Source organism: Fundulus heteroclitus, chromosome 2 (assembly GCF_011125445.2).
Source record: "Fundulus heteroclitus isolate FHET01 chromosome 2, MU-UCD_Fhet_4.1, whole genome shotgun sequence".
Lineage (NCBI taxonomy): Eukaryota > Metazoa > Chordata > Actinopteri > Cyprinodontiformes > Fundulidae > Fundulus > Fundulus heteroclitus.
In genome coordinates, this window is record NC_046362.1 from 10,336,337 (window position 1) to 10,444,641 (window position 108,305).

At 40.9% G+C, this 108,305-nt stretch overlaps 4 protein-coding genes across 5 annotated transcripts; 3 read left to right on the forward strand and 1 right to left on the reverse strand.

Annotated features, from left to right (window-relative positions):
* Positions 1–6,125: 6,125 nt before the first annotated feature.
* On the forward strand, positions 6,126–22,054 carry prickle1a (prickle homolog 1a). The gene is made up of 8 exons (XM_012880419.3): positions 6,126–6,380; positions 11,988–12,189; positions 16,555–16,668; positions 17,460–17,597; positions 19,084–19,287; positions 19,393–19,579; positions 19,676–20,542; positions 20,624–22,054. The coding sequence occupies exons 2-8, from the start codon at positions 12,001–12,003 to the stop codon at positions 21,463–21,465; spliced, it is 2,541 nt and encodes an 846-aa protein (XP_012735873.2). The 5' UTR covers positions 6,126–6,380; positions 11,988–12,000; the 3' UTR covers positions 21,466–22,054.
* Positions 22,055–22,063: 9 nt separating this feature from the next.
* LOC105938614 (periphilin-1) lies at positions 22,064–44,788 on the reverse strand. Its single transcript, XM_036147343.1, has 10 exons — positions 44,598–44,788; positions 42,844–42,896; positions 42,521–42,594; positions 42,152–42,379; positions 38,540–38,601; positions 37,547–37,606; positions 36,396–36,553; positions 32,192–32,262; positions 30,294–30,428; positions 22,064–22,730 (listed from the first exon to the last, which is right to left on the reverse strand). Coding segments are annotated over exons 2-10 (984 nt in total). The 5' UTR covers positions 42,845–42,896; positions 44,598–44,788; the 3' UTR covers positions 22,064–22,535.
* Positions 44,789–48,883: 4,095 nt separating this feature from the next.
* Positions 48,884–52,426, forward strand: LOC105938616 (YY1-associated factor 2). The gene is made up of 4 exons (XM_012880430.3): positions 48,884–49,037; positions 49,343–49,468; positions 51,282–51,434; positions 51,523–52,426. Exons 1-4 carry the CDS (start codon positions 49,012–49,014, stop codon positions 51,764–51,766), a joined length of 549 nt encoding a protein of 182 aa, XP_012735884.1. The 5' UTR covers positions 48,884–49,011; the 3' UTR covers positions 51,767–52,426.
* Positions 52,427–53,796: 1,370 nt separating this feature from the next.
* LOC105938600 (glucoside xylosyltransferase 1) lies at positions 53,797–70,827 on the forward strand. 2 transcript variants are annotated; one of them, XM_012880410.3, is made up of 8 exons: positions 53,797–54,324; positions 54,802–54,897; positions 57,135–57,318; positions 57,812–57,943; positions 58,043–58,294; positions 62,306–62,429; positions 62,540–62,712; positions 69,665–70,827. In XM_012880410.3, exons 1-8 carry the CDS (start codon positions 54,116–54,118, stop codon positions 69,800–69,802), a joined length of 1,308 nt encoding a protein of 435 aa, XP_012735864.2. In that variant the 5' UTR covers positions 53,797–54,115; the 3' UTR covers positions 69,803–70,827. The 2 variants fall into 2 exon arrangements, with proteins under 2 accessions (XP_012735864.2, XP_012735865.2); XM_012880411.3 differs by lacking the exon at positions 54,802–54,897 and having other exon boundaries at positions 53,804–54,324.
* Positions 70,828–108,305: the final 37,478 nt, after the last annotated feature.

The window sequence follows — 108,305 nt, forward strand, 5'->3', positions numbered from 1 at the left end:
GAAAGACGCATCCCTGCTCGCAGTTGTCGGAGTTCCTCTATGCTCTGGCACTGGAGCATGTGTTTAATTAGAACACTTTAAAAAGACTGTAACAGAGCGTTCCTTCAGGAATGTTAATGATTAGTGGGATCCTGACTGAGCAGCTCTTAAATGTCGGAGTATTGTCGGATTCCTCGCATTGCCTTTTGAAGTCATCCGGTTCAGGAAAGTGGTCCCACATGTGGGAATTCACAACTTTTTTTTTTTTTTTTTTTTTTGCTGCTTTCCTTAAAACTGAATTGTTCCCTTTTTACAAATGATCGTCCAGTGCAACTCACACCCAGGTTTTCCCTGTTTTGATACCTAGGCCTCGTTGGCGTCAAATTCATGTACGAACAGGGCTGGACGCCCACAGGAAATGGTTACGTTGAAGGATAGACTGTTCAATCATTTGACCAGGGTTCAGGGGGGAAAAAATCCAGATGTGTGTTAGAATCCCTGAAGTTTGAACTTCAGAAAAACGCTATTAAACCTGGATACAGACGGATCCCTTTATCAGGAATGTCAAAACCTTGCTGCAGTGCTTCATTTTAATCAAATGGAGAGGGGCTTTTAAAAAAAAAAAAGAAAAAGAAAAGAAAGAGCTGATTGAACATATTGGTTTGAGCTCTTAATGTCCTTTTTTTTGTCCATTTATGTCTATATACGTCGCAGTTTGTCCACGGAGACCACACATTTTGGCAACCCCATGCTTTTGTTAATGCGAGTGTGTAATGTTAGGAGCAGCCCATTCATCCAAGCGACTGCTTTGTGGGTAGACAGCCACAGGCTTTTGTTGAGTTGTAGCATCCTCAAATAAAAGGGCTTCCTCCCTTTAACTGCCCCAGGAGCTGTGTCACTCTACTTCCCATTGTTCCCGATGAGGTCCAGCTTTTACAACTAGGTGAGAGGCGTCAAATCAAGAGTGAAATATGACCCATCGCAATCGACGAAATGTTAGGCTAACCAGTTAGACAATAGAGTACAAATAGCTTGATCAAAAAAACGTTTTTACTCTGCAAAAACTGCTGGATTGAGAAAAAAAAAACGTATTACTTGTTTGCCCCCTACTGGGGCAAATGTGGATCAATTTGAGGTTGAGAGGAGTTAAAACAACAGGGCTGGGTCATGAATTTGATAGGGTTTAGAACATGAGAGTATTTATATATTGTAATTGTACAAATAATTAAAGAGTTAAACGTGTCGCACCATGGCTTTGAAAGAGTGAAAATCAGTAAGTGGATTTACTTTCGGATGACACGTCTGTGGTGGGTCACATCAGTAACCGTAATGAGCCTGCCTACAGGGGTAAGCCGCCTCGTCGTTTGGCGTAGGGATGACTTTTCTCCGCTTGAATGTGGAGAAGACCGAGGAACCACGCTGAGGATGCACCCCCAGCCTTCTATCCGTCAGTCGTGCTGCCGCGGGGCTTGTCATGGAGCACCAACATTGGCAAGGAAAGCCCATCAGTGCCTTTACTTCCTTCAGGAAAGTGAATGGGTCTCCCGCATTCTATGAAACAACTCACTTAAAAACATAAACGAGTCAGGGACTGCACCAGCCACTCTATTATTCTATCAACTTTATCTCATTGTTGTGTTACCCCTGCCTCTTTCTTGCCTGGTTGGATTTTAGAAGGTTGTTTGTTGCGTCGTGGGTCCATGATGATTGACATTTGAATCTGGCTGGATGCCTTGAATACTGAAGTCTGCTGTGACAGACTGGCGACCTGTCCAGGGTGTACCCCGCATCTCGCCCACTGACAGGTGGAGATAGGCACCAGCACCCCTCATGACCCCATAAGGGATAAGCTTGTCGGAAAATGGATGGATGGATGGATGGATGGATGGATGGATGGATGTAAGTTTGCATCAAAAATTTTGAAGATTTAAAGACAAGATCATAAGACATTTGTTGACAAGGGAATATTAAAAATGCATATGTCACAATATACAAACAATTTCCTGTCTACATGGAGTTCGTGATCAGTTCTTCTATCACTGTCAAGCATCACTAGCCCTAGCTTGTGCTAACCATGCAGCAGTTAAAATCCTGTTATCTTAGGGAACAAACCACTTTTCTAGGGGGAACTAGAGGCAGCCAATCATGGTCTTACATTGTAATGGATCCACTTTGGATATCCACTCTAAGGTCCGATTCCAAACAGGATTGGACTTCCAAAACCACATAATCTGCTAATTTTCTCAATTTTGGAAAAAATCCAAAATGTCTTTTTAGACAGTAGAATAAGCAATTACTCAGATTTTCCCTCTGGATTTGTATCTGTCATATATGCTGTTTTACTACTGTCTTCTAACCTGATAAATATAACGAAATGATATATTACCCACCTATATTAACTTCATGACCGGTTCTCGCGGTCATAAAGTCTGATCAGGTAATTAGACGGTTTAAAATAGCTGCCTGTGAAAAGTGGAATCACAATTTTGACCCAAATGTTTGGTTAAAAATACCAAACTTCTGTCCCACCAGCATGAGCCCTAGGTTTAGGCTACATGCAGAGCACATGTTCCGACCTATTAGCACCAGTCTAGTTCAATGGACAAGTTCTATTTTTCATCTGGATGTTTTTCAATTCATGATTCAGGAGGAGTGCATTAACCTTTGGTGAGTCAGTATTTGTAATTCCTAATGCCTCTTCTGAGAAACTCTCAGATCAGATCCCAGCATTCCCTTTCAGCTGCCTTCAGTGTCAGAGTGGAACAGTTAAAAGGGGTTATACGAGGGTTACAGGGCTAACAAGACCACAGCATGACCTGAGTTTTGTCAGCGCCAATCTAGCTAAGTCAATATCAATGCGCCGACTGCTCCACCAGTTGACCTGTTCCTCCCTTTTTCTGAGGCGTAAAAAGGGATTGTTGTTACAGTAGGGTGATAGGCTTTTATTGGGCTTTATGGCTGAAGCTTTTGTTGGGTCTGTGTCCTGCTAATACTTGCTGGCGAGTCATTCAAACCTGGAGAATGCCCATGTTTTATAGGTGGCTCACACAACAGCGAGAACTTTTCTTGGGCAGCGCTCATCAACGACTGTAATGTTGGGAGCTGACCTTCCCGGCGCCCTCTTCAGAATCCCAGTTTACGGCACCTCTTTAGAACAAAACTTTACAATAAGCCAAACTGCTTACACGGGGGGTTTTCATGTCAATGCGACGTTATGATACAGGCTTACAGTAAGTCGTGGCTTTGAGTAGAGGCTTGTTTTAATGGGTCAGTATCTCCTAAGACATGTTGGAACCAGAGAAAAATGCAGCTTCACCACTGGGTGTTGGGGTGTGACGATCATCGTCCTCGCCCCGTTCACTGTTGGGGCATGCTGGTGTCTGACCTCTGCGCTTTGAGCGGAGGGCATGTTGTGCTCTCCTTTTACAGCGGTGAGAAGGTGCAGACCAGGTGTGAGACGAGGTTCGGGTCGTCGTAGCTGGGACTGGGGAATGGGCCGTAAAACCCCCTGATTTATGGGTCATCTGCTGTTCTCCAGGGGTCAGGACTTGTTCGGCTTTCTGTTGTTCCAACTATCCAAGGTGAACCTTGGATCGGCCGTGTGGCGGAGAGTTTAGAGCGGCGTTATCTCCGAGGGAATTTAAGTGTTGTCATTCTCATACAGATTCCTGTGAGGGTCAATTTAGCTTAGCGTTTTGTGAAATTTGCCTTCGGGGGGGGGAGGGATGCATTGTGTCGTTTTCTCCTGTCAAAGACTTGCTAATAGAGCAGGGTGCTGAGTCTTTCTGAGCGACACAATGGGCTCAAGTTTGTTTCAAAGGGTGGCTCTCCTCCCTGGCCTTGGCTCCTGCAATGGCTTCCATCGCATCTGTATACGGCACAAGAGTGCATTCTCTACATGCACACCTACCGACAGTTTGCTCTTCCGAATTCTTCAAGTTCAGATAAACGTTTTAGAAGATTGACAAAAGCGAGACTTATGCTGCTCCACAGAAACAGTCATTAAAACTTTGAAATTGCTGATAAGCATTGTTTATAGCTCGTAGTCTTACATTTCTCCAGCTTTTTTAGTCCTCAATAGGGGATTTCTTGAACTCAGCCAGACAATATTCATTGTCTTTATGGACAATTTTTTTTTTGTTACAATCTATGCTTTTTATCTGTGTGCAAACTCACTGCTCACTCCTGCTATATTCATTTACACAACTAAAATAGATAAACATGTAAACTAAAAAAAAAGTATGAACACTGAATTGAACACAAACCACTCAAGAAGGTTTCACTCTCCGAAGTTGCTGAAGAGAAAAGAGGTTACATGTGGATCACCAAATCTGGATATCTGTCCATACAGATTAGATTAGATTAGATTAGATTAGATTAGATTAGATTAGATTCAACTTTATTGTTTATTGTTCTACAGCAGAGAAATAGGAGTGATAACAGCAAAGTCTCCAGGTTAAATAGGAGATCAAAATGGACATTTTATTCATTTATCCAGGCACCATGAGGATATCAGTTGAACAGCTGATTTAAATGCATTAGCTTGTAGACCAAACCAATGCCATTCAGAGTGATTTGAAGATGGTTTATGCTGAGCCTACTCTGTCTGTAATTTTCCAGAATGTCAAATGACCAGTGGTGACAAAAACTGCAAACTTCCAGCACACACAATTCATGCAATGTTGGGGTCAGGCTATACAGTTTTTGCTCCAATTCTGATCAACAACGGGCGTTAAACAGTCCCATTCTGCCAAACAACAGTTGTCACCAGAATACTTTATAAAAGGGAGCCCTGCATTAATTTTACAAGTGTCTCTTTTCTCTACATAATCAGTTATTTCAAACACCCCATCTGTTACATCACTCAAACTCTGCGAGTTTACCCATGGTTAAAGTCCCAATTGCCTCTGAATCCCGGGCTGAAAACAGCACCCAACAGAGAGACTGTTTCAATGGATCAATGTGTGCTTCTGTGCTTGTTTGTCTCTCTTGTTGTGTCTCTGCTCTGTCTTCTGTAACCCCCAGTCGGTCGAGGCAGATGACCGTTAATACTGAGCCTGGTTCTGCTGGAGGTTTTTCCTTCCCGTTAAAGGGGAGTTTTTCTTTCCACTGTCGCCTCATGCTTGCTCAGTATGAGGGATTGCTGCAAAGCCAAGGACAATGCAGACGACTGTCCCTGTGGCTCTACGCTTCTCCAGGAGGAGTAAATGCTGCTCGTCAAGACTTGATGCAATCAACTGGCTCCCCTTAGATAGGAAATTTCTTTTTTAGCAATCTGTATAACCTGACCCAATCTGTATAATCTGATTGAATTTGACTTTGGAACGTGCCTTGAGATGACATGTTTCATGAATTAGCAACAAATACATAAAATTGAATTGAATTGAATTGTTTCTGAAAGGTGAAGAGAAGAGCTAATTTTTCATAAAATATAAACATAGACTCCTCACTACGTCCTTCCTGTTTGTCAAGCGCCCATGCATCCATTCAACTGAAACTAAATCATCATTAAAATCAGAATTTACCCCAAAACTCTAGCTTTTTGTCTACATTTCGATTCTCCTGCAGAGGGGAATCGTTTTGTTGGATGGTTGGAAGTGTACAGTTCATAGACCACATCTCGAATTAACAGCTGGGGTTGGGCTGCGGTGCAGCTGAAAGCAGAAACTTCTCTGTCAGGATAAATTAAAACGTTTAATTATTTTCATCTTGCCATCACTCATAAGTCTGTGAGTCAGCAAGCACCACCCTTCTCGCTTCGTGATATCCCGGCACAAGAGAAATGGAAGACAGATCAAAACCTAAGTCCAACATTCGCTTTGCAAACGTGAGCGAAGAATGTCACGTGAAAGCAGTTGTGGCTTCGAAGCGGTCGCAACGCGGTAAAATGAGCTCTGCCATCACCGATGTGCTACTTTAAAGTTCTCCTCGTGTAATCTCTGCCGGTGTTTCTAATTTGCGAGCGTGTGTTTGAAGAGCAGGGGGAGTGTTCGCTGAGGGAGAGAGACGTCTTGCTCTGCCACACTCTGCCCCTGACTGGCTGCTGTGAGGGTGAGGGGCCGGGCCGAGGTTCAGAGAGCTGGGAAGGAGGTGGAAATAGAGGAGGAGGATTGATGGCTCAGAGAGAGAGAGAGAGAGAAGGAAGAGTTGGGTGACCATCTGGTTGTTTTTTATGTACACACACACATACCTCTCTCATGTACTCAGACGTCCCCCTGACTTCTTACAGTCTGAGCTTTAGACATGGGCTGGTGTTACGCTGACAGTTCTCTTGTCCTGGATTCAGAACTCAAAGGATCTTGCATAGTTATGGACCCCAGAGGCTGGAAGAGAGTCTAGGACTGGGTACTGGTGATAAGATCTGTTTCCTGAGTGCCTAATGAGAGTTGGACTACCCTAAGGTAAGAACGGTTGGAAAGTGACAGAGGATGTCGACAGGTTTCTTCTTTTATTTTTTTTATTTTAAAGTGTCGATGAGGTGCAAGTGTTACTATTGTTGCTTTGTTTAATGTGCGTTGTCCCGATGGAGTTCTTGTTGTGTTCAAAGTCAATCTGCATTCACAAGTGTCACCATTTGATGAGTTGATCTTAAACTGAACCCTGGTGTCTTGTTTACAATACAGTTCTGGTTTTCGGTTCAGGTTGGTAGTCTAATAATTGTAACTCCATGTGGTAATATAATTCCCATTCATTCGGCTTTGGAGAAAATGTGCCTTCAGCCACTGAAGCTAGGCCAGACTTCATCTCTGCAGCCTCTCTGTGCCGCTTTAACGTGTCTGTTGCATGTTAAAGCTGCAAATGAAAATCACTGATGCTGCTTTTCACTCCCTGGTTTTATGAGCATCAGTTTGTTTACTCATGTCAGGGATATAAAGATCATTCAGTTACGAGTTGGGGATTTAACTGGGATTTGCTTAGGTACACAGCAGCGACTACTGGTTCACACAAGGGTGTAACTGTTTAACGAATCTGCACTTGACTGTAACGCATTATGCTGAATGCTTCTAACAACTACAACAAATTAGGTGCCAAACGTTGACAGACTCACCTTTGAAAGTATTTTTTTTTGTGTGTATAGGGAAACGGATAAATGGACTGCATATGTTTCTATCTTGTCTGACGTGAAAAAATAAACTTATTTGTCTGAAGTTAAGCTCAAGCAGGAAGGCACACAGAGGAGAAATTCTTGTTTTTCTCTCCAGCTTGAGTCGATCCTGCATCACCGAGGTAGCAGAGGCCAAGTCAAACAGGCTAGGCTAGAGCCAAGTGACAGAGAGCACTTGTGTTTGGCTGTGTGTATGTCCATCACCCACTTCCTAGAAGAATACAGACAGTAATTCATACCAGAAGCTGCTTCGCTCTCTCCAGGGTTGTAAATCCAGGTAGCTCTGGTTTAAGTACTGTCGAATCCTACTTAAAAAAAAAAAAATACCACTTTGTCTGTATTTATTATTCAGTTTCTCTGTGTATCCCTTTGAGAGCTCGCATCCCACAAAGCGATAAATAACTTGACCGGCATAGTTAACACATGCTGTGGAGTCAGACGACACAGCCAAGCGATCCTCTAAAGAGGTCAATACATGTAAAGGGGTCATTTTGTTCCCTGCTAAATCACTTTGCACCCCCTCATTTTTACCGACCCCATCTAATATAAAACCTCTTGGAATATAAGGTTCATTGTGGAGACTTTCACACAACACAAGTCTTCTTTCATACTTTACGTAACTCGCAGGTTGCTTACTTCCAGATCTGCGTTGGCTGAAAGCAGGAATCTTTCCCCTAACCTGACTCCAACTTCCTCCCCTTTTGTTAAACGCGACATTAACATCTTTCATTCATGTCCGTCGCCCTGTTTCTGTCGGTCTGATCGCACCCCCCACCGCCCTCCGGCCCTACGTGGGCAGATCAGTCGGCTATGCGAGGCCTGCAGCTCCCCAAAGCCATGTTAACAAGCATCCTTACAAAAGGCCGAGGAGACTGTTAAACATTTAGGACTGCATGGGGTCTGGAAAGTGTGGGAGGAGGGCAGGGATGAGGAAACAGAAGCAGATGAGGGGGGGATTTAAAAAGTACAATCACAAACCATGGGTCCGTTGCTCGGGGGGGGGGATTTTAAAGGACCTCCAGAAGTGATGAGTCGGAGAACGTCTGTTGTAGTTCGCCGACTCGGTTCTTCTCTCGTTGAAAGGAACGGAGGCGTTCTGGGTAAAGTCAGAGGAAATGAGATGGAGGACATCTTTAGGAAAAATTAACATGTGAGCAGATGTGGCCAGTTGAAAAACAGGCTTTGAGGTGCATACATCTGCTCGAGAATTTGGCTAAAGTTCAAGCCTCACATTCCTGGGATTCAGGTCCGACTGTGTGAACCATCTTTGCGGATACCGGGCCCACATCTCAAGGCAGAGCTTATAAAGCTGTGAATAATCTCGGTTCCCGACACGTCCCTATAGTTAGACTCGTTCTACGTGAAACCCAAGCTGCTTTTAAGCAAGGCCACATTTTTTGCAGGTTATTTTGGTCTCATTCGCAAGTCAACATGTGCGACTAGAACAAGAGACTGTCCTACTTCATGACCTGCCCATTCAATTAAAGACGGGTTAAATCTCATTTTTCTGCGTCACACTTTCAATAGAAAATAAGACACGAAGACAGCCAAGCAGACTATTGACTGAGCCAGCAGATTCGTTCACAAAGGTGCAATTGTTGAGAACATCAAAGACGTTTTATGGGGACGTGTTCTGACAACATCTGCCTGACCTACAGCGCGCAGGCGAAATGCAGTTCCAAACGAATCCGCAGTAACCGTCATCCATCATAATTTGAGCTGAAAGGGGAATCAGATGGCGCCGAGGTCACCGTGGCTGAATTGTTCTTCAGGAAGATAAGTTGATCTGGACGGCCAGCTAGTCTGTGGACTGTCTCGACTCTGCCTCAGCCTACAGCGGCCTGTTTCCATGTGTCTGCACACCTGCATCCATGTGGGCATTCCCTCTTCAAGAACCAGCCAGGCATATAGATACATCAGTTTTTTTGAGAAAGAGCACCGGTTTGTATGCCGTATAACTGCGTTCAAAGGTTGCGCTTGAGTGCGTCTGGTTTTCTCAGCTGTCTCTGTGTCCCTCTGTGCCCTGGCCAGCCACAGGGGGGGGGAGGGAGGGAGGGGAGGGGGTTAGGTGTTGAAGGGGGATGTGGAGTAATGACCATCTAGCTGGATCCTGGTTTGAACTCCCATTTGATCTCAGCTAGAAACCCTCAGCCTGTGAGAAATTACCACAACTGGACACACAGTCATTATAGCCCTGTTTGCTTAGTTCTAAAAAGCTCGACTAACAATAAATCACATGCAACCTCCAAAGTCACGCGCGTTGGCTCAGTTCGGGATTCCATAATGACGTTAGGAGGGGGGGGGTTGCGTGTGCATGGTCCTTTGTTTTATGCGCCTCAGTGTCTGTTTGGGGATTGGCGAGTAGGCAGATAATATCAAACACTGCTCCTTACCCTGTGATAGTAAAACAGGTGCAGGTTTAAGGCGACCCTGAACAGCATGAGTTGAATTAAGGAAATTGATGTCTGATGTAGGAGAAATATGCTATCTTTGGATAATAATCACAAATTGACAAGTAGATATAGCAAAATTTGTTTTTTGCATGTAACGAGTCTTGTACTGGTGGTCAGCAATAAGCATTGGCAGAGTTATTAGCTAGTCATGGTGTGGCGCTGCATTTTCTTGTAGTGCTTACATTGTGGCCAGCATGGGAGGCTTCCCAGCCCCCAAATGAGAGGCTGCAAATAAGCAATAGAAATAACTTTTTTTTTAGTTCTCAGCTGCCCTCTGATGGAAGGCCGTCCTGAGGAGTGAGCCATGGCTACCATATGAAGAGCTGCCAGTTTTAGAAAGCAATGTTTCGGATTTCGATTTTATTAATCACTGCTACTTGTGAGCGCAGGTCTAAACTGTCTTCTTCACAGTTGTAATACTGCGCTGGACGTTCAAAGATTAGGTTCCTTCAGTGTGTGTAGGTGTTCGCCAGCAGCGGGCTCTTCTTTTAACTGTTCAGCTAAAGAAATGTGTTCGTAACTGAAGTTTACAGGTAAAAAACAAACCACTGGCCAATTCTTTTATCTTCTTGCTCTATTCCTTTGCCTGCTGGTGTACTGTTAGCCTCGAACAACCCCCAACCCTCCCCTTCCCAGCTACTTAGCCTGTCTGGCTTAGCTATGTTCAACGCAAAGATAAGAGGAACGCTCAGACACTCAATGCAGCAGGTTGGAAAACAAACAGGTCAAAGAAAAAAGGGAGATGAAGGGTTTGAAGCAGGCTTGTGGACATTCCCCATATGGCGGGGCTTTTTTTTTTTTTTTTTTTAAGGCCAAGCCGGTGTTTTTACAGACCTCAGACTCGACATATCAGGGCAGCTTCAGATCCCACGAGGTGGCCCCTTCTGAATGATGTAGGGTTTCAGCAGAGTGACACAATGTGACCCATGTGAATCAACACTACATCAGTGATGGAAAACCTTGAAAGTCTACTTTATATTTTTTAAGGAATGTTCCACATCTTTCTGCATCTTCACTTAGAATAAATCCGGATTTGTAAAACCAGGAGGCTAAACCTAAGAGGGAGATTTAAACCAGACCGTAGTTGACTTCTACTGTCTTCAAACAGCTCCAGTCTCAAACAGGTCGTAGTAATCAATGCGAATGCCGTTTAATGAGCCATTAAACCATCTTCATTTTTGCCTTGTGTGGTTATATACTCAGAAACTAATGATGACAGTATTTACATGGTAAACAGAGGTAAAAGGTGGTTGATTTTCACATGGTTTTGCAATGTGAGACATGTATAGCGAACAAAACATGTGAAGTATTTTGTAAGTAAAACCATGGAAGAAATCTAAAAGTTTGTAGCAGTTCAGGTGCTACACCACCTGTTTCCCATTAGGTAATCCATTTGACCGGAAACACCTTGCATGTGTTTTCATCTTGTAAAGGTGGACTGGGTGGAAAGATTAGGACTCCCTAGTTTTAGCTCACCAGTGAATAAGAGGAAAAACTAATTAGGGTCATGGTTTTTTATTAAGACTTCATGGACTAAAAACAAAAATGCTGCACTTCAATCAGAAAGTGACAACATGCTTAAAGAGTGCCTCATGGTTAAAAAAAAATAATACAGAGAAACAAACTGTAGTTAAAACAAGTAGAAATACACAGAAAAGCCAGTGCATCAACAATCCTATTCCAGTGAGAAAGACTAGAACAGGATTGGTGATGCACTGGCTCCTATGTCCGTTCCCTGTGTAAAAAAAAAAACTTCAATGCAAACATAATGACAGTTTCAAATTAATAAAAAAAATAGCATTCGGTCAAACTGCTATGACATTTTTGAGATTGGAGTTGTAAAAGGATAGAAGTCCACTGTGTTCTGACTAGTAATTACCCTCTGGCTCCTGGACTTTTCTGGTTTCATAGTAAAGGAAGACGCTATGAGAGTCATCCATGGCACATATTAACTGCGATTGTTGTTTCTCAACCTCTGTTTGAGATCAAAGAGTCTGATGCTGATGCGTTAGCTGTTGGATGATGAAGAACTGAATAATGCTGAAGACCGGTTCACAGAGTGGTTGTAAATATTTGAATGTTTGATTTTTGGCTACATTTGAGTAGGTTACTGCTTGTTTTTGTTACTGTGACGACTGTGGCGATTAACTCATCAGGATTTGAGAACTACTCGTCCAAAAAAAGCCACATGAGAATGTGGTAGGTTGCCACCACAACAGCTGTGAGAGGGTGGTCTTTATGAAGTTAGACTCATCGGCAGAAGTGAGTTAAGAAAAGCTGCCTCGGGTACTTGAATGGGTTTGGAGGGAAAGCAGTGGACCTGGTATAGACCAAACGAGTGTGATTCATCTGGTTAACATGCAGCTGAAAGGAACTGAAGTACATGACAGGAGGACGGTACCATCTTAATCTAACTTCTAAATCTTCTGTCCCTTTCCATGTCTTTGAAGGGTTCAGAGTCTGATGAGCCTGGCGGGTGCAGTGGGACCAGTCGTCCGCCTCCAGCGTGGGACACACCAGCGGGACTTTATGATGGAGCAGAAAGTCAGTAAGCTAACTTCTGGCTTTCAGCGTAGCTCCACGTCCGATGACGACTCGGGTTGTGCTCTGGAGGAGTACGCCTGGGTGCCGCCTGGCCTCAGACCCGAACAGGTAAGAAGAAAATGACCAATAAGGGAGACTCATTTATTTTTTTTTTTCCTCTTGGTTTAGCAGAAGCCATCTGACTTAGAAATAATGACAGACTCTGTAATATCCATTTCCCTACTTCACAAATTATGTCTTTCCCAGATCACCACAGTGAATAATGATCTATCCTCCTGATGGAGAATAAAAACAGCCTTGACCTGATTCTATCTCCCTTATAGCCCATTTAACTGTCCCAGATAAAAAGGTATTCGGCACACTTTGTGAATAATACATCACTTCTCAGGAGAATGGTCCCCATAGGATGAAAAGCATACTTCGTGAAGGCTACTTGGCTCTTTTCCTAAAACATCCCTTAAAAGGCTGCCACCGACAGGCAGAATACAACTTTTTCACACTTTGTGACGTTACAACCAAAAACTTTGTTGTATTTTTCAGGATTTTGTGTGACCAACACAAAGCAGCGCGTAACTGGGAAGTGAAAATGGAAATAAAATACATAGTTTTCAAAAGGTTTTAAAAGATACGATCTAACATGTGTATTCGGAGACCTTTACCTTAACTCTCCTGAGAAAAACCTGTTCAATCAACTTTCATGTTTAAATACATAATTTTTCTGGTAAAGCCTCAGAGGTTGGTTAGAGAACTTTAATGAACAAACAGCATCAGGATGATCAACGAGCACTGCAGGCAGGTCAGGGGGAAAGAGGTGGAGAGGTTTAAAACAGGGATAGGTTATGAAACAATACCTCAACCTTTAAACAATTCCCAGAGTCCATCAACTGATAATTGTACTGCATGACAGTAAAGCTACAAACTGTCCACAGGAATCAACAGGCCAACCAAGATGAGCTTTAGTCAGACAAGCAGCAAAGATGCCTGTGGTAACTCTGGAGGGGTTGCAAAGAGCCAACACCTCAGATGGGACGATCTCTGTAAAAAAAAAAAAAAAAAAAAAAAAAAAAAAAAATTAATTGCATACTTCACAAAAAAGGGCATTTCATTTCTGGAAAAGTAATATTCCACATCCCCTTGAGCTCATGCACATGTGAAACATGGTGGTGGTGGCATCGTGCTGTGGGGTACCTTATCCAGCACGGACAGGGTCGCTGAGCTGAAGGGAAGATGGATGGAGCTGAGTACAGGGTGATGCTGGAAAAAAAGCCTGTTAGAGGCGGTAGTGTACTGGGGACGGAGGCAGAGGTTCACCTTCCAGCAGGGCAGTGAGCCTAAACATGTTAATGCGTAAGACTGGCCCGGCTGAACAACCCGTTTCAAAGCTTGAAACTTGCTGTTGATAGATTATACCCCTTTAATGTAATCTATCTTGAGTTATTATTCTTGAAGAAATACAGCCTCGGTGGCCCAGTGCCATGATAAAAGCCAGAGGTGGCTTAACAAATTTGTGGTTGTGACATGACAAAGAGGGAAAAGCTCTAGGGGTGTGAATACTTTTGCAAGAGGATATATCTGTCCGACGATGTTTGCGTGTGATTGTCAGGGAATCACACGCCGTTTCTGGATGCCTTGGGAGACAGCAGGCTTTCTATTAACATGTGCTCCTCTTTTACATATTCAACACTTTGATGTGCTTCCCGTGTTTCCCTCTTGCTCCTAATATTCCTTCGCCCATCAAACGTTGCTTTTCATAACTCGTGGAAGCAGCGAGCGGCAGGTGATGTGCAAGAAGCCATCGGCATAAAGCAAAAGTCAACCCAAAAACCCTAACGTGCGCAGTCTGTTATATTGGGGAAAATGCAGAGGTCAACTGTAATGCCTTTACTGCAGTCAATTGTCTAAATGGGCTATGCATTAGGGGTCATCGCTACAGTGCAGAAACAGATAGGTCCTGGGTGATAACTGACTGTTCCGCTGGCCCCAGGGGTGCTGGATAAGGGGGTAATAGTAGCATAAAGATGTGCATAATTTATGGTGTTGGTGTTTGAGGAGGAACAGGGGGGGGGGGGGGGTGGTTGTGAATGTAAACTGCCTCATACCCCCAGACGCCCCGAAGCTGCAGGAAGTCACACAACACACAAAACAGGCCCAGCCCACCTCTTTATCTGGCTGATTGTAATAGCCCCTCACTCATAAAGTTCAGATTTCATTGGCCATCCCCAAGGGTCAGCATGCCACCGTAACGGGCTGCTTTTGTCCTGCACCTATAGAGACAAGCTTATTACTGGAAAGTACAACTGTTCAACCCATCTGACCTGCTGACCTGTTCTGGCTGGTGTAGTTTATGAGGACGGGGTTACCTGCAGTTGAGTCATCACCAGTACCAATGGCTATATGAGTTATCACTTAGAAATAAAATTACCTAAAAGTCAATTTTCCAAACCTTTTAGATAACGCTGTCCCATATATGTCTTTTCACTTCTTTTGTGTCTCACCTACCTTTGTGTTTTTTGGTAATTTCATTACCAGTTTTTTTTTTTTTTTGGATATAAAGTAATCTACCATTGGCTGTTTCGTACCAACGTTATGTCAAATTGTACTACCTTTGGGATGTTTGCACCTACTTACTAGCAGTACTACTCAACAGTGTACTGTAATAAAAAAAATTGTGACCAATATAAAAAAAACAACAAAAATAAATCTATATCCATAAATTAGTCCCACGCCTGGCAAATTTAGTTTTAAAATGTCTTTCACTCAACCAAGAAGATTGTTCTTCTGACAGGAAATGAGACAGTTTTTTTTTTTTTTTATCTAAAGCAATTCGAAAGCAGTGTTTTGAAATGTACATATAGCCTTTGCACTAATTATTGGGGGAAAAATCCTAATGGGCATTACAGCAATCAAACTCTTCTAAATGCTGACCAGCTTATGGCACGTTTTCGATGGTATTTTAGGAATTTATTTTTGGTTATTAGTTTCAAGGCTTTGAGGTTGGAAGGGCTACTTGCCATTACCCTAATCTTCAGGTCAGATTCTCTGTCAGATTCATGTCGGTGCTCTGGCTGGGCTCCTCCTAAACATGAATATTACTTCCAGTCACAGGAAAAAGTTTGGTAAAATTGAAATTCTTTCTTAAACTCAGTTATTTTTGTTTGATCATAGGGTATAATCGGTCACATTTCATTAGAGCCAACTAGCCCAAACAGCCATCAGAAATGGAAATAGTGTACTTCAAAGTTTTCAGTGTGATAGATGTGTGATTTGTGTCATAGTATGACTAATAATCTATATAAAAATATTTAACAAGTAGAAAAATACACAGACATCCACAGGTAATAACAGCTATGAAGAGGAAAGGATGTATATTAGATGGGGGCAAAATGACTTGTAGCTATTTTCACAATTTTATGTCTGTCTTCTGATTCTTTGGAGAACCTTTTTCTAAAAGATCAAACATTACGATACTGTGACTGAGCAAATGAAAATTTTGAACATAGTATATATACATAGCTGTAGATGTAAAAACTGTTTTTCTTGTTGCACCTTGGGGTAACACATTTATTTCTGACAGGCCAAACCTAAATGTCAGAGATTCAGGGAAATTATTCAACAAAACGAAGCCTCCTTCCATAGGAGGCTGTGCTGTATTTACACATTTCATTGTTTCAGTGCATTTGAAGGTCTTTAAAGCTGTGGTGATTTTGTATCAGGCTGCTTATGTGGGCAGAAGTAGACAGGATCTACAGGAATCCGGTCAGGTTTGCATTTAACTGGAATTTCTAACTAAACCGGTACCTAAAAATCACTTATTTATGTTTTCATTCATTATTTGCTTGTTAGTCTATCTATTTATACCTATAAAACTTAAAACTAAAGCCATTGTCAGCAAAAACAACAACATTGATTATTTGCACACTTTTTAACCCTTTCAGAATTTTATGTAGCCACAATTGGCATTTAAAAATGGTTGTGAAATAAAAATGCTACACTTGCCCATTGTCAATAAATTGAAACCCGTATAAAAAAAGAAAAATGAAAAAAATACCAGAGAAAAAAAATCTATTTTGAAACGCCTCATTGGATTTTTACGTAATGACTAGTCGGTGCATCCAGTTAATACATTTGTGTCGGAGTTACACTGCTTTGTCCAGTAGTTGCCAAGGTTGGGGTCAGACCCAAATGAGGGTTTTAAATCAAGTGTGGGGTTTTGAGGTATTTGAGATCAAACTAAATAGCAGAAATTGAAATAGTTATAGCATATTTTTGCCTTAAATGTTAAAACTGATGAATCAACCCACACTTACAATATGACAATGCATACAAAGCTATTTGCCTACTTGACTTACTTGCTATCCTTGCATATTCACCCAATAGTTGGGGTCATGAGTCTTTTCCACCATTTTATTTATTAGATTTTTCTGTGGGCTGGAAGTTTCCTTTGGTTTATTCTGTACAACGCTGTGTTTCCAGGTGCAGTTATATTTCTCCTGTCTACCTGAGGATAAGGTCCCCTATGTGAACAGTCCTGGAGAGAAGTTCAGGATCAAGCAGCTCCTCTACCAACTGCCGCCACATGATAACGAGGTGAGACCATGTCGCTTGCGAGGCACGGCGCAGCTCGTTTCATTCTTAATTATTCCGATGATGGTGAACCCTTACCACCTCCACTCCACCTCACGGCTGTAAGCCCTTAAAACGGGGGCTCCCATTCCTCTTGGAGATTTTCCTTCCACAATCTTTCGGAACAGGTAGTGTGGGCTCAACGTGACGTTTGACTTTATGATATTTGCTGGAAGCCCCCACCAGCAGGATTCCTGTCATAGCGGTGGTTTTTACGAGGAGCGCTCAGCAGGAGAGGGGGCCGCTGGTTGAAAGAGACTTTATGTGGTGCCACCACCGCAGTGGCACCGCGGCTCAACTTGGCCGTCTCCCTTCCTTTGTTTTCTGCCCTCTTGAATCCATTCTAAACACAGACCTTGTTTGTGTAAACGTCTGCTTTCCCTCTTGTTAGGGCTTGGGAGAACATCAAAAAGACCCATTGTAAAAAAAAAAAAAAAAAAAAAAAAATTAGCTTCTCAAACAGGGGCTGTGGGTGGAGAACTCTTGCGGGGTGTAGGAAGGGCAAGCTGGGGTCAACAGTTGCTTTTGCTCAGCATGCTCTGGTGTTCTCTCGTCCCTTTCAGAAACGTACCTAAGTTCATACTATATTAGTTGCCAATATTCCTGGCACACAATATTTCAATGGGTATCAAATAAACTATTTCTGAGCGAAGTTTATATCAAGAACGGATGAATCTGACTAATGTTGGCCCAAGTCTGACGCATCAAATGTTTTTTTATTATTCATAACCTATCCTATCACCTTCCATTTCCAGGTTGGTTACTGCCAGTCCCTCAGTGAGGAAGAGAAGAAGGAGCTGCAGATGTTCAGCCTCCAGAGGAAAAAGGAAGCACTGGGAAGGGGAGCTGTGAAACTGACGCCTCGCAACCTTCAAAACGGCATTTGTGAGCACGTGAGTCGTATGCGTCACTCACTATATGTGGTAGCGGTTAAGAAGTTACTTTGTAATCCGCAACCGAATCCGCGCTCATCAAAAAGGACTACACTTGTGCATGGTTTCTTGTAAAAACACTCACACCCCTGGAACTTTCTCCACAAGGCAACCAGAAAACGTCATTTGTATTTTATGGAGATTGCAAGTGCTAAGCCTACAAAAATGGGGTGAATAATTGTGAAGTGGAAGGAAAATTATACGTTTTTAAAAACAGTGTTGCAAATGCAATTTTGTCAACGTTTGATTAGCATTTGTTTTAAACCATCCGGATTTAATTTTTTAAAGAACCACATCCAAGACAGATTGGATCGAGAGTGTCAGTAAACAGCCATTCTCAAGTCTTGTCATAGATTGTTAAAAACATCAACCTCAACCCCGGTCTCAATTTCTTTGCAGCTTCTAACAGATTTCCAGCCATGGCCATGCATTTGGCTCCATCTACCTACACCTTAACTCTGAACAGCTTCCTAGCTGTGGATCTCTGCAGCTCCTCCAAAGTTAACACGGGCCTCTTGACTGGTTCTGTGATTATTGCTGTTATTATATGCCTGTCAGTTTAGGTGGACTGTCGTGTCTCAATGAGGTTGTGGTTGTGCCAAACCTCTAAGAACGGCTGTATTTTTACTGAGACTAGATTACACATGGGTGGATTACAGTTAGAGAACATCTGTAGGTTTTTGTTTGTTGCAATGGGTTTTATTAGGAGGTAATAAAGGGGGACGGGATACAATCGCCCACCAGAGTTCTAATTGGAAAAACATTTTAAAAGCCTTTTCCTTTCACTTTACAAAATGTGCAACTTTGTGTCGATCACATTAAATTTCAGTCAACCATTCCAAAGGTTGTGGTTGTAGTGTGACAAAATGTGGAGAAGTTCAATTGGGACAAACATTTTTACAAAGCACTGCAACGTACCAAAAATAATGATAAAATTATAAAGATTCTGATTTACCTAAAACTGAACAAATAAAGATCTGCATGCCAGATTTACAATTTATAGGGATAAATAAATAGAAGTTTGCACTGCAGCCAATTCCAATCTCCATTGCTACCATCTTGACAACTTTAATGTCGAGCATTTTAGTGGAACTTACAAATATCATTTCATTAACTTTTACACGGCATTGCTTTTGCGTCGGATAGCGTCGCTTCCCCTTGGCTTTGCGATAAATGGTCCAAATACCAAAAACCCAAGCAACAAGCCCTTTCAGTCATTACTTTTCTGCTTACTGACTAGCACAGGTCCGGTTCAGACAGATATAGAAATAACACCCCGTCATCCACAGATATAAAGTCAACTTTACTGGAAAGAATGTGTTACATTTATTTCAACTGGAAACTCAAGCAAACTATGTGAGAAGCAGAATTGGGAAATCTTTAGTACTTTAAAAGTACGATTAATATGTCATATGTTATAATCCGCCTGTTATGCCTTTGGTCGCAGTGTGGAGACAACGTTAACGGTGGGGAAATAGCAGTGTTTGCCTCAAGGGCGAGTCCTGGGCTGTGCTGGCACCCAGCATGTTTTGCCTGCTCAACGTGCAATGAACTGCTGGTGGATTTGATCTACTTTTACCACGACGGAAAGATCCACTGTGGACGGCACCATGCTGAGCTGCTCAAACCCCGCTGCTCGGCCTGTGACGAGGTAGACCACAAGAGTGAAATACATTAAACTCCAACTACAAGACTATTATGCTGCCATCCAAGATTGGACTCTTTCAATATTTTTTTTTCTTTTATCCCACCACAGATCATCTTTGCCGATGAATGCACAGAGGCAGAGGGCCGCCACTGGCACATGAAGCACTTCTCCTGTTTTGAGTGTGAGATCATTCTTGGGGGGCAGCGTTACATCATGAAGGGCGGTAGACCCTACTGTTGTGGCTGCTTTGAGTCCCTCTATGCAGAATATTGTGAAGCCTGTGGAGAACACATTGGTAGGACAACACTTTGAGTTAAACCACTTAAATTCCAAGGTTTTCCAAAAGCAACTCACTGCACTTTGCTGACTACGACATTTTCCTTTTCTCCAGGTGTCGATCATGCTCAGATGACCTATGATGGACTCCACTGGCACGCCACCGAGAGCTGTTTCAGCTGCGGCCAGTGTAAGAGTTCTCTCATTGGTTGCCCTTTCCTGCCACACCAGGGTCGCATTTACTGCTCCAAGGCCTGCGCTCTTGGGGAAGACGTGCATGCGTCCGACTCCTCAGACTCTGCCTTCCAGTCGGCGCGCTCCCGTGAATCCCGCTGCAGCGTTCGGTTGGGCAAGAGTAGCCGCTCGGCCGACCAGTGCAGACAGTCGCTCCTCTTCTCCCCATCCGTCAATTATAAATTCCCTGGTATTAGTGAAAATGCTGAGGACACCTTGACCAAGATGACCCACTTGAACTTATCAGAGGAGCATTTGTGGAGGGAGCGCGGAGAGGAGGCAGAGGTGCCGGACGACCAGGAGGAGGAGTGGGCTGAACATGAAGACTACATGACCCAGCTGTTATTAAAGTTTGGCGAACATGGAATCTTCCAGCAAACTAGTGACTCTAGACCCACAGACTTCTGGATAGCCGACATGGATGTCAAATCAAAGCAGGAGTCATCAAAAACTGGCAGCGGCGGAGGAGCAGGGAGGGGAGGCTTGGTCAGTAAGAAGTACCAGGCCGAGATGTACCGGGCACAATCACAGGATGGCTTGGGGGACTCTGCATATGGCAGCCATCCGGGACCGGCGAGCAGCAGAAAAATCCAAGAGCTGGAGCTGGATCAGAGCACAGGGGGAGGTCTACCCGGAGAGGAGACGCAGTGGTACACTAACTCTTTGGACTGCATCACAACAGAGTTCAAGAAAACAGATCAGAGTGTCCGGGACTCTGTAGAGTCTCTTGCTCTCTCCAATATTACTGGTGAGTAGACACAAAAGAAGAGTTCTTGACTGTCCTGTCTTGATCGTGAAATATTTTGTAATTGGTTTGTCTTCTTTACAGGGGCTGCAGTGTGTGGAGATTATAAAGCAAGGCCTCAGGTGTATTCCCTCCAGGCCCTTCATGGCTTTGAGGCAGAAGACTGTGATAAAACCAGCAACATGGGTACCCTGAACTCATCCATGTTACATAGAAGTGCAAATTCCTTAAAAAGTCTGGAGGAGGAGGAAAATGTCACTGAGGTAGCAGACGTCCCCTTGCAGGAAAGGCCCAAACCTCATCTCCCCGCCCTGAGGAGGGCACGCTCGCAGTCTAGGCCCCAGCAAGTCAAGTTCTCGGACGATGTTGTGGACAATGGCCATTACGGCGACCTTCCATTGCGTCAGCCCCCTATGAGTGAACGAACTCGTAGGAGAGTGTACCACTTTGACGACCAGGGGCACAACCTTCAATCCGGTCGCCATAATCACCACCACAGGAGGCGTCGCAGTCGCAAGTCTCGGTCCGACAACGCTCTAAATCTTCTACCCAAGGAGAGAGCACCAGTGTGCCATAAGATGGACCATAGAGGCAGTTCGCTTGGACCAAAGGGGCACCAAGTTTTCCACGGTCACCCCAATCCAGCTGCCATGTCGGACTACAGACTACAGGGCCCGGCTAGGGGAAGCTTCTTGGGATTGTACGGTGACGATGACGACTGGTGCTCTACATGTTCTTCTTCCTCCTCTGACTCAGACGAAGAAGGCTTTTTTCTGGGACAGCCTATACCTCAGGCAAGACCTCGCAGATATTATTACACTGACGACTTAGCCAGCCCCGTCGCTGGCAAGTCTACTCCTTACGACCAGTGGACCAAGTCCAAAAAGAAAAAAGGACGAAAAGGGAAAAACTGCATCATTTCATAGGCTTTGTGGAATGCTGTCACATTTGTTTTTTGTTTTCTTCAACAATTCACAGTACAATAGTGGTTTGCTTGCTATTCAATGCCTCACAGCACTCACTCTACCAAGGTGGTTGTGTTGGACACTATACGTCTGTGGCATTACAAACAACCAGTAAAGTATTTTATAGTAATACATATTTATAACACACAATCTAAAACAGTGCTTATTTAAAATGCTGTTGTGATATATAAACTGCTGAACAGAAAAGGAGACGACTCATGATGGCCTTTGTAACAAAATAGTATAGATCCCAAACTACTGGCCCCATAGGTTCGGGTCCATTTGATGTGGATTTAATAAGTAGCCTGTGACTCTTCAAATGTGTTGCTTCCAGGCTTGCGTGCCTAATTCAAAAGCACTGTGTGTATTACACTGCTTCACTGAGGAGTGTACCAATGGTTTCATTACCAGTTTTACCATTCAATGTATACTGTAAAAATGTACAAACCGGAAAATAAGGCCATAACTGGTAACAATAATAAAATATCGCTATATAATGATTTGTTTGTTGTTACAGATATATTAAATGTTACACTGTAAAGAAAAAAAATGGGATTTGTTTATTTCAAAAGTTTATTTCTGAATCAAACATCAAAAGAAGCTCAAGTTTGAGTCAGATGACAGCTATAAATCAACACTGTTCCATGCTCTCAGTCAAAACAGCTATTTAGTTTGGAGTTTCTTGGACTTGGACAAAGAATATGGTACGTTACTAAAACCTGATGGCATAATATCTATAGTAGTTTAGCAACATTAGTCATTATTGGAAAACAAAAGTTCCCAGATGGTATGGATATGCTATTAAATTTAAAAGTATTTATTTTAAATTTGACTTGTTTATAATTAATACTGTAAATATTTCATTGTAACAGCAATTTTAGTTAGACATTTACAAAAAGTAGCAGACTTACAGACTTACAATGTACAGCACATGTGGAAAAGAAAAAAAAAAATACTTTTTAGTCCTAAGACGCCCAGCTCATGTCCAGGTGACTTTACATTGTCACTTTTATCAGTCTGCCATGACTGTCTCAGGCTGTCATGTCCGGCTGCTCCAGTATCTCATCCAGCTCCATCACGAAGCTCTTAATGGCATCTAGGCAGTGCTGTCGGATCTCCAACAGGTTCTTATCCAGCGGAGCTTGAAGCAAGCCGTCCAAACTGGGCTCCTTTTCCACCAGCATCTTCACCACTGTGCGGAATGTCTCACAGTCCTGCCTGTAATGCTGCACAACAACCAATAATGTTAGGACTCTCAAAAGACATTGGGCATAAGATTATCTACACACTGCAAAAAATTAAGTCACATTACAGGCAAATCCTAATTGAATTTTAGGATTTACCTCAAACCAGTCAAACTTGATATTTGGTTAGTAATGACTATTTAAAGGCTATCACATCACATTTGTGTCCAATAAAAATGGCAGCAACAAATGTGTTTTGATCAATGTGAAATTTGACTATTAGGCTTTTCAGGATTTGCAAAATGAGACATGTAGATACAACAATTACAGACTCCCCGCATGTTTTTATATCAAAATCAGATACAAATAGATGGATAGTGGATTCAATGGGTGGATAACGGAGGTAGATGCATGGATGGATGGACGGATGGATAAGCAAAAAGTGGATAAATGATGAATGGCTAGATTAGAGAAGAGATGGACAGGCAAATGGATGGACAGATGAAAGATGGTCGGGCATATAAATAAGACATTCAGATGGTGGGACATGGAATAATGCCTGCAAATAAGAGAAGAATCCAAACTATCTGTTCTTTCACAATAATTATCCTGACCAGGAAATTGCTTAAATAAAAACACCAAACTGCTAAGAAATCTAGAAAAGACGGTTGCCGACGTGTAGCACAGCGACGCACAAGGCAAAATGACTTGTAAACCAAGGCGCCAAGCATGACAACTGCATTAAACAGGGCATAAGTATTAAGATTTATTGCCAACTAAGCAAAAATGTTGACCTCCCAAATGAGTGCCTCTGTCACGCAGCTGTTTAAATCCAACGAACTGCCTCACGACTAACCACGACCCTAACGAACCCGGGCTCTGCTTTATGGATGTATTCCTCAAAGCAGGTGTGTGAATGAGCATATATGCGCCTATTCAAGGGCACGTCTGTCCAATAAGAAAAGGAGCACAAGGTGTCAAGAGTCTGTTTGTAGCATTCTTTCACACCACTTTGCCACAAGCTTTCACATCCCCCTCGGATTTTTACTACCAACCCAAAATGGTTGTTAAAGTTCTTTATACAGAGTTCCAGGTGCAAGCTTGCAACATCTTTATCACCTCGGGTTAGAAAGCAAGGCCCTTTATTGAAACTGACAAGAGGTTTAGGGCTACACCATCAGGCCAAAGAGCAGAATGGGACATCAAAGCTTAAATTACCTCCTCTTTTATTATTTATTACTCATACCTAGAAGGTAATTAAAAGGCTATTTGGCTTGTAAAATGTACTTTCCATAAGGTCTAAAATACTATTTTTTCCCCTAACTTTTCAGCATTACCTGCCGACAGCACTTGGTTTGGTCAAAAACAAAAAAACTTATTTTGGGAATTTCCCCTCAAGGAGTAGAGACGGCTGAAACATAAATGTCTGTCCTGTTCAGAGCAAACAACATTTTATGAAGGACGTTCAGAAATAAAAGGTCAGAATCTGGGAGGAAGCTCAAAAGGGCGGGTCTTTAAATACACAGAGAAGGACAAAGAAACACAAACAACATGACGTCTAACCTGGAACAACGAGGATGGAAACTGCTCACCACATGAGAGCCATCATCCATGTTTGCAACTAAAAGAAGCGGCCAACGTAAAAAAAAGAGCAAATTTTAAAGACAGAACAAAGATGTCTTTAAAAGTCGATGTTGGAATATATACCAGCTCTCTGTGCATGTTATTTTTTATAGCAGATTTGTTTGTTTTTTTAAAGCAAGAAATTAATCAAGTCAACAAGAGATCATATCTCAAAATAGTCATGTCTGCTAAAACATTTTAGCAGACATGCCCGCTTAATGTATTAACTACAGCCTTTAGGAGACATTACTGAAACTGTGTTAATCAACATGTAATGTTCTTTAGGAAGTATGAATTTATGCTGCTATTCTGTTTAAAGACAAATAGATCATACAAAACATTTTCCCCTTTTAAATCTTGTGCAAATACCATAAAATAGTGCCATTTTTACTCAGCGTTATACTACAGAGCTCTCTTACTGGCCCATGCCTGGCAGTAGCTTATGGAGCTGGTGTCATCCAGAACCGTCTTTTGTGGCGTTCTGCTTCTTAGTTATAAATCAGATTTATTGTCATTGCAACCTACATTCAAACTAAACGTGTCGTCTGCATTTAACCCATCTCCTTGGGGAGCAGTGGGCTGCAACTGCATGGCGCCCGGGGAGCCTTGTGGGGCTAAAAGGTCTTGCTCAGGCGCCCAGAGCGGCAGTCTGTGGGAGTCGAACCCAAACCTCCAGGACGTAAACAACGACTGGGAATAAACTTATACCTGTGCAACGTTGTGAGATTTTTTTTTGGTGAAAACGACGATTACTCAAGATATTATAGCAATGTAAGACAGCAGGACTGCAAAACAGTCGATGTACAAGCGCGCACACACAGAGACTGGGAAAGGCCCCGTCCAATCAACTCTGAAAGAAACGTCCCAGACTGTGGGAGATGTTTGGACTCACATGCATGCTTTCATGTCTGCAGATCATGTCAAGCGAATTTGTGGCCCTGAGTAATGACAGTGTTTAGCGTGACCGCAAGGAAGTGGGGCACTCGCAACACGTGTGGCCAGCTGAGGTCTCAGGGTCAGCTTCAGTCACCGGTGTGGGTCTTCTCTCAGTTCGCTCAGCAAGAAGAAGGGACCGTCTGAGAGCCAGACTGCTCGTCCTGTTGATATTTTCACAAAATCAAAGTATAAAAGGAAACCGGTTTCTGGTTTAAGGATGAAAGAGGAAACAGATGCTGAATGGCAGACAAACATCTTGTCCTGCAAACCTGGATCACCCACAAATCCCTTTACTGTTGATTGTATGTTTGCTATCTTTCTAAACAAAACCTTCTCCTGTTTTTTCTCCCAAGCTACACTGCTAAGAGTAACAAACTTGCACTGTATTATTCTGTCTCTAGATAGAAAATTACACCTACATCTTGAACTCTTTCCCAGATTGCACACGTTACAGCCAAAAACGTCCAACGTGTTTGGCTGGGATTTTACGCGACGGACCGACATAAAGTAACGCATAACTGAGAAGGGTGGTTTGCAATTTTATCTTTTTTTTGTGTGTAAACAAAACTCTGAAAAGTGTGGCATACAGTGCACATTCTGACTCCAGAGTTAATCGTGCCAGCGTTGGGCTGGATGGAGAAGCCGCTGGTGCTGCCGCAGTCATGTTTCACAATGTGGATCATTTTTCAGGGTCATGTGAAGTGTTCATTTTCCTCCACGTGTAACGTTTCACGTTTAGGCCACGAAGATCAATTTTGGTCTGGTCTGATCAAAAAAGCATGTTTGCTGTAGCCCTAACTGGGTGGGACAAACCACCAATTTGACTTCTTATGGGTTTCTTTCAGTAATGGCTTTCTTCTTATGACTTGGCAGATATGTGGAGCACACAACCATAAGTTGTTCTGTCAGGGGTTCTCCCACCTGAGCTGTTGATCTCCTCCAGAGTCACCGTGGGCCGGGGTAATGTGCTCCTTTCCTATCCTGTCAGTCCCGGTGGCCGTGTCTTGTTAGGTTAGCAGTTGTGCCATGCTCTTTTCATCTTGGGTTCTCCGCAACTTTAACCCTGACCTGTCAGCTGGGTCTTCATGTGGTTCACAGAAAATGTGCATTTAGAATAAATACATTTTTCCTTAGCGGTGTTAGGGTAGAGGGGGCTGAATTTGTAAGAAAGCCAAGCATTTTAGATGATTTCTTTTTGAAAACCTCTCTAAAACCATTTATTCTTTTCCTTTCACTTCCCAGTTATGTGCTGCTTTGTGTTGCTCACAAAAATTACAAAAAAAAAAAAAAAATCAACAGGTAGGAATATTTTTTTAATTATCTGTCTTCTCCTTGTCGTTGGCAGCTTTCGTATGGAACGTATTTACCATTTAGGCGACTTCTGAAGGCACTTCTTTTTTACGGGTGCCAGAGTAAAAGGGCAAGGATACAAATAAACAGCAGATGTCAGATTTCTATTTGTTAAAAAAAAGATTTTAACATATTTATCATTTGTCTTCCACTTCACAATTCAGCTCTTATTTATTTTGCATTGGTCTGTCACATAGAATCCAAACAGGAAAAAATATGCACTTGTTTAAGGGGTGTCAATACAAATATTTAACACAGCCAAGCAAAACAAAAGAGGCTCTAACATGACTTGGAGGAAGAGTTAAAGATTTTCTCTGCTCTGCACAGTTTGTGCTACAAGTTTGAAGCAGTTTGCACTTAATACTGTTGCGGTTGGTTGTGGAAGGATCTCAAACAGCCTTTCATTTTTGTATTAAAAAAAAAAAAACTCCCACGTAGCTGGAAGAGAAGGCCAGAGGGCTTCAGTCCCTTGAACGCCCTTTAAGAAGTGAGAAAAGGGTTGCATGAAGGTTCTGCTTAACTAGTTCCCTCTATAAACTGGGAGCCACAAGCTGATCTTAGAGCTGGATAAAATGGGGCCACACAGGACGGCCAGGGGGCCCCATGAGGAACAGCAAAGCTGGGGTCCACCAAGACGAGCCTCAGAAAGTGGGCTTGTACCCAAATCGGATGTTTGTGGAGGTCCAAATTGTGAACATGCTGCGAGGGGTGTTGCTTGAAAACCACGTGGGGGGATGGGCTCTTCAACATACACACATGGGGTCTCACACGGACGTTTTGTGAGTTCAAATGAGCAATGGCGCAGGCAGGGGTCCCGCATAATAAGGGAAGTGGGGTAATGATTTGAAGGCTGGCAAACATTATGGGATATTAAAAGAGCCGTTTTAAATCTCTGGAGCTGCAAACTGGACCTCTCGGTGGTCGGCCTAATAGTCGAAACGAACATGTTTCATTTGCACCGGATGAAAGGGGTTCCACCCAGTTCATGATTTCTCCTCTATTTTACAATTCTGTACTGAAGTTAGTCTCTAAATAACTAAACTACTGCTCAGGGGGGAAAAAATGGACAATTGTGTTGTGTGAAGTTACCTGTGAGACATTTTTGCCCTGAAACCACATTTTATCCCAACTGAAGATAGTTTACTACAAGTGCTCGCCCTTGCAACAACTAATTACCACAACTCTTTCAAACCAGCAGACAGTTGTCCAGCTCCGCTCACCACCTGACCTGCCCGTCCACACCGCCAACATTCATGTGTGTTTTAACGGCACCTGGACCAGATGTTGCCGTAGAGAGCCGCTGTGGGTTTCGGCCTCTCGCCACGTCTGTGGAGGCTGCTGGAAATGGAGGGGTGAGCGTGTGTGCGCCAATGCCAAGAGATGCACCACAGTGTGGGTGGGCCACCTGCATCCTGCAGGGCAATTCCTGCCCCGCTTTAACGGGAACAGATAAGTGGTACTGTAGCGTAAAGTGATGAATGAGTGGGAAAACGTGCGGCACTCTGAACGGCAGGCCTCAGGAGGAGTCCCAACGCGAGGCACTGATGACTTTCCTGCTTCCTTGACTGACCAGAATACGCTTCTCATATAGACATGGGCTGGTTATGGCATCAAGGTAAACAAAAGTTCTAAAAAGACTTTAACACTCCTAAAACCTTCTGTTATCCTTTTATTTGGTCTATAGTCATTTTAATGAGATGTGAAGGATGATGCTGTATGGTGCTGGACAGCTGGCTGAAAGATGGCTGGTACTATTATGCTCTGCTTAAAAGAAATTTGGCTGTTGACAAATATTTTCAGTTCAAAAACCTAAAGTTACACTAAGCAACTTTAGTTGAAAACAACTGCAACATGTACTGGGTGTTTATTCTGCAATTGTATGCAAGTCTACATACAAAACATCCACAAAAACCTATAGGGCTGTAAAAATACATTATGCAAAAAAACAGCAATAAAACTAAGAAACGCTAACAGGTTGCCGTGTGATCATCATAGGACAAAAATTAGGAGGTGGTCTTGCAGCTACAATGTTTGTTTACGTGACCAGTTCCTCACAACGTAGCCCAAATACCAGATTTCACTACGCGATCTCTTGAAATTTGATGTTCATGCTTTCGGCAGGTAACGTTTGCACACTTTCGTGATGGTTTTTTCATGACTGAACAGGTAAAAAAAAATTCTGGGACTCTTAATGCATTAAAGATGCATCTTTAGAAAAGTCTAGGGCCTTGTACACATGTAGCCGGGTATTTATAAAAGCAAATTTCTCCCCCATATCGTTTCTAAAAAATGATTCGGTACACACAGCATCATTTTTAGAAAGGTTGTCATCCACACAAACCCCTCTAAGTTTACCATTGACCGTTGTTTTAAACATGCCACACACATAGGGGGCAGTGTAGTGCAAAGCTAAAACTTACGTCAGCCAGTCAGAGTCCTACAAAATAAAAGCGCTGTTGAGAAGCATGTGTAAAACTGGTGATATTGGGTATTGGAGCAGCTGGGCTTGTAAATACAAATGAACAGAAAAGCATCTGAACCAACTGTAATGTTTATAATGTTCCATGTACGCTTTTACTTTGAAGTTTCAATACCGAGGTGAAAACAAGAAATGTTGTGGGGTGCCGAGGCAACGGCAGTTGAAAATAAACAAACAGAAATGCCGTAGCTTAGTGAATTTGTCCAGTCTATCATTGATTAGACATATTGGTCACAATCACTACAACAACATAGAAATCAGCTCTTCTCTGGCAGCATTCATTTTGTACTGCACTCTATGGCCAAGTCTATAACACTGGCTGCACACGTGACGTCAGCGCCATGATGCGCTGGACCCTAAAACTCCGTCTTCTCATGCACACCCGCAAATTTTTTAGAAATCTCCACTTTGGCCTGAGTTTTCAGAAACATTCCATTTTAGGGATGTATAAACTCGTGTTTACATGCGGATGAAAGACAAAGGACAAGACAAAAAATGTATCCTGAATGAAAGAGCAAATTGTGCAAGTCTAAAATAATCACATTTAAATGTACGGTAGGTAGGTGGCTGCAGATAATTTCACCCCTTTGCTATTTCATAACTTTGTGTTTCTGGGCAGTTTGTCTCAAACCTTTTAAGTACGAGACGGCCCCGGCTGCCACAGTAAGCTTCAAAGTCACAGGGTGGCAGTTTGCATCCACCAGGCTAATATTTCATACTCAACCGACAAATAGCTATGATTGATGCGATTAACAAAGCATTCATAGGCCTTGAACTGTCCTTTTTCATGGGGGGAATTGTCCCAAACAAGATAGGATGGATGGGATGTTTCTCTGTTATTCATTAAGATTATTTTAATACAGGAGTACAATAGATTTTGTTTCCTGGTACAAACTCGACAAAGGGACAAAATGCAAGCATAAAGGGTTTTGTACTGCCTTAAAGAGTGTGAGCACGTAATAACTGCACTACAGTTTCCTACTGCAGCTCAGATTCAGTGCTGTCACTTGCTTCCAAGTTTTAAGCGTTAAAAGCAAAACTAAAGTCTGTGTCACAGCGGTAATTTATTAGCAGGTTTTCCAACCTACCTAAAGAAAATATGGTTTCAGTTTGTGTTTGAGTCTAAAAATGTTTCCCTCTAAATCACCCAAATAAAGTAATCAAGAGGAATTACAAAAAAAAAAAAATGTGTACATTTTTGGAGTAATTGTTCATACCTTCTCAATTTCAGCAACTTTAGCCTTAATGGCCTCCGACCGACGTGCCTTTAGGTCCTCCTCTGGTGTTAGCTTTGGCTCCGTGCTGGCAGCCGCTACCTCCTCCATCTCTGCTGCGGATGCTGACGGTTTTTCCTGGCAGGTCAAAGGTCGAGGGTTAGAGCAGAGGTCAATGGGTTTAGAAACTAGCTCTGATTTCAAAGCGCCTCAAATAGAGACAACTCTGCTCTCTCACAGGTGCCGCCTTCTCGTTTGCATACGTCTTTTATTATGCAGGCCGCGTGGTCACAGAAAAATCCAGGATTGGGGCAATTTTCGAAATATTTTTCTGATAATATCCTTAAAGCCAAAAACCAAGATAAAAAAAAAGCCAGATATGCAAATAAGTTACAATTTATCTTTCGAGAAATGTTTAGGAAATCACTGATTCTTGAGAGTCGGGACAAAACACGTTTTAAAAAACTATTTTTAAAAATACACATTATATCAATTAGAGTTATATGTTTCAAAATTCCTTAAGATTTTACTTTGTAAGTATGTCAATCATGATGAATTTATTGTTTTTTGCTATAAATTAGACTTTTCCAAGTGGGACATATTTTGTCCCGGCTCTCAAGAATCAGTGAAATAATTTAAATTTTTTACACATTAAAGACATTATATTATGTGTTATTTAAGGTAATTTAGTGAATTGTTTTTGCACACACAAACACAGATGTTGAAAAGACATGTAAAAAAAGTCAGTGTTGGCATAAACTTACAAAGGTTTGTACATAACAGTTTCTCAGTTATGTTGGCTGTCGGAATTTATACAATAAAAACATTTAATTAAACAGTAAAATAAAATTGATCTCTAACTGATCGGTAAGGAGATGAGTATTCATGATGAAAAGTCTTTATTTAAGTCAATAGGAACATTTTTAGTACCTTCACAGATGACCATGGTTCTGGCTAAGGCATAGAAAAAACGCTAATAAAAATCACAATTTATAAATTCTCTGAATCTGTACATCTGCACGGTTTTAATACTTAATTGGACACAAAAATTAACTCTGGCTTAATGTAGCTTAGAATTGCAGCAACGTGGTTTACTCAATTAAACTAAAAATGATCTTCATTTTAAGTTCAATTTTGTAATAAAATAAAGAAATAAATTAAATGTACTAATATCAAGAAAATATGTTTGAGATGTTGCTTTTTTTGTCTTTCAAGACAACATAAGTTGATCTTTGAAAAGACAAACAGTTTGATTAGATTGTAATAACCATCTTCTAGTGTAATACTTGGTGATGTAAAACTAGTGGGAAATTCTACTGTTATATTCAGAACAACCAATCACTGCCCAAAACTCTTGATTCAACCCTGATTGATGACAAAGCCACCCTTTGTAATATTTTTAGCAGCAATATTATTTTAAGCTTCATGAAGTTTTTGTTCCGACTTCTTCTTCACTTATAATCAGTCTAATGCCTGACCGTTCTCAGAGCAATGTTTTCATTTTAGTTGTTTGATCCACTTAATCTTGACCTCTAAGTCCCTGAGGCATAAAAAGGCTGACAAGTGTCTTCGTGTGACAGCGAGCTTAGAAAGTTAACAGAACGAAACGGTGTTGAACTTCATCTTCAGTGGCTTTCTTATTAGTAACAAAGCAACATGTCTCCATTGTTTTTAGTTGGGAGTTAAAAATTAGTATTTTTCCACAAGATACTGCTGTAAATGCTGTAGCGGACAGATATAAGAACAGAAAAATGGGTAGCCAAAGTCCAAAGAAAACCTTTACAAGAATGACCAGCGCCATGGTTAAAGATGACCTCAGAGTCGGACTCTTTGGCAGAATTAGGGGTGGTTTTTTGCACAATGCTGTATACACTTCTACAGAATGTGTATTAATATTTTACCTTAGAAGAGCTTGAGCGGTGAGGAGAGCTCTCTACGGAGCTGCTGGGAGTCTTTGTTGTGCTGGACTTGTCTACGGAGACAAAAATCATGAAAGGGGAAAAGTATATAATCATTCTCATTTTCCAACAGTAAATACAAAAAGGTCTGACAAGAATTACACGACTGCAGTCCGGGTGGCCGTAGCGTTCTTTCCTTAGCTTTTCTCCTAATTAAAACTAAGCCCGAGGAAACGTCTTCGTGGGTCGCAGTCTGGAACAAATATCACGTTAAACGCAGCGTGCTTCTACATATACAGACTTCATGTTTGTTATTGCTTCTCCTTGTTATTTACCTTGCATTACATTGTTTGATATTAGCCGAAACAACTCCTTTCTCCCACCACACAATCATGGGGATGCAGCTGCAAACTTGTCATCTGTTTCTTATTTGCTTGTTTTAACTCCAGTTTTTTTATTTTATTTTTTTTTGGGTGGGGGGGGGCAACCCATGTACAGTATCTCTCAAAAGTGAGCACAACTCTCTCATTTTTGTAAATGTTTTATTATATCTTTTCATGGGACAACATAGAACTTTTGACACTTCGATACAATATAAAGTAGGCAGTGTACAGCGGGAAAACAGTGTAAAAGTGTTGTCTTGTAGAATTAACACAGCCATTAATGTCAAAAGAGAACTTCTGGATATGACACTGAGAATATATATATATATATATATATATAAATAAAAAAACATTTTTGCAGCGCTTATAGCAGTTTACCAGGACAAGTTCCTCTCAAAACAGGCCTTGCCGTAGTTGACTAAAAAAGTTGAGTGCACATTCTCAGTGTCATATCCAGAGGTTTTCTTTTGATAATCAACATGCACTGTATTGCCACAAGTATTTGATCACATGCCTTAATTAAGTGATATCCCATGCTTAATCCACAGGGTTTGATATGATGTTGTTCCAGCATTTGAAGCTAGAACAGCTTCAAAAGCACATTTGTGAGGTTAAGCACTGATGTGGGACAAGAAGGCCACTCTAATTCTATTTTAAAGATGTTGTCATGTTGAGGCCAGTCAGTCATCCACACCAATCTCTGTGCACTTGTGCACAGTCATGCTGGAAGAGGCCATCTTTAAACTGTTCCAAAGTTGTGAGCATGTATTGTCTTAGTATGGTGAAGCATTCTGAGGTCCTTTCACTGTAACTAAGGGGCCAAGCTCATGTCTTAAAAAAGAAAAACCCACACCAGAATCTCCTCTGCACTAAACTAGACACTTGGTGAGACAAGTACCTTTCTCTTGGCAACCACCAGACCCAGACCTAGCCATCAGATGGCCAGATAGAGAAGTGTGACTTGTCTCTCCAGAGAATGTTCCTCCACTGCTCTACAGTCCAGGGCTGGCATGTTTTACTCCACTGCATCAACGCTTTGCATTGCTCTTGGTGATGTATGGCTTGGATGCAGCTGCTTGGCCTTGGAAACCCGTTCCATGAAGCTCTCTATGCACTGTTCTGCTGATCTGAAGGCCACATGAAGATTGGACGTCTGTGCAAAAAGTTGGGGAACGCTGCACACTATGCGCCTCAGCATTCGCTGTCCCCGCTACATCAGTTTAATTAATCTAAACAAGTCTTGATTAAGTTGCTGTCGATCCAAATCAATTCCACTTAGTTATAATACCACTGACAGCTGACTGTGGAGTATTTAGGAGTGAGGAACCTTCATGATTGAATTTATTTCTATCATAGAACCACACTAGAATTCACTGAGCTCCTGAGAGCAAACCCTTCTTTTTTAAAGGTTTGTAGAAAGAGTCTGCATGCCTGTGTGCTTGATTTAATGACCTGTGACCATGACAGTGACTGAAACATCTTATTTTGATCATTTGGACAGGTGAGTGAATATTTTTTGCAACATAGTATACAAGTGCTGCCAGCATTTTTGCAAAGGTTGAGGGGGTTAGGGGTCAGCCTGTCAGTGTTCAGGCCATACGGCGCACACTACATCAATTAGCTCTGCATCGCCGTCGTCCCAGAAGGAAGAATCTTCTAAAGACGTTTCACAAGAGAGCCTGCGAACAGTTGCTGAAGACGACCAGCCTAAGGACGTGGAACCGTGTCCTGTGGTCCGATGAGACCAAAATAAACCTCTTCGGTTCAGACGGCATCAAGCATACGTGTCGGGGGACACCCCCACACGCTAGGATATCAGAGTAAGACAATCAAACGTGTTGGGACCGCTCTGACCTCAAATCGAGGATATGCAACATCCTTCAGAGCAGACCAGATCTCTGTTAACACACCACACGCTGCAAGAATTTCTCTTAACATTATCTTAAGAACCATGGCGATAGTCGGGGGGGCCTGTTGGAAGGGGAAGTTGGGTCAAAAATCTGATAATTATTAGGCCTGTCGCAATAATCAAATCGATTAATCACAATATTAATTACATGATTAATTAAAATAAGCAGGATCATTTGTGTATGCATGCTTGCTTATTTCCCCTTGTGTTTGCGTGTCCTCTCTCTGAGACGGGATAGCAAGCATGTTTCAGTTCGCTGCGTCGTGTCTGCTCACCTTCCCTTCTCGTTTCCTCAGCGTAGGAGAGGTTACATCTTGCCAGGGTTTCCCACAGAAAATGGGGGAGTCCTGGCGGTAGTGGTCTGGGGGCGGGAGGAGCGTTGCGCGATGCGTGTGTCAGGCTAATAACAGCTAGCGCGTTAAGTTAGTCGACCGGGAGGTTTTATTCCTGACGGGAACTTTGCTGACTGTTTAACGTTTCCCTCAAACGACGAGGCATTTAAAAGAAACGACGCTCGGCCTGGCTGGGGGGGGGGCAGTAGAGCCTGGCAGCCTGTCAGGCTTATATTACGGTGGGGAAAGCCAGCTTGTGTCAAGTAGGCGCATGCTCAAAGTTAACATGAGAGCATCATGAGGGAGAGCCAGAGAAACGCTAGTTTGAAAAGAAATTTAGCTGGTGTCAAAGCTGAACACGGCCTCTGCAGGGTGGGACAATAATATGATCTATCGCAATGAGTTTTTAAAATGTATCGTCAAGCAAAATTTGTAAACGTGACAGTCCTACTAATTAGCCTCTCATGTGAACCAGCTTTCGCATGTGCTAAAAGGATCACAAATAATCCAAATATATTCAAAACCTGCTAACAGAAATGATAAATGGCCTCTATGATTTATTACTGATGAGACATTTACAGTAGAAGCTGTTCCTGGTTCACATGTGATGGAGTAAACATTTTATTGTGACCTCGACATGTTTAAATATGGGCCATCTCGTCTCCTGGTTTTAAGTGAACCAACTCTTGTGAAGGTTATTAAACCAATCCCATTAACATGTCTACCCAACGCTGTGACGCCAAAAGAAATTAAGTGCAATACCAGATTCAAAGACATTCTGGAGACATTGTTAAACCTGCGTATTTACTGCTGGATTGGTGAGGGCAGGTTCTGTATCCAATGACAAACCACCCCAATAAACCAAAGGTATCCTTTTTCCCAGCAGCCAACAGAGATTGTGTGTGTGTGTGTGTGTGTGTTCATGTAATTAACATCCCAACGTGTTACAGCCCACCCTGACCCTTCACATCACACACCTCCTCTAAAAAAACAGATGCCTTACCTGGAATGGCTGAATTCCTTTAGTTTAATTGGTTTTTGTGTTTCTTGAAATGGGAACCTGTTCGTTCTACTCTTGTAATTACAAACTGAGAGGCAGTTGAACAGATTCTTTATCTTAGAAATGTTATATTATCATTCCCATGGCAGCGCTTCCATAATGTGGTTGCACTTGAAGTTTGTCCTTATAACCGAGCGTCAGATGGTTCAAAGTGGCGATTTGTTACGAGACGCCATAAAAGCCGTCGGTCACCGGGTCAACCGGTCAAATTCATTAGTGGCGGGTCTGAGCCCAAATTTACAATCAAAGATAAAAAAAAAAAAAAAAAACAAACAAGGAGGGTTCATGACGGGTTCAATCAACAATAACACCAGTTTGACTTTTGTGTTTTTTTCTGATTTGCTCTGAAGTAAATTCAATTGAGAGAAGCAAGAGTGCGATAACAGCGCAACGTTTAAGGTAGTGGAGAAACTGTTTAATGAAATCCACATCAGGGCAACCCAGTCCGCCTTATCATAACACGAACTAACCATTTTCAGGCGACTCACTCCCTAACCAGGCTTGGTGAGTGAGGCATACTCACGCTTTTGCTGGTAGGCGTAGCCTTTGTCCCTGTCAGGAGAGAAGCTCCTGCTGGTGTTTGATCCGGACCGGCCGGGCGGATGGCCTTCCCTCCTTCCAGGAGAGCGCTCCCGAGTGATGACCAAAGATTTAGAGGGCCTGTAGTCATCATAATCCCCCCTAGATCAAAATATGGTGAAAATAGGACTTTTTTTTTTTACATTCAAGGATGAGGAATTTAGTTTTCATGTAATTTAACAAGCAGCTATAAATGAATAACACATATCTATGTTAGTGTTTACTTATAGAGCACATATCACATGGAGGCTCCTAAGGAAAGGAATAAGTTGCCACGGCGCATTGCTGAAGAGGATTAACGTGTATCTGCCAAAGCCAATAATTAAATGACCTCTTCTCTTAATTAATCTGCTTTAGTGTGTGTTTATTTTTGTAAACTGAGTCAATAGTGTGTAGAAGCCCCTTTTGCTGCACTGAGAGCTACGGGTCTTTTGGAATACATTTCTACCAGTTTTCCAAACCAAGACGCTGGATTTGTTGTCTATTCTTATCTGCAAAATTGTTCAAGTTCAGTCTTAGACGGAAAGCATCTGTTTTTTATCCTTTCCACAAGAATGAAATAACATCAGTGACTCCGTGTTATTTCAGCTCCTGCATCACCGTGGAGCTCTAGTGCCGTGTCACATCTCGCGCGTCACTTATTCTTTGCTGTTGTGAAGCGCGACATGCTCCCTATCTTTTGAGGACTTGGTTCGAGCCGTTTTCTCCGTGTCGTCGTTTACACAATTTACAACAAAAAACGCAGCATTTGAAAATCCCGCCTCCGCTTTGTGTGCATCGCTCTGCAGCCAGTCAGCCAGCATTAACGACCGCCTGCAGGTAAGCTGAGTGACGAGTTAATCACGCGACACAATGAATCGATGACGAAATTCGTTGCCAACTCTTTTAATTGTGGATTTTTATCGATTTTATTGATTCGTTGTTGCAGCCCTACATTGTATAACTAGTTGCAAGCTGAAAGCTAAATAGCCATTTCCATTCACAAGTGGGGGGCAAAACTGACAATGGCAGTCCTGTTAACTAAGCAAATATTGGTGAACTCCGTTACCCACTACCTGTGAAGCTACCAAGATGTCTGTGCTGCCTGGGACCCACCTTGGAGGAGGCCCGTGCCCTCGACCTCTCTTTCGAACCAGATGAGGTCTGCTCCTGGTCCTGAAATCAGGTGAAATAAAAAGGAAACGCTTTATCAACAAGTGTCCAAAAAAAAAGTGCTCTGAATGCTGTGGCCTAGAGCAGAAACAAGCATTCTGATTTAATTACAACGATCCTTCAGGATTAAAGCTTACGTTTTTGAAGACCCTAACCCTTATTGTCCGTAAAGACCTTTAAATCTGATCAAAATGCACGTGAGTCGGAAGGAGTCAGTGTAAAACAGAGCAAGATAAACTAGATATTTAGGTTCGACCTTAAAAAATATGCAATATGAGTTTTAATTTAAAAAGCCCACAGACACACGTCGCTCAAATCCTCTGGGCGTGTGTTTGCCGGGAGAAGAAGCGGTCCAGCTGGTTTTCCTCTCAGAGAGGGGTAAAGTGTGGGGTGGGGGGTGTTTGGCTAAGTCAGTAGACACTAGTGCCCTTTGTCCCCTTCTTTAGCCTGGCATGACTCCTATGGGGGGGCTGCTGGTATGTAACAGCAGCACGCAATGGGGCTCGTTGATGGAGCTGCTGTAACCGCTGGACTTTGATGCCCTAAGAGGGATTTAATTTCTATCCCTAATTTCAGTGATTAACAAAATTGTATTCATGTAACTTGAACCTGTTTGTTTCAATGATTACCAATATACCATTATTTTAAATAGCAGAGCAAAGAGTAAAGAATATTTACTCTTGGCTCTGCTATTTAAAATAATGGATGTTAAACGAAAAACCTCAAAAGGAAAACAAAGGTGAAAAATGTTCTGTTATTAAAATACTCTCATCTATTACATGATGAGAAAAATATAGGTTCAAAAACTCTTTCATGGTAGCTACCTGGCTTCGTAGAACAGAGCTCTGGCTCCATCTAGTGGCTAATTAAGGAAATTACAACATGAATGTAGCTGAAGTGTCTGGTTACCAACTAGGAGTGAAACGATGACCTTACCTTGAGCTTAACTGATGCCTCAAGTCATCTTGGCCGTAACTCTGCGGAGAATATTGCTCATCCTGTGAAATGAAAAAAAAAGAAGAAGAAAAAAACTTTATAAAGTTTACACTTGCAAAATTTCTTGTTTCTCTATTCTGAGAATTTTTTTAATGTGTTTGAAAACAATTCTAAGGACTGTGAAGATCAGATTTACTTTTAACTACACCAGGAGGAATAGCTGGATGGACACTCACCAGCCAATTTATTAGGTACACATGTTCAATTGCCTGTTAGCACAAATGGCAAAACAGCCAATCACATGACAAGAACTAAATTCATTTGGGCATTTGGAAATGGCGGAGACGGGAGAGAAAGAGCATTTAGGTGACTATGAATGTGGTATGGCTATTGCCGGGCTTGTTCTGTGTCATCAGACACAGCTTGACATATCTATGAGTCAGAGTGTAAAAGGAGAACAAGCGACAGTGAAACAGGAACTGCATGGAACAGAGAATTTGGTACTGCCACCATTTTGCGTGTGGAAGGTGTTGCGCCTTAGTCTTTTATGGCGAGAGGTCACATTTTAAATCTGGGCCATGCCCACGTGGCTGCATGCACAGCAATGACAGGTGTTTTGAGTTGTAATTAAAAAAAAGGGACAGGTACGATGTGTGCAAGATGAGCACAGAAGATTTCAAGAAAAACGAACGGACAACTTCCTACTTGATCTGTGCAGCACAAACACTCTTTGCTTAACATCCATGCTTAGGATAGGATGGGATGGGGATGCAGCCATCAGCGTAAAAGCTTATGATGCACTATATAAAAAACAACAACACTGATATCTCTTGTCAACATGGCTGCAGGTCAAATCATCCCGTCCAAGGCAGGATGGACCGTTTACGCCCGCAAATGTGCTTGCAGCTTGTTTATCTTTGCAAAAGGGATAAGCGGCACATCTCAGAATTAAAAAGGTTGCTTGTTGCTTATGAAAAAGTTAATAAATCACTGATCTTTCTCATGTCAGGTTATGCTAGCAAAGTTCTTTTTTCACCTCACAGCATCATTTTCCACATCTGGTAACAGGTGAGCAGTTTCACCATGCTGACACCACCTGACAGGAGTATTCCCTCCCCTGTTGCAGCTGCAGAGTTAGCCATTGTTTAGCCTGTTGTTTTTCATCTACCTGGGAACTGGGGAGATTTTCAGAAGGTGCCAGGAGGCGTTGGATATAAATAAGGATGACATTCTGCCCTGGCTTGAAGGTTTAAGTTTTGTCTAGTTTTGGCGTTAACATTATTTTCCAAAGAATAACAACAGGGCTTATTAGAGCCAACCTCTGAAGACCTGCCTGTGAGAAACTGTGATGTGACGTCTCGCACAGATAACATTGGTTAGGGCTGGGTATTGATTAAAAAAAAAAAAAAACGATTCTCAAGGTTTGGAGTCGATTCAATTCAATCCCATCTCAAATTGGATTGCTGGTACTTCATGACTGTCTACTCACACAACTTATTTTTACTAGTATCATAGTAGAATTCAACAAAAAATTAATAAATTAATGATAGTTAATGGCGGCTGTAAGAACCAAAACCTCTCCCCGAACGTTGAGAGAATTTCCCCCATGAGCATGCTGTGAGGAAGAATACCCAAACAGATCCAGGGTACAAAACAGAGGACACCAGAGACATCTAAAGCTGCTATTTCTGTTCAATTCAATTCAAAAATACTTTATTAAGCCAAAAGGGACACGGAATTTGGACACTAACCCGGTGCATTATTAAAAATATCACATTAAAAATTCACCTCCCGGACTGGAGTGTGAAGGCTCCTGTGGTGTATGTTGCGTCTGTGCTTCCCACCACTAGGTGGAGCTTGGCGCCTTGTCTTGTTTTTGTCCTGCTGAGGTCTCAGAGCAGAAGAAGGACTAAAACACAGACTAACGCCATCTTAGCCAAGCATACCTGTTGTCTACGTTTCTTGTGACAAATTCCTACAATTCCCACACTTTTTCGCAGCGGGACAAAGCAGGGGAAGGGATGCTTAAATGTTTAATTAGCTTAGCTATTTGAGCATATAGAGCCATGTCTTTTCCAGCAGGCACCCACCACACATCTGTCAGTGCACATAGAGTGAACCACCGTGTGCACTAGCTCTTTGCTACCGCCTGCTTGGAGGAGCTGTATCAAGCTCGGTGTCCCATATGAAACAGTTTAATGTGAAGACCTCTTGCCTCCGAGCAGTTCATAGTGTGACACCACGTACGCATACGTGGTCGTAAAAATTGAGCTCTGTGCGGACCTGTGGGCAAGGGGTCCGAACAAGTAATGCCGGCTCACGCATTTAAGTTCACAGTGGAGACTTCTTTTTTTTTAAAATCCATCTTGGCTTACATGAATCGATCTTTAGGAAACGAGAATCGATTCATAATAGCGTACTGCGCACGTGACGTCACCGTCTCAAGAGCAACGCCCCTTTTGCCGCTTTGGTAGGGCATACAGGTAGAGAACGCACGTAGCAACCAGCAGAAACAGCGATATGACCGACTTTACAGCCGTTAAACTTTTGCAAGACGATGTTCCAGGCGCACGATTTACTGGTCGAACTGTCGAAGAACACACCAACCTTCAGCTCAAACGATGGCTTGAGTGGCGAGGGCTTAAAAAGACTGGAAAACTGGCCGAGTTGATCGAACGGTAAGCTTTGTTTTTTTTTCCTGTGCGGCGGTCATGCCGTCGTCGGCCGTTTTTTTTGTTTGTAATCACCGTCCAGGAATCGGTGTTTAATGTTTGTCTCATTTGAAATGTTTTTGAGTAAGCTATCCTGGTAGCAGGCTATCAAGTTAGCGCCTGCTACCATGATAGCCTATATGCTGTCATGGTAGCAGGCTCTACTTTATTAACATGTCGGCCACCAAAATACTCTTACCTTGACTTGATGTCGCTGGAATTGGGTCAGGATGTTCTTCGGTTGTGCCCTTTCCTCCGACAAAATGCTTGCTACATATGTACTTGAATTTGGTAACTTTTTCCGGGTTGAACTGTTGTGTAGGCCGACCGCCCCGGTGTACCAAGCGTACACATTTCTCCTTGGCAGTCTTGAAGAAAACATCCTTCATATGCGGCCGATCAGCGTAACTCGAGTCGCTGTTGCACGTTCCATAGCAACAATGTTTAAAAACCATGGTCTTAGATTTGGAAAAAGCAGTCGTTTACCGAGTAAAACCACTTGTAACGCACGTCTCTTTTACAGCAAAACAGCGGCGGACTATGCAAGTTTGCCCTACTGCGTACCACGTGATGTGACGTCATCGTGACGTTACGTTTCTAAAAATAGCTCGCTCGCTGTACGCTATTGGAAAATCGTTTCTTTTAACACAGCCCTAACACTGGTATATAAGCGAGTTCTCTTTTTCATTTTGTCTAGTTAGAACAGGTGATACAGATGGGTGGATTCTGAGAGATTTGTCACATTGAATTTTGTTCTCTCCTGGCAATGATCAATAAAAGTGCTGACTGAGTGAAAATTATGACTTCCTTCTTGTTAAATCTTTTTTTTCCATTTACAGCGACATAAAAATCACAACGTTCATTCCTTGAAATTGTGGTCATGTACTTCAAGTCGCCTTACACTGCGATGAGGTGGAGACTTTCTTCGGTAACTGCCGTAGTTCGGGTTGTCCTCGTAGTACTGGCTGTCCTCGGGTAGATAACCGTCTTCGCTGCGATATCCTCTTTCACTCTGGTAGTTTCTGGAGCCCCTGTACCGCTGGTCGTCATACGCTCTGTCAAAGTCCAAGCCCGGCCGTGGCATAGGGCTCCTCTTCTCAATGATATTGACCACTCGATGAACCGTCACCTGGAAGCACAACACACCGATTGTGAGATTTAATTTCAATGATTTTAGTATAATGCAGTTCCAGGCCTGTGACCACCGTGACATTGCCTCCCCTAAGCAGCGGGATAACACCTGGTATCGGGAAACAACCCCTTTGCATACCTCTCTCGCGTCCTTTTGGGAAAAGTGCTCTTCGTATGTCTCTCTGATGGATTTTCGACTGTGCTGATAGGCCACTACAAAAACAAACAGAAAAAAAAAAATACATGACATTCGTGCTTTTTGTAGTCGATTAATGCTTGGAATCCAATGGCAACTTATAACAGCGCTGATAAAATTTAGAAAGGAACCTTTTTTTCTGAAAAAAAAAAAAATGAAAAAAACATGAAATAAATTTGCTAAATTTATTTAAAGAAATTTGTAAAATAAAAACAAATGACATCTACGAAGTCCAAAAAACGCAAGATGCCGTCATTTGTACTTACTGTCGGGTTCTCGAATCTGTATGTTCAAGAGACCTCAGATGAGAACAATGAACCTATGAGAAGCGAAGAAAAAAGAAAACACAAAATGAATAAAAACAAAACTTATCAAAGCACAGAGCAAACACACGCACAAAGCGTCTCACCCCAGTTCAGCACCTTTCTATCTACGACCAATGTTCTAATCAGTAACAACACACAGGATCTGTTGCTGGTGCACACAGCTGTGATAGTTTACATAAAGCCATTTCAAATACGGCCTTTTAATCATTGCTTTGAGCTGAACCTCAAAGCACAGCACTCAACTTTTAAAAAACAGCCTTTCAAAGTAAAAGTTTTCAATCGCTGTCGACATGTAAACTATATAAACATACATTCAGTAAAGGTGTTGAACATTGCACTGGATAAAAGACCCATTTTGAGAGGTTATTTAAAAAATATATATATTGATGGCAACGTTGAATTCAATTACACAGTAAAACAGACAGTCAAAGCTAAAACAATCACACTTTAAAGGTGGTAGTTTTGTGATTTGAAGAAGAGTGCAGTTTAGTTTATGGTTATATGTTTTACTGCAGTTCTCAACTCTGTGTGTGTGTGTGTGTGTGTGTGTGTGGGGGGGGGGGGGGTATTTATTTTAGGTCACAGGGTTGGCCACCAAGAAAACTTTGGGAACCACTGGATTCAATAAAGGAGAACGGTGATCTGATCGATTTCCAGCACTTTATTGAGAACAGAGGAAGTACAAAGGACACAGTTTTCTCCCTGATGTAGCACACTGCTGCTTCAGGCCATAAAGCTATAAAACAATAAAACATGAAACTATAACAAAGATTAACACAGCGTGGAAAAGCACAAGGCCTGGCCTAGTCAACCAGCGGGATGTGAAGCCCTCCATAAACCTGTTTTGATTATAAAAGGTACCCGTCTGGGATTTTATCCAGACACGACTGCGTCCTCCTCACTGCAGGCGCTTATTTATGGTTAACAAAATAATGACAAACTTAACTTCCTGTTTGTGATCGTGACACAATGAGCAGCTCGTAGTTTTAGTTAGGCGGTGTAAAAATGATTATTTGAAAGCCTCACGTGGACTTGTGTAGGTCTGTGAGTGTAGCCTATAGTAATCTATAATTTCATGACACTTTTTTTCCTTCCTAAATTAATTTAGATTACAATGTTGCAAAATCAATCCCATAGGGGGAATCTGTGTAAATGCACCATTAAAATAAATCTATTACATGAATGTCCATTATAAGATTGTAAAAAAAAAAAAAAAAAAAAAAAAAAAAAAAAAAAAGGCTGACCTGAACTGTGTACAGGTCTGTGTTCTCCTTGGACCTTTAAAAACGCAACAAGAAAAGAGAGAGAGTCTCTGCATCTTCGTCTACCATCCTTCCAAGCATCCTTCCTATCCTCCTATTATCCTTCCTATCTTCCTACCATCCTTCCAAGCATCCTTCCTATCTTCCTACCATCCTTCTGACTATTCTTCCCATCTTCCTATTAACATCCTTCCTAACATCCTTCCTATCTTCCTAACATCCTTACTACCATGCTTCATATCTTCCTAACATCCAGTGGGCAAAGGGGAATGCAAGCTATCCGGGGGACCAGATCACACATGAGGCCGCCTCTGCATTCTTATGAACCGGTTTTGCTGTGACGACTACCCTGCGAACACGTTTTAGCATTATTGGCAAACACATCCCGCGAATTCACAACAGCCGAAAATAAGGAAGTAATGTGCAACTCACCGAATAAGGACCTCGGTGCTCTCCTCCCAGGAAAGCACGCGTTACATTTTCCTTCTTTCGACCGGTGAGTGAGTGAATGCAACGAAGCTGTTGCTTCTAGCTGGATCTCCCCTTTCTGTGAATTTCATGCATCAGTAACTGCAAAAACAACACATTTCCTTCTCCTGCTCCTTCTTCTTCTTCGGTTTTTATGGCAGTTGGTAAACAACACTAGGTAGCATTACCGCCACCAACTGGTTAGGAGTGTGAACCACATGACAGAAAAAATACTACAGAATCAGAAATACTTGAATAATCCCAGAGGGAAATTATTTAATTTTATTATACAATGTGAACACAAAAGATAGCTTGATAGCTCCTAATTCCCCAATCTTTATGCAATAAATCTACAATGTCTAATTTTATTTTCATATGACTAATATTTCAAATTAATTGATTTCTCTTAACCTGATAATTCCTACAAAGTTCTACGGTCTCTTCCTCTCCACAATCACATTTCCCTGTCTAATATTTCCTTATTATAAATAATGTTTTATTCAGTCCATTATACCTCCACAGCTGAGCAGTGGAGCGTGGTGAAGCCGGTTCTTCCTGAAGTCGACGATGATCTCCTTCGTCTTCTCCACGTTCAGGATCAGGCTGTTGTCTCTGCACCAGCCCACCAACTGCTCCACCTCCTCTCTGTAGTCCTGGTCGTTGTCATCTCTGAAACTTCACGATGTGATTGGTGCATCTGTGTATATATATATATATATATATATATATATGTACATAATTATAATACTAACTGATATATTCTTGTATTATATGCTAATTCAGACTGTAAAACATTTCCTTGTATTCTTCTGTTAAAAAAACATGTCTCGCAGAAAGGCTTGCGCCCTCTTGGTGTTAACTGTGGGACATGTTCCGGAATGATGGGCAGGGACAATACAGATCTAGTTCCACATTTCCAGATCTGCAAATTACTGCAAATAATTTTTTCCAAGTGTGCATCTAGTTAATGTAACAATGCTTCATTTATAATACTCTTTATAATGCTTATAATGCTAGCGCTCTCCCAAGGATCCTTTACTTTGATGTCACTTAAATGTGAAGGGACCTATTTGACTTGAGCTGTGTAAGAGTAAAATAATTGAATATATTTGCCATATTTTTATGGCAAATTGATCATTATTCTAATAATAGCATTAGATTTATGTATCTTGTATGATTTTGTTTATTTGTTAATTTTAACATTATTTGTAAATAGATATATTGCTTTTCAGTTTTTGTTTCTATTTCTTGTGTTATGAAGACAGTGTTTCCGTCATCAACATCTGACTGGTTAACCTGATCAGCAACATAAAGCCCTTTTATTCCTGCCCGCAGACAGGCGGATGAAGCTCAGGCATAACATATGAGAGCCAAAAGAGCCATGCTTACTGTTTTGCAAAATACTTATACATCACATCAGAATATTCTATTACTGTTAACCCCACTAAGAACTAGAACAGGAGTCCCTAGAACTAGAACACTGAACCATGTCCTCTGATAGATGTATGTTTAATGTTTGGAGCAAAAAGAAAAGAGTGAAGATCAGTTTACTTTTCAGCAGGTTATAATTCATTAAATGCTGATATCTGTGCCTGCTAAACACAAACACACTCACTCTACAGAGTGGGAAACCTCTCTAAGAAGGCGATTGCATGGTACAACAATGCCAACAGGCTATAGTGGTACGTGAGGCTTCTACTCTTTATATACAACTATGGTTCCAACCATAGACATTATATACGTAGACGCCTCATTACGCGCTGGGGCGCATTCTGCGTCGCCACCATATTGGATGGGTTTTCTTCCTCTCAAGGCTGGCATAGGAGCAGACGGGAGTAAACACGGAGGGAACAACTTTGACCGTATTTTCTGCAGTTTATGATAACAACAACCGGGAATAACTATTGAAAGTAGATCACGGGGTGCAGATCACCATTTTGAGATTGGTTCTGAAGATGAATTTTACTTGGTGAGAACAAAGCAAAAACCCAACAGATTGACCATAATTTTATGCTTTTTAATGTTTTTTTGTATCTCTGTATTTCACAAGCTAAGGCTGAATTGCCAAATTAAGTGCCCTTGAGTTATAGAGTGCCAGCACATGTGAGAAGCTGTCCAAAGCCATTCTTTTTTAAGAGTCTTAAGCTCCAGCCATAGTTGCAAGCAGGGTAGTGTAACACTGGAATGACCTGGAATTTTTAAAGAACACTTTCTCAGGCCTTTAAAAACTGTGTGTATGCATGTGTGCATGCACAACACGCAAAAATATGAAGAAGTTATCGTTGGTGTGTAGAGAAGGCTCAGGAATGTACGTAAGACAGAGTGAAATAAATTTACACAAACTAGCTTGTTTCTTTACTAAAATGTACAATTACAATTACAGTTGTTAATCCTGTTCAGAAATACTGGGTAAAATCGTCCTTCCATCCTGAAAGTAGTTAATACATTAAGTATTTGCAAAAAGGAGGTTGAAAATTATTCTCTGTGGGAGCTGCAGGCCTGCAAAAACTCTAACCAATCTTTACCGTTTGGTTCGAAGAGCAGGGATTTGTCAGAGTTTTGTTCCTGCTCTTACTCATAGACATTATAAACTCACCCCCCTCTGTCCCTCAAGTACTGGGGGTGTCGCCTTATCTATTGGTTGTCCCACATGCCAGTCATTCTGCAGCGCCCACGCAACGCTAGTGTGCGTGCTCGTTCCTTCTGAGTTTCCGCTTCCTGGCTGCGCATACTGTCTATGTATCCGGTTAGCTTGGCGGCTAGACTGTTTAAATCCGTGCCAATAAGATCAGCTGGTCGTTTAGCTCCGCTGCTCTCATCATAGATTTTGAAACTGACTCGGAGTCACAAGAAACGAAATGCGTTCATGTTTATGAGAAGAAGAGGAAGGCCTCAGTAGAAAGTTATAAGAACAGAGTGGATTTGGGAGATTTTTTTCACGTGATCCCCCTAAAGAGCGGAGGAGCGAAGTAAGACGGTCTTGCGCATGCGCAGTTATTCAAAAAGGGACATGGGGAAACTTTCGGAAAAATCGCCGACCTTAGCTTTATTTTACACATTTATCAACATGTAATACTACACCTCTCTTTGTTTGAGAGCATAAAACAGTATCTTAGCATGAAACACATATTTATTTACATATTTAATAATGTACCATAACACAAAGTATTTCAGTATGAAATAACGTCTTTATACATTAATATTCCATATATCTCTGTGTTAAAGACCATGCATTTATAAAATATGTCGTTTAAACAACAGATTTCAGCAATAAAACATGTTTTTTTTTATGTGTGACAGCGTCCTGTATCATAACCACATCTCTGCCGTTTGTAACAAACCAAATCGGGTGAAAAAAAATCAGGGAGTTATAATTTATTTTAGTTGGGCAAACAGCTTCCTCAGTAGAAATAAATGCACTGGGGTCACGTAAGAGACCCATCCAAAATGGCGGACGCACTGAAACATCAACTCCAGTAGGCAGCGCCAGTCAATGGGGCTATATACAGACTATGGTTCCAACCTTCAGTTGTACTGTTTGCCAGCCTGTTGCCAGATCCTTTGGTTAGCATTAGCAAACATTTAGCTTACCGGTCCAGAGGGAAAGGAGCAACCTCCGCGTGGCTTCTGAGCCCCTTTGCTTCCTTAAGTCGGCATCATTTTGCTTCTTTATTGGTCCACTTGAATCTGAGAAACGTAACACAGAGAAGCCATTTTCAGCGGTATCACGGACCGACTACGATCTGGCAACGCCTGAGCTCAGTCTCATGTGATTTTCAACTTTCTATTCCTATTGGTGCAGAATCCTTTCATGCTGACATCGACATCACAACCAGAAGTAAATATTTATATATTTTGGACCCATAAGATGCATAACATAATTATTTATATACTATATATTTATTTTTCATTAAAATTAATACTTTTGTTCTGCACCACTCTAGCTGTATTATTTTAGAAACAATCGTTTTGATGAAAAGGTTGTACCTATGACCTTTAATAAGGCATTGTGGCACTTTTGGCCCTCCATACACCAAATTACTTTAAAAAAAAATATATATATATATATTTTTTTTTTTTTTTTAATTTATTTTTTTTTTTTTATTGAGGTTCTTCAGAAGTACATGCATTATACCTCAGAGTGGAGCCCGTCTACGCAGTTTACAAAAAAATTTACAAACGCTTTTCATCAGCGTTGTCACATTTAGAGCTGTTGTGGCTACATCAAATATGATTGGCTGAACGCTCTGAACGCGAATCACGTGACCGCCCCACGACCGGAGTTTCCCCGACAGCTGAGAAGCTGCGTGTTTTTTTTTTATTTTCACCTGTAACGTTGGTCTTTTTAACTCCTCAGAGGCCTAGTTTTTCTTATAGAATGGGAGACAAGAAGAGTCCCACAAGGTAAAACCCTCGCTGGTATGTTTCAATGACGACTTTGACGGGCATTTAGTGCACGGAAAGCGCGGTGAATGGATGGAGCTGTGTGGTACTCAAGTGTGTTCATGGCGGCAGACCGCTGCTGTGGAGCGCTGAGTGTGTGTGGCTGCTCTCTGTGCCGCTCTGACCGGCTCAGACCGGAAAATGGTTCCCCACGCCACTGAATGTCGCGCTTTGTTTCGGTAACCGTTGGTGTTTTGAAAAGCATAGCTGCCGTCGTTAAACATGTCCGCGTGTCCGTGTGTGTTTGTTTTTGTCTGTGTGTTAAGGCCGAAGCGGCAGTCCAAGCCGTTCGCCGACGATGGGTACTGGGACTGCAGCGTGTGCACGTTCAGGAACAGCGCCGAAGCGTTCAAGTGCGGCATGTGTGATGTCAGGAAGGGGACGTCCACCCGGTGAGTGTGTGTGTGTGTGCCCCACAGCCCCGCTCCTGCTGGAACCGCGCAGCGTCGGGACACAACTGTGGTAAAAGCCGCCTTCACGTGGCTGCGGCTGGAGATGCGTGACAGCGAGTTCAATTGCACAATGACGCACATTTAGGCTTGGAAATCTTAGTGTGCTAAGGGTTAGGCTGGTGTAACTTCGTTAAACAATTGCTCACTCACGATTATATCTACCCTGATTCCATTTTGGCTTTCGACCTGGATGCTTTGTTTGAAATAATTAGTATACGTCTCACATATATACACATACATAGTAGGACATGTGTATATATCTGATAGTATGTGCTCAGAGTGAGTATGTTAGTGTTGCTGTTTTCAGGTGTATTAAGCAGCAGGTGAATATTCTCTCCCCAAAGCAGATGTGATAGAAGCTAGAAAATAGGCAAACTTAGTTTTTGCAAGATCTGTCAAGGGTAAAATTGTGATGGCTGTATCATAGCATCTAAAAGATGTGCAGCTCTTTCTGCCCCCACCCCCCCCTCCCCCCTCATTCTTCTGTTTATAGAGTAACACTGGGAGTCTAGTGAGCTGATAGTAATTAGTTAATTAGTCTGGGTACCCGTTTGGACACTTGGCTGCTTAACAGACATCCTCGTAGCTTGAGTGTGGTATTAAAGTCGTCTGACCTTTATAAAAATTGAGTGCCGTTCCCTTAGGTTCTTTCCCATGATGACTGGAAATGTTTTCACAAAGCTGTTTCTTTCTTGTTAGCAAGGAGAATGTTGGAGGTTTTTTTTTTTTTAGCCAGTTAATAAGCAATCTGCAGAGTAGAAATACCTTTATTATCCCACAATAGGGAGATTTGGGAATCAAGTCAGAGAGGGGGAGCGGTACACTACTCTATGCTTAACACAACTAGTAGCTCTGGTATGTTCTTTGATATCACATTTAAAAAAAAAAAAAAAACTTTCAAAGAATAGATGTGATGTAACATTTCTAGTGGTTTTAAAACTTTTTAAAAGCCTGGCATAACTGGTAGCTGGCCCATGCCTAGTTAATGTCTCATATCAGGATCTCGCTCTTAGGTGCTCTAAAGAAAAGTGTTGTTGCATCAATTTTGATGTATACCTTACCTTCACCGTCTGTCACGGGTTTAAAGATGTAAGAGCGCAGGGTCAACTTCAACCCCTATACTGCCTTGTTTGTTACATCCTGAGGCAGGAAGACTACATGAGGACCACCCTAAAAGGTTGTTGAAAGGTGTTTCTGCCAGAAATGTTGCTTTAAAAAAATAAATTAAAAAAAAGCTTTGCTTCACTTAATTCTCCCCTCTTGACAGAGAGCTGTCTGCTCTGATTGTTGGATCATAGCCACATGTTCTTAAGCATGTTCAACCCGACCCCTCTAGTACACCTGGAACCCCACAGCTCTCTGATTGGGTAACAGATGATGTGTGACGTGTTTATTCCCACATCAGACTGGTTGCATCTTGCGGTTGGCTTCCTCAATGGGGATATCCTTTGCTTTAGTTTTATTTCCTCCAGAAAAGCTTTAAAACATTCTGTTAAGTCATTAACCAAGAAGGAACACACATACAGGATAACCATAGTGATATAGCTTTTAATGCGTTCTCAATAGGATTTCATATTTTTAAATCTCTGAGTCTCATGTAAAAAAAAAAAGAGGGAGGAAATCATAAATTTAACCAACATGCTCACTGTACTTGCAGATTTGGTAATGCACATACAGTTTTGTTTAAAGTAATGGAATCCATAACTTTTAATTACATGAATGTAAAATAATGAATTCTTTTCGTCTCTTTCAGAAAGCCTCGCCCCGTTTCTCAGCTGGTTGCACAGCAAGTGAACCAACAGTTCGCGTCTCCGACGCATCCCAAAAAGGAGAAGAAAGAAAAATCAGAGAAGGACAAAAGTGACAAAGACACGACCCTGAAAAAGAAAAGCCAGAAAAGGATGAGGTAATTGTTTCCTTTTTCTATAGATTTGTAACATTTGGACTCCTGCCTAGGCAGTTCTCGTTGACCTGTCTTGCGTTGGTTTCCTCAGCAGGCCCAGGTTAAAGAACATAGACAGGAGCAGCGCCCAGCATCTGGAAGTCACAGTGGGAGACTTGACTGTAATTATCACAGACTTTAAAGAGAAAGTTAAACCCACGTCTTCATCAGCGAGCACCGCCTCAGCAGACCAGCACAGCCAAAGCGGCTCCAGCTCCGATAACACCGAGCGAGGAGTCTCCAGATGCTCCTCGCCCCGCGGGGAGACCTCGTCGGTTAACGGAGAGACTCACTAACCCCCGCGCTCCCATCCAGCACCACACACCGATCTGCACTCTCAACAGTCTCAGTCAGCAAATAAACTTCATCGTGCACATTTTTCTAAATGTGAAACTTTAAAATGCAAAATTGATAGCGTTCACTTCCATTTGGGAGGTTGTATATTTCACTGCCTTCCCCCGCGGTTGACCCTAAGTAGTCCATTCCAAGCTCTCCTGCAGCCAAAACTGTCACGAGCTGAAAGTAGAGCCGTAGCATTAAAACCTGGACGTCGGTGTAGACCTGCGTCACACTTCCTGGTGCTTCAGCAGCGATACGTCAGCATCACAGGCTGGTGTTGGTCGCTGCACAGAATAAATAATAGGTCATGGAGGAAATGGGAAGAAATCGTCTATTTTTTTTTTTTTTTTTTTTCCCCTCAACAATATTTGCACTTGTTGCCAGTCCTGTGTTTGTAACAATTTAGCATTATTCTCGTGTTGCCGTTATAACACTGTCGGGTCACCTGCCATTTTCAGCACATGTTTAATGCCATTGAATGCAATAACAGGTTGACTGTCTAACATTTGAGTACAGATTTAGCGTGAAAGCTTTACCCTCAGCTGGTAGAGTCGAGCATCATTTACTCTACAGAATGGTTTATATTGTAAAATATTGAATAAAATGTAGATACCTGATTTTTTATTATTTACTTTTTTTATGCAAGAATTTTAAATCACTGTTACTTGTGATGTGTCTCTCTGGAAACTTTCGTTCAGCATACATCTAGCTGTGCAGCTTAAGTTCACATTAAATTTCTTTTATCTGACATCTGAATTTCACAATTAAAAAAAGATCATTGGGATTTTTTTATACGGTGGATAATCCCTGTAAATGTAATGTTTAGGAGAATAATTGTGTTGCAGAGGCCATTGCATTTTCACCTGTCTTGTTGAATTACTTTAATTGGCCTCAGTTATTCTAATGCAATTTGACGCCAGCTTCTAACTGCAGGGTAAGCCCAGACCATGATGGACCCATGTCCGTGTTTAACAAGTGGGTTTATTTGAAACGTTGGATTAGTTATATCTCCAAACATAGTTGTGATTTTGCAAAAAAAAAAAAAAAAGTGTTGATTTATTAAAACCTTGTAATGGGGATGTATTTACAAGTGCTCATGTCAACAATTTAGACCATCAATGAAAAGTTAAAGAAAACTCATGTAGAGATTATTTGCAGACAATTGAGTGATAACTGTTTAAGCATTTAAAAAAATGTGATCATCTCACTGAAAGTGAAATCCATGCCAGTAAGACATTTTGGTTTGAAGTAACTTGACAGTGTTCCATCAAACAGCCACCGATTCCCTCCACATCGAGGGTAAGCCAGAAATGTGATTAGCTAAAGAAGCTGTGTTTACAGACTGCTGCATCTTACCACGCTAACGGAAAGTTAAATGGCAGGAGAACCTGTGATAAACAGGAACAGAGATAACCACAAGAGGACCGTAAAGCCATGCCCATTCAAAGCATTTTTTTTTTTTTTGGGTGGGTGGGTGTTTAATTGTTATTTAATGCTGCTTCAATTAGCAACAGACAGAAACACCCAGGACACTTGCCTACCCTGTGTTACGCCACTCCTGAACCACAGATAATATTGGAGTGTCTTAAGGTGGAAACTAGCATCTGGTCAAATGTAATCACTGAGAAGCAGGTAAAAAAAATGTGTTGAAAAATGTCTGTCCACCTGCGGGTCCATTCCTGTTTTTGGGATTGTCTCATTGCTTGCCCCTTTAGTGCAGCTGTTAATTTATTAACGCCAAAACAGCTGACACTGGCATGGGCCCCTGTTGGCCCCTGTCTAGAACCGCCCCTGGCCAGTTGGCCTTGTGTACAACACACTTTATGCAGGTCTGTGTGTACAAAGGTTGGCGTTATTATAAAGGTAAAAGTGGTTCAAAACACCTGCGCTTGTATTTTGGACGTGAACACGAACACCTGTAAATTATGACGTGAGAGTACAGCAAAAAGTTTAACTTGTAAAATCAAATAATCACTTGTACAATAAACGCACATATACCACATCAATTTGAGGTTGTGGGATAAGATTTTCACCTGCAGAACATTTTTACACTAACTAAAAATTCATTGCGTAGTTGTATTTTGGTTAACTTGTCAATTTTTCCCACTAAAACTACAAGTCAGTGAACGCCCCTTACATGAACAGGTAGGGACACGTGTGACCGCGATGGGCGGAGCGGGAAATTGTAAACACCAACTGCTGCTTTAGCTCTGCTATGCGGACGCGACTGCTTGTACCACACATGGTACCTAGCTAGGATCAGATAAAAAAATGGTTCTTTTTGTCAACATTAACTGAAGCGCAAAATGCGATGCTATCTTCACGCTTATCTCCTGTGCACGGTTCTCACTTTCTTCTCTTTGCTGTATGTGTACAGTCAGCTTGCCTCCACCTTGGAGGACAGGGGCAGGTGGGCCGGAAGGACAGCCGGCAGGAGCAGTCATGACGCCGGGCACGCTCTCAGGAAACGCCCCGGACTGTCAGGCCTCCGGGGCCCAGAGGGAACACAGAGCAGGTACCCCATTACAACCCGTGGCAGTAGACATAAAGCGTACTAGTGACTGTGCATGCTGTTTAATCGTGCTTGTGGTTAGTTTTGACACATTAATATAAAGCTAAGGTTTACGAGTCATAAAAGCTATGCCGGTTAAAAAAAAGCAGATCCGGATAAGAATATCTAGTTATTTACTGTTGCTATTTAACGCCCATATTCGGAAAATATGCCTTTTACCCACAGGTGTTCGTGTTGTTGTTGTTGTTTTTTTTTTAATGTCAAATTAAAACCAGTTTGCTAATATTATAATTGACCGGCCTGAAGTCACTTCTAACTAATTATCCTAACGTCAGCTTAAGGCTGGATTTAGAGGACGGCCATCTGTTAATGAACTTTAGGAGACATTTCAGCAACGATCTGATCCCTGCATAAGCAATGTTCAAGAGTTTAATGATTACTGACTAAAGATGAAAAAGGCCAATGTTTTTATTCTGTCAGGTGTAAATCACTGTCAGTCTCTTACTGGAATCCATATTGGAGACTGCCTGCTGATGATGTTTGTGGAGTGCACTGCTTATTGGAGTCACCTCTTGGGTATGATCTTATTTTGTAAACATCTTAAGATATTTAGTGATCAGTTTTAGAGCTCAGAATGTCACCAGGTACACCTTCAGCTTTGATTCAGTGGTTCCTTAGGACAATTGTTTGATTTACCGATGTCAGACTTAAGCGAAATTTTCGCTGTACTTGTAGGTTTTGGTTCAACGGGTCACTTTATAAGTCAGTGATTGTTACGTGAATGTTCTTTAACACAGTGAAATCTTATCAGCATGTAATTATTATTTGACCTCTCACACCCATTGCATTGAAATTTCTGATAGCTAAATGAAGTCACGCCCCGCCTCGGCCATATTTCATCGATAATGCACGGGTTAATTTTCTCAGTCACTCATTTCTAAAGGCATAGGTACAGTGCCTTGCAAAAGTATTACTCTTCTTTCAATGTTTCCACATTTTGTCACCTATAGAAGCTGGTTGTCAACGTGGCATATCTGAATCAACACTTTGTATATCATGGTTGGTATAACAAAACATAAAAGTATTAGTAATTTAATATGTTTTTCTTTCATACCTGACGATGGTATATCCGGAAAATGCCCTCAAAGGTGTCCATTATCAGAAAATAATGGGCATCGTGGAAGTTCACGCGCCCCCGCGTCGTCCGTTCATTTTTGATAATGAACACCTCCAAGGGCATTAACCCTTACGTAGAACCTCATATGGCTCCTATTACTGCTGTTAACCTCTTAAGGTTTTTAACGCTCCATTCATCCGCTCATCAACTCTGACCAACCTCTGTGTATTTGCTGAAGCTGAAGCATCCCCACAGCAACATGCTGCCACCCTCATGTTCCCATGGTGGGGATGGCGCGTTCAAGGTGATGCACTTGCATTTTGCATGTAGCTCCGAATGTTCAATTTTGGGCTTCGCTGACCAGAGCAACTTCTTCCACGTACATGCTTTGTTCCCTACAGAGCAAAATTCACATAGCGAGTCTTAAGGCTTTCGTTCTTTAAAAGGACTTCCTCTAGGCACTTTCCCTTAAAGGCCAGAGTTGTAAAGTGTGAGATTAATAGTTGTGCCTTCAACAGATTCTCCCACCTGAGCTGTGGGTCTGTGCTGCCCCTCCAGAGTTAACCACAGGCCTGTTGGTGGAAAGCCACTCGCCCTACAGTTGTCTGTGGGTTTGTAGTTATACCATATTCTTTGTATTTTCTCATGATGGATTGAATATTGTTCAGAGCTTTTTTTTTTTCTTTTTAAATAACTTGACCCTGCTATTGGTCTCTCTTAAAATCTATCTCCTATCTGTCTCCTGTCTTCATTGTCTTCATGAAGCTGTTGTATAATGTGCTCTTACTGCGGAGGCCTTCAGGAAGCAGCTTTATTTTTCACTTTAGATTGAAAAAGACACAGTTGGTCTCTATTTTACTAACCCCCTCTGAATTCAAAGGATAAGACCTGCTTTTATTTCCGGTTATCAGATTAAAAGGGGCCAACTACAAAGGCTCTTGAAACATTTCTCATTTTTATGTGAAATTTTGAAAATTGTGTATCCTTGTGTTATTAATTAACATCCCGTTTGTGTGGGTCTGTCCAACAAAATCCCAAGAAAATACATTGAAGTTTGTGGTTGAAATGTGACAAAATGTGAGAAAGATGAAGCGGTAATAATATTTCTTTAAGGCACTGTTATCAGCTCAGCTGTACTTATTAAGACCCACAGGGGAATTAGCCACTGTTCTGTTGTTATCTCAATCCAGTTTCAAGCTCAGTCCTCGAGGGCTGATGTGCTGTAGCTTCTAGATGTGTCCCGTTCCCTATACACCAGAATCACATGGCTAATCTGCATCCATAGCAGGCCGTGAAGCTCTGCAGAGCTCTGCTCATGAGCTCATATCGGAGTCAGGTGTGTTGAAGCAGAGACGCATCTCAAAGTTGCAGGACACCAGCCCTTAGACTGCAGTTTGAGACCACTGACTTAATCTATGTTGAGCCAATGAGCGTCCTCAGACAGTATTCCTTCCACATCATTTTTTTTAACTTTAGAAAAAAATAAATTGCATGTAATTAAATTACTTACTTTTCCTTATAAGGAGAAGACGTTTTACAGTTTTTGCATACATTCTTTGAACCCTCCAGGGCGGGTGCTGGCATTGAGCGGAGACTTTTCTAAATGTATTTTTTTTATATATATGTGAATTAATCTGTGTTAATGTAAAAAGCCAAATCTAATGACTGATGTAATTCTTCGTGTCTTGGCTCTTAGTGAGAAGTCGAGCTCTGCTACAAACCAGCCTAAAGACGAGAGGAGTCACCTGGCCGTGGTGGCCTGTGGCCCCAGGCTGGAGGAAACGCTCACCATGCTGAAGTCTGCCGTGCTCTTCAGCAACAAGCCTCTGCACTTCTACATCTTCGCTGAAGACGAGCTGCATGGCAGCTTCAGGAAAGCTGTAAGTGTGCGCGTCCCAACAGCAGAGAAGCTCTGGATGTAGACGCCCTGTGTAAAGAAAAGATTCAAAATGCAACAAAATCCTGAATTTGCTGAAGGTCAATTCTTTAAAACCTTTTTTTTTGTATACCAGACTAGGGAGAACTAGGGAATACTTTTTTCAGTGTCTCAATAAACTATATTGTAGAAATAAAAATGAGTCTAGAAGAGGATGCTTTTCTTTTATGCTATATAAATCCCTTTAATTCATTCTCTGAAGTTTTTGTTAATGTTAAAGATTTGTCTTAATAAATTATTGCTACTTGAATGGGGAGTTTGTGTTCACAGCACAAATCACTGTGACTATTTTCACCATTTATGGAGTCGTTGCTTCTCCATTCGTTTTTATAAAGGTCTTTTAATGTTTTAGCTCTTAAAGAAAAAAAAAAAACATAAAAAAAAATACACAAGTTTAGTAAAGGACAAAGTTTTTTTGTCACCATTTTATTCCTCAGTTGGAATTGTGGCCTGTGACGATCCAGGCAAAGTTTACATTCTCCATCTATCCAATCATGTTTCCTGAGGAGAATGCGAGCGAGTGGAAAAAGCTCTTCAAACCTTGTGCCTCTCAGAGGCTCTTCCTGCCGGTAGGTCTGAAGCCATTCAATCAAAAGACCAATACCAGAAGTTATTTTCTTATTTAGAAATCCTAATATGTTTTATTTTTTTCATATTTTTCTCTCCAGCTGCTCTTAAAACAAGTGGACTCTCTGCTTTATGTAGACACAGATATTCTTTTCCTGCGTCCAGTAGAAGACATCTGGGGCCTTCTTTCTCAGTTCAATGGGAGCCAACTGGCCGCCATGGCGCCGGAGCACGAGGAGCCTCGCATCGGCTGGTACAACCGTTTCGCTCGCCACCCGTACTACGGCAAGACGGGCGTCAACTCGGGGGTCATGCTTATGAACATGACGCGCATCAGACAAAAATTCTTCAAGGTAAAGACCGTGATACCTGCTGTCATTTGTTTGAAGTATAACTAGGGTATGCTTTATGATCCTAGTGTTTAAGAAATGTTGCGAGAGTTAATGAAGAATCTTTATTGTCATTATGTGTTGGCATAAGGACATTTTTGATGAGACAGACACCGGCTCAGAATGCACACAGATTATATAACACGTAGACACAAGACATAATATTTCCAAACCTCTTTTTTTCTTCCTAAAATGAGTCGATTGCACTCACAAACACTTCCTGCGGAGCTTAAAGTGTGCGAATACTGCTTAGCATCTAAAAAGACAAATTTCCAAGTCAAAAGTTCAGATAGCGATGTAGATTACTCTGCAGTTGCATGAGTGTATCACACGAACGCTCCATCGTTTGATACACACTGTAAAATACTCTGTGTTACATTTAGATCTTCAAGTTCAGGGTTTTCCCCAGAAAATGGGCTAATCCTGGCAGTAGGTGTCGTGGTGGGTTGCGGGAGGTGAGAGCGTAGCGGGGGGCTGAAGGAGGGGGCGCAGCGCGAACGTAGTGTGCATCGACCTAATAATTTATTTACACCAGGAGGTTTTCTCCCAGGTGGGAACTTTAATGTCGCTCTCAAACATCGAGGCATTTCCAAAAAACAAACAATCTTAGCCTGGTAGGGGGCTTATAAAATGCTGGGGGATTCCCTGAAGTTACAGAGCTGTGCAATTTTCATGGGTGTCCAAGTAGTCCCAAAAAAACCCCCAAAAAATAGGCATTCCCTGGAAAGTGTGCTAATAGACATTAGCTTGTGAGAGACGGTGTAAATGATTTCCATCCGACCAAGAACAGGTGGAACCAGTAGTATGTTTATAAACATGTAACAGACCATGAACTGGGCTGGTGGTTTGATTCTCAGCTTGGGGCGATAGCCCTCACAGCTTTGGGAAAGAAGTTTTAAGTCTATTAATTTTTGATTTAATGTTTTTGAAGTGTTTTCCTGATGGAAGTGGGACAAACGGTGTATTGCCCGGGTTGGTGGGATCTGTGGCAATACGTCTGGCCCTTTTTAAGAGTTGAGTTAAGTTAAGATAGACTTTATTGATCTCACAGTGGAGAAATTCACTTGTTACATCGGCTCAGTAATCAAAAGAAGGAGGAAAAGGTGCATGAGGTATATACTGTGTGTCCACATGTATACAGTGGATCGAAAAAAATAAAACTAAAAAAAAGGAATGAAGCAGAGATTTAAGATTACTTATGTGCATACAAGGGGACTTGTATACATATGGATTTGATTTTCTGATCTTGTGCAGTACAAACCGTGTCTAGATCTTGTAGATTGTGTCCCACAACAGTCCCCTGTGCTGTCCTCACCACCCATTTTAAATCCTTCCACTCCTGTGCTGTGCAGCTGCCATACCACAGTGTCACGCTGTTGATTGTAAAAGTTCTTTAGCAGCTTAGTGGAAAGTCCAGTCTGTTTCACTTTCCTGAGAAAAAAGAACCGTTGTTGAGCTTTCTTTACCAGGCGAGACGTGTTCATGGTCCTGGAGAGGTCAGTGGAGATGTGAATGCCCAAGAACTTCATCCTGTCCAAACACTCCACCACCTCCACCCTGTATGCAGAGAGGAGGGTGTTCAGTCATCCTGGACCTCCTGTAGTCCACTATGTTCAGGATGAGGTTATTCCTGGAGGGCTAACATGTCCAGAAGCACGCTGTTGAAGGCTGAGCTGAAGTCCACAAATGGCATCCTAACATAGGTGATGGGATGCTACAGATGAGTCAGAGCCGTGTGAAGTGTCAACGAGACAGCATCCTCTGTAGAGCCATTCTCCCTGGAGGAGAACTGCAGGCTGTCCAGGCCAGCAGAGACGGTGTCCTTGGTGTATTGCAGAAGGATCCTGTCTAAGCACTTAAAGATGACGATGGTCAGAGCAACAGGACGATAATCGTTGAGGCAGGTGACGGTTGTTTTCTTGGGAACGGAGGATTCCAGGAAGGCAGGGGGCCATGGAGAGCTGCAGGGACAGGTTTAAGATGTCCAGGAAAAAAAAAAACTTCAAGTTGGTCTGCACATGATTTTTAGTGTCCGACCTGACACCATGTCTGGACCTGCAGCCTGGTTGATGTTGATCCTCTTTAAGGAAGCGGCCACCTCTGGCTGAGGAAGTTGCTCAGACCTTCTGCTCCTTGGAGAGTGGAAACGTGAGAAGAAGTTGTTTAAGGTGTCAGGGAGAGCAGGGTCATTGCTGAGCTGCTGGTCACTGTGCTTTTATAGATAAACTGTATAAACTGTGCCTAAGGGTGCTACATTAAAGGAGTTCTAAGTAATACTGACACCTTGTGGCTCAAATCGGTACAACAGCTTGCCAATCACAAAAATCTAATATGCTGGGTTTCTTTTAAAGTGTTTTGCAGTTGTGAATTTTTAACCTCCACAGGATAGGTATATGATGTTGTATTCTGTTCTATTTCTGGTTCCCTTCTGCTGCTCTTTTGCCAACCTAAAATACCAAATACTGCGCTCTGTGTTGGGAACCCTGAGAACTCTCATATGATTGGCTGAGGAACCAGGAAGTAAACACAGGCTACACACTGCACCAAAGTAGTTCAATGTGTCTTGGAACCGCCCACCTTTGTGGTGTCTTTCAAAAATGAGAAATTTGGAATTTCAATTTTTAGTTTGGTTGTGTTGCTTTTACATCGAGGTGAGTTGCACTTTAAGGTCCATGTGACTGTAGCCAACATCTCTGGATGTGGTCACAGGAGAAAAATTGATGATACATTGAAAAGAAAGATAATAGGAATGGTAACCATAGAGCCCAGAACAAACTCTGCATAAATTAAAGGTGACCTCCAAGGACGAGGTGCATCAGGTGTCAGATCGCACCGTCACTGTTTGATCCAGAGTGGACTTCATGGGAGACACCACTGTTGAAAGCAAACCACGAAAACACAAGACTGGAATTTACCAGCATGCATCTTAAAAAGTCACAAAGCTTCTGAGAATTTTCTTTAGACAGACAGATGAGACAAAACTGGAACTTTTTGGCAAGGCACATCAGCTCCATGTTCACAGATGCAGAAATAAAGCAGACCTAGAAAAGAGCTCTGTCCCTACTGTGAAACATGGAGGAGGCTCGCTTGTGTTCTGGGGCTGCTTTGCTGCATCTGGTACTGGGTGTCTCAGATCTCTGCAAGGTTCAATGAAATCACAAGACTATCGAGGTCCTGGAGAGAAACCTGCAGCCTGGTGTCAGAACGCATGGTCTCAGTTTTAGTTCATGGGTCCTCCAAGAGGTTAATGACCCAAAACACAGCTAGAATAACCCAAGAACGGCTAACACGCCGTCTGAAGAAGGAATCCTTCAAACTTGACACAGCTGGAGCAGTTTGCTCACAAGGAGTGCGCCAAAATACCTGCTGACAGGCGCAAAAGTGTAATTGACAGTTGCCACGCTTTTAGTCTGGTTTCATTACTTTTTTCAAATGATTTTGATTCAAAATGTTGTTGGATTTTCATTGGTTAATTCTCAGTATAATCTTTATTATTTTGTCTGTTTGAAGCTATTTCAGTGACAGTTATGGGTTTTTCTTTGATTACCCCCCCCCCCCCCCCCCCCCCCCTGCCCAAAACTCTGTTGTCTCTAGTCAGAAGCCTTAGTCTGAATGCGTGATGCACAGCTTTCAATTCAACATCATTTAGCAGCCGTTTGTTATTCAATTGTCTTTTTTTTTCTGCTCCTCAGATTCACAGTGAATGGTTATTTAATCAGCTAATGGCTGAAAAAGTGCCATGAATGTTTCTTTTTAGTATTATTTCAACAACAACAAAAAAACAGTTTTCAACAGTTTTCTTGCAGTACTCTCATCAAACAGTTGAGGTCACTGTTGTACTGTTATTTTAAATCCCTTCAGATGCCTGAATTTAATTGATGTAAAATGAGTTAAAATAGAGTGACTTAACGGAAAAGCAGATTTGTTGGTTTCTTGATGAAAAAGGATATATAATCCTATGTTTTCTCGTTGCAGAATGACATGACAGCTGTAGCACTCCAGTGGGAGGAAATCCTGATGCCTCTTCTTCAAAAATATAAACTCAATATCACCTGGGGGGACCAGGATCTCCTTAATATCATATTTCATCATAACCCAGGTGGGTGTGACTGCGTTACGGTATTTTATATAATTTAGGTTGGATTTTTCTCTTGTTTTTGTAGTGGCCCTTTATTAAAGAAGCAAGTTCATGCGTTTGTTCCTCTACAGAAAGCCTCTACATGTTCCCCTGCCAATGGAACTACCGACCCGACCACTGTATCTATGGCAGCAACTGTCAACAGGCTGAAGAGGAAGGGGTCTTTATTCTCCATGGTAACAGAGGAGTTTATCACAACGACAAGCAGCCAGCTTTCCGAGCAGTCTATGAGGCCATCAAACAGGTAAAAAAAAAAAAAAAACCTAAACCCAAAAATCAAACAGTTGGCAGAAATATTTTTTTTGCCAACGCCTCGCTCTGCATCTAAAATATTTAGTTATTCCAAAAGTTATCCTAAAACTTCGGATGAAGCAAACATGTAATGCAAGATTAGGTATAATAAGTAGACGTTCCCAGACTCTTGTGTTCTTAGAGAGTAGTTTGCAGTGGCCAACACTGCATATGGCCCTGGGGGCGTTAAACGCACCAATAGACTCATTGTAGTGTGACGTCACAAGCAGCTTCACCCTTCCGTCTCCCTCTGGTTGGCAAAAGAGTTGCGCTGCTGTTTTAATGAAACCCATAGAAACATCTGTGAAGGGAATGTAAAACAGCAGAGGAATCTTTCCTCTCTTAGGGGTCCGTTTTACTGTTTAAAAAAGTATCCTTAGGGCCAGCTGGTTGGAAGTGCCTCTCTTTAACCCATGTCCCATTTACCTTAGCAGTGACCCAGTGTGCTTTAGATTTTAGATGTTGTGGGTCTTTCGCAATAACTGCTTGTGAAGTGTCACTTATGAAAAGCAGTGTTAAACACTTGTACTGCCATAATCCTGTGCCGTTTAATCTCATTGCATCTTTAAAGGAGACATTAAAATCATTCAGTTGTGGTCTATATATAATGTGGAACTTCAATGCTTTGGTCTGAATGCCTCGTTAATTTACCCTCATGTTCCCTCTTTTTACCCCCGTTCTGAGGTGCGTCAGAGAGCAACTCGTTTTGGTGCCGTCTCTTTAAATCTAAAGGAGGCATTTTCACTTATCCACTCGTAGCCCCAGAATCCTTCAGGTCGGACTACAAAATCGCTCAGACAAATGAAAATGGCAGATTTTCAGAAACTGGTTTAGCCGGAAGTCCACGATGTGCTTTAGCAGCTCCGCAGCAAATACTGTGACGTAAGTGTTCAAAGAACGTGAAAGAAAACAGAGAAACCTGAATGGCTTTAAAAATGTGACCTGAAAAGAATAGAAAGATAACAGCAAACAGGCTTAAATCGGAAGCAGCCTGACTTATGTTGTTTTTTTCTGAAAAAGTTTCAACACCTATCCAGTAGTCTTTGTCAATTCTGTCGGCTCGTACTTGAGCAACCTGCAGTTGGAGCGCTGCTATCAAGTTATAAAGATTTCTGCGCCGCACTTGGACACACTACATTCAACTTTTCAGCACTCCAAGTACACAGCATGCTTTCTAGGGCCAAAAAGGTGGGTTTTGCATGAAATGTCTCCATTGAAACGGTGCTGCATTCACTTGCAGTTGGACAACTGATATTTACTAATTTAAACTCTAGTTTAGACAGCATTTAGGTTTACTTTCCACAAGCGTTAACATTTAGGAAGCAAAAAAAAAAAAAAAGTTTCCGTAATTATTTAATCAAAATTCACTTGTTAAACTCCCGAGCAGCCACAGTAAATATATAAATTAAAACACAGAGACTGAATCATCCATTTATCTATGTAATGAAAACTCTTTTTATGAAGCACAAGGTTCTAACATCGAGCAGATCAATGTTTTTAGAGCGCAGAAGGAAGAGCTCACTCGGAGGGCAATCTGTGCCAGAGCCGCCACCGATCGTGCGTGTAGACCAGACGAGTTGGAGAAACCTTCGTTAGTCATTTCCTTATCAATAGGAACTCCAGGCTGTGCTTTTCTATTATGGATGCATCCGCCCACCGGCGCAGAATCAATATTCCGCTAAACATTTCCTTCATCATATTTAAGTTCGCCAAAGAAAGAGGAAATGAATCTTAGCGGAGAAGTGGTTGTATTTGTCAAGCTCCAGTATTGGATGTCTCTTACACAGTTTGATGCACCTTTAAAGTAAAAGGTTAAATATACATTAATTTCAAACCGTATGCTGTAGAAAGCAGCTCTGTGATTTGTGAGCAGAGAATCGTGTAATCTAACCAGAAAGCACAGCTGCTGTCCCACGGGGTGTGCCGTAAGCTTTCCTGTCTCGCTTTTTGATGCGGGCTCCTGGATGGTCACCACAGCAATATAATCTGGAGGTCCTCAGCCTGTCCTCCCAATGCGGATACAGTTGGTGTTTTTCATTGGTCCATACTTTTCACTACCCGGCAGGCTGTGTCTGCTGCCAGTGACCTCGAGGTAAAGCACGGTAAGGCTGAGCTTTGCTGGAAAGAAGCTGGAGCTCGGCTGTTGCTTTTGCCTGCAGTGGCAGTCCGGCGCAGGCGAGGTTAGACGAGGCGAAGCGCACGTCGTCATCCGTTCCTGCAGGAGACGAGACGTCAAGGAGCCGCTGCTTCATCTCCGCTGAATGTCTTTCTTTTATTTTCTTTTATTTGATGCAGTTAAAAACCAGAATCAATTTCAAAGAAAAAAAGTCAGGATGAGCACTCCAGGTACAGCAAAGGAATAGAAGTCAATAAAAAGAGAAGTAAAACTTTGCTCAAAGTGCATTGATGGTATCTTTTTTTTTTGATGTGCTGTCTTTGTATCAAAAAATAAAAAATGAAAGAGCTGTAGCAACATAATAGCTCCACGTGCAATCACAAATACATTTTTAATGTGACCTTACTGGATAAGACTTTGTTCCAGTTAGGAATGCAGAATATTCCTTTTAGAGATTCTTCAGATCATAATCTGATCAATTTAATCAGATTACATCTTTTTGTGCCCTAAGCCACATTCGATGTTTGATCAGACCATGACCTGCTTGATATCCGTATCCCTCAGAGCGCAGAGCCTCGCTTTGGTTTCTGCCTCACAATAAAAGCCTTTTCCACCCACAGCCATCCCCTTCTGCTCTGCCAGCTGTAAACTGAGAGCGGCCAGTGTAAAGCAGCAGGGTGTGGCGCAAGGTTCCACGAAAAGGGCTTGATGGGATTCCCATCACGTTCCTCACGTTCCTTAATTTCAGTAAGAGTAAGGTGAAGGTAATCAGAAAATGCCTCTATAAGGTAACAGGAACCTGGTCAAACCTACGTAGTTCAGGTGGACCACTCTTTCGTTTTCATGATTCCATCCACTTTGTGCAATGGAGTGAAAGGGTTTCCCTTGAAAATACCTGTATAAATAAATGTTTAATAAAAATAGACCAACAGCATGATGCTATCACCACCATGCTTCCCAGTTGGTGCAGTGTTCTCTTGTCAGAACATTATGCTGTTGGAAGACCCATGACCTGCAACGCATCACTTTTAACGCCTGCCCTCTATACACACCTCTTGGCTAAAATACCTGCGTTTGACTCTTTTGACCATAAAAGTCTTGTTGCTTTAGGAACGCGTTCTTTTGTGACACGCCGCCTCTCTGTTTCAATGAGTTTGTTAAAAATCCCTTAGCTGTGGACAGTGACGTGGGTCTTCAAGCGTCTTTTCAGTTTATGATGGGTTTGAGGCTCGATGGTTCCTGTGTAATTCCTGAACATCATCACCAACTTCTCATTATCCAGGATGACATTTTGGATCAGGTGGTTTAAAAAAATGGACACAGCTAGGCGTTTTCCGACAGCGCAGTGGTCCCAACGACACATTAGAACTAGGTTTGGAATGGATGAAGCAGCCTAACACTAAGGTCCTGGAATGGATGCAGCCTTAACCTCGTTGAAAAGTTGTGAACAATGCTGAAAAGCTAAGGCCGTGCAAGAGAAGCAACCAGTTTATATGAAGGTAAACATCTCTGATATGCACAATGCTCAGATATAAAGCCAGAGTTGTGCCAGTAGCTCGGTGCGTCGTGTTAAGGGGCATTTATTTAGCCATTTTTGGAAGCTTATGCACAATTCTGAAGCTGTGTGGATTACACGAAGAGCTACTTTAAATTCAAATAGGAGCTCATAATTTCATTGGAGTTGTGTTTTAATCATTCCACTTTGGAAAGGATGGTACAAATGCTTCATTAAAAGACTAAATTATAAACATAGGTAAGGTTACACTTTGTTACCCCCAGTGTGTCTCTGATTATCATTAATAGCAAGTACGAGACAAATCCTAGACCCTCAGATCCTGAGAGATGAGGACATGCATCTTTATCTTTCTCCTAGAATATTAGACCAGGTCAAAGTAACCAGTGGTGCTTTAAACTCATCGGTAGAAAGATATTTCATGGCATAGTGAGCCTTTATTTTGTATCTATTTTTTTTTGACAGCCCTGATTTAACCCTTTGAACTCGATGGTTCAGCCTACTCCACATCTTGAGCGAGCAAGAAATTTGGCCTGAAAGCTCTCGCTTCCTCTCCAGTGTTGTGCTCCTGTTTCGATCCTCCTTTTGTTGATTTGAGCTCGCTGGTCAACATGCAGGCAGCAATTCATGGGAGCAGGAGAAGCGTAATTAGCCGGCCTCCATCCATTACCAGGACAGGCCTAGCCTGGCCGCTATCAATGCAGGCAATGTTCTTAGCCATTAAGTAAACGAGCAGGCTTCATTACGGGGCACTCGGCCTCATAGCTCCATCAGTCTCTCCGACAGCACAGAAGCACGTCGCGCTCATATTAGGGTCACCTGATTTTGAGGATGTTTGTGAATAAATGGCTTAATTCATCAAGTTAAAAACGGCTCTTTGTTGCAGAATTCTCCTATCGGCGTAGAGGACCACAAAGCCCTTCCATCCTTTGTTTCCTTCAGTGTGTCTTGCTGAAGTTTTATTATCCGCTCCTTCCTTCTCCAGGTCCCTCGGTGCCCTCCCACTTTGTTCCCACTCGGTCCTCCGAGAACAACATCCTAAAGCCTGGAGCAGGCAGTTCGGGAAGAAACTCTTATTTCCATCTCGCCAAGAGCTCCTTAGTCAGCCCCGCTCCCAAGGCAGGCTCTCTCAGCCGGCAGAGGAGCTCGCAATAAAGGCCACTACCATTACCGAGCCAAGCTCACTGAAGAGTTGTAAAATTTTTAGTGCTGATGCGAGTTTGAGACATCATGATGGCTGTGTGTACGTCACGGCCACATCCACATAAAAATCGACAGGCGGCTGTTAATGGCACTATATTGCCCGCTGCAGAGTATGAAGGATAATAAAGAAACAGCGGTTTGAGTAATGCGATGCTTTTCCCAAACTTGAGTCAAATAAGACGCCGTAAAATTGTGATTCCCTTTATTTACTGAAGCTATAAAAAGATTGCTCCTCTTCAGCGTGAAAGCGAAAGGCCAGCGTCTTCATCTGCACGCAAAAAAAAAAAAAAAAATGGGACGGGAGCCTTGGCTGCTATTAACTAGCTGGAAATCTGGAAGTTTTATCTTCGCTGCTCATTTGCTGACAAACAAAATATACAACGAGGTATGGAATTGGATACGCCGCAGCTGTTGCTTTGTCTCACGCCGCCGTTCCTTACGAGCGCCATGCTGCCATGCTTGTAGCGATTGATATTCATAATCCACGCACAGTCTGAGACGACATGTGAATTATATTATTCTCTTCAACTGACACTGACCTGATTCATGGTGCCGATGCATTTTATTAGCTTATAAAAGCCAAGACACAAGACGACACTCGTGTTTTATTTCTACATGCCAACTGCATTCACCTGTCTCAGTAAGATGCCTTCTGGACCGTCTATATGAGAAGTAGATGCAGGTTTCTGGAGATGCAGACCTTCGGCAAATCAGAATATATATCAAAAAGTCAGCAATTTCATTAAAAGGCGAAAACCAAAATCCTAACCCATATTATATAAATTCATAAAAGCCTGATGCATTTCAAGAGCTAATTTCTGTTAATTTTGATGATTAAAGCTCACAGCTAATGAAAACCTAAAATCCAGTTTTTCAGAAGGTTTGTGTATTACTTCAGACCAAGGAAAATTGAGTCCTCATCCAGAAATGTTAAGATACAGATAGTTGTCCATCCGCCTCCCACTGACACCCTCCGCAACAAGGGTTAGGCATAAAAAGCTGTATCCAAGCATCTTAATGGAAATTTGATTGGTAGGGAAATGCTCTTAAGGAACAGGGATTATTGCAGCACTCAGAAGATTGTGGGGGAAAAAAGCCGTTCAAGAGTTTGGGAGAGATTCACAAAGACTAGTCTTAGGAGCCCCCAAACACAAGGAACTCCACAGATGATGTCCTTGTAACGGATGACGTATCCAGAACATGGGCTACATCTGAGGTGTTCCTTGTTTTAAGCCGACCATGAACCAAGGGCAGCAACTGAAGCGACTTATCCGAGTTTAGGCCAAACGGTGATCACTCAGTGATCCAAAATTTGGACTCGATAAAAATAGTTTTATCGAGTCCAAAATCTACCAGGAAATTGTGCAGTACTTTAAGCTGATTTTTATATATACTTTTTTTCCCCCAGCAGGACTGTGTCTCTGACCACACGGCAAAAAGTACCGGTACCTGCTTTGAAGACGTTAATATTGCTGTGTTAAAATGAACAGAAATGAATGCTAGAAATATCTATAGATTTTTTTTCTTGTCATTTTAAATACTACATCTGAAAATGTCTCAAAGTAACACCCAAACAACAAAGACAAACATGCCTGGGTATACTTAAGAAATCTGTTTTTGAATGGAACTGCTAGATATTAAGTTCTTTTTAAAGCCAGTTGTTAAATATATCACTGGGATCTTTGCCCTAAAGCACTTTGAATTGTCTTATTACTATAAATGTGGTATACAAATAAACTTGCCTTGCCTCATTGGAACATCGCAGACATAAACAGCCCAGACAAACTAAAGGAAGTTACACACCAGAGAAAGAAAACAACGTTCAGGAAGCCATACTCTGTTGATTTGACCTGAAGCTGAAGAAATTGTATACAGTTATTCTGCAAGAAAAGTTACGCTTTAAGTACACAGTTACGAAATAGAAGTGGGTTTGGACGAAATGGTAAATTGTGGGTACCAGTTGGGGGTTCTGTGTGAATTAGGGAATTGATCCAGAGCCTTTAAAAACAGAACCATAGAATAAAAGCACATTTTCTAGTCAGATTTGTGACAGCATGTTTCTTCTCATCCTAGCACTCTTTTGGGGAGGACATGGAGGTCTCTCTGCTTCAGCCACTCGAAGCAGCGTTGCAGAGAACTACACATACCTACTGCGGCCGATCCAGCCACCTGTTTACCAGAAGGTTAAAAGAGAGAATCAGGTCTGTTTAAACAGAAGAGCTGGCAGGGATCACCGGCTGATATCATTCCACCGCCTGATGCTTGTTGACTTGGTTCGTCCTTCGAAGACCCCCCAGCTGGATAACGTGGCTAACGGCAAACAGGGATTTGTTTACAATGCGGATGCTGAGATTGTATGTTGAGATTATGTGATTGCAGAAATTAATGAGCAGAGAGTGTTTTATTTTTACATAAATCTAGTTTTGGTACATATCTGTTTGATAAACTGGCAATAAGGACACAAATACTTTCTCACTTTCCTGGAAAATACGCTATATTCACTTTGCCCTGCAGAGATTATGGACTTGATGCCGATAAGGACAAGAATCTGCATTTTTAATGACAATCAGGTTACTTTTTGTTATTTGCTTTTATGTTCAGAGATAACTTTAAAAGCAATGTATTTGTTATGGATTTCATGGGAAAACCAAATGTTGACCAACAGAGTATTTTATTAGATTTTTAATATAATTATGCACAGGCTTCCTCCTTAGATACTGGTTAAAGACTTAAACAAGTTATCTTAATCCAACATTTCAGAATGATCTGGGCAGTATTTATTTGACATCTAAAATGTCAACCTGAAGTATTAGTAGGTATTATTTCGAACACTCCTTTCTCCTTTTCTTATTCATTTTTTTTTGTACTTGATTCTCTTTTTTACTGCATGAACAAAACAACGCTTTTCTGTAACTGATGAAATGTCAACGGTACTGTGGTCTGTAATCAAACAAACCAGCATCATGAGGAATTTAAAGGTACATGTGGTTGCAATATTCCCTTTAAAGCTGGAAAGATATTGAATGTATGGTAAATGTTTTAGATTAGATCCAAAAATATATTTTGTTATTCATTTAATCCAGGATATATATTCTTGATGTTAAAATACAGTTGTATACTGTAGAAAGAGCAGGCTGCAACGTTGCAAAGTCCTTCCTGGTTTTGTATTTACAGGCCAGACTTTGCTTTAAAATCAATCAAACTCATGTTCCATAAAGTTCACACTCCAAAAAATAGCAATTTGTTTTGTTGTAAATTTGTATTTGACTGCATCCTATACGCTCACCGACCATTTTATTAGACACACCTGGTAAGTTGCTTGTTAGCATGCACAATGACCTAGCTAATTGTAAAGCAACAACTCTGCATTTAGGCTTCTAGATACAGCATGAAGACGAGTTGCTGGAGTTTAAAGTGAGCATCAGAATGGGAAAGAAACCTTATTTTAATTACTTTGAATGCAGCACGATTGTTGGTACCAAACAGTCTGGGCTGTTCACTTCCAACATCCTCTCAGATTTACAGAGAATGATCAGAAAATATCCAGCAAGTGGCTGTCATGTAGATGAAAACGCTGTGCTAAAAATAAGAGGAAAATGAGCAGATTGGTTTGACAGCTTGCATAGTCGGATCATCAAGTTCAACTGTACCGTTCAGATGGTGGGGTAGAAACATTGGTGTAAATAACGTGGAAGCATGCCTCCACCCTGCCTTGTATCGATTGCTCAGACTGGTGATGGTGTCATGATGGTTTGGGGGACATATCCTTGGCAAACCTTTGGCTCCTTGTTACCAACTAGGCATCGATTCCTTGCCAAAGCCAGTATGATGATTGTTGCTGACCATGTCCATGAGCTCCCTAACTCCGGCGACAGTTAGGGAGTTCGTACTACTATTGGTGGGTTACCTGTGCGATTCCTGGCTCCAACCGTCTGTTGTTGTGTCCTTGGCTGAGACACTTCACTCACATTGCCTGCTGGTGGTGGTCAGAGGACCCGTTGGTTCCATTGTATGGCAGCTTCGCGTCTGTCAGTCTGCCCAAGGGCAGCTGTGGCTACTAACATAGCTCACCACCGTCAGGGTGTGAATGACTGACTGTAGCGTAAAGCGCTTTGGGGTCGTCAGACTAGTTAAAGCGCAGTACAAGTACAAGGCATTTACAGTGTACCCTTCTGTGCTCAGGGGAGGTGTTGGCCTAGTGGTTAGAGCAGTGCGCTTGTACTCTGAGAAGGTTGCAAGTACCCGGTTCAATCCCCAATGCCTGCACTTTGGGTCCGTGAGCAAGACCCTTAATCCCCAATTGCTCCCCAGGCGCCGCACAGTGGCAGCCCACTGCTCCCCAAGGGGATGGGTTAAGATACAGAAGTGAATTTCTCCATTGTGAGAGCAATAAATGTTCAATTATTATTATTATTATTCTGGTGGTAGGATAATGCCAGAAATAATGTCATCTCATTCTGACTTCTTATGGTTAATAGATTTGTTGTACTACAATTGCCCCCAAACTTACCAGATCTCAATCAGACAAAGCACATAAGGAGCTAAATTTCTGAAGTCATGTTTTATTTGCCCTTTTCAGTCTATGCCTGAAAGAATCAAGGCAGTTCTGCAGGGAAGTGTGTCCCTAATAAAGTGGCTGCTGAGTCAAATGGAAAGACACACAATATAGACACTCTGCTGCAAGTTGTGGCTTTGTTTAAAAGTTGCTCTTTTTTTCTGCTTTAAAACATAACCTCTCTAAATGATGGCGAACTGGGTTTAATGGTCATGTTTACTTTCCCAGATGATTGATGAGGAAAATCGTAATGCACGTCAGGAAATCTGTTTGCACTTCAGTCCGTATAATTTTGTATTTTCCATCATAAACACTTTGCCTACTTGTTGCCCATTCACGCCACACTCAGACTGAGCACAGGACTCAATCCTAGAAGGGTGCAGTGAGCTGAAAATGAGAAAATCAATGTGAGAGGAGTTGAGAAAGTGTTGTTAGATGGCCAAAAAGGAGCTGATGTGTCTGGGTCGGTAGCCTCTGGCTCTTCATTTCACAGGCACATCGACAGACGTGCCGCGAATAGGCAGCGGCTGTGTGTGATGAATTTAAAATGGACTCTATGCTAAGAAGCGGCTTGATGTATCCATTTTCTTGTCAAAGAGTTGCTTAGTGTGCAGCAAGTGTGGAAAAAGGGTTTTGAATGTTTTTGGAAAGAATGTATCACTCCACTCCTCTTAGTTACCTTTAAATCCATAAATCAATGGCGGAAAAGTGCAAAACAAAACGGCAGCAAATCCTGTGGATTTATCAGGAACTAAACAATTTCTATGTATTTTAGGTCTGCTGTGAACGGCTGTTAGCTCTTTTGCTCCTCCGGTTCTAATAAAAGCTTTAAGAGCCAAATCAAAATGATACAGGCTCTAAAGAAGGCTTTAAAATGAGCTTTTAGCTTTAATTTCAAAACAGAATTTGTTGGATGCTTGTAAAAGCGTTGTCAACTTTTACTACATATAACTTCATCACGAGATAAAGCATCAGGAGAGGCCGATTTATCTCGCATAACGAGCTCATACATCTGCAGAGGAATGCCCAGTGATGGTGAATATCTTTAAGAACGACCCTTTTAAAGATAAATGGGTTTTTTGCCCGCTTGAAAATGCAAAGTGTTTTCTACGTTTAGGTGGACAGGCTAATGCTGCTTCAGCTGGCTTTTACTCCCACTGAGAATAGTGGCGACTGAGACCTCATCTGCCAGTGGATTATTCATGTTGCTGCGTGCACCGCTTGGTCTCTGTGTGGTAGTCAACAGGGATTTAAACACCTGAAATCATTTCAAACAGCCAGAGCCAGAAAAAACGGATCAGCACTGAGAGAAAAAAACAACTTTGTAAGGATCATGCGGCGTTCGGGACTAAAAGCTGTCCTCATCGGGGAGGAAATCACTTGTACGTAAGAATAAAACAAATTACAGAGTTGCAGATATCAGTGTTGACACGAGTATTGCCACTCCTTTAGCCTTTTTAAATACATTTTCTCACACCGTGCACAATTGTGAAGTAGAAAGGAAAATGACATGATTTTCACAATTTATTTACAGATAAAAACCTTTTGACTTTGACTAGGCCATTTTACCACCTGGTAAGATCGAAGCCATTCTGTTTTTTTTTTGTTTGTTTTTTGCTGTGGCTTTAATCTTTTAGGATTGTTGGCCTGCTGGAAGGTGAACACAGGCCCAAGCATTTTCCTCTGGCAGAGTTTGCATCCACGCAGCATGATGGTGTCACCACCATGTTTCGCAGTGAGCACTGACAAGAGCACTGTCTCTCACATGCTTGCCGTTTCCCCCACGTGGGTTCTAGCACGCAATAGCGGGGCGTCTTGTGGCTTTCTTTAGCATTCTAATTTCCACCCTTTCATATAGGACCACTGATAGTTGTCCCGTTGACAGGTTTTCCCCACCTAAGCTGTGGATCTCTGCAGAATCCCCAGAGTTTTTATGGTGTCCTCTCTGAATTATGCTCTCTTTCCCCCACCTCTGTGCATCTCAAACTGCTACATTGACCTAAAATCATACCCGTACTTTGAGTTGAGAAAAATGAAAGCACAGAAAAACAAATCATTTTTTTTTTTTGTAATTGTGTATTTTACCACAGTTTTCAGCAGATTCTGATTAGCAGCTGCAAAGCATTTTCACCAGTGAAGGAGGCCAATCTGTTGATCCTGGTCAGCTTAGCTTCCACCTGCTTTTTCTGGAAACAGTGAACGTGCAACAGCTGCCTGAGACACCGAACTGATGATCGGGAATCTTCAGAGTGCGAATTTCTGTTGGACCGGTCAGTGAGAGAGATTGTTGTGCATGTTCTATGTAGTGTACGTATGTATCATGTTCCTCCGACGCATACAACATAAGCCAAATATACTGTGCAAGTGTTGCTTAATTAAAAATAATTTAATCCACAACAAATAATCAAGAATAGAAACTGCTAGAGCTTTAGGTCATTATCTCTATGGTGTCTGTGCATATTAAATTCTAATCCATATTCTTGTTTTTACAGGAAACCACTACTTGCTGATTTAAAAGCTACTCTGTGCTTTTCACATTAAACTTCAAACTTCACCGTATTTTTCAGACTATACGTCGCACTTTTTTCATAGTTTGCCCGATCCTGTGACTTATATTTGGGTGCGACTTAAATATCAAACTTAAATGTAATTCATCTTGACCAGCATGAACCAAGGCGTAACCTTTACCGTCTATAGCCACGATTTCCGGGGACTGTCCCCAATTTTGATGACCTGTCCCCGGCAAAAGCTGAAAAGCTGTCCTCAGAAATGTCCCTAATTTTAGTGTATCATGATGGAGTGACAAAGTTTATCGCAATGAGAGGTATTTACCCGGTTCTGCCACTTTCTCAACGTAGTAGAAGAGCTGAGCCGAATGCACCTTCCCCGGCCCGTCGGCATTGCAGATCATGGTTGAAACATTAACTTTTCTGATAATCTAAGACACTGACATATATTGTTTTTAGGGTGATGTGGGATTCATTACTTAAACTTAGTTTTATAAGTAGATGTCTTTTTTGCCCAGAATGTGGGGAGGAGAAGGATTTCATTTTGACGGTGTTGATGTCTCCCAATGTAAAAGACAAATTAATACATACCGCATTCACGTTCACAGGAACATAAACTGAAAATGTCAGTGTTTATCAGGTTTCTAAGGCAAGGCTCCAAAATGGCCTACTGCTGACTAGTTAGACTGAATGATAAATATTTAGCAGGGCGCCTTGGTAAATGCCCAAAACCTAGTTATTTATTTGAGACACTGGCCTTTGATGTCCTGGTGTAATAGACGGTGCCATATAAAACAACCTGCCTTTCTTTGACAGTTATTTGCAAACCAAACTAAACAGGCTGAAAAAAATCATTTTATTTCCCTTGCATCCGCTTACTCCCCTCTCTTCCTTTTCTGCAGCTGAAATAATTTAACCAGTGAGCATTTTGATCAATAATACATTTTCCAGCAGTGCTGAGACAAGTATAATTGCACTGGTACATCGGGGCTCAAAACAATTATTGTGATTTACCATGCAGCATACGCTATGTATGGATCATTTAGTGTAATGCTGAGAAGTAAATTTGCCTCTCTTAGCAGAAGGAAATTAGAAATATCCAGAAGAAAATAAAATGAAGGGCTGGTTCGGGGTCTCCCATCAGAAAAGTAGTAATGGCCCTTTGTTTAAAAGTTCAGCTTAGAGTCTTGCTGTGATGCAGGCTCTATCTGGCTCAGTTAAGACTTTTATCAATACTTTGCCAGAACAGATGCAAAGTCCCATTCAGTAACAAATGCTCAACTTTTAAAAATAAATAACATTTGCTAAACTGCATACCTTTTTACATATGACAGTGACTGTTCAGTGCGATGCACAACATACCTGATTTTAGAAGCTACTAATAACACAGTGAAAGGATGTTGATCAAGAATTTGACCTTTGTTGTACTTTTTCCTAAGGAAGTATTATCCTTAATCTAACCAAAATAAAAAAGCGACCTCCTCTTGACAAAATTAGTATTTATCTGAGCCACATAACCTCATTTCCTTTCAGTAGACTATGAGAGTGTTGTATGGGTGCTTCAATGTTGACCGCTGGGATTGCAGTGTTGGGAAATATTGCTGTACACTGTAGGCTAGCTGCTGCTACTGTAGTTAGTGTCTGATCTGAAGCATATGATTCAGTGCTAGAATAGTGTAACCGGGCCAGCCAGACTGTTTTGCACCATAAACACAGTATATCAGTCTGGAAAGCCACTGGTAGAGCCAGATTTCAGAGGCAGGACTAATAGAGTCAGGGGAAACAGGGCAATCAGAGAACTACAGATCTGACGCAAACTCCAAGGCACATGCTCTGTTTTAGCGCTTAAGAGGAGCCAGTTGTTGAGTTGTTACAGATATATCCAGCTCATTCAGGACATAATAAAGGGCATCAATAAAACATTGCTCCATTGTGGCATCTATCTTGACTGTTATGGTTACAGAAAAGCAAGGCTGCATTATGGGTAAAGAGTGATGCATCATAAACTCCCGCCTCCTGCACTGTGATTGGTCTGGTATGCACTTTGTAGTTTTTCAGAAGGCTGTAGGCCCGGATTTGACTAGAGTCATCTATTGGCATTTCCGTCACGTAAAGACGTCAGAGTTAGAGGCTGTCCGAATTTGGCACAGCGTTCGAAGCTCCTTTCCTCCCGACAATAGAGTTCTTACTTTTGACCCAATGAAAGGTCAAGGAACAGAAGCCAGGAGCTATAATTTTGGATGGGGCCTCTGAATAGTGAGGTATTTTGGTGTTTTTCAAGAGTTTGAACTGCATCCATCTGAATGAATGTCTCATAAAGCTTCATTTTTGGGATAAGGTATATTCATTATCAAGGTATATTTTTCCCATTGAGGGAGAGTTTGTAGTCTCTAATAAATATTTAAAAGCAGTTTTAAAAGCAAAACAATCTTTGTTACATGGTCACAATGTTAATCACTGGCCAGCAGCGTTGTATCATCTATGGTTCAAATCATGATATAGAAATCTGTTTTAAATATTTCGACTACGTTTTTTACAGATGGGTCATTGCTAAAATGACACACTTCCTCGTGCAACACTTGGGAGATTAAAGTTTCAATAAACAATCAATACTCCGAGCCACCTGCTTTAAGGGGCTCCTCTCCTCTCTGCAACCATAAACAACAACTCAACAAGAGCCTATATGAAGACCCAGAGGGCCCTTGGCTCTCTCAATGATCACAAGGCATGTTTTATGGATGCATGACATTCAGAGGCTCACAAATAAGGGTGCTATTACACAGGTTTTACTTTTATATTGACTTTTTATGACCCAGTTGGAGCAAATGGAGATTGAGCACTCAAAATGCAGCAGTAATGTTGTCTACTGTCCCTTATTAAATAAGTTATCAATTACGTCAGCTGACCTTTTTCCCCCGGTAAAATCTCTCATCAGGAAGTTGCATCTGTGCACCAGAGGCCCTAAAAACAAGTTGAAATCAATGCCAAAGCAGCTATTATTGTTGAATAATATTAGCCTTGATTCAATACCCCACACTTTGATGATCACTTTGTAGAGACCACTGACCAAGGATATCAATGTCGTTGATTTATTGAAGGTAATAAGCTTTTGTTCTTTAAAAAAAAAGGTTTACTTCTACAATCACATGACAGCAGCCAGAAGCTAAATATTGTTCGTTTGTATGACTGCATTGTTTGTTTCGACCTTGAGTTAGCATAGTGACATCAGTTTTTAGTGTGTATCAGTCTCTATTTTGATCCTAATCCTTTCAATTACATAATTATTTCCAAAGTGCAAACTTTGCTTTGCAGACTTGTAGTTTGCTCGTTGTCATTTCCTTTCATCTGTTTAGTCCCTTGAGTCCTCAACCTAATATATTGTGGGTTATTTAATTTTCTCGTGCCTGCATCCCTCCTCCAGTGGCATTTCCTAATGAATGTAACTCTCCGAGGTCCTCACACAGAGGTTGCGTCAATGACTATTGGAGCCGCTCGACCCGTGAGTGGTGCCTTTAATTGTTTTTCCCAGAGTCTGACAGCAGACAACACATGATGGATTTGCCGGACCTCCCATCTCTAACAACAGATAGGACCCTCTATGTATACACAAATCAAAGCAGAATTTTTGCAAAATAAGTTAATGAGACTTTATTTGTTCAATAGTTGTATTTATAAAGTTTTTCTTAGGCCACAAAAAATGTTTAATTCGCATTTGAGACTACAGTGCCTTCCAAAAGCATTGATATTGCTTGAACTTTTTGTAATTGTCACTGTCATGTTGTCAAGCAAACTTCAGACACACATGCGAGAAAACGCTCTGGAGACATCAAAGTCTCTCTCCCTCCTTGCTGCAGAGAAGCTTGTAGCACTTTGAGGTTTGATGTTAAATGTAAAGTGCTTTACAAATAAAATGTATTATTATTATTATTATTATTATTATTATTGTTATTATGTTTAACTGGTTCATTTAAAATACGGGGGAGTAGCGATGTCTGGTCCAAGCGTGGGGGTTCCTTTGTGGTGTAAAGGCTGATGCCTGCGAGGAGAAGGGTAATAAATGAGCTGTGCAAACAAAACAGATAAATATTGAGGTGAGGAAATCAGAGAGTTGATCTTAGTTGTATGTGGATTTATTGGAGCCAGGAAGGAGTGAACAGAGTCTGAAGATGTGGATCCTTGTGGTGGGCTGGGTTTCAGTGCAAAACATATAGTGGAGCGTTAGAGGGCGGACCAGTAAAGCTTGGAGGTTCCTATAGAGAGGAGCTTGAGTTTGGTTGCAGTGAAAGGAAGTTATCTGTGAGATTATTGCTCGAGGAGGTTTGAACAACACATCCAGGAAGTTTCACTGGCAAGAGGATCCAGGGGAGAACTCGGGAGGTAAACATGGGAAGATCTAGAGAAAGTGTTGTTAGCATAAATCCAGGTAATCACTAGAGTGACACAAGAACACAAAACATATCATGGCGGCTAGCGGGACCATTTGGGTTGCCATTCAGGCATCGAATGACTGGCACCCAGCTCCTCTTAGATTGCTGCTGTTGAGCTTGATGACGAGCAGGGGTGTCCTGCCCCGCCCTCTGGAAACCTGTGGCTCATTTGGAGAAAAACACAACCCAAACACCAGAACCCTGACATCAGTTACAATCTGCAGTGAAATGAAGAGGTGGTGAAGGGCTAGATACATGCACGATGTAGGTCACCATGTATGATGGAATGAAGTGACAATGCACCACAAAAACAGAACTAACTAAAAAGACTATTTGTCTTTGATTGGAGCAGGTAAATAAGATTATCTGCCAATGGAAAGAGTCATTTTACCCCTCAAATAAGATAATTAGATATAATGCACTTGAAATAAGTTGATGAGATGAGTTCTTCCTATTTTAAGAGCAAAACTCTTATGCCATTGGCAGATTATCTTATTTACCTACTTAAATAAACTACAAATATACTCATTTCAAGAAAAGTTGAACTTATTTTTAGTTAAGTTTAGTCTGTTTTTGCAGTGTGATATCCTTTTCAACTGAAAGAAACAAAGGAGATTGACAACCAAGTGATGCTTCAAAGGAGGAAAGACCTATAGTGGAGGAGACTGTTGAAATAAAGCAGTAAAAGGTTCTGCTTGGAGTTCACCTCAAGTTACGTAGGAGACACAGCTAATGTGAAATAAGAAGCCTCCACAAGCTGTGGGGACGAGCACATAGGCTCCACCGACATCCAGCTATGCTGGAGCACATCCAGCCATGGGCCCAGAATCCTGAGGCCCAGGGCGCCCCACCCCTGGCGGCGCCCCAACAGAGCTATGGGGCCCAGGCCCCATGAAGCAGCCACCAGGGGTGAGCTGGCACACACCAGAGCACCCAGCCATGTATACCAAGAACCACCAATGCACCAGTAAGTCAAGGCGCCAGCAAAAGGAGGGGAGCAGGATGGATAGATGGGCTCCACACTTAGTGGAGACCTGAGATGTCCCGGGGCAGTCCAAATCAAACCTGAGAAAAGACAAACAGAAAACCAGGTACACAGTCCCATTCACATGTTCCCACCCTAGTGCCCCCACATGCATACTCTCTTACCCACAAAAAAAAGGGACACAGCACACACACTCGCACTCACCACACACATCCTATACTCCCAGGTCAAGGTACCGGCACCCCAGAGGTGTAATCAGCCCCCAGACCTAGGAGGTGAACCCCATCATCTGGATTGGGGGGTGGGGACCACCATTAAACCCAATAGTTCCCACAACCCGACCTACCTGCTCCATACTCCGGGCCTAACCCCCCACCTCGATCCCAGCTCAGATGACCCACGGACCCATCCGCCCGGAGATGGGGCAAACATGAACCGAACCGGCCAACCAACCAGAGCCCACCCCACGAACCCTGAGGCTCTGCCTCCCCCTCCCCCTGCCCTCCATACCTAAGCCATAGCCCCACATGCCGGGGGAAAACAGAAGCCCCAGCACTAGCCGACCCCCGGGACTCAACGCCCATCCCCAGTCCAGACCTCGACCAGGTGGCCTGCTTCTCCTCCAGGCCTCGAACTCCGGATGACAATCTGAGAACAGGTGTGTGAGAGAGACCCCAAGCCTGCCTACGCCTGCTCAGAAGTCGTGTTTTTGCACGTTGTTCTCCAGTGCTTTTAAAACTGGGAGGGCCAAAACTGGCATAAATTAAGAATCTATGCCAAGATTTGAAAGTTTATGTAAACAGATGCTGTCCTTTGAGTCTGATCGAGCTAGACAAATACATCATGGCCTAGATGCTACTGGAAACATACACCAAAAGCTTTACAACTGTAATCGCAGCAAAGGATAGTTCTACAAAGTGTTGATTTTGGGAGGCTGATTAAAGTGCCCTTTAAAATCTTCAGATTTTTATTTAGCAAAACCTTTTTGACAACTATGTTTTGTTTTGCTCGACAATTTTACACTTCTTAGCATTGGACTATAATATATAAAACAACAAAGCATATGGTTTTAATGTGATAAAATCTGAATACTTTTGCACTGTTGACAGCTACTGTCCCACAACTTTCCCAGTCTCCTTGGCCCTTTCCTTTCGGACTGTTGGTTTTGATAGAAATGTGTTAAATGAGCTGCAGGCTGCAGGAGAAGACATGCTTGTCATGTGTGTTATTAAAATCTAATCTCAAACTAATTTAACTGTTGTGTTTCTTTCTTGCCCTCCAAGGCATTAGTAATTCTGAAACAAAAAAACAACCAAAAAATCAGACATGTTACAGTGATAATACATTTGCCTTGCAAAATGCACAATGAACTGCTCACTTTCAGCTGCACGATATGACACAGATTGCTCCAAGATAGACATTTTACAGATTCTCCTTATTATTTTTCAAGGACACTTTGTTCACCAAAACACTAAGACGGTTCCTTGTCAAAGCTCCTGGATGTCATTATCATTATTTATGCATGCTTGGGGGACTAAGGACCTCATTTTTCAGGGAGAAGATTGATAGTACATATAGGAACATGTGAAGACAAGAAAATCTTATGGGATTTTTTTTTCTCAAGAAAACAGAAGCAGAAGTGACTTTGAGGAATTTGTAAAGGTTAAAAAGAAGAATGAATGCATTTTCATGAATAAAAGGGGGGAAAAAATCTACCTTTAAAAACATATAGTAGTTTAGACATACAAACTTTATTTTTTTGTTACTTCCTATTCATTTCTTGCGGAATTTTTATCAAATACTAAAGTTCTTGAATTTGTGGCAGATATTTCAGGAAAGGATTGAAGGTACAAATGACAGAAGGAAAAAAGTAGCAACATAAAGAAGTAAACCAGGAATAACAAAGAAGGAATTGACAGAGGAAGGAAGAAAGGAGGAACACAAAAAGGACAGGCTGAAGAAATAATTGAATGGTGTGAGGGTGAGCGGAAAGATGGAAACAATAACAGAAGGTCACAAATATTCAGACATGGGATTTGGTATTTTTCAATACTCTCATTTTCTTTTTCCACACTTAGCCAGACTTGGAAAACACTAAAAACCATATTCCATACTTTTTCAGGCTGCATAGGAATCATGAACAAATATAGCAGGAAAAATATGCCCGCTTTCTCCTGATATAAAGATACCTTACCTTTGGGCAAATTCTAGCAGTAAAGGTAAAAGATATAATTTTTTCTCAAGAATGTCTTCCAGATTTCTCTAAAATACCAGCATTTTAAAGCAATATGATTTGATTCTTTGGACAAGCATTCTTTTCACCATCTTGCCACTTTTATTCAGATTCACTTGTTTGGCTGTGGTGAAAACAAATAAACAAATAAAATGTGAGAAATTTGAATGTTTGCTCTTAAGGGCATGTAGTTGGCTCTGTTGAGCCGGTCACCAGTGCTTGCACGAGAAACAGATTAAAAACAGGGTTTTAAAGCATGATATTATTTGCATAATAGAAATTAGTTAAAATGAAATACTAACTAAAATAAATAAATCTGTCACCTATCCATTAGTGGATTTAATGTGATTTATTAATAGTGCCTTGCAAGTAAGCAAAATCATACTTCATTTGTAGTGGACTTTATTTGATTATGTGACTTTTGAAGGGAATTGGTTTTGCAATAGTTTATTTTTGTGTCAGAACAACCGGGGTTGAATATAAATGCCGGCCACATTTCTTACTATCGTTATTTCTGCACCATGTATTGTTGTCTGTCCATTTCACAATTATTCCCTGTTTTGTGATAGCTTATTTAAATCTTTTCAGGTGATATTTATCCAACTAACATCCAGCAGACGGTGATCCCCCTATTATTATTTTTTTCAAGACAAATCTAAAACAATTATCTGTTTAATCCAGTGGACCAGTTTGCTTCTTTGTCATAACTGGTACTTGCGTATTTAAATCGACTGTGATATTAGACAGTGGATTGACTGCTTTTATTTTCAAAGATGTCTGTCACAACTAGGGAGAAACTAGATTTTAATTAAAGGGGAAAATCTTGATTGTCAAGGGACCCAGACTGAGTCCCTGACATGTGCCTGAAGGGTCTGACTTCACTCCACTTCATTATCTTTCTGCTGCATGCATGGATTTTCTTTTACCTTTCCCCCAGCAGACATTCAGTGGCTCCGTCACTCAATACTACCTATAGAAGACTTCTGTGAGGATCAATTGAATCCTGGCAAGTGTGAAGAAACCTTTACACTCACAGTTTTAATCATTTCCCTATTTTTTTCTGTTATTGTTGCAGTACCTTACATGTGGATTGTCCTGAATTTGTATACAGTCTTGTTATTGGATTCACATTCAGTCTTTCCCTGAATTAATGAAATAAACTGACACATCCTGGACAAGAGGAAGCATCCTGGTAACATTTGACTCTTTGGATAAAGATATGTATTATTTTACAGAAGGATTGCAAATATTGTGATGGCATTTTAACAAGATCAAGCTTTAATCTTTAAGGTTTGCTGTGTCATGCTAGAGGATAATCTAAGAAGCTTCTTGGATCTCACCAACATAAATGCCGGTGTAAAAATCATTTCAGCCTTTAATGTAACCTAAATCATATCTGTTGGATTTATGTACATTTTAAAAAGGTTAATTATTATCATTAATATAATCAAAAGTGGCCTTGGTTGAAAGTGTAGAAATTAGATTAATTTGTCCCTTTAGAATCCAGTTAAGCACATTAATAATTGTTATGGTCTATCCAATCTATGTTAAAGGGAATACATTATTGAAGATTTCATCCCTTAACATGGTCCATGCACACATGTACAGGTTTACTTAAGAAAAAGTACTACACATTAAACCTCATTATCATTTTAACCTAGCAAGGTTAATTGGTCTCTAAGTCACTGCTTATTGATTGATATGGTCCTCAGAAAGGGTTTGTTAATACAAAATGCAAGGTTAAGTGGAGCATTCAGTTGGGGCATTATGCATGTTTTCAAGTTCTTTAATGTTTCATAAATAACTCTCGGTCTGTTAGGTTTTGTCTCGTGAATATCGTCTCAATCAGCGGATTTTAGGTGGAAGGATGATTCGAGCACTGGCATTCTCCTAACAGCAAACTGTCATGATTTTTCTTAGATGAACCCAGAATGGACACCACACACACGGAGCTATTTACTGAGAGTTTATTGACAGAAAGTTGAGTAGTGGATGATGAAACCAGAGAGGCAGGACAGGACTGGAACTGGGGTGTAGATGAGAGCAGGAGCTGACAGACCGGAGAGAGTTCTTGAGAGCAGGTGCTGGGGCACAGAGGAGGCAGGAAACCCAGCAGCTAACCAGAGGCTTGACTTGAGGCACAGAGGAGACAGGAAACCCAGCCACTAGCAGAGGCCTATTGAAACTCAGAGGTGGCAGGAAAATCCAGCAGCGAGCAGAGGCCTTACTTGAAACTCAGAGGTGAGACAGGAAAATCCAGCAGCAGGCAGAGACTTAACTAGAGACACAGAGGTGGCAGGATTCCAGCAGCTAGCAGGGGCAAACCAGGCTGACAGACGTGAAGTGAGTGGAGACTGATAACGAACCGGCAGGGAAGAGAAGACTGAGGGAGGCTTTTGTAGAGAGGCTGGCAGGTGGAGTGAGTTCTGACTAATTAGTGTCCACCAGGTGTGACAGATTGCTGAGGGAGTGAGAGGTGAGCTGAGTGAGAGGAGGAACTGAAAAATAACAGGAAAAAAGCGAGACCAAACTAAACCATGACACAAACTCTGCACACATATGGAATAAATGAGAGACAAGTATCTTCAAGTATAATAATTTATTACCAGAAATAATTGCACATTAAGAGAACACCATGAAGTTATTTTTATCTGAATTTACTCTATATTTCAATCAACAAATCCTCTCTACCAGGCTAGTGAAACTTAACTAAACTGCTAAGCAAAATTAAGATTAAAGAAACGCAGGAACAATGTACACACAAAAAGACAAATAAAGATAATTAAAAACCGTTGTCATAAGAATGATTCAGTGAATCTTGAGTTCACTGTAGATCCAAGTTAAAGAACCAAAGCTCAGTCTAAGAATGTGAAGTAAGGTTAAATTATCTTAAGTAATTTAGAACATTTTGTATGTGTTCATCCCATTCACAATGCAACTCAGAGTTAGATAAAACATTATTTGAGGAAATAACATTTTAAAGAATGATTTTCTAAATAAAAATCAATAACCTTTAGGACACTTGATTTTTACTAACATAATTATTTCCCCAGAAAATAATTAAGCCTCAAATTGGTAACTTAAGAATCTAGAGGCCGCTGCAGGTGGACGATTGACCATGAATAATCTGTAGGGGCCCTTAGGTTGATGGGTTTCTCTTAAGTTACACTAAACACCATTAAATCAACATTGATGTTCCCTATTAATGCTGTATTAATGCTCATAGCACTATCAGATGATGGCGGAGTGAAACCAAAACCAGCATTATGATTAAACAAGCGATGGTTATGTTTAACTAGGGTTAGTAGTAAGTTATTAAGGAGGCTAATAGCAGTTAATGCTAGCGGACATTCAGAGTTTATTTAAAAATACTTTCAAACTATTCAGTATTTTAATGAGCAGACCGGAAAACACAAATATTAAAACATCAACATAGCTTTGTTTCAAGATTGCTAGTGGGAACTCAGCCTGTTAGCTCCTGGCCTTAACCTTATTTAAACCTTAAAACACAGTGAAAACACATTAAAAGTAAGTCATTTTGAATGATTAATTCCATCCTGACTTTCCCTGCTGAATTTTCCCTGCTAAACTCTGCCAAACCTCCACCTCTGTGTCCGTTCGGTTGACTTTGGGGCATCAGGTTGAAAAAGGTTTGAACCAGCAGCGAGGAAACGGCTCTCAGGGTGAAAGCCCTTGCTTGGGAACCAGGTCTGGATGAGTTCTTCCCGAATCTCTGGTGGACTGCGCACGGCCTGAGGAGGTGTTGCAGCGTGTGGATCTCTGCGTGGCAGAGGTGCGGCTCAGCTCCTGGGTCAGCTTTCCCCTGCCTCTGCTGGAAAGATGTCATGTCACAGTGAGCTTTAGGAATATTCAAGAATTTCCCGAACAAATGAATGATGTAGTGTCCATGTCACCTGCCTTGAGCCATTTCAATCCTCTCAAAATAGAAATGTTTGTGTCAATGGGATACAATGCTGTTAGCTGAAATTAAGTTTAACAATTTCCCAACAGAGCATTGTTATGGTCATGCTGTTTTTTTTTTCCAGACGTAAAATGCTTATGTTTCTATGTGAAATTGAGTTGGTTGTGCCTGCCAACTGTATCAATAAGCTCGATAAGCTGTGACTCACCAGTCGGCTCTAGCTCGGGCAAAACAAAGTCAACTTTTGAAATTTGAATCACTGATGTAGCAGCATGGAAGACGGTACGTCCCTGAGGTCTCTGAGTTATTTGAGTATTTTTCAGTGTCTTGATCAGCTGAATAACCAAATAAGCTGATGACTGGATTGATACAACCTTCCTCTAAATAGCTTGCAGGCCGTCGCCCTCTCTTGTGAGTAGGAACTTCATTTCCCATAAAGCTCAATGTTAGATTAAATTATTCTAATTAAGCTAAGGGAACTACTGCTGTTTGCTAATTACTAATCACAGACTCTTGCCTCACAGAATACAAACTTACCACTTAAGAAACTATTTTTTTTTACAATTATAAGTACCAGGTATTCCTGAATAATTTATTATATTTTTTTTAATTAATAAATCAATCAACTAACCTATGAAAAGTATGTTTTAGTTTTTACAGTTGAGCAACATTTCTTGGATCCTCTAATCAGCATTCCATATCTTTTGTTTCCTGGGGTAATGGCTTTATAAGCTGGACAAGCAAATGGATGTGAAGGTAGATTCTGAAGCATTTTGATCCATTCTAACGGATGCCCAATATATGCAATTTTTTTTGGCAAAAACAGAAGCGTTTTCTACTGTTCCTCTACACCACAATGGTGTACATTTTCTATAAAATCAGCAACATTTGAAAACAGGTTCCAGTATGAAACGTTTTGTAAACATCATGGTCTCCATTGTTGTGTGAAAAGAGAAAAACTGAACGGATGAAATATTTCAGTTTTCTACAACAAAGTAATTTTTGAAGTCCATACCTACAGTAGATTATGTATGGATGTTAGAACAGTGCAAAGTACTTTCAGTGACAATATCCGCTCTTAACTGTATGTTCATATGACCTCCAAAGGGAACAACAGGCTCAGCAAATAGAAAACGAAATTAGAACAATGAGGCTTGTTTACAAACCAGGAGTCTCACATGACACAAACATGTGCCCGGTGCATTTCTGGTTTGAATGTGCTTATTCATCTTTCAGTGAGTTAAATCGTGGTGGGTAGAGTCGCCAGAAATTTTGGTCAAGAATATTTTCAAAATAATAGAGCCAAGTAAAAATTAAAGGTATAGTACAGCAAAATTGCTTCTCTATTTATTCGGTTACATTAACTCAAGTGAATGTAACCGAATAAATGTAACTAGTTACTACCCATCCCTGCTGTTGTTATTACATGTATGTGACACACAGCCCGGCAGTCATACAAATTGCTTACAAATCCACTGTTATATTCATTAAACGCTCTCAAAGGACATGAACATAGTGATTGACTTCATTTTGGGTCTGTGAATCTGTTCCGTCATTCTGAATGTTCTCTTGTTCAGGCGCTACGGTGCATCTTGCTCTTCGTGCTATAACCAATGACGGACCTCAGATTGTGTCTCGTGTGCAGTCATGTTGGGGCTCACTAATTCGGGTAGACTGATCATCAGTCTGTCTACTTGACGTTCATTCTTAACAGCTGTAGCGGATGAGGTGGCAGTTTTGCAGATCCCAGGAGAAAACCTAGCTATTACTTAAAAGTTAAAATTTTGTCCATTCCAGTGGCCCTGGCACTTTTCATGAACTGTATCATCTTTGCTGAATTACCTAGAAACATGTACATTGTTTTTAACACAAGTCTGGGGCTATTGTTCGGTCAAATCGAATGCAAAACCCAATGAAAAACAAAGCAAGTTAAAAACACTGATAAAGAGACATATAGTCGTACTGTGAGCATCCCAGGCGCAGTGAGCAATACTCAGTATGGCTGATAATGCGATGGTGTCACCGAGTCACATGCAGAATGTGGAAGTTGGTTTGTTGTTAAAGTAATTTCTATCTAGTTGAAACACAATATGCAGCCAAATAGCAAAGCAAATTGATAAAAGCCTTGTGACGCTTGTTTTAATAGATAGGAATTTATTAGTCACATGGGCTGGCATGATGTTCACTTTTTGTTTTTCCAGGTTGTTAAAATATGGTGGAGGTGATGCAGTTGCCGTGTTTCTCTTCCAAAGATCCAGGGAACCTTATCAGAGTCGATGACTTCATGATCTTGTTGAAACACCGGGACATTTTGTATAAAAAATCTTGTGGCCTTTGTCAGAAAACTAAAAATGCATTACCACTGGTTCTCATGGTTTGGACCGTGATCCAGAACATGTGGCAAAGTCAACACAGAAATGCATCACCATGCAAAATCAACCCTTTCCATGGCCATCAGAGGAAATCGGATAGAGAAGAGAGCACAAGACCCTGCCCAGGACTCTGGGTGATGAGTGCAGAAGGTGAGATTGAGCAAAATGGAATGGTCAAACAACACTTTCTCTGCATGATCCATCCCTTGTGCAATTTTATCAGAGGGATTTGGGCCCCGTGCAGACGAAGCTGGTCTTTGGCTGTATCCAACAAGCTTCCAAAGTGGCATAGGCAAGGCAAATTTATTTACATAGCACTTTTCAGTAACAAGATGATTCCAAGTGCTGTACATGAACAGAAAAACAGTACAGAGGAAAATATTACATAGGAAAAGAAAACATTAGATTAACACAAGAATAAGCTAAGTAAATCTTTGACTAGACTTCTTTGGTTTCACTGTAACAAGCGTCATCACTAACATTCAAAGCTTAATTGTTTCTATTCATACATTAACAAAATTGTTTCTATTCATAGACTTCTTTTGTATTGTAATAAAACTAAACTAAGTAAAACCTTAAAGCCTTAAAGAAAAAGGGGTTCCTGTCCAGATAAAACGGCCATGAAACGACAACATTTGAAACCTGCTTTCAGAGTGGGAAAGATGGGAGCCACAACGGCTCCATCAGGATACAACTACCCGCACAGCTGGCTAAAAACTGATGATATTTTGCATTTGAAAAGGAAAGGACATTTGGACAGCTGTTCCAATTTCGGACAGCCTTTAACACTGACGTCATTAAATGACAGAAACGCACATGGATGATGCGGGTCAAAACCGGACCTACAGCCTTCTGAAAATGAAGTGCAAAGTGCAAGCTCTCTTCTCTCCGGATATTTTCATTGATTTCTGTCAGGGGGCTGTGCTCATACGTTGTGTCATGCAAAGCATTGTGGGATACCTTAAGGCTTCTTACCAACAGTAATGGATGTCACGGGGTTCCTAAGCAATACTAGCTGTGAGAGGAAGCTTACGGGCTACTTTTCCTACCTCTCTCATTACTAACTGACTAATATCATAGTACTGTATTATTGCGATTCTTTAAAAGGCTTTTTACACATTGATATTAGGGAACCAATGAACCCAGCTCGCATTGCATGAACAGCTCTACTTCTGTATCACCTGCCTTCAAGAGTTTAGGATCTTTTACACAGAATAAAAAAAAGATTGAATTAAAGGTATAAAGAAAGTATTGAGTCTTTGTTGAAAAGATGCTCTGTTGTTGTTGTTGTGAGCTCCAGCTCCAGGACAAAGGCACTGTCTGCAGATAGTATCTTTTCATTCAACCTGTCTATTGAAATTCACAAGGTCCCAGACTCAAACAGAACTAGGAACATGCTTCTCGAGTAGAATATGCAAGACGGCCATTGTCTAAGATGCCGTTCGCTTACAATTGCATTCCCTGTCAAATTAGACCGAAATCAGATAAAACTGAGACAGATAGGCAGAGGAATGAAGTAAAATGGAAAAAAGAAATCTGATGTCTGGATAGATCTGCTTAGGAAAATATGATACAACAAAGGCTTTGATAAACCAAGTTTACACAACATCAAACTTTTTTTAATACTCCTCTATTTGAAAATCCCACATGAAAGAAAAACAAGTGAGTGGATCTAATTTAAAAGATGCTTCTGAAGATTCTGCTGTAAGGTTAGCAGATGCTTTCTTCTCTCATCAAAAGAATCCCACGGTTAATAAGAAAGAATGGCAAGGTCTAGTCATCTTGATTGGCAGACCTGTTTAAATCAATACATGTGTGAAAGAAGTCTCACCTCATAGCAGGATACAATTTACCCATGATCTAGAAAGAGTTTTTAAATTACCCGAAGTCTTGTTTTTTTTTCAAACGCACTGAAGCAAGAGGGAAACGTACAGCTCCATAGTGTGACTCAGAAACACAATGAAACAAAGGTTAAGTAAAGTCAAAATCTTTTCTAAAATACCTTCCTCGTCAAAGCTGATCATTCCATTGATCAATACTATTTTGTTTCATTAAGTTATAATCTGTGTATCTTTTGTACCACAGATCTTATAGGTTTACTTTATGGACCCGCCATTTGCATTACCTGCATGATGAAATGTTTTCTAAGATTAGTCAAATAGCTTGATCCGACGGAGATTTTAGGTTGGCTTAATGTTGCTTGTAGTTGGTAAAAAAAAAAGAAAGACTTTAACATGGCAATAACAGAAATTGCAGGTGTGTTGTGTGGGACATTATATTTTACAGTTTTACAGTCAGAGATTTGCATGCTTCCACATTGTAGAATCAGGCTCTGGGGATGTTGTGTTCCTGGTGAGACTGGAAAACTGCAAAAACCTTTAGAAAGATGCAATACTTTACATTCTTTATCTTTTTTTTTAAACTTGGTATTACTTAAGTATTACTGACACCTTATAGCTTAAATCTGTACAACAGCTTGCCAAGCACAACAAACTATTATGCTGTTTTTGAACAGTGTGTTGCTGTCATGAATTTTTACTTCCACAGATGGGTCTATGATGTTGTATTCTGTCTATTTCTGGTCTGCTTCTCTTACTGACTTCCATGTTAGCAGGCTGTTAAAATACCAAGATAAAATACCAAATGCTGCGCTCTGTGTTGGGAACCCTTGGAACTTTCATATGATTGGCTTAGGAACCAGGAAGTAAACACAGGCTACACACTGCACCAAAGTAGTTCCATATCTCTTGGAACCGCCCACTTTGGTGGCGTTTTTCAAAATTTGTCTGGTTGTGCTTTTACATCGAGGTGAGTTGCACTTTAAGGTCCATGGGCCTGTAGCCAACATCTCTGGATGTGGTCACATGAGAAAAAATTATGATAAATTGAAGAGAAAGATAATAGGAATGGTAACCATAGAGCCCAGAACAAACTCTACATAAATTAAAGGTGACCTCCAAGGACGAGGTGCATCAGTGTCAGATCGCACCGTCACTGTTTGATCCAGAGTGGACTTTATGGGAGACACCACTGTTGAAAGCAAATCATGAAAAAGCAAGAGTGAAATTTACCACAATGCATCTTGGCAAGATTACTTGTAATATTAATCAGGCAATTTTATGGAAAATAATAAGAGGTACTTCTGGTTTCTAAACTGTGTTTTGGGAGAAATAGTCTGTGGGCCAGAATCTGTAGGACGTCTACTTAAGAAGTTTCATATGAACTGTCAGGGGGCAACTTTCGTCCACCGGGATCAGTTGCTACACATAGCAGTGATCTCAAAACACCAATGTTCTCACGTTTTCACTTGCACATTAATAAGTTATAGCCGATAAACAAATCTAAACTGTTGCGCTCAGGTCCAAGAGGTCACGTGATTCAAGCTTTGCTGCTCAGCCAATCAGATCGCTGTATTGTCAGCTGAGCGAGTTTACCACGTCATCATGGCTGCGCCCGTAAGATGTTTGTTTGCATCTGTTTCCAGACAAAGAAAGCCCAATAATACCATTTTCTGGTGCCAGTTGGCAGAGATCTTGATGGCGAGGAAAAATAAATAGCCCAGTTCATCCATCCATCCATTTTCTAACACTCTTAATTTCTTAGAACATGTTATATTGAGTGATCAATCGAGTTTTAACCAACATAGCAATCCCTTACGATCGCACTAACAAGTGTTACATTTTCAGTTTTTCCCCACTAACTGAACGATAATGTAACGACACCATTACTATATTTTGTTAAGAAAAGTAAAACATCTTCATTTCCACTCCAAATAGTTTGGAAATGAGGCGGAGTTGACTGGATTCATTCTTCCAGCTGAATGCGTTCCCGACGCAGGGGATACAAATTCTGCCGTGGATAAGTTGTTTGGCACAAGGACACCTGTCGCCCGTGCTATCCTAGCGCAGCAGGTCTTGGTGATATCATATCAAAAATAAATTTGCCTAGTAAATTGGGCAAAAGACTGGACTATTTCTGCCCTGCAATGAGGGTGGCGACCTGTCCAGGGTGTACCCGCCTCTGAGATGGGTTCATGAGATCCCCTCATGTAAAACAACCTTGAATGTTAATAAAAAAAGGATGGAGGCCATATGCTACCAGGCAGCCACCAGTGATATCTATAAATGTTGTTTTGAGAATGGAACATGTGAAGCTTAACTTATGTTGCACTGCTTTTGGCACTGCCTTACATTGCCTAGTCAGTTAGCTGAACTTTAATATGTGCAGTCTGAAAGCTAAAGGTCAGAAAACTTTGACATTCCTCGCTTAATTGACCAGCGTTTCCCAAACTATCCTATCGTGAAAGCACCCTCACTCTTTACATTATTGTCTGGGATGTGGCAGGATCCAGGCCTTCAGCTCAGAGCTGTCTGTTTATTAAACTACTTGTCAAAAGAAAACAACTGATCCTAAGTTTTGTTGCAACACGTCTCTGTAAAATAACTTCTCTAACTCATCTGAGCACATCATTTGTTTAACAACCTGCCATAGATTATCCAAGTTAATTACCTTTCGAATCAATGTGAGGCTTTAACCTTTTTTGACCTGCCTGTTGCTGTGATCCCATTTGAGCGAAACCCGGGGGAATTATGAGCTTATCTTCTGGTAATTACTGTTCACAACATTGAGAAAATTGATTTTCACTCCCGTAGAAGAGCCTATGTTGTGAGTTAATTAAACAAGCAAGACTAAATATTTAACAATACATATTTTTATGAGAAAAAAAAAAAAACCCTGGAAGAAATTAATTCAAATTTAAATAAATTCATCTCCTCTCGCTGTTGTTTACGGTCACTCAAAACACCAGATCAGCGATGGATGCACAACCTAATCAGCAAAATACCTTTGCAGATACACCAAATCTCGTCTTAATCTGCATGAGGTCTAAATCCATCTTTCCAGCAAGATCACTTTTGTACTGTTGACAAACGGGCTCCAAAAAGAGGAACTGTCAAACATCCAATGTCTGTGACAGATGAAAAATGTTGCTGATTCCTTGAAGAGACACTTATAATCTAGGGGTATAAATTACCAGATTTATCAAGATACAATGTTATATCAATTTGTTTGGATGACGATATGATATTTGTTGATATAACAAATGATTTACAATTGATGTGATCAGTAATAATAATAATACATTTTATTTAGAAGCACCTTTCAAAACAACAAAGCAAATAAAACATCATCAATAAAAGTTCAAATCAGAGAGAATAAACAGTCTTGAAGAGGTGTGTTTTGAGTTTGGATTTAAACAGATGTAGAGTGTCAATATTACAGACGTCTGACAGGAGAGACTTTCAGAATTTGGAAGCAGAGGAAGAGAAAACTCTGCTCCCAATGGAACTGAGGCGAAAAAAGGGAACAGAGAGATGGATTGAGGAGGAAGATCTGAGGGAGCGGGAGGCTGAGATGACATGAAGGAGATCAGATAAGTAAGGAGGGGCGAGGTTGTGGATGACCTTGAATGTAAAGAGAAGAATTTTGAATATAATTCTGAATTTGACCTGGAGCCAATTAAGTTACTGTAACACAGGGTGATGTGATGAGATGAAGATGTACCTGTAACGATTCGAGCAACTGAGTTCTGGATCAGTTGGAGCTTATGGAGAGTTTTGTGTGGGAGACCAAACAGAAGGGAGTTGCAATAATCAATACGGGAAGTGACAAGACTGTGATCAAGTATAGAGGCAGAGTGAAGAGAAAAGAAGGACGCAAGCGTTTAATATTGCGCAGATGGAAATATGCAGACCGAGTGATATTATTGATTTGAGACGTGAAGGATAGAGAGCTATCAAGGATGATATCCAGATGCTTGACCTGAGGTGATGGGAGAACTGTGGAGCTGCCAATGGAAAGAGAAAAACTGTGTATTTTGGATAGTATTGATTTAGTTCCTACAAGGAGGAGCTCTGTTTGATCACTGTTTAATTTTAGGAAATTGGTTGCAAACCAAGATTTGTTTTTCAATCAAACACAAGGAAGTTGGAAGGACATAATTAGGCTTGCTAGATCGATAGAGCTGGGTTTCATCCGTGTAGCAATGAAACTCAATGTTAAACAACCGGAAAATATTGCCAAGTGGGAAGAAGATATATGACGAAGAGCAGAGGTCCGAGGACAGAGCCCTGATGTACACCAGAAGTTACAGAGGAAGGACAGGAACTGAATGACTTGAGTTGGACTGACTGAGTGCGACCTCCAAGGTAGGAATAAAGCCAGTCTAAGGGGGAATGGCAGATGTCAATCAAATATAATCTGCTGAGGAGGATAGTATGGGAGATGGTGTCAAAGGTTGCACTTTGATCAAGAAGGATGAGTATGGAGAATAAACCAGAGTCAGCTGCCATCTGTTATTTTTACAAGAGCAGTTTCAGTGCTATGAAGGGAACAGAAACCGGACTGGAATTGGTCAGAGAGGTTATTTTGAATTAAATGAGAATGGAGTTGAGTAGCAACTGTTTTTTTCAAGTATTTTGGAGATAAATGATAACCTGAAGATGGCGTGAAGGTTATTATAATTGTTGGGATCTGATCCAGATTCTTTCAATATAGACTTTATAACTGCAGTCTTTAAAAAGATGGGAACAATTCCAGTAGCAAGTGTATGATTGCAGTTATGAAAGAGAGGAGAGATGGGAGGCATGATTTAACCAGGGCTGTAGGAATAGGATCAAGCTGGCATGTAGAGGTTTTGGATTTACTAATAAGGTCTGAGATTTCTGAGGGATATGGAAGTTGAAATTTTAAAAACGCTCGGAAAAAAGGGAATGTAACAGATGTTGTAGAAGCAGGAGGGGAAGGAGATAAAAATTGGGGGATCAAATGAATTTTCTGAATAAAGAATTGCATCATAGAGTTACAGGTGTACGGTGAATACAGATGCGAAGGAAACGTTTCTGAGGTTAGAAAATGTTTTTAGGCAATGAAAACAATGTTTTGGAGTTACCTTCACTTGAGCAGATCAAACCAGAATAGTAAAGTGATTTAGTTTTAGCAATTAGATCTTTGTACTGTGATAAATGAACCCTGTACATATCTATGAATCTATGAATGGCTTACATAGTCTCTCAAGTTGTCACTCATTGGCCTTCAAGGATCTGAGTTCAGGGGTATACCATGGATCATGATGGGAAAAGGTAACATCATGGGTTTTTACTTGAGCAAGACAGTTCAACATATGTTGCAAATGGTCCGTATATTGAATGATCAGTTCATCAGGGGTGGAAAAGGAATCCGGGATCAAAACTTTGCAGATGTGAGAGGAGAGGGTGCTCATATTAATATCCTTTATATTCTACTAAGATTGTTGACATGATGCAATATCATCTGCCCATCAAATTAAATTATTTACATTGATATTAACTCACAAAACAACAAAACAAAAAACAAATATGACTTGACAATTTTATTTCTAAACTCTTACAGGCATCGGGGATTTAAATTAAAAAATTGCATTCTTCTAATTTTAAAATTATTAATATTAGTAGTAACAACAACAAAAATAATACCAATAATAATAATAATAATAATAATAATAATAATAATAATAATAATAATAATAATAATAATAATAATAATAATAATAATAATATATGTGGAAAATAAAAAGGGGACCAGAAATAGAACTATATTGTTGATTAGGCTAAACCTTTATCTATCCAACATTGTCTAAACCTGCTTCTCAATGCACCGGTGCCTACCTGCAGCGGTAATTGGGCAAAAGGCAGGCTACACCCTGGACAAGTCACCAGTCCATCACAGTGCACCACAGAGACACAGGACAACCATGCACATATACCTAACGGCAATTTGGAGCGACCAATTAACCTAACAGTCATGTTTTTGGACTGTGGGAGGAAGCCGGAGTACCCGTATATCTATCAGACATGCCACACTCCTGCACAGGGAGAACATGCAAACTCCATGCACAAAGACCCCAGGCCAGGATTTGAATCCACTTTATTGTTGCAAGGCAACAGGGCTACCAACTCAAAAGCACTTTAAATTGTCTTGTTACTGAAATGTGCTGTGCAAATAAACTTGCCTTGCCCTACCAACTGCGTCACTGCCCAGCCTGTTACACCTTTATTCAGCTAAAAATATTTTTAATGTTCATTTGGAGGTATGTATGTCAGGGAAGTGTAATACAGTAAGAACCTTTGGGGTTGATGTAATTCTCAAGGCTTAAAGAGGCAGCCACAATCAGCAACCTGCTAATCAGGAATGAGTTAACAAGGAGGACGTGTTTTCATCCAGCTCATCATTAAGTCCAAGGGTGGTTTCACTGAACTCATCAGACACTGTTAGCTGCCTACAGGACTTCTGATTGGGTCGATGAAGAGCAGCATTTTTGGTCCATGCACAGATTTCTGTGTGATTTGATGCTAGCTTCAATAAATAATGCTGGGTTCAGTTTTTGAACTGTAAGCCTAGATCCTGCTGTAACAGGGCCATGCTATGCTGTGTGTGTGTGTGTGTGTGTGTGTGTGTGTGTGTGTGTGTGTGTGTGTGTGTGTGTGTGTGTGTGTGTGTGTGTGCTTTGAAAAGGTTCCCAAGACTTTAACATCTGATCATTAAACCTATGTTTGTGTGCATGCATTTGATGGACGTTATTGTAAATATGCCTGCAATACACATGGAGTCTAAAATATTTCACATCCACAACCCTAAAGTAGAAATATAAAATATCAAAATAGAAGAAATCCAAGCAACTAAAAATCTAGATATGAAAAGAAATCAAAAATAAGCTTGTAAATGTTTCTGTTACCATTGACCGCTAAAATTGTGGAAATTTGCCCATGAGCTACCTTGCTTGTTCTCGTCTGAGTTTTAATAACTCTGCAGCTAATCGATGCAGCTGAATCAGTGTGTGGAAATTGCTTTGTTACACTCAAGAGTCTCGCTGTGAGGCCTCTGATTTATATTGGGGGATTCAATTTTATTTTTAATGAAGTTTGTTAATTCTCTGCTTCTGTGTTTATATTCACATTTTCCAAGCTGGATGATATTCACTGTAAGTGTTGACGGTGGCCAATGGATCAGCACGCAGGAAAATAAATTTTATGTCAGCAGTTGAATCTAATTAGAGCCTGGTATTAAGATATTATCCACTGACTAGCTTTGAAGCTCTGTCATGATTATGTGAGCTGACTTCAAGTGCCTCAGTAAGCAGGGATATTCACTGTCTAGGGTACAAACAATCCATTATGTGAGTTACATGGTACAAAGAGGCCCCGTTTTCTTTTCCAGATAAGCAATTTACCACTTATTGCCTTATTAATATTTCTATCAGACATGCTGCACAGCTATTACATGTATTATTCTCAGTATGTTGTGTTTCTTTTAAAATGTTTTAAATAAATAATTCATCAGGCTTGAAATTGACCTGCAGCATGGCTAGAGGAGAACACTGAGCGTACAAAATGACAATCACAGGTTTCTCTTAGAGGCTCTGTGAGAAAACTGCTTTGTATTAATAGTTTGACTAGTGACTAACTATGACTGAAAAGTATCTTAGAGTATGTTTTGTTGTTAAAGAAAGCTTTGAACACATCTTATTGTAAAAAAACAAAGTTTAATGTGCATCAGCAAATTCTTTGAGGTTCAAAAAAGGTTGCGGGCCCTTTTGTCCCTTCACTGTTTTGTATTTTTTTTCAGTTTTGGTCATTTCAAACCTGACTTTCAGGAAGGACCTCTGGTTTTCTTAATCAGCCACATTATGAGTCTAAGCTGCTCCTAATGGCTAATCATAAAGTGTTGCTTTTAGTGTTTTGATCAGTCTAATGGTACGTTCACACTGAATGCGAACAAAACACATTTTTCGCATTGGTGGCCTGATGTTGGTCACCTGTCTATTGCAAACAATTTGCGCTGAGAATCCACTGACAACGCAGACATTTCCCCCCCAGCTCGCTTCACTGCATCATTGTCTATCCACTTGCTGGTTTCTGTTGTCTGTTCAACTCATGGAGCAGCGGACATGGATTTTACTGAGCCAGTCACGGTGCTGTATTTAATGTGGAAAGCTGAATAACTGTGTTTGTGCCCCTGGGTCCAACAGATCCTCCGGAGATGCCACTAGTTTGACGAGTACCACCATCTGTAGCTGCGTCTGGATGATGGCTTTCCAGGGACCAGTATGAAGGGCTGCTGCCCCACCTCTGGGGACAGATCCCTCCAGGGCACGAACTACCGGTATCTTCGGTCAGTAAATCCATCATTGCTCAATAGAAATATAGCCTAATGTACTGTCTAAATAAGTAACACATACAAAACACTTTTTCAGATAAATAAACAAGGGGCACCTTTAAAGCAACGCAAATTGACAGAAAATTTCAGACTTTTGAACTCAAGGGAAATTTTGTTTTGCTCTATTCGCCCAATTCCTGACCATTCGCACTGCTTGAAATGAAAAAACATGTAAATCATTCGCTTCACTCACCTTGATCGCGTTTGGTTTGAACATACCTTAAGTATTTTAGATTTTTAACCAGAGATTACTATTCTTGCCTATTATGTGGCAACAACAGTAAGTTTCAAAGAAGATACTAATTATAGTTTTGTTAGTGGCTAATTTGTAGTCAGCTTTGATATTCTCATATTTTGTCTGTCCCTCTCCCTCCACCATTTATTCATTTTTAAAGATGACCCAAAATGCCACCAAACAAATAATTTGAAAATGCTTTTGTTGACAAGTGTTGTTTACTTGCTAGCTCGATTAGAAGTCTGTATATGTCGGCTCAGTGACGACACAAGTCATAAGCAACCTAAGCTGCTGTTTAGGCCCCACCACGCCAGCAGATGGCGGCCAAGAACACATGACTTCTCACAAAAAAAATCATCAAATATGTAATTGAATTTATTAGGAATCAAATCACTTCTATATTTACTTCAAGAGGTTCTAAATACCAGATTTAGAAGACATAAAAAAATCTAATCTTGTGTTGATACAACAGTACTCACATTCTAGACTCGTAATGGATTTCACTTTAACAAGACATGTCTTAATATTGTAAGTCTCACAATATTGTACAATTGTAAGCTAACAATAAAACAAATAATTTTTTCCACTATTTTTACAGGAAGATATAAAGCCATATGTGTGACAAACGGTCTCTGGGCACAAACAGTAAAAGGGATCAGATATTTAAACTGCCTGTTTAACATAGAAGTTGGTGAGGGGAAATAACACACATCTGCCACATCCATTGGTGAAGGGGATTTCTCTTGGGACGCCAACATCTGAATAATAATAAAACAGCCTGACAGTTGGGGAGAAAAGAGGATTTTCCATAAACCAAACCTGTCACCATAGGAGCAGAAAAAAAAACACAAGGAAAGCTTCAAGTTGTGGCAGATCTGATAAATTCCCAAAGGGCTTGCTTTTAGAAATATTTCTATTTTTTTACCTTCGAAATTCAGCAAATATAGTGGACGTATGGATGCAACTAGAATTACATTGACTATATTTTTTCACTAGGAGTAGGGCTGTGTTCTCATAGCGATTCATAAATAATTCAAAAACAAAACAAAAAGTAAATTGCCATGCAAAAAAAAAAAAAAAAAAAAACATGTCACAAAATGTATAAAGGAGCTATAAGTAAGATATTTACTGTAAAATCAACCTAACTCTTTCTCTTTTGTTACCCAGGATGGAAGTAACATTCTTTATAAATAATTGGTTCTCTCTTTAAACAATGTCTTATTTAGGTTTTTCTCCTTTCCGACTGAGAGGTACGGTCCGGAACTACTTCGATTCAGAGTGCAGCCTTTGTTTACGTTCTGGTTCCTGAGTCAATCTTATGAGAGTTCTCAGGGTTCCCAACACAGAGTGCAATGTTTGATATTTTATGTTGGTAAAAGAGCAGCAGCCTGCTAACATGGAAGCCAGTAAGAGAAGCAGACCAGAAATAGAACTGAAAACATCATATGCCTATCCTGTGTTACTAAAAATTCAGTGGAGTTTCATAGCAGGAGGACAATCAGGTAAATGGTGGTGCTCCGTGAAAGGCATTGTGTATGTGTTGATCCAATTCTAACCACTAGGTGTCATTATTACTTATAGCTATATCGTAATCAAGCATCCTGTGTTGATTAGCATCTCGATCTCTAAATAGTTGGCTTCAGTTTCTCAACAGTGTGTTCTTGCTATTTCACATCTTTAGCCTCCCTGATGGAAATAATCATGTCATTGCTCTTAACTTGCATGGACCCCCCACGACTATGACCTGGAGTCTGAGAACCAAAGGGACATTGTGCTATAGGAGATTAAATGCAACGGTGCGCTTTGTTGAACAACCATAAATGGCATGCCATGTATTTATGACACAAAGACCACATTTCTATAAAATGTTAATTGAATTAAAAACTTGGATACGATTTCTTAATAGATCGAGATGACTTGAACCTACATGAATTTCACCTTCTGAAAATAATGCATATTACAAGTGAAACTATATTACAAGTTGCATGTAAGACAGAGGGCATTCTTAAAATAACAATGAAGTCTTCTGGTAAAATATGAATTTAACCAGTAACCTTGATCATATCTACTTTGAATAAACTATGAGCTTTTAAAATGCTCTCCTGTGTTTGTGAAGGAACTTGTTAGGTTTCTTGCCAATAATATTAATGCTCACTACACTGAACATTACTAGGAGGTATTAGATGCATCCAAACTTTCATACATAAGTCAATGTAAAATATAAATTTAAAATACACTATACCAGTTGACACTGACAAATCCGACACGTTTGTGACTTTGAATAAATAGTAAACAAAATGGATAGGTTTCTCATCCTTCAAATTAGTTTTTTTTCTTATTTTATTTTAAGAACAGGAAATCTGAGTGAATAAATTGCTTCTGTATCGTAATTTTATTAAAACAACATAATCTGGTGCACTTTACAGGTGGTTGCTTACCAAAACACTTCCCTATTCATTTCCCAAATGTCCATCTTGTGATCTGCAGGTGTCGTAGATCTTTTGTAGAAGTTGAATACATTTACTTGCACTTGTTCTCATAGCGTTTGAATGTTTTCCACATTTTGTCATGTTACATGCAAAAACATCTTTGTCAAATACTGGGGTCAGTTATTGCTGGCTCAGAGCCAGTGCAAAAAAAGAAACAATCATAAAGGATAACGTATAAAGTTAACAAAAACTACAACGGCTTGTAAGCGGCAATATCAGTGGCGTAATGCAAATGCTTGGATGTAGTATGTGTATGTGTGTGTTAATGATGAGATGCAAAACCAAAGACAAGCTCAAATGTGCATGATTAAGATGAGGCCCAGCAGCAGAGTAGCACACACAAATGGGAAAAAAAGAAAAGAAAACTAGAACACTTTATAGACTCATTTATACTTAAAAAAAGATTCTACTAAAAACAAAAATGGCCATATTTCCTGCCCATCTCTGGCATGAGTGAAAATGTATTCATCCTGCTGCAAGTGTAGCTCTCCATGTGGTGAGACAGCTAAACAGATGGAGCAAATGACAACTTCGACATTGAAGTACGGAGAAAGCTGTTTACTTGTTTGTCTTTATCAGACGGAGCATTTTTAGAACTCAGAAACGGGAAGTAAAAGTCATGAGTGGCTGGGAGTAAGAGAAACAACGTAGCAGCTGAATACTTGATTTGACATGATGGCTGCAGTGCGTGTGGAAGGGAAACTGATTAACAGATACTGCCGACTGAACGGCGAATTTGCTGAAGCTCCTCACTATGACACTGAACACAGATCCATATTGGCTTCTCTAAGATGATCTGACTGATCTGATGACAAACAACCAAAGGTAGCTTTATGAAATATTACCCCAGTCTGCAGAACTTCAGTCATAATTATTGAATTGGAATATGCATTTGTAAGAGGCTTGTTGGTCAGATTAAAAGTACCTTTTGAAGAAAACAACCTTTATTTCGTTATTAAACACACTTTTCATCAAGCCCCCATCTGCATGAAAAATGTGGCTTTTTTTATTGGTCTGATGCAAAGTTCTGTTTTATATGCTGTGTTTTTAACACATTAACACATTAACTGGAGTTGGAAAAAAATTATAATTGTAAAATATAATAACAGAAATAAAGGCTTTAAAACATCATCGGTCTGTGTTAATCTATACAATGTGTTTCCTCTAGTGATTTCAGTTGCTGAAAAAAATTACCTTTTCAATAATATTCTAATTTATTGAATATGACTGTAAGCGATACTAAAATCAGGCCTTCTTGCTAAATTTTGTTTTAGCTAGAGACCGCTTTAAAAAAAATATATCTAAAATAACTCAACTGAATAATGACCATGAAAAAAGCAAGTGATTTCTGCAAGTGCTAAAGAGTGGTTTATTAGCTTCGTTTCTGAAAGAGAAATTGATCATTTAATCCCAGAGATTTTGGGTAGCCACATTCAGTAAGTACCTGAATGTTGTGATAGCCAAAAATTGGCTGTAAATAATCTAAGTATCAGGCTGAATGGGAGCTCTTGAGGAGCATGTTCCTTTGGATGCCCAAAAAGTGACCTATTTCTGGGATTTCTTTTTACTTATCTTGTCTGTCAGTAGACACAGGATGACATTTGAGCTTAAAGAAATGATAGCAACCAATTCTAAAAAGTGTTTACACATCAGATGTGCCTTCTCAGAGGGAAAAGGATGTTAAATCAGTCATGCTGCTTCCCTTTCAGTAATACAAATAAGCTAAATTGATGCAGCTCAGCAGTTTAAAAATCTGTCTGTACACATGACAGGCTGGCATTGCAGAATCAGCTCAGTGACAGTAGTATCTTTGGTCGGAGCTGCATCCATCATCTGCAACCTGACATATACACACACCTGTATAGCTATGTGCCTGCCTCCATTTCCATCTCAAAGAACCATCCTCAGTAGATCAGCGTTTGCCCCCGCTCCCTCCACAGCACTTTCACGTAGCACTGGTGTGCGACGAAACCAATCGGACCTAGCTGTGAAGTGCCTTGCAAATATGGACTTTGTTGATTCAGTGAAACGGTGGTATAAATTACATTTTAGCAAAACACACGTAAATCAGTACTGTGCTTACAAACGTTGTTTGACTAAGTTTAGCGTACTGGGGGAATTTTATGCCGTTAAGTCAATGTGTCTTTTGATCTGCCTTTAAAAAACATGCATTCAATCGAAAGTTTTCATCACTTTGAGAGCCGCTTACCAATTTAAAGGGCCTTTTTTTTTATAACATTCCTTTTTCAGTAAGCCTCATGCTTACTGCTCATAATAGATGCATTCAGTTTGATGTTCAAAATGAAGAAATATGTAAAAAACATATTTAAGTAAGGCAACCAAGAACACAGCTAAAACTTGGAGTTACATTTGGAAAGCTGATTTCAGGTATCGATGCATCATGCAGTGTCTACAGAAGAAAAGAGAAGGTATAGTGAAGTCTCCAGTTCAAATTTTGTAAAAGTTCATAAAGTGAAAATTTAAATAGGGGTTTATCCCCTGAGGAGTAAGAAGTCAGGTGAAAAAAACATGAACAGTAGAATTGAGACCTAACAAACCAACACCCCGAGGTGGAAATTAAAAGTTCTCTGTGTCAAACCCAGTCAGCCTATAACCAACGGCAATATAGACCCACCACTTGGGACAAAAACTGCATCATGAAACCAGATTCTGGAAGCATTCAGGTTAGACATTACATTTCCTTCTCCAGTTCTGACCTGCATTGTTACTTTTGCAGTAGCATTAGCTGTATTCCATTTTTAGTGTTTTTTGGCTTTACAATATGACATTGTCCCTTTAAATAATTTATATGATAAAACTTATACCATAGTTCTTCAACATGGGAGTTGCAACGCCTAGGGGAGTCACGGAGGTAGTGCTGGATGGGTCTTGAGATTTCATCTCTCCCTCCCCCATTCCCCATACTGACATGGAAGAGGGTCCTTGCACGGCCTCTCCATTAATCTGAGAAAGGTTAAAGACCCCTGACTAAATACTCACTAAGTAAATGGACTCGAATTTAAGGTTGGATTTTTCCATACATGCATTGTGAGATTATGCTATTGCAATAACATATTCATTTATTTTAAACCTTTTTGCATATCTTTAGCAGAAAATGAAGCCGATACCCTGTGTTTGATTACGTACATAGCATTATGTAGAACTAATGAGAATAAATGAATGTTCTTTTAAAAACAGATATATGTAGGGTTTAAATGTTGAATACCTATCACCAAGCTGAATTGCCAATGCTATAAATCACTGTAGAAACCTTTTCGCATATATGACAGGATCATCACACACACACACACACACACACACACACACACACACACACACACACACACACACACACACACACACACACACACACACACACACACACACACACACACACAGTTATATATTTCAAAGCAGGAGCTTGCACAAAGCAGGCCATATTCTTTTTCCCATCTGCTGTGAAATTGTTTGTAGAGCTGCTTAGTCCCAATGGAGAGCTCTGACAGGTGCCTTTCCATATATGCCAATGAACCTGTCAGCGAAAAAAGGTTGAGCTGGCTTGTAAGAGAGAACAGCTGGTGAGTACCGAAACACTGGCTCAGTACATTGCCAGGACCTGTGTGGCTCAGCCCCTCCAGGACCTCCATACAGACTTGAGGTCTTTATCTAAAATCTGGTCTCAGTAACGCCAGCCCCTGCGTCGCTAATTTAGGTAAAATGCACGCTTACAGGCAAAGCATTCTGCTCCAGCTGACATTTGATCACATTTTCATGAGAAATTTGGAGCAATAATGTCTTCTGGAAGGTTTCATAAATTAGCGAATGAGGTAAATTTGCACAGTGTGACCTAATATTAGCTGATCTCGAGGGGTTAAATTAGGAAGTTGGTTAAATAAAACTGCCTCTGTACTAGAATGTGAAAGGAACATAATGAGAGTTATTTCTACCATTTTTTAAGCTGCTGCGGGCACCTTACCACTGATTATTTCCACTTCAGCTTGACTTGCTGTAATTGTCCAGTGGGTCTCTTAAGACTTTTAAGTGTTACTCTACAAGGCTCTAATCCTTTCAGGCCATTACATTGACTTAATTGGTTCTAACATTTACAAAAAAAAAAAAAAATTGTCAGCACAGCTTTATTTTATTTATTTATTTAGCATGCATCTTTCAACTTTTCTCAGAATATTGTCCTCAATAACAGTATTTTTAGCCTAAAGAATGAAATGTTTGTGATGGGGCTCAGTCTCCCAATTACCCAGAAATGTCAGGATTTTTGGCAAACTTGCAGAAGGCTGTCTGTGGAGAGCTGCTTCTCCCTGGCCTCTCTACAAAGGCCCGGTTGGTGGTACACTGAAAAGAAGGTTGTTCTTTTAAATGGTTTTCCAGTCTCCACAAAATACTCCACAAATATTGGTTATTGAGACCAAGGACTTGGTTGGTCATTTATTTAGGCAGTTACTCAAAATCCTTGCTTGACTTTTTAAACTGCCTTAACCTTTTTGTTGCAGCAGCGCTATACTTTTGTTGTGTATGTTAAAGTTTTACTCTGAGAAAATTTTACTGTTCAGCATCTTTCTATCCTGACAAATAATTATTTTAAACAAACTCACTGGTACTATTCCTATTAAAAATAAAACACAAAAACAAAAAAGTGTAATAAAAGCATTTTATGTTGTGTACTTTACTTTTTTAAAGCTCCTCTGTGTGTTGATGACTGATAATTGATTTTAATTATTAATAGTGCATGCGCTACTTCCCTGTTCTAAATATACATATTTAAAAACAGAATTTTTATTGCCACTCTTAACATAGAACTTAGTTTTTAGGAGAGGCTGATGAGTGTTGGGTGTTAATAAATTAGGAAAAAAAGATGCTACTTGTTAAAACCTGTCTGCCATTGGAGCAATAATTAAAACAAAAACTGGAACTGGGATAAACAAGGCTGGACAAGGACCCAGGTTAACTTTTCCAACACACACGGTGAAGCAGGATGGAATAGGGATTAAACTGCTACTAACTGCAGCAAATCTTCTAATTTAATTTTATACCATAGCAACAAAATACATTTTAGAATACATTTAGTTTTTGCAATTCTTTGCAAATAATTCTGGAGTTGGATGATGGAAGCTAATCTGTTTTTTGCTATGGTTTGAGCAAATGTTTCAGTGATGAAAGCAGGTATGAGCGAACACCATGTTAAGGTACGCGACCATCACAGAGATGATTAAAAGCAAGACCATTAAAAGAACATTATTTAAACATAATTTAACATATCATAACAAATAGCCAGTTACTTGTTAATTGATACTTTTAGAAGAATTGTTTCTTTTTAAATAAGGAACTCTTGAGATTTGTTCGAATAATCAAAGATATCTGCAGAAAAGGCCAGAATTTAACTAACTTTAAATGCTTGAGGGACATATGTTCTTGATGAAGGCAATTGGTGTTAACATAAACACTAAAGATCTTAGCTATAAAACGAAAACAATTAATGAAATGGTGCCAAAACTCTTTAGTTAAACTGTGTGGAACTTTAGCCCTGAGGTAATGACTGTGTTTTTCTCCTGTGAGTAAACTCTCTCATTGCTCATAGTATACAGTTTGTTGCATAAATTTCCACTCTCCATAAGCTTTCCAAATGAAGTAATAAAAAATAAAGGCTACACCACTGTCTTGTTTTTATTAAATAAATAAATAAAAAGGAGTAATACTGTCTGTGTTTATATGCACTCAGCCTATTTACTCTGATACCATGAAACCCAGTGTTTCCTGCTTGCCAAACGTTCACCTGATAAGTAAATTGAATTTACCTTTGTTTGTTAGTTGATCTTGTAAAAATCTAGCTTTTCTATGAAGGTCTCAGAGGATTGCCGGTGAACACCAGTGAATGAACCGCATTACCAAGGATAACAGGTGATAGGTTGGGGATAGGTAAAAACGTTTTTATAAAGCACATGTAAACAACAGGGTGTTTACCAAACTGCTGAACCAGTAAATGGCAAAGGCAGATATTTAAAATACATTAAAAAGTTAGTCAAAACATCAGAGGAGAACTTAACATAGAACACATGGAATAATTACTACTAAACAGCAGACATGGGATAAAATTCAAGTAAAAAGCAGTGATAGGTTATAAAACAATACCCCAAACTTGAACATCCCACTCAATTCAGAATCTAAAAAGAGGATGGCACAACTGCAAACTTACAAAGACCTGACTAAGACAGGACAACTATTAAAAAACAATTGCTCGTTAATATTATATGAAAAACAGATTGCTGGAGTTGTTGAAAGCAGTTATTGGAAACATAATGGATAATTCACAGGCATTATGGACTTTACAGAATGGCATACATAAAGAAATGTTCAGTTATCTCGGGGCAGCATCGTACATGTGGATAAACCTTGAAGTCTATGCTATGTCACAGTCTGCCAGATAACTCCCACTAGTGACTGTATTCTAATCTAACCGTTCTGCAGGGGCGTGTCCCTGTTGATCTATAGAAGCTGATGTAACCCTTATCCGAGGCTCTTTTCCATCCCCTTACCCCATGACAGTATTATGAGAGCCTTAGCTGATATCTATAACCATTTCTCTTGCTTGTTTGGATTAAAAGTGTTAAGTATAGCTTCTGTTTGAGAGTAATTTCATTCTAAAAGACGTATTCAATGTATTCAATCATGTGACCGTTTTCTTCAGGGTAAAAGAATCAGATGGGACGCAGAGGTGTCTGACCG

What these genes read in the sequence shown, in the direction of transcription:
- prickle1a (XM_012880419.3), top strand. Translation starts at nt 12,001, where the DNA reads ATGAGCCTGGCGGGTGCAGTGGGACCAGTCGTCCGCCTCCAGCGTGGG. An exon ending in CTGGCCTCAGACCCGAACAG is followed by an intron (nt 12,190 to 16,554) that starts GTAAGAAGAAAA and finishes CTGTGTTTCCAG; the next exon opens with GTGCAGTTATATTTCTCCTG. An exon ending in AAAACGGCATTTGTGAGCAC is followed by an intron (nt 17,598 to 19,083) that starts GTGAGTCGTATG and finishes CTTTGGTCGCAG; the next exon opens with TGTGGAGACAACGTTAACGG.
- LOC105938614 (XM_036147343.1), bottom strand. An exon ending in AGTCTCCACCTCATCGCAGT is followed by an intron (nt 38,602 to 42,151) that starts GTAAGGCGACTT and finishes TTCATTTCACAG; the next exon opens with GATGAGCAATATTCTCCGCA. An exon ending in AGGCATCAGTTAAGCTCAAG is followed by an intron (nt 37,607 to 38,539) that starts GTAAGGTCATCG and finishes ACCTGATTTCAG; the next exon opens with GACCAGGAGCAGACCTCATC.
- LOC105938616 (XM_012880430.3), top strand. Translation starts at nt 49,012, where the DNA reads ATGGGAGACAAGAAGAGTCCCACAAG. An exon ending in GACAAGAAGAGTCCCACAAG is followed by an intron (nt 49,038 to 49,342) that starts GTAAAACCCTCG and finishes CTGTGTGTTAAG; the next exon opens with GCCGAAGCGGCAGTCCAAGC. An exon ending in AAAAGCCAGAAAAGGATGAG is followed by an intron (nt 51,435 to 51,522) that starts GTAATTGTTTCC and finishes TGGTTTCCTCAG; the next exon opens with CAGGCCCAGGTTAAAGAACA.
- LOC105938600 (XM_012880410.3), top strand. Translation starts at nt 54,116, where the DNA reads ATGCGATGCTATCTTCACGCTTATCTCCTGTGCACGGTTCTCACTTTC. An exon ending in CCAGAGGGAACACAGAGCAG is followed by an intron (nt 54,325 to 54,801) that starts GTACCCCATTAC and finishes TTATTCTGTCAG; the next exon opens with GTGTAAATCACTGTCAGTCT. An exon ending in CTCAGAGGCTCTTCCTGCCG is followed by an intron (nt 57,944 to 58,042) that starts GTAGGTCTGAAG and finishes TTTTCTCTCCAG; the next exon opens with CTGCTCTTAAAACAAGTGGA.